General features: G+C 41.1%; 7 protein-coding genes and 1 long non-coding RNA gene across 13 annotated transcripts in view; 5 read left to right on the top strand and 3 right to left on the bottom strand.

The window, feature by feature from the left end:
* Positions 1 to 2,909: 2,909 nt before the first annotated feature.
* ASDURF (ASNSD1 upstream open reading frame) lies at positions 2,910 to 6,506 on the top strand. Its single transcript, XM_066189567.1, has 4 exons — positions 2,910 to 3,065; positions 5,188 to 5,241; positions 5,766 to 5,841; positions 6,419 to 6,506. The coding sequence occupies exons 1-4, from the start codon at positions 2,991 to 2,993 to the stop codon at positions 6,487 to 6,489; spliced, it is 276 nt and encodes a 91-aa protein (XP_066045664.1). The 5' UTR covers positions 2,910 to 2,990; the 3' UTR covers positions 6,490 to 6,506.
* A 5-nt stretch (positions 6,507 to 6,511) lies between these two features.
* ASNSD1 (asparagine synthetase domain containing 1) lies at positions 6,512 to 10,124 on the top strand. The gene is made up of 3 exons (XM_066189565.1): positions 6,512 to 7,993; positions 8,668 to 8,849; positions 9,715 to 10,124. The coding sequence occupies exons 1-3, from the start codon at positions 6,512 to 6,514 to the stop codon at positions 9,974 to 9,976; spliced, it is 1,926 nt and encodes a 641-aa protein (XP_066045662.1). The 3' UTR covers positions 9,977 to 10,124.
* Positions 10,125 to 10,305: 181 nt separating this feature from the next.
* Positions 10,306 to 15,208, bottom strand: OSGEPL1 (O-sialoglycoprotein endopeptidase like 1). Its single transcript, XM_066189566.1, has 8 exons — positions 14,917 to 15,208; positions 14,526 to 14,775; positions 13,502 to 13,889; positions 12,396 to 12,600; positions 12,168 to 12,316; positions 11,484 to 11,614; positions 11,266 to 11,337; positions 10,306 to 10,443 (listed from the first exon to the last, which is right to left on the bottom strand). Exons 2-8 carry the CDS (start codon positions 14,735 to 14,737, stop codon positions 10,353 to 10,355), a joined length of 1,248 nt encoding a protein of 415 aa, XP_066045663.1. The 5' UTR covers positions 14,738 to 14,775; positions 14,917 to 15,208; the 3' UTR covers positions 10,306 to 10,352.
* A 283-nt stretch (positions 15,209 to 15,491) lies between these two features.
* Positions 15,492 to 22,204, bottom strand: ORMDL1 (ORMDL sphingolipid biosynthesis regulator 1). Of its 2 annotated transcripts, XM_066189570.1 has the most exons (5): positions 22,098 to 22,204; positions 21,806 to 21,868; positions 20,537 to 20,717; positions 17,990 to 18,141; positions 15,492 to 17,033 (listed from the first exon to the last, which is right to left on the bottom strand). In XM_066189570.1, exons 3-5 carry the CDS (start codon positions 20,708 to 20,710, stop codon positions 16,898 to 16,900), a joined length of 462 nt encoding a protein of 153 aa, XP_066045667.1. In that variant the 5' UTR covers positions 20,711 to 20,717; positions 21,806 to 21,868; positions 22,098 to 22,204; the 3' UTR covers positions 15,492 to 16,897. The 2 variants fall into 2 exon arrangements, with proteins under 2 accessions (XP_066045667.1, XP_066045666.1); XM_066189569.1 differs by lacking the exon at positions 22,098 to 22,204 and having other exon boundaries at positions 21,806 to 22,062.
* PMS1 (PMS1 homolog 1, mismatch repair system component) lies at positions 22,100 to 66,066 on the top strand. Its single transcript, XM_066189564.1, has 13 exons — positions 22,100 to 22,156; positions 24,473 to 24,626; positions 28,311 to 28,493; positions 30,442 to 30,544; positions 31,643 to 31,806; positions 43,086 to 43,202; positions 46,903 to 47,025; positions 48,218 to 48,361; positions 49,573 to 50,465; positions 54,447 to 54,902; positions 55,445 to 55,575; positions 63,782 to 63,942; positions 65,691 to 66,066. Exons 2-13 carry the CDS (start codon positions 24,495 to 24,497, stop codon positions 65,880 to 65,882), a joined length of 2,799 nt encoding a protein of 932 aa, XP_066045661.1. The 5' UTR covers positions 22,100 to 22,156; positions 24,473 to 24,494; the 3' UTR covers positions 65,883 to 66,066.
* Positions 66,067 to 67,940: 1,874 nt separating this feature from the next.
* Positions 67,941 to 124,868, top strand: LOC136293153 (uncharacterized). Of its 3 annotated transcripts, none has more exons than XR_010722096.1 (12): positions 67,941 to 68,201; positions 99,397 to 99,587; positions 99,662 to 99,853; positions 100,593 to 100,651; positions 104,291 to 104,465; positions 107,422 to 107,517; positions 110,181 to 110,382; positions 113,702 to 113,742; positions 114,585 to 114,685; positions 116,028 to 116,108; positions 122,620 to 122,659; positions 123,818 to 124,868. It is a non-coding gene; the product is annotated as an uncharacterized lncRNA (long non-coding RNA). The 3 variants fall into 3 exon arrangements; XR_010722097.1 differs by having other exon boundaries at positions 104,304 to 104,465; XR_010722098.1 differs by having other exon boundaries at positions 99,397 to 99,469.
* MSTN (myostatin) lies at positions 97,737 to 104,600 on the bottom strand. The gene is made up of 3 exons (XM_066189571.1): positions 104,126 to 104,600; positions 101,923 to 102,296; positions 97,737 to 99,815 (listed from the first exon to the last, which is right to left on the bottom strand). Exons 1-3 carry the CDS (start codon positions 104,496 to 104,498, stop codon positions 99,435 to 99,437), a joined length of 1,128 nt encoding a protein of 375 aa, XP_066045668.1. The 5' UTR covers positions 104,499 to 104,600; the 3' UTR covers positions 97,737 to 99,434.
* Positions 124,869 to 129,495: 4,627 nt separating the features above from the next.
* Positions 129,496 to 140,794, top strand: part of CUNH2orf88 (chromosome unknown C2orf88 homolog) — a 13,249-nt gene continuing 1,950 nt past the window's right edge. Inside the window, exons 1-4 of one of the 3 annotated variants that reach the window (XM_066189579.1) lie at positions 129,496 to 129,554; positions 129,948 to 130,096; positions 135,045 to 135,113; positions 139,009 to 140,794. The exon at positions 139,009 to 140,794 is cut by the window's right edge and continues 1,950 nt beyond it. In XM_066189579.1, coding sequence (XP_066045676.1) covers positions 139,168 to 139,431 — 264 coding nt within the window. In that variant the 5' untranslated portion in view covers positions 129,496 to 129,554; positions 129,948 to 130,096; positions 135,045 to 135,113; positions 139,009 to 139,167 and the 3' untranslated portion in view covers positions 139,432 to 140,794. Of the gene's footprint in view, positions 129,555 to 129,842; positions 130,097 to 135,044; positions 135,114 to 139,008 lie in introns of those variants that run through there. The other 2 variants (XM_066189580.1, XM_066189578.1) reach the window with 2 other exon arrangements.

The following is a 140,794-nucleotide window of genomic DNA, read 5'->3' on the forward strand; positions in this document are numbered from 1 at the left end:
GCGTCAGCTGAGAGATACAGAACTCAGTACATGTGGATTTCCAGCCACAGCAAAAAACAGGGAAACTTTGAGGCTGCTAAGTAAGCCTCCAGGCAGTATCCGTCCTGCCCTGTGCCTTTCACAGCTGTAAAATCCTCTGACACAAACGTCCTGCCAACACCATGGACAGAGGTCTTCAAGACTCGACAGTGCTGTCACAAGGATGGACTCCCCTCTTTTAATGCGGTTTTACCAGCAGCCTTTTGGAGCTTGGTTATTTAAAGGTTACTGTTTTGGCCATGCATTTGCTAACAGGTGAGGGCAACTTCAAAGACTGTCTGGCATCAGCAACTACCTCTGGTTTTTAGCTGTTTCCATGACTTGTTGGGTAATTTGTGTTATTTTTAATATTTTTAAAGATGCCAGATACTGAAAAGGTGAGGGCTTTAAAAGACTGAAATAGTCCTTTGTACTTTAGTAACATTGTGCCAGGCATTATTAACCTCCAGAAACAGTTTTATGCTAGTAAAAAGAAAAATAGTTTAGAGCACCAGAACTGGCACAAGTGCACAGACACAAGCACAATGACCAGGGATGTGTCACTGTATGACATTGCCCACTCAGCTGTCAGGGAGATGAGCTCCCAGTGCCCTCCCCAGCTCTCAGGAATAACAGTGCAGGCATATCCCAACACCGCAACTGCAGCAGCCCTGCAATGAGCTGGAATGGAGATGACACTGCTCTGCACTGGGAGTGAAAAGGTGCCAGCCTCTTCCTTTCCTGAGCTGCAAACACACCTGATCTTATTGTGGGTATGAATGTAAATTCAGGAGTGATCTTGTCACAGGAGTTCATTCCTCTTTTGAAGCACCTATCAAAAGCCCACTCCTTATCAGTAGAAGAATCATCAATTCGTGGTAAGACCAGAAGTTAAAACCATTCCACATTTGCTACTATGCCTCAAAACCATTATCATCACTCTTCGGAAACAATCTAGAACACTGAGTGATGGATTTTTGATTAAGAAACATTAACTGCATTTATTACTGAGCATAAAAAGGATAATCAGTACAGATTATACTTTGACTACTGGATTACTTGATCACCAACCTTTGTAACATACGAACAAATAAAACACTTGAGCAGCAGAGGGTTGGGAGTTACTCAGATTAAACAAATTACTCAACAGAACAACAGTGACAAACTACAAAGCGCACTGAGCACCTAAAGTGATCTGTGTGATCCAGATACGTGTACTTCTTCAGGAATTCAAAGGACAAACCCCAGAACCACTCCATCCCCTGGGCAACAACTCCTCGGCAGCTTCAGCTGCTCTGCTGTGGGACTGCCAGAATCACAGCAGCAGCGTGCACTGCAGAGAAAATCAGATCAGCTCCCTCAGCTGTCCCACCACACAGCCCCACACACAGCCGGGGTGAGGCAAGGCTGGAGGCACAAGTGTGTGCGTAAAGGTGGAGAAAAGAGCAAGACTGACCTTCCAGGAAAGTGTAATCTCAGTTTGTCTTTCTGTTAGAATCAAATAAGCACAACTTTTTCAGCTTAGTGTATTGACAAATATTCTTACAGCCAAATTGTCTTTCTTCATCCTCCTGCTAGGAGCCAAAATCCTAATTCTTCCTATACCACTATCAAAAAATTTGATCAACATCACAGACATTCCAACCAAGCTCCTGGGTACAACCAAAGTGCAATCCTGCTCACAAACTCTAAGTATTATCAAAATATATAATATGTATGATTATGTGAGATTAAAGCAAAAGAAAGTCAACCCTCCTACCTCTTTTACTAAAGTTGCAAATATTTCAAATGGTCCATGAATATTTGAACTATATTTGCATTGCAGTCAGTACCACAAGGACTACAAGTGGGATAGAAATCTCATAAAATCCTACAGCTGAGCAATCGGTAGCAGTCTGTAAGTGTGGATTACTCTTGAGTGTTTAGAATAATTATATGATGTTTAAAAAGACGGAAAGGGATTAAAATGAGACAATGTATTTATAAAGACAGACATATGCATCACTGTGACATATCTACAGTAGAATGGAAGAGACAGAGAAATGTTAAGATAATCTCAGGTGGATGGTCTCAAACATCCATCTTGTATAATAATAAAATCATAGACTCCTAGATTGGTTTGGGTTGGAAGGGACCTTAAAGATCATCTCATTTCAATCCCCTGCCATGGGCAGGGACTAGACCAGGTATCTCAGAGCCCTGTACAACCTGGCCTTGAACACTTGCAAGGATGGAGCTGCCACAGCTTCTCTGGGCAGTCTATGCGAGTGTCTCACATCCTCCGTGTAGACGATTTCCATCAAGTGTCTAATCCAAACCTGCCCTCTGTCAGCTGGAGTCCATTCCCACTTGTCCTGTCACTACGTGCCCCTATAAAAACCCCTCTCTATCTTTCTTGTAGAAACTTGCCCTAACAATGAACATAATGAAACATATGATCCTAATATCTGTAAATAGTGTATGATTCATATCTCTTGTGGAATACCTTTAAACAAATCGCTTAAAGGGGTTTGAGAGCCCGCTGCCCGACAGCAGCCCGCGGTCACACCACACCAGGCCGCTCGTTTCCTTTTGCGGGTGTTCCGACACATCCACAAGGAGCACAGTTTCCAAGCCTCATTCCAAACATCTTCTCCACCTTGGGCCGTCCCGCCGCCCTCACGGACACGGCTCCCGGGGGCTCCATCCTGCCCGGGGCCGGCCGGCGCAGTCCCGCCTTCCCCCGGGCGGGGGCGTCAGCTCCCTCAGCATTCGCGCCATCCGGCCCGCGCGCCCCGCGCGTGCTCGGTGGCGCCTGCTGATTGGTGTCTCGTCATGCGCGTGCTCGGCCGCGCCTTCTGATTGGTGGTGTTCTGCGCGGCCCCGCCTCCGCGCATGCGCTCCGGGGCAAGTGGCTGCAGTGGCTGTAGGCCGGAGCGAGTAGGGTTGCCGTCGCCGCCGCCGGGTGAGAGCGGCCGGAGCCCGCCGGGGCGATGTCGGGCCGCCCGCCGCGGCAGGAGGACGGAGAGGGCGCGGAGCTGCGCCACAAGGAGGAGCTGAGCCGGCGGGTGAGCGGAGGCGGCCCCGCGGGGCCCTGTGCCGGGGTCCGGGCCGAGGCGCGGGCGGCCCCCGGAGCCCGTGGCCTCGGATGCGGGCAGCGTGAGGAAGAGGAAGGCGGGTGCTGTCAGGGTCCGAGGCTCCTGTGCCCGGGGTTGCGCCCTCGGGCCCCGAGAGCCTCCTGCATTTAGCGAGCCTGTGTTGCCTCGCTAATAGCTCGCTTGTCAGATTGGTGTTTTGGGTCTTACTGCTTCAAGTTGAGCTTGAAAGTCAAGTGAGGCACAGTGGGGATTTTCTCATATAATCACAGAATATCGTGAGTTTCAAGAGACCCCCAATGATTGAGTCCAACTCCTGCGCTGCGCAGGACACGTCAAGAATCACTCCATGTGCGTGAACACGTTATCCAAAAGCTATTTGAGCTCTTGCCAGGCTGGTGCTGGGACTTTCCCTGGGAGTTCAGTGCCCAACTACCCTTTGGGTGAAGACCCTTTTCCTGGTATCCAACCTAAACATCCCCTGACCCTGCTCCAGTCCTTTCCCTGTGGTGCTGCCACTGGTCACCAGGGAGAATAGATCAGTGTCTGCCCCTCCACTTCCCCTCTTCAGGAACTTGTAGAGCCTCACTTTCTGCTGTGAGGTCTCCCCTCTGTCTCCTCCAGGCTGGACAGACCAAGTACCCTCACCTGTTTCTCAGATGGGTTTCTTCTAGTACCTAGTTCACTTTTATCTTCCTAAAATGTCGCAGGGGATTTCAGCCATGGAGGCTGGTGCTCCTCATGTATCCGCTTCCTCTTCCCTGGTGCCCGCAGTTTTGTTCAGTGTGCAATCTGCCACTCAAAAAAACCTTCCAATATCCCAGCGGGGATAAACAGGGAAGCCAGAGAAGGGCCTCTTTGTTAGGAACTGTAGTGATAAGACAGGGAGTAATGTGTACAAATTGAAAAAGGGCAAATTTGGGTTAGATACTAGGCAGAAATTCTTTGCTGTGAGAATGGTGAAGCACTGGCACAGGTTGCTCAGAGAAGCTGTGGATGCCCCAGCCCTGGAAGTGTTCAAGGCCAGGTTGGATAAGGCCTGGAGCAGCAGCCAGGTCTAGTGGGATGTGTCCTTGCCCATGGCAGGGGCAGGTTGGGACCAGATAATCTTTAAAGTCCCTCCCAACCCCTTAACAGTATGTGATTATATGAAAAAAATTACTCCTGCATGGCTGTGTTGTATAGAGACAGGGATGTTTTTGATTGGAAGCTGCAAAGCTGGGACACCACAGAGCTACAGGTTGTCACTTCTGTTGTGCCTGAGTGGCTGGTTTAGTCCTTAGCAGAGGATGGCTCTGCTGCTTTGCCTTGTTGGTGTTTTAGATGCAAGAGATTGATGTAGCTGTTGGAAAAATTGTACTTTCAGTGTTCCTTATTTCAGTTTGGCTGACCTCACTCTGTGGCAGCTTCCTGCTGTTGCACCAGTTCCAGGAGACACAAAGGAAGAGCAGAGAAACCCATGTTGTTTGCTTGTAACAAAAAGCATTGTGCCCTCTGAGCAGATTCTGTTTCAGTTTTTGGTTTTTGCAACAGTCCTTCTGATTACTCTTTAGCATTCATTGAAAAAAAAATGGGAATATCTGCCACATCTATCAGTGCATAAGAGAGTGGTAAATCCCACTAAGGAAGAAATTGTAAAAATCCAGAGCATTAGAAAGGTTCCCACTGCTCCTAATACAGTTCTAGAGTATTTGGATTTACATTAATTTCATTTTTAATCTGGAGCACACCTGCAATTATAAAGTGTATCCTTGATATTATGCTATTTTTTTTTAAGTTATTTGATGTTGTATTAGTTGTGTACATGTTCTCTTCTGAGGGGAAAAGTGTCCTCTCTGATTATAAACAGTTATAGGTACTCTGGCTTCCCAGAGGCTTTTGAGGGTAGAAGAAATGCCAATGCATACAAAATAGCTGTTTCTAGAGAAATTAAGTATGTAGTTTTTATACTTACTTTGTGTTCAGTGATTCATTTGGAGAACAGCAGCTATACATGGATGTTGCTGTCTTAAAATATCAGTAGACATGCTCACCTCTAGGATTATAATATGTCTTATTTTTATCATTAAATTCAAATGCATCTTTTGCCTTTCAGATTAAAGAGCAGAAGGTTGTAGTCGATGAGCTTTCTAATTTGAAGAAGAACCGGGTAAGGTTTTACAAATTTGCTTTTAACTGTTTCATTTTAGCAGAGAAATAAACATAGAGACAAGAGGGGCAACAAAATCAGAGTGTGCTGTCTTTAATTTGTCGTAATACAGATTTTAATAAACATGTGGTCTGCTGTGCTCAGAATAATTTGTCCTGCAAATGATTTAATTATGTATACTTGTGCAGTGTTGGGGTTTTTCCTTTTTTTATGTTTTGAGTTATTTCATTAAGATGTTTGAGTTGATTGCAAGGATTCATGAGATATTCTTACTTCTTCTGTGCATTTGTTTAAAATAGAATGTGATCCCTTGTGGGTAAGGAAAAGAGAAATTCAGAATTGTCTTAGGTTGAGCATTAAATGCTTTTGATGGTACGGCATTAGAGTGCTGATGTTGGCAGGGCAGAACTTACCCCTTCACTTTTATGCCAGGAGTGTCTCTTTGGACCCACACCAGCCTCTGCTGCTGTGTGGTTCCAGAATCTGCGGCTTTGACTTAATACAGTGTGGGTTTTGTTTTGCAGAAAGTTTATAAGCAGCAACCCAATAGCAACATATTCTTCCTTGCAGACCGGACAGAAATGCTGTCTCAGTGCAAAAGTAAGTTTACAGTGCAAAAGTATCTCAAATAGTTCATGTTTAAAAGCTGTATTTGTAGCTGATTTCAAAGGTATATTAAAATGAGAAAATTGCAGCAGTGTGTCAAATACAAAGTAATAGGAGAGTGGATAATGGAGGTGATGATGGAACAAGCATTAAAAGAGTATAAATTTAGAAGTATAAATTTAATTTTCTAGAGCGAACAATTGCTACTTCTCATTGCTTTGATGTGGGTTAATAGCTCTGCCATTTAAATTGTCAGTTCCCTTTTCTTACTACAAATGCTGAAGTCATACTGATTATATAGGCAGGAGTTGGCCATTCCCCTATTGCACTGTGGCTTTCTTTGGAAAAAAATTATCATCTTTGTACAAATAAAGAGGAATATGCTACACCAAGTTTATATAGCTTGTGTTAGTAATGATGGAACACAAACAGAGCACTGTGTTTAATTAGTGTTTTGTGTTTATCACTTTAATTGGACAAGTGGCTGATTCTGTAGATATGCTCTTAAACTTATCTATGCATAAACTTTCCTGTTTATGAAACTGATTATTTCTGTAATTTTTTCTCACAGATACATTAGATGAATTAAAGAAGGCACATCAGGAGCTGGAAAATTCAGAAAAGGCTAAAATCAAGAAGTAGTTCATGTGAATTCCCCGTTGCAATGTGTGGTATTTGCTGTGTTGTGACCCTGTGCAGCCAGCGTGCCATTCATGATTTCCTCAGTGAAGACATCCTCTGCCATCTGAGAAGAAGAGGACCAGACAGTAGCCAACAGCTGATAAAAACTGTGTCAGATTTCTCTTATGAATGTCTGTTTTCAGGCCATGTACTTCACTTGAGGGGACTGGTGACTCCTCAGCCTCTGGAAGATGCCAGTAACAATGTTTTTCTTTGGAATGGAGAAATTTTCAGTGGGGTGCATGTAGGAAATCTAGAGAATGACACTCAAGTAATGTTTCATCATCTGGCTTTATGCAGTAGTGACATGGACATTCTGGCACTCTTCTCATCACTTCAGGGTCCCTGGTCTTTTATTTATTACGAAGCAGCCAGGCACAGTTTATGGTTTGGCAGAGATTACTTTGGCCGTCGCAGTTTGCTTTGGCAGTTCAGCAGTGAGGCTGACAGCACTTTCTGTCTCACGTCTGTGAGCGGCTGTTCTGAATCAGGCAACCACCAATGGCAAGAAGTCCCAGCCTCTGGAATTTTCAAAATTGATCTCAAAGCTTGTGCAACAACTAAATCATTGTCTTTAACATTGTTTCCATGGGAGTACAGCTGCAGAGAGAAAGCAGAAGAAACATGCATTAACGTTCTTGACCAAATGTCAAAAGACTTACCAAACCACGTAGGGCTCGTGGTGAATGAATCAAAGCTGTGTCTTAGAGCACCAGTTACCCCCTTAAATAAAACAGTTTCTAAAGCTTCAGGTGCATGTCCAGGCTCTAATTTTAGCAACATTAACTCTGTGGTTTCTGTAGAAACCCTTCAAGAATTTCTTGCAGAGGAACACAAGAAAAAATTAGCCTGTCAATTCATTGATGTTTTAAATGAAGCAGTCAAGAGACGAGTCCTGTGTCTCTTTAGAGATCCAGATCAGAAAACAAGGGAAGTTCCAAGCATGTCTCATAAGAAAGCACATGTTGCAGTGCTCTTTTCTGGTGGCATTGATTCTATGGTTATTGCAGCCCTGGCTGATAAACACGTGCCTTTGGAGGAGCCAATTGATCTTCTCAATGTAGCTTTCATGATGAAAGAACAAGCTAAGCACAGGGGAACCACTAAAAGACATACCAGCCATGAAGTACAGCTTGATTTGCTTTGTCCTCAAGAAAGCTGTCAGGATCTTGATGCTGACACTGGTACTCGTGTATCTTGCTTTGATGTTCCTGACAGAATCACTGGTAGGGCAGGACTGAAGGAATTAGAAGCCATTAACCCTTCAAGAACCTGGAACTTTGTGGAAATTAATGTTACACTAGAGGAGTTGAAAAAAATGAGAAAACAACGTATTAATTACTTAATCTATCCACTGGATACGGTCTTGGATGACAGTATCGGTTGTGCAATTTGGTTTGCTTCCAGAGGAGAGGGTTTCATTAGTAACCAAGGAGAACTGAAACCATATAGAAGTCCTGCAAAGGTACTGCTTTGTTTTGTTTTCTGCCTTATGTTTGACTTGTAAATGTAAAAAGTTTTGTTGATTCAGAAATCAGCTGGGGTCTTTGCTGTTCGTAAGGATTCTGAAATGCACTGTCAGAATGTAGAATATTCTATAATTAAAATATTCGTGTAATTCTAGAGTTGAAAATCACAGTTCTTCTGTCATGTAATGTGCATGGCTTTCCAGTGAACTTGGATATGCAATACTATGAGTAGGAAAAAATAACCAACATCTCCAATTTTTTTATTCTGATTTCTCACTTCTCTGTTCCTGCTGCTTTGTGGAGGAAAAAACAAATTGTTTAATTTCAGCTGTTGAAGGCACAGTAAGGGGCCAGATGCAGTCTTTTATCTTGAGAAAACATTTTACTGAGTAGTGTAAACCATTTTTACTTTGTGTAATGTAGTTGTTACTAACCCAGTAGCTGGTAAATGAATAGTACTCTGGGTGTACATTCAGGTAACTGAATTCAGTGACTTTACTGGGAATTGTTTCAGGCTTTGTAAATGTGTCAGGCACAGCCCATCCCAACAGGTAGTATCTTTAGAAGGTGTGTATTGAAATTTTTCTCCTTAAGATGCAGTTAAACATTTCAGATCTGCTACATGTTAACTTGCATAGATACTAAGATTTCTTCTATTCTGTTTCCTCAGGTTGTGCTCACAGGAATTGGAGCAGATGAGCAGCTTGCTGGGTATTCTCGACATCGTGTTTGCTTCAGGAAAGATGGCCTAGAGGGTCTCAATAAAGAACTTGAAATGGAGTTAGGTCGCATTTCTTCTCGAAATCTTGGTAGAGATGACAGGATCATCGGTGATCACGGAAAAGAAGCCAGGTATTACTGTTTTAACATGAGGCAAAACTGGTTTTGCTGGTTAGATGCAGTTTTTAACAACCCTAACAAAATCTTAATTGAAACTTCTGTGTGTTTTATTATCTCTAGTTCTGCTGCAGTTTTGTTAATGTGTACTGTGTTGTGCAGTTCTTGGTTTTGTTTTTTAAAAAAGTGGTCTGTAGTATATTGTGGAAGAGTTTATTTAAGGAAATTTAGCAACTTGATTTCCATCTAGAAGTTTTAAGAAGCAGCAACAGATGTTGAAATAGGCAAATTCAAGCTGGTTTTATAATTTTTAAGCTAAACAGTCTTTTGCACAACTTTGCAGTGTTCTGGTGTGGACCTTTGGGGAGTGTCTCTGGAGAATGACAGTGTTAACAGAAGCTGTGTATTCCTATCCATGCAGTAAAGGCATAATCAATATGTTTATAGTCACCACAGTTCCTGGCTGTTAAGTCTGAAGAGTTGTAGAATGATTTTATTTGTGTCTACTTCCTCCATGCCACCATCAACTTGAGAAAATTCTTTAGGTGTTGTCCAGGAGCAGAGGCTACTCAAGTGCACGAACGAAAGGTTTATTCATGTGATCTTCGTGCCAGTATTTTTCCAAATCTGTTCTTAGTTGCACATTTTCGGTTCAGCACAAGAACAGTGGCAGTGGTGGATGTGCAGTACTCTTAACCATGCACATGATTAGGTATGAATGCCTGAAATTCAGAATGATACCAGCATGTGTTGTGTAAATCTTTTTGTTTCAAAGTTACAGTGTAGTTTCACACACTCTTTGCGTGTGGGAAAGGGGAAAACCAAGACTATTCCTATGGAATTTTTAAAGGGTCTTTCCTCACATCAGTCTCTCTTTCAGGTTTCCTTTTCTTGATGAAGATGTTGTTTCATTCCTCAATTCTCTGCCTGTGTCAGAAAAAGCTGATTTGACTTTACCTCGAGGAATTGGTGAGAAGCTGATCCTGCGCCTTGCAGCCACAGAACTGGGCCTGACAGCCTCCAGTGTTCTGCCAAAAAGGGCAGTACAGTTTGGATCTCGGATTGCAAAACTAGAGAGCAGCACTGAAAAGGCATCTGACACATGCAGCAGGCTGAAGTTACTTTCAGTAGATGAATTATAGAGCTGCATCTTGAGATGTTGCACTTATTCTATAAGCAAAGTCAGTAAATCTTTTGAGTTTTCTCAGACTGTTTGGTCTGGGTTTTTTTACACTTGGCTATAATTATTAAAAATCAGAGTTGTACATGTTACGTGTACAAGGAACACCATGAATGGATCCTGTGCTTTTAAGTTTTTTTGTTTTACTACTGAGAATACTTAGTTTGGAATAGTTTGGAACAGTAACTGCAATCACTTTGGTGATAGCAACACAGCATTTGCTTCTCTGACAGGTGATTTCCAACACTTCTAATCCAAGTATTGTCCCCAAACATAACAGCATTGAAACAGTTTTCATTGAACAATTTATAGTTGTATTTATTTTATTAAGTTACTTTTTAAGATGCCAACCATCGTATCTTTTTTAATCTTGGCACCTTGATGGAATCTTCTTCAACTCTTTTTGAAATATCAATTCCCAGGGGAGCTCTAGAAAACAAAATAATGTATTTGTTAAAAATTAACATCGTCATTGCCATATCACACCAGACTTTTTCTACAATTAGCACGAGAGTCAAAGCATTTCAATATATTCCCTGCACTTCTAAGACTACTATTAAAATAGTCTACCTGAAGCTGTACCTGGAAACATCTTTAGAAGGAGGAAATACTTGCATTTGTAGCCATTCCAGACTCTAGAAACGCAGCTGCGATTTCAAAGTCATCTCCTGGGGCTGTTGTTTTATTTAGATTCTGATTTTAGTTTATAATTTGTTTTATCTTGCTGATGAATGCAAAACACACTAGAGATTCACAGGTATCTCCCATGATAATCTTAAATAATGTATTGTTTACAGCAAGTAAAACTTAGGGGTTTTTTTCACTGAAATATGTACAGCAAATCATTTTTAGAGTATTTTATAGTTTTTCATGTGAAAATTGTAACACAATTTTCTATTGTATTGAGACCATCCAGGTCTGTTTTTCTGAAAAGGGAAAAAAACCTGAAAAAAATCCAAAGTTCATATCTGCATTTTGTTTGGCATTGAGCCTAACATCTACAACACTCATAGTAGGAAAACACTTAGAACTGTTATGATGCATGGTAAATTAAGTTTCTGAGCCAAAACCAACATAAATGCCAGCCACATTCATTTTTATTTAAAACTGCCTTGGAAAGTAACTTTTAAAATTGGTCCGTGCTGCAGAGAGACTCCTCAGTAGCTTATGCCTCATTTTCATGTGACCTCTTCCCCTTTCCCTGCCCTTTCCCAGTGAGCAGTGAGGGAAGGAACTGGGAATGTCCCTTACCTTGGCTCGTAGCGGATGCCAGCAGCACTGTGCAGAACCCCCAGTCCTGCCCGTAACCTTTCAATGCCATTCCTGAGCAACAAAGCAAGCACACAGAAATGTGTCACAACTCTGCACACGAGCATATTGTTCAGTCAGCACAAAAAAGAGGTTCTTGACTCTCATGTCATCTTTGCATGTGATCCTGTGCAATGTTGTTTAAAGAGAAGAACTCTTACCATGCAATCATAACACCATTATCAGTGCAGAGCCTTGGAGGAGGACACAGCAAAGCAAAATCATTTGCATCTGCCAGATTCTGTAGAGCTTTTCGGATATACTGATTACTTGCAACTCCTCCTGATACAACCTTGACAGCATTTCAAAAAGAAAAAAGGCATTAACTCAAAAGTACTGATGGGTCACACACAACTAGCATCATGTTTTAAAAGGGGTTATCAGTTGAAGTTCTAAAGACAGCAATAAATGCTGCATTTGAAGACTAAAACATACCAGAAAAGAGTGTGCTAAATGAGCTTATTATGCAAAAAGACATTCCTGAAGCATGTCAGTCTTATGGAAGGTGTCCCTGCCCATGGCAGGAGGGTTGGAACTGGATGATCTTTAAGGTCCTTTCCAAGCTAAACCAGTCTGTGGTTCTGCTGTAACTAGAACAGCCATCAAGTATTGGGGAGCACGAGGTCAAGTTAGGGAGGTTAGATTAGATGATAAGAAAATCTCTCTCTAGCCTAAAACCCAGCAAAGTATTCATATGACTGTTACTTCAATATTGTTGGTATTTTAACAATACAGTACATCCTGAGATCGTCCCCATATGTCAAGGTAGAAAGTACAACAAGGCATCTGAATCTTAAAATGATGTTATAGAGTCAGATATAAAATGGAAAAAAAAGTATACCCACCAAAGTGGCATTTTTGGATGGTAATATGCTGTTTTTGATGCAGAAGAGCATGGCTCGATACGTCCTCTGGATAATATGAACAGCCACTGAATGCTGTACGGCAGCAGCAACATCCTTAACACAGGACAGGATCTCACCTTCCTGAATACCTATGAAAGTATATCATCAAAGGGGGTTCCTGAGTGCAGTCAGCAAAAGCTCAGTTTGTATCTGACTGCCTAAAAATACCTTCTTCTTTTTCTTTCTGTCCAATGGCATTATTGACAAGGTTTTGAAGTCCGGAGAAGGAGAAGTCGCAGGTCCGATACTGCTGCATGGGCAGTCGGAAGGTGAGCAGCTCCTGGTTCCCAGTCTGAGCCAAGTGCTCGATGGCCTTTCCCCCAGCCATGCTGTGGCACTCTGGGTGCTTTCTTAGAGACAGTCTCCGTGCCACCTAAGGGGATGACAAAGAGCAGACTTGGAATCAGTTCCTCCTGGAACAGCATCACTGTACTGTAGTCCACAGAGAAAAATGTGACACCAAAAAAATCCAATCCAATTACAAACAGGGCATGGTAAGGGTAAGTAAGACATAACACCAGCCTCGCAGGGTATTTTTTTCCTTGGAGTATTTAGAAATGCAATTCTAGAACAATCTGGGCAAATGTAAGGATCAACAAATTTTACAAGAAATATTAACTACTCTATTTTTAAGCTGTAGGAAACACATGGACTGCCATACTATATTACCAGATACACAGGAATAAAGTTGGTTTCAACTTTTGAAAATCTCCTTTCTGACTCCATGCACTCCCCCAACTTTTTAATTAATATGCACAAATACTGTTTAAAGCAGTGTCTGAGAACAAAGCCATAAGTGACCAATTTTACAGACTGTACTCAGGGACCCAGAAGACTTAAGATTCTGAAGACCAAACCATGTTTTTCAAACTCTAAAAACTAAAATTGGTAAGAAATATTTTAATGTGCATTTTTTTTAACCTGACAGCATAATAATACCTCTATAAAATACCTCTGTAAATCTTCTCTAATTAATACAACTTCTTTGTATATCAGTGTCAATGAAACATCCAACACCAGTTTTGGTTATGTTGCCTATTTGCTAAAATATAATTAATGTACATATGTTACAATTGATGTTTTGTGTACATTTTTAACAGTCTTAAATCTATGGCACTTCAAAGTAGAAAAAAAAAGTTACATAAAACATGTATTGCATTGAAATGCTGTCCTGAGGCTGATGATACTACTACCATTATTTTGTATAAATGAAATAAAAAGAAGAGAACAACTAAGGAAAGGCAAGGAATAGAAATAAGGAAAGGAAATATTACCTTATCCAGCATGTCACCTGGTGCGATGTCAATGGACTGTCCAAGCAGGAGGAAATCTGAAACTCCTCGTGCTACTGCCAGGAGACAGTGGCCTCCAGAGATGAGGAGAACTAAGAAGGGAAAGTCCAGGTGATGTGTGAGCCTGATGGTCAGCGCGTGAGCCTCCATGTGGTGGATGGGGATGAAGGGTGTCTGGTGCCTGTTGACCAGGCTCTGGCTGTAGTGCAGCCCCACACCCAGGCTCAGAGCGAGCCCGGGTTTCACTGTGGTGGCCACAGCCGCCAGCTCGGCCACGGAAACGCCGCTGGCACGAAGGGCCTCTTGAACCACCTGCTCGATGTTCTCTCTGTGGAGCTGCTGTGCCACCACAGGAATTATTCCACCTGTTCTAGGAAAACCAAGGAATTACAATGAATTGCTAGTTCATAACAGATAGAATGCCATAAAAATAGTTTTCAGGCACCTCTTAACCTCGTATCCTGCCTGTTTCCTCAGTGCATTCTCAAATGCCTTGTTTAGTGTCAAGGGCACTGAAGAGAGCATAATCAGTGGAAGGCCAAAAAAAGGATGTAACTTGCCCTTTTTTGGTACAGATGCTTTATAAATGTATCTCAACACTGTTCCAAAACATTGTAACTTAGTATTTACAGCCCCTCACTTGTCAGCTCATGTTCTTAACCACCAATGCATATATTTGATTAATGTTCCCTTCAAAAAGACAAGACATTTGGTGATTTTAGCAGTAGCAATGATTTCATCTTTTCTTTAAGCTAGAGAAGCAATCTGTCTCTCTTTGAAAGAAAATACTGGAGGAGACTTGTTAAATGCATGGCATTTCTTTCCTCCCCCTTAGGTACTATCTCAGGCAGTATGTGTTGTGACCCAAGAGATACATCTTCACCACCTACCCACCACTTACTGAATTTTATGGGGCAGGGAAGACTTTTATGTGGATGATATTTTAAGTAACAATAACAATAAAATCGTTATTAATGCAGAAGCCTTGAGAGAAGTCTGTTCTTACTGTAAATGAACTTCCTTCTGACAGTGCAGTGCTTCTCCCAGAACACAGCCAGCTTCATCCACCACAGCAGCGCCGGTGTCGTCACAGCTCGTCTCTATTCCCAAAACCAGTCTGTGAGAACGCTGCTTTCCAGAGTGAGCGGAGCTGCTCCTCCGCCACGCAGCTCGGCCGTGCTTAACTGCCTGCAGAACGCTTTTGGCAATGCTGTTCATTGTCTATAATCTACCTGGTGGTTATGTCTAGGAGAGAACTGTACAGTTTATTATTACTGGAGGGTTTTCAAGCACGTGTTCTGCTCTGATTTTCTGCAGAGCTTTTAAAGTCACGAACGGCCACACACGACATCTAAGACCCTAAGATAAAAGAGCTGGGAGGTAACGTCTTGTTTTACCTGAATTACGTGGGAAGAGAATTCCTCACTACGCTTGCTGGTGGTGCCCCTTGCAGCCCTAAGGTCACAGCCCGCCGGTGGCCCGCAGCAGAGGCGCCCGCGGGAGAGCGCTGCACTGCGGGCAGGGCACGGCAAGTCCGGCCGCTCTGCCGCTTCACGGGCCCGGCCCCATCTCCGCGGATCCCCGGCCCGGCCCGGCCCGGGCGAGCGGCGGCCGGAACCCCTGGGCTCCGTCCGGCCCGGGGCGCGGCGCGCTGGCGCTGTCCCGGCGCCGCGATCCCTCAGCCCCGCCCCGCCGGGGACACGGGCGGGGCTCCGCGCCCGCGCAGCCGCCGTGCGGGACAGCGGCCGGCAGCCGGGAGCCTTCCCCGGGCCTCCGCCGGCCACGGGCTGCGGCCGGCCGGCCCGAGGCACCCCGGCCCCGAATTCGGGCCGTGTCTTGCGGCCCCTGCCCCTCGGCAGCGACTGCCAAAGGCAGCAGAGCCCATTATTTAAAAATCAGCCAGTTACCGCTTCCTGTGCAAACAACACACAGAACTACTTCCAATCGCTAAAGAAAATTCGTGACTCATTGCCCGTTTTTAACAGCATCTTTATCGATAAAGTAAATAGCCAGAAAATTACTGTAGAAAAAAAAAAAAAAAGTACACCGCTGTGGGCTTGTCTTTTTATATTTTTAATTTTTTTTTCCAGCTCGCTGGCTGCCACTGCAACCAAAATGTAAATCAAGTCTTAAATGGAGTCTTCAGTTCAATCTGAGCTGGTTTTGGCTGGCAGACACACAGCAGACTTCAGAATTCATCCTTTTTCCACGACAGAGAAATAAGTGCTCAGAGCAGTAGATGTACCTCCTTCACTCTAATTCCAGAGCTGATAATATACAAGATTACCCCGTACTACACAGTACCCCTAAAACACAGCATTCCTCCACATTTCCAAGACATGCAATTTATCTATACCTTTTTTTGCAAAAGCATAGTTAGTCCATGTGATTTGCCTACTCACCTACTTCTAGTTCAGCTTTTACTCTAGCTTACAACCTACACAGCTTCCCTTACGTGTCCTGACACTTTGCTCTGTAACAGAGCAGCTTCTGTGACAGCAAGCAACCCTTTCCCCACCACCTCACAGGCCTCTCAGCTACTGAAAAATAACCCATCAGTGAATATCAGAGAAAACAGTCAAAAATCCACACCTGAAAAGAAATTGCAATTGTTCAGGATGTCCCATTTACACATAGAAAAGTCAGTATTCTGGTAAGCAAAATGAAATAAACACAACAGTGGCAACTTGTAAAAGCCTACATAAACTGAGCTATCGAGCTGACATGGAAATCCCCTGAGCTGGCAGTTAAGGACTTTCTTCAGTCATTGTGACAAAAAAAAAAAAATTTAAAAATCACAAGAACAGAGAAGGCAGGAATTACACCATCCATTTATGCTTGCTGTCACAGTACTCACTGTGGGACAAGCTTCTACAATGCAAAAACAAGCACAACCACTTTACAATCCACTACAGCAGAAACTACCTAATTTTTCTTATCTAAGAACGTGGCCTCACCAGTCCTTGGTATCGTGGATTCTGGATTTCTATGTCAAGTTACCACCTGCATTATGGATGATGGGTATTTGTGGAACTCTGCCCTCCACTTTAGCTGTTACTTGCACCTTCCTTACAAGCCACTTGCATCAGCCACACGTACAGTTTTAGTGGGGATTAGCCTTTAGAGCTGGGCCTGCCCAGTTCTTCATGGAAATCTTTCTTTTACACATTTCCAATCCACATTGAAGTGTCTGAAGGCATCTTCTTATAAAGTCGATTTTCATCCCGGACAATGCTGCAGGAAGCAGGAATTGTATCTCAGACATAAAAGCATCTCTCCCTGACTACGAGGAGATACTCAGCACAGCAGACTACTCGTTTCCTTCACCTGGGGAGCAGCAGTAGCCATGTCAGGGGCAGCCAGTGTTGAACCTTCTCCTTAGTATTTATTGATGCCAAAGATTCGAACCCCATGCAACTGTGGCAGCTTGGGGATAAGCACGGTCAGGAGAGAGGCTGTGTTGAGGATGAAGTGTGTTGGATCATACTTTGTATAGAAACTCGTCAGGAAGTACCTGCAGGAGGAAAGGGAGCAAGCTTAGCTGATGGCAGCCTTGTCTAAAATACATACAAAGCATAGTTAAAAGAAGCGCTTTAGTGATTAGTAAGGTTTTACTGGCTAACATCTGTATCTGTATTAAATATCTCACCTGAGGCTATAGAGTATCTACAGCAAAATTATGGTCAAAGTCTCATCTTCCTATACCTCTCGAGGTGCTAAAAGGCAATGCGTAGTCTACTGTTTTCTTCCAGCACTTCTCCCCACCTTGAGGAGTTATATATATTTTCTCAGTTTATATATAATATATTTTCCTTTACGGGCCAACTTTCAAACATCATGCAAGATCTTCCCTCCCCTGTCACTCTGCCATGTAAGTGGACACGTAAATTTTCTTCAGGGACAAACAGAAAGACTTTCAGAGTCGGATATTAAATATGTAGCTGATTTTTCTTAGTTACACAACCACACTTTTGTCACCAGAGACAGGTGTATAGATTTCCTAAGCCATTTGCGTAGTGTAAATACAAGACAGTATGTACAAAGCAAAACTGACACCAGATCCCCTTCACTGAGGACTGACACACTCTCAAGTTGCAAAATGGTTAATAAATGCTGTCACAAAAGGAATTAGTTTAGATTTTCAATATTTATGACTTCACAATCTCTTAAAGAACTTCAAGAGTTAACAGTAAGTTTTCATCACAAAATTTCTAATCATCAAAATCTGCCCCATTAATAACTGTTTACAAACTTTGACTGCAGTATGTGGAGTGTCAAAAGCAGAAGAACGACTGTTGATTACATAGCCTGTAAACAAATACTCCCTACAGCTGTCATGTAGAAATGAACAAACAAACAAAAAAAAAGACAGAAAATCCTTTTAGACTGTAAACTGCAACCCATTATGTTGCAGCTTTTGAAATCATGGCTTTATGTGTCAATTGATTCATAACACAGTTTTGAACTCACAGAATTATAGGAGAGATTGTGAAGAACTTCCTTGAAGATGTGAATTGTACTCCATAATCCAGTTGTTCCCAGTGTGTTAGTAGCCTAGCTTTGCCCTGATCAGGTGTTTCAAAAGGAGTTCCCTTTACTGCATGCAAAAACACATACATTCCCTAGGGAAAATAAAAAGTGAATACAGAGGCACTTTTAGTAATATTTTAAAATAACTGTTACATTGTTCAATGCATTATAAAATTTAAAAAAAAAAAAAAGACAGAGTGAGTGAATTCTCACCCAGAAGAGCTGCTAGCCTGTAATGACAAATTATTGAAGAGGAAGGAAGAGACAAGAAGTGATTTGCCTGAGACTGTGCAGTCGTTGGCAGAGTCAGAATTAAAGCCCAAGTCTGTGTGATATCCAATCCATTCCCTTGCCTTCTACAAGTAGAAGGCAAAAGTTCCATGAGTTTAACAGAATTTTAACAAGCACTGTAACAAGCGTGGGGCTGCTGATTTGTATCACCACTTTCCTAGCACAGTGTTAACAGGGTGATCAGTAGAGTGTGCACAAAGCAAAAATCTAACTACAAACACTGACAACATCACAGGAACCGCTGAAAGCTTTCTCAGCCCCATAACAGCTTCAAATCCTTAGAAGCTGACTAAGCATTCTGCTGAATACCATCTGTCCACCTCTTTGCTGCTGCTTCCCCTTCAACATGCTGAACTTTCCTTGTGACTGTTCCTGTTTGATGGGAACATGCCATGTCTGGTTTGTTCTGAAAGACCAATTTGAGCCTCTTGGTTTCAAATAGGGGACTAAACCCTCTTCCTGTTTTAAAAAACACTTGTTTTCTATCAAAGAGACCACACCAACTCCAAGGAAGAGTCTCTACGAGACAATATCAAAGATTTCTTTCTTTTTCTTATGCACATACAAAAGTTTTTATAGAAAGCTTTATATAGAAACAAAATCACATTTCTTCCAAATTCTTATAACGGAGGTGAAATCTCAGCAAATCACTTCATGTCTCCTTCCACATTTCTTTGGAACAGCCTCCAGCCCAGAGCCCTGTGAACCTAGGACAATTGATTTGTTTAATTATTTTTTTGATTCATGACGTTTGCAGTGTCTCAGTTTTAATAACCATAAAGACACTTTTAGGACAGATCCAAATGCTTACTCCACATTTCACTTCCCGGTGGTACTTGCATAAAAAACCACCAAAAATGCTTTCAAGGTTAGCTAAGAGTTTTCTATCAGTGGAAATCCAAGATTTTTTTTTTTTTATTTTGTCAAATCATTTGAGAATTTGTTTCCAAAAGAAGTGCCATTTAAATTCTGAACTATCCAACAGTGCAATTTACACTCCTCTTCTAGTGTTCCACTACAAAACTACTTGCCAGTGCATGCTCTCATCCCTGTTGTCATTACAGCTACTTGCAATGAGTTCAGTAAGGCATGTGGAAAATATTTAGTAATACTTGTCTCTGCCAACACCTTCTGAAGTCAGACATGTCTGATGCTGTCAAAGATAACACACAAAACGCTCTAGTGACAGTTACAATTCCACCAGTCGTTTAAAACCTATCTACAAAACCAAAAAACTCAAATAAAAATTAAAACTTTACATTCAAGAGGACAGTGTCCATCCTCAGTGAACTATCATTTTTCTAAATGAGGAAGGAGCTATCTTTTTGTCAAGTCTTGTTTGCTGGTAATGTTAGAAAGCTGAGCTAGCAAACCTCAAGTATGATGTAAATTGCTGGGTTATGGCCCTCTTTTCTCTAAGCATGGCAGGACCAATATAGATAGCTGCACTCCTTTTAGTGATTACAAGAAAATGATAGCATCCTGGGGAAAGGAGCAGAAAGCAGCTCACAAAACCTTTTGCATACAAAAGTCATCATGCAAATCACAACCAATTTGTTATTCAGAGGAATAACAAATGGTTTCAGGGCTGGGGTCAGAGTAGTTCAGTTTTTCTCACTGCTTTCAAGCACGATCTCTCTAATGTCATGTATGGTGACAACATTGTATGCTGAAGTCATTCTGATCTATGTAGCTTGGCCAGAAATCAAAAGGAGAATGAAAGAAATAGAATACAAATATTTCTCTTAAAGGAAATAGGTAAGGTGCTAAAATTAAACATTTTGGGATACTAACAGATTTATGTGGAAAAATTAGTAGATAGTGTCCAAGAATTAAAAATGTGATAGTTTATGGATTCAGCACAGGTCTCTAATAATATACAGACCTCTGTGAAAGTTGCTTGGCATGATCATTTCACGCCTGCAACCTTCCAGCCTAATTAAAGGCCGTACAAAGGAATACATAACTACATAAACAACATTTCATGTCTTTCGTGCTTAAACTGAAAGTGGTCTTGTATCACTCCTCCTCCGCAAAACAACCAATCACTTGTGGATAGGCCAAGGAGAGGTGGTGTTTTGGACAGCAGGATTTCACTGTCCACACAGACTGGCTACTCTCCTCTTCCCTTGCTACTGAAAATAAGCACATGTGAACAACATCTGTTGAAATTCTGTTCCAAGAGAGGGTACTCACCAGGTTGTGAATGACATTGGTTAAGGTCCAGGCCACAGGGACACTAAAGAAGGGAATGCTGAGCAGGACAATGTGCAGCATGCCGACTCCGAGCGCGTATGTCAGCCACATTCCACGGCTGTTCATCACCCGAGTGTTGGGATTTACCTCGCTGTGGGCAACTCCTACGTTCATTTTTACCCTGTAAAACAGATCTGTTTGAAGACTTGAGTCTGCTGTTACAGAGGAGTACTTAACATATGCAATTTTCAAATGTGGGAAAAAGCTGCTTTAAGGAAGCAGGTCTGGAGGGAACACAGTGCATAAACCAGGATGTGCCTCAAGATCTTCAAACTATGGTTTATAGAGAAATCAGAACAAAGGGACAGTTGGGAACTGTTTGCTTAAAACAAGTCCAAACAAATAAAACAAGCCTGCTACAGAAGGGATATTTAAAAAAAAAAAAAAAAAGTTAGTAAGCTGTGATGTCAGAAGCTAAAGTTGCAAAGCTGTAAGAAACCAAGCTAATAACTTTTATCCTCTGAATTAAGTTTCTCCATTCATGACAACATCCAGAGTTCTTTTCCACTTGCCACATCAGGCAATCTTCCTCCTCTTTCTTGTTCATGCAATGGTTAGTGAAGAATTCCGCATATACCAGCTGTCCAGCCACTGACTTCTAGAAAGACCAATGAAGGAGTGATCTACCCCTCTTTTTCTTGAAGCAAAGTGCAGATTTCTTCCCCTTCCCATCTGTCAGTTTCCAGACAGACATTTCCATCTTTTAAAGATGGAACAGGTTCAAAAGTTTTCTAAGCAACAGACAAATGCAGAGATACACCGGATAATTTCATATGCTGATATATTCTGGAAATTGGCAGAACATACCTACAGTGCCACTCTCGTCCTTTTGCAGTAAAATTTGTAATGATGATTAAAAAAAAAAAAAAAGCAAAATTATTGCTTACTTCAAACTCACGTGATCTCTGGGACTATGGATATTCATTTATGGGAGCGGGATGAAGTTCTTTTTTAGCAATCATCCAAATCAGAATACAAAAGCACTGTTTACCCAGCAAAACCAAGCTTGCTTTTGGTAGGAAGTTTGTTTCTGACACTTACTTAGTGAGGTATAGAGTGTAAAATAAAGATAAAATACCCGAGTATTCTGCAATATAAACAGCAGCAGACTACAAACAGATACGCTGAACCTGAACCGGGGCACTGCCGACCTTAACCAGTACCTGTGGCAAGGCACTCCAAGCCGTGCACTGGCAGGGGACACATTACCTGCGATGGGCGACGCGAGGCTGTTCCTCTCTCCCTGGGACGCAGCACACGCCGAGCCGGCACCTAGACAGACATCTTGACGTGACCCACCATCCCTTCCCATGCCAGCCCACGATTCCGGCCCGATCCCAGGGGCAGCTCGCTGCACCGCCGCCTTTCCTCTGCCATCCCTCCCTGGCCGGCCGCGGCCCCGCCGCTGCCCCAAGGCCGGCCGTGCCCGTGGCCTCCTCTGCAGCCCCGGCGCGCAGGCGGCCCGGGCCGCCCGTCCCTCCGCCCCCCGCCGCGGCCCCACCTTTCCGCAGCCCCGCGGCCGCCGAGGAGCCGGAGCGGAGCGCCGGGCGCCGGCCGCAGGTAAAGCCCGCAGTGCCCGTGGGCAGGGCCGGTCGGGAGGGGAGCGGAGGGGCCGGGCCGCGCCGCCCGCACCGCCCACGGGCGCGGGGCGGGCGCGCAGGTAGCGCAGCCGCGGGGCGGCAGCGGCAGCGGCAGCGGGCGGGAAGCGCCGGGGCCGCGGCGCCGCTTCCCGCGGGCGGCCGGGCCGGGGCGGCGCCGGGCACAGGCCGGGCAGGCCCCGGGGAGCGGCGAGCGCCGCGCAGAGCGGGAGCCGCGCCCCGCCGCTCGCAGCGAGAGCCGGGAACCGCGGACGGTTCGTGGGGTTCGGGGTGAACTCGAGGGCCCGCAGGGTTTATCGGCAGCTTTTCGCCCGTTTTTTCGTTGCGTAAACCAAAGAATCGCCTCAGTGCCTGCTGGGGAGGGCCCCCGAGAAAGGCGGTGCTCGGAGGGGGAGTGGTTCCTGGTGTGGCTCCAGACGTCTGTGGGGGCCGGGGCCGTGAAGTTTAGGGCGATTTTATTCCCGGTTTAGCTGGGGATGTGTAGAATCGCAGTTGCTGGCCTGTCGGAGTTGCTGTGAGGGATCCAAGGGTTAGATTAGTGATGCGGCTCCCACGCAGAAAATGCTGCGCTGTCCCACAGAGCGCAGTTGTAGCACGTCTGGTCCGTGAAGAGTTACAGTAGTAGGTGTCTTGAGCTGAAATACGTGTCTTTTAGCTAAATGGCATGACAGGTTGGATGCCTTTTCATGGGTAGGACGTCCCAGAGGTCCCTCTCTGCCTCCCACCGGATGTTCCTGAGATGTGGCCAGCATTTCGTCCCTCAGTTCGGATCCAGGGCAAGGATGGGCACACCGGGAGCTGGTTCATCTCCCAGACTGCCTGGATCAGTCAGTAGATAGAAATTACTCGTAGAAAATTTGTCTTTGACGTCTGCAGTGATTCTGTTTTAAGAGCCTCCCATATCCTAGTAAGTGTCTTTTGATGGAGAGACATCCAGCTCCCATCTGATTTACTGCCGTGAGTAAATCATGAAGCACTTGACACAGGAGTCCTGTACAGTGTGTGAATGCCTCAAAACCTGCCTCTCTGAACACGTAGACATGATATTAACATGGGTTAATACCTTTTCTCGTGCTCCTCTTGTTTTCCAGTGGATGGAAAAACGATTTGTCCGATCCTTTACCACATTTGAAAGGCAAGCTTCCTTTGCAATGTAAATAACAATAATAAAGAGAAAACGCCTTTGTGGCTGTTCCTAGAAAAGTTTCAGTGCTGCTTGTACTTCATAACACTGCACTTCCGCCCCGTCCAACCCAAGTAACCACATTTTTACTTTGGCTTTTATGTTTAAAGAGTAGCTGCCTTTAGAAGGATGTTGAGGCAGAGAAATGTCCTGTAATTGTTGTACCAGCTGCATATACCCTGCAGGGCAGTGATGCTTAGGGGTGTTGGTTGCAATCCCTGACCAGGTCCTGGCTGTGTCAGGAGGAAGTCTGCGTTTGTTCCATTCCTCCACGTGTGCTCATATCCTTGGGACAGGTGCTGAGTGTGCAGTCTGGGCTCTTCAGCAGGTAGCCTGGACTAAATCAATGGACTGTCAGGATTGTTTGCCCGTCAGTGTAAATAGCATTATGTAACATAACCCAGAGAGGAGACGCTTGTGTGAACCATTCTTGAGGTGCAAAGTGCTGCCTAGCACTGCTTTTTCCCCTGCCTCTCTCATATGCGTATAAGACTGTGGCTGAATTCTTTTGTGGCAGGCTACAAGGATCAGCAAAATAATTTTCCTGGGGCTTGACTGTTTGTGTCAGTGTAGGTACTTAAACAGATTTGGTATGCATTTGCATACCAAAGTTCACAGATCTGTGTACAGTCTCTTCATGGGAGAGTGTCTCTATAATATAGCAAGAATTTTATAACCCCTTGTATTTCCAATAATTAAAAAAAGAAATCTCCCCTGGTTTATGAGGCATCTTCACTTTCAAGTGAGAGATGGAGTGATATAGAAAGAAAAGTACCTGCCTGAGGGCGCACAGTACATCAGATCAGAGAGGCAAGACTGTAATGGAGAACTTTTTTGGGTTTGGTTTTCATTTTTACCTGTAGATCCAGTTGCCATTGAATATGGCTTTTCCTCAGCACCACTGTTGCCTCCCCATTTCCCTCCCAACACCTACTGACTGCAGAGGAAGCTGGGTCCTACTGTAACTTGAACATTTCACTTTCCAGCCATAATGTTGTGTTTTTCTACATTTAAAAGTTCCTGTGAAATAGTTTCTTAGAAAAGTGTGATTGTAGTGTTCCTTTTACATTTTTTTTCTGTTCTTTTTCTGTGCAGCATCCCTGAATCTTATTCCACCATGAAACAGCTGCCTGGGGAGACAGTTCGTCTCCTTTCAAGTTCTCAGGTGATTACTTCAGTTGTCAGCGTGGTGAAGGAGCTGATAGAGAATTCCTTGGATGCCAGTGCTACAGGCATTGATGTTAAACTGGTAAGTCTTTCTCTCAAAAAGAATTGGATATAAAATAAGATGCAAGGAAAGCTGTTTCACTGTAAATGTGATTTTTAGGCTATTGTGGTTTGGGGAATGGTGATGATTATATATTTATACATATATATTTTTACCTTAAGTAGAAGTGGTACAAAATTAGTTTGTGTTTTTGAGGCCCTACTCTGAAACAGTAAAGCATATTTGTGCTTCTGAATGTATCATGGGGAAAAACTATCACCTTTCTTAATCCTCCTTTTCCTACTTAAAATTTACATTTTCTGACTAATAGCCTGTTTTAAAACATGTTGGACTTAAGTTTGCTGTTCGGCAAACTTAATGATGTATTTAATGCTCATTGCAAAGTATTGCAAGAAAAGTAAAAATGGAGACAATGGAAAAGTTTGATTACAAAACCAAAAGATGTTTTTGTTACACAAATCGTCACCCTGTCTCTAATCGGCATGGTGAACTCTGGCTACTTCTAGTTCTTTATAAACTATTCAAAAAAGTTGACATGTCACTCAAGGATAGTTTCTGGCAATAGGAAATACTACTTTTAATAAAGAATTTGAGCTTTATTTCCCAACAAATCGGGTAAAATGGGTAAGTGGTCAGCTTCTCTTGCTGTCCTGTTTCTGCTTTTGCAGTGTTTTGTCAGCAGCTGTATAGCAGCAGTATCTCCTGCTTAGTAAGTAGGAAGGGTTGTTACGTCCTTTATAAATGTATGTATGCAGAACTGTATCTAATTTCCTTTCTGCAAATAACAGTGAATGTATAGGATATTCTTGAATGAAGCATTAGACAAATGCACTTAACTAGGAGGGCAGTTCAGTTTCTCCTTGTTTCTTTGTTTCTCCTTTTCTTTCTGCTATATTTTCTGAATGAGTCTATAGAGTTTTTCCATCTGAGAATGTTTTCCTGTAGATGCCAAGGAACATGTTTGTTACTGCTCTGAGTGAGCTGAAGATGTTCTGTCTGTGCTATGGTTTCTCATAATCTCTGTCTTCTCAATGTTTAGGTTGCAGACTGTCTTGCTCCATGAGTAACTCCAGAGTGAGCAGTGTGTGCACAGTGGGGTTTAAGGGTACTGATCCCGGCAGCTGTGCAGTAACTGCAGGAAGTGAACAGAAAGGTTTTGGAGTGTTCCAGAGTGGTTGGAACAAACCTTGCAGAGGAGAGAGCCCTCTAACCAGTGTGGGTTTCACAGCACAGTAACCAGCTGTGTCCCAGATCTGTTAAAAAGAGCATTTTTAACCTTTTTCAGTGCATGAGTCATCTACACTACTCTTACATTCTTGTGTCAGTCCAGGCCAATCCTAAACACTGTAGTTCCAAACAAACAAACCTGGCTTTACACAAGTTGTCAGCTATTGAAAGAGATTTGATGATTATTCTTCTGTGGGTACTAGGGGAGGAGAGAAAACCTGCACTCTGCACAACTCTAGACAGTAATACTGTAAAACAATGTATTTTTTTTCTGGTACTTTTTAATGGGAAATTAAAGTAACTCTGACCATGTAATAGAGGTCAATGACCACATTAATTCTGGATTAGTTCAAAAGCATAACAGAAAAGAGAAACCTTACTTTTTGTAAAATTCCATTTTACAGCTTGATGGCTTTTGCCTGAAACCGCAGCATTCTCATTGTTCTAATCTTTTTCAGATGGAATAGGAGGGCATAGTTTATCCCATTTGCCTGAACAAAAGTAACAATTACTTTTTGACAGGCAGACAGGAATTAACCTGAGGATGGAGTGGGTCTCAGATAAGAATCACGACAGTGGAGAACTGCAGTGGGAAACTTTGGCTGGTGTTTATGTCTTGACTGACCAAACGCCCATAGGTGATGTTATTTGGCATCTTTGCGCTGTGTATCAAAGCTGAATCATACTGATTGGCATCAGTGACCTGGCAGAGCAACCTAAACGTTTCATGGGTTCATAACCTTGGTAAGACTCAGCTCATGATGTTACAAAATACAGAGTTTAAGCACTGTAATATTTACATAAAACATGCACAAATAAAAATGAATAAAATTGGAAGAGAAATAGAGACTCGTTCATGTAACATTTTGATTCAAGATAAATCTCACTTTTCTGAAGCAGCTAACTGGTCTGAAAGTAAAAATTAGAATGGAAAATAGGGGCTCATAGTAAGATTCTCAAACCTTTCTTTAGCACATAGAGCAGCAAGGTAGAGGGTTTCCTGCCTCTGTTTCCTTACATGTTTTTGTGCTCACTGGATGTGTATTGCCTCGTTCTGTTTTTTTGCCCAGTAGGAGGTTGACTGAAACATGAGCAAAAACATTGTTTTTTCACCTGAAGTCAGCGTTGGCACCATTCATTACAACAGGAAGTGAAATGTAGCCGTATTTCTGTTGCGGTTCTGAGCCTACCTAGAGGCCTTTGATGTTTCCTTAAGCAGATTATGTGTGAGCACAGATGGTTTCTTTAGATACCTTTCTTTTGGTTTTGATTGCATCACTTTTTTACTTCAAGAGATAACCTTGTGAGTACATTATAACTTTTCATTACTGTTTTCAGGATAGGCCCAGGTAGGACAGCAAAGTTTGTTCTGTTTAATCAACCTGCTTTCAGTGATCAACCATCCCATGCTCTGCCCAGAATCAGTGGTGGCAGCTGCTGTTTTAAGATATTTTTTCTAAGCAAAGCTAGTTTTAAGGTCACCTAGATGTATTACACACTACAGCACATTTTTTTGTGTGTTGCATCATAATCTTTTCAAAGAGCCAGTCTTGCTTCTGTGACAGAAGCTTAGTGATTCTGCAGCTCGGATTACTTTCTCCTCCTGGCTTGTTGTTCTTCTGGGTGCTACTCTGTAATGTAGCTGGAAAGAAGAATTTTTTGCTGCACTTGTTTGAGATGCTGCAGAACCTAAATTTCATCTTTCATTTAGCTGTTGTAAATATCTGGGTTTCATAGTTTTACCCTATTTATGCTGGTGCTTACTGGAATGACATACTTGAACTGGAATTCAGTAAAATATGCATTGCATGTATGTAAAAGTAAATAACAAAGATTGAACTTTGCTTCCTTGAAGGCTGTTCCGAAAGGGCCTCTAGGAAGCTTTACTTGTTTTGCAAAGAACTGTATCTCTTTACAAGCTTTTTTATTAGCCTTACCATTCATGCCTTGCCGCCCATTAGAATTTCAGCTTCTGTATATTGAACTTGGAAAACAGAACTTGCAAAATGTAGTGGAATCACATCAATCAAAACTGAAACCTGAAACTGGAAATGGTATGAAGTGAGGGTCTGCTGAATTCAATGGATGCAGAGCTGCATTCAAGTGACTTCAAAAAAATTGATACCAAGTAGGTAAGAGAGGGGAAAAGTGATGAAAAATCTTGAGCTTTGTAGCTATAGGTCTCCTTTTGAGCTTAGGTTTTGCTGTTTCCAAATCGCAGGGTATGAATTATGCTATTTAATTGGAGAAACCATCACTGTTATCCTAACATGGTGTATTTTTCTCTTTTTTTTTTTTTTAATTTCTTTTTTTTTTTTTCCTTAAACAGAGACATTTAATGGTTGCTCAGTTCCTCCAGACCAGCAGAACTTTCACTTCTGTATGGAGAGTTAGAAGCTGTAACCTTAGCTGCTTCAAACTTAGGTCTTAATTAATTTGGTTGTTTTACTGCTCCTTTGTGTTTTGTTCTTTTTTTAGGAGAATTACGGGTTTAGCAAAATAGAAGTGAGAGACAATGGCAGTGGAATCAAGGTTGATGATGTTCCAGTCATGGCAGTTAAACACTACACCTCAAAAATCAGCTCTTCTGAGGACCTTGAAAGGCTGACAACTTATGGTTTCCGTGGGGAAGCTTTGGGATCGATTTGCAGCATCTCGGAGGTGAGCACTTGCTATAAATGTGTAGGCCTTCTGGTACAATTTTTCTTGTCTGTATGTGTTCATGAAAGTTTTATTCTACGCAAAGAGTTTAAATGTTCCAGTGACTTGCCAGGCATGTGTTTGTGTGTGCTGCCTTTCTCCTCAGTCTCAGAAGCCACGTCATCTGAATTTCTTCTTTGTGTCAGTCCTGCCTTTCTGTCACACAGGTCACAGCAGTGCTCTGTTTATTTTGCTCAGTCAGAGCAGGTAACAGACCGATTGTGTTGTAGTCTCTTTCCTTTTGTATCAGGGAGTATCATATCAAAGAGCTTGGCTGGCTTTGCTACTTGAGTTAGGGTAAATTAAGGGAGGAGCAGCAGGTGATGACCGGGAGAAGTAGTTTGAGGGAACTGATGGCCCACATAGCCACCATTCCAGTAACGATTTCTGCCTTGTTATCTAGGAGATCAGCAGTCATGGGATCTTGCTGGACTCCTTATTGCTCTTTGACATGTATGTGACTGCAATTGCACAAACTTTGTCCCTATGAGTAAACAGGAACCTGCTACCTGACCTATCTGAGTCCGAGCAGTATGTTTGTGTTAAGAGGATTGGCAGTGTACTAATATTTGCGACTTAGCCTGTTGGCTAAAAATAAATACATTTCCTCAAAACCATCTGAAAAGTGTTCATTCAGGCTGCTAAAGGCACAGCACAGATCTGCCAGATCTCTTGTGCTCTCCCTGTCTGAATTCATTCTGCACCAAGGTCAAGTTTTGGGTTTAAGTCTGCCGAGGATTAGATGGTGCAGGAAGGAGCCGATGCCTGTGCCTGGTTGGAACCATCAGCTGCTGAGGTCAGGAGAGATGGTGTTACAGCTTCACTCCTAGGTACCTTGGGCTGTGTTCACATTGCACTAAGCAGGAGTGGGTTGTGTATTTGGATGGAGATTTCCAAAGATGCTTTCAAAAGTGCTGGTGTTTTGATAGATGATGACAGACCTCAGTCATTGGTTCGTTCTAATGAGCTCTCAGAGCAGAATGCAATCTGTCCAGAGCTTCTAATCAGCTCCATGGTACGTTTCATAAGAGATGGGAGGTGGCCTGAGTGTATGAAGTGCTTTAATAGGTATTACTCCTTGTATCAGTAATTATGTTAATTAGCACTCCTGGCATTAACTGTGTGCTGCCTACCCAAACTGCCTCCTGAAATTTCAGTTTGAAGGTACTTTGTTATTGGCCCTTAAGTAGGTCTGCAATACTGTGATTTCCAGTTAATCAATTACTGTTTTTCTCTCCAGGGACATGACTGAATGCTGTATGATTCATGTGAGACTAAAATAAACCAAAATATCCCGAAACTCTCTATGTGTGTTAAACTTTGTCTTCCAGGTGGTTAAAAGGCAGTAGTTCTGTTATTCACAGTGTTGGAACCTGAACTCTGATTTATGACTGCTCTTGCTAAAGCAATCCCTGCATTGCTTTAGTAGCTTACAAAACTTGCTGTGACTGATGGCCAGATATGTTTAGGTGTGGAAAGATAACATATTGTTTTTTTGAGAGTAGTCTTTAAGTTTGTGGAATCCCACATGAATTTAAGTTGTCATAGTGTGTTTGTCTCCCTGAGGGAAAAAATGCAGAACTGTCAATTGCTAAAGTTTACTTAATCTGTGCTAGAATAGAAAATAGAGCAGTGCGTTGTATGTAGATCGTAGGAAGTGCTGTGCTTTCTGAATTAGTGTGATAGAAATGCTTTTAGTTAAATAGCAGGAAATGTGCAGAATAATATGTAATATTTCTGTGCCTGTAAGAAATACCTGTTGAAGAAAAATTTTATAAACTAATTAAATGTAATTATGGTGACTAAAGTAACAGAGTGGTGAGTGTGGTATCAAAGCTTACCTCGTCTAATTCTGAACTTTGTCTATCCTCAATTAATACAGGTTATTTTTTTAAATCACTCTCTTCAGGTTTTGGTCACAACAAAGACAGCTGCTGATGATTTCAGCATTCAGTATGCTTTGGATAGCAATGGGCACATAACCTCTAAAAAGCCTTCCCATCTTGGGCAAGGTAGGCTATTACTTTTGTGTTATTGCAAGGTGGCAGATGTATTTAGTGTCTCTCTGAGGCTCTATCTGATGTTGAAATACCTGTTGGGTACTTGTAGGTTGAGTATGAAATCTTTGGAGCTGTAAACGTTTCTTGCCTTATGTCTGTCAGCTGAGAATGTGTTGTCATAGCATAAGAAATGATATGTCTTCAAAGTTGCTTTAGATTGTAATTATAAACTAGTTGCTCCTTCTCTGACTCACTTCTTTAAGCCGACAGTGGAAATAAAACTTTTAAGAATTAAATGCTCCAAGTCTGTATATGAAAGATTTCTTCAGGACCAAAGTAATGTTTTTGTATGTAGTAAATCCTTGCTTAAAGGAGGAAGAGTTGCCCTGCTGCCATACATAGGAATTGCTGGAAGCAGCGTGGCTGTAGGACCAGGCAAAGTCACAATTCCTTCTAACCTGCAGGAAGGGTGTGTACCTCATTTTTACTAAGGGTTCTTTTTAAGATTTAGCCTGGTTAATTTTAAGATTTCCACAGCCAGAAAGCCTGCAGGTTGCTATGCCTTGCTCTGGCATATTTAATGCTTTGTAATATCCTTATGGGCTAGGAATTTACGTGGTTGTGTTGGCAGATGAATATTCCTCCTCCTACTGTGTACTGTACCTTGAGCAGAGATATTTGGCACTTTGGCTTCTACCCTGAAGCAAATGCTTGTGAAGGCCCTTAATGAAGCACAGTGTTCATTTGCCTCCAGATATGTGTGATTAGATTCTAGTCTGTTAATTAATCATTTTGCTAATGAAGGCTCACTTGTGCATTGAGAGAGTCTTCAGCTTTATTTGGTGCTGATTCTTGCTGTTGTTAGTGTGTATGAAAGAAAGCTTAATGCTACAGTCATAACTCTAAATAAAGGAGAAGATTCAAAATTCTTGAGATGCCTTTGGGGGGGGGATGACTGCTAATTTGGTATATTTCTTCTCATGCTAATAACCTGATTTAATGCAGCAGCATACTGACATGTCTGTTTAAATAAAAATAGTTTCCTCAATATCCAGTCAGTGATTTGCTTTCAGTGTAATTTCTACTTTATTTTTTGTCACCTGCTTGCAGGTACTACAGTAACAGTCCTAAATTTGTTTAAGAATCTTCCTGTAAGAAAGCAGTTTTACTCAACAAATAGAAAATGTAAGGAAGAACTGAAAAAAGTCCAAGATCTACTGACAGCATATGGTATCATAAAACCAGACCTGAGGATAACATTAACACATAATAAGGTAATAATGAGGTTTTTTCTGTCAGCTATCTAAAGGATCAGTTTCTGATGAATCGATGCAGTTCATGTAGTACTTATATAAAGCTTTCATTCCTAATGTTTTTCTTTCATCATAGCTCTGTTTTGGACTTCTACTTACTTTTTCGTTTGATAGATGTATAGTTATAATGGCTACAGATTTTGATGTTAAACTCCTAAAACTCAGGCTCGGGTATTTTTGGTCTCTTGCAACAGATGCCTGGTTAGATATATGAAATATGAAAATTATTATACATGCTTGTGGTTAGTAAAGATGGTGGTGATGTTTTGCAAACAAAGAAGTGAGAAATTTGCTAGACCACAGGGCCTGATAAAGTGTTAACCAAAGCCATCTGAAAAAAATTGAAAAACTTACTGTTTTAGGCTGTCCACCTGGACAGAAGCTATAGTTCACACAGGCAGCTTGCTGTATTCTGAGTCATAAGAGCTCTATACATGACAATGATTTTATTTTAAAAGGCTGGAAAGTTCAAAACAATTTGTGTCATTGGCATAAGAACAGTAACATATAAGGACAGGACTGGTTGCTCTTGGTTTAGACTTGAGAGGGAGGATGAATGCAGAGGTTACTTGTAGGTTACTTTGACTTCACTGGATGCTGAATGGCAATTCTGCATCACAGCTGCAGCAATGACATGTTGAGTAGTTCACCTTAACCTGGCCCAAATGTAACATAACAAACTTCATTGGCTGTACCCCGGCTTTTTACACGTCGGAGGGGGAAGCTGTGCTAATGAACTTCCAAGCTGCCACAAAGTAGAGAGTGACATCTCGTGGCCAGATCCCTCAGCTATTCTGTTTCTGTTCTAAAATAATGCTGTTTGTTGATACTTGTCATGCTCATTGAGGCTTGATCAGTTACCCATCAATCAAACCCTCACACTTCAGTTCCTTTTCAGTGGGAGTAGGAAAAGGCACTGTGTGCTCTTCTGAAATGGCAACAGACTTCCCTTCTTTTCCTGGACTCATTTAACGTGCTTTGATTGTATTTATGTATGTATTTTTAAAAATCACTGTGTAGATACTGTGAAAAACTAAGGCTGGCTACAGAATTAGTTTTTCAAGGCTGAGAAAGAGTAGCTGCTTGCAGTCTTATTTCATTGAGGTCACTGAGAATTTGAAACCAGACATCTCGGGGTGTCTGCTTCCAAGATTCTGTTGGGCTTCTCAACATATCTACCAGTGGTTCTCAATACTGGCCTTAAATGTTGGTTAATAAAACTAATTTTATCTTCTTGGTGGTTTGATTTTGCCCTCTCCAACAAGTTACAAATGCTATTTTCTTTATGGTAGTTTGATTTCATTCCTTCGATCAGACTGTTGAGTATCTTGGTTTTTTTCTCTGCTTGTTTTAATACTGTGGCAGTAAGGTAAAAGAAGGTGATCACATATATTTTTCCCAACACTTCCTGCAAAAATGTTGTGAAGGGTGGCATGATGGTTCCCATTGCACATTGGGGTTTTTTTTTGCACTTCTGTTACTAGCTTCAGAGGTACATTCTTCAATACCAAATTGAGAGGTTATATAAATAGGTTAAAAAGTTTCATTAATTGTAATGACAGAGGTTTTTTGTATTCTTCATTTTTCACTGCCAGCCTTTTGTTAGTTTAATTTATCTTTTTTAAAACGGAAAAGAAGTGAGGAAGTGCTCAAACATTTCATCACAAGAGGTCGCTCAGTAGCTGTTGCTGAGAGGGAAATTAAAGGCTTAAGTAGACAGAAAGTGTAGTCTGTCTCTGTGCATGTGGAGATGCTTTAAAATTAAAAACTGAACCGTACTTTAAAAACTTTGAATTCAGATTCCTGTCTTTCTACTGCCATTGGCAGTGAAAAAAAGTCACTTGATGTATCACACCCTTTAAAAAATTTGAAATTCTGAATTTCTTGTGTGTAGCAATTTGCAGTTGGTCAATGGTGATTTGTTTTATCTTATCACAGAACATGAATATTCTTTATTTCTTTTGCCTCTGTATGCTAAATATTGTTTTCATTACAGTTATTAATTTGGATCTGGAAGGTGTTTTTTCTCTGCAGACACTGCAGCATATCTGTGCTATAGTAATACTCTGCTGAATAATGTTGGTGATTTTTTGTGTGTGTGTGTGTGTCTGTTATATTTTTGTTAGAAATGTTCTAGGAGAAAGAATCAACTCATTAGAATAGCTTTATGTTTTATGTAGCTCACAGATTATGAGTCATTTAAAAGATAAATTGCATATGCAATTATTCAGAGGACTTCTTAGAACCCCAAATTCTTGAGGCTGAGCCAGTACTTTCTGTTGCAATGGAAGAAGATACATGTTGGGAGTATGATCAGGTTCTGGGCCTTAAAAGAGCAAGATAGCAGAGATGAGCTATTGCAGAAGGAGACAAGGAAAGATGGATTGAAAGACTAGAAAATATAGTAAGTGAAAAAAGTGCAACTGAAAATGTATTTCAAGGAAGTTTACTAAGTAAATTACAAAACCAGCACTTAAAAAAAAAAAAAGCCACACCAGAAAACAAAACAAAAAACAACCCTCCCCCAGAAAAACCAAATCCCCCCAGTTTTTAAAGTTCTGTATTTGATACAAAGTTGAAAGGGAATGGTGGGTTGGATGGGGTTTGAGCAACTGGTCTTGAGAAGGGTGTCCATGGCTGAGGAGTTGGAAGCAGATGATCTACAAGGTCCCTTTCAACCTAAATCGTTCTGTGAAAGCATAGATTCTGTGAAAGGCTTTACTTTCACAGAAGAATGTAGTAAGGCTGAAGCAGTCATAAAGTATCTGAGGTTAGGCATCTGAAAATGGTTACCTGATTGATTGCAGCAGAAACTTACTTTGGCAAGTGAGGCCTCTCATTGAGCTGTTGAAGTATAGATGGTTTAAGGATGCATGCTACATTGCATGTTGAATTTTCATCATGTTTGATTGGGTTTTTTCAAAAGGTGTGTGTCTTATGCTTTTGAATGAAATTTCCAGAATTTTTTTCTTCTTCCTACATTTCATGCCTGTGTTAGTTTGGCAGATTGCCATTAAGTATGGTTCTTTACAGAAAAGAAATCAGACAATCCTCTTCCAGCCCTTGGTTGATTTTTAGTGGGTAAGAAAATAGACGTTCCCTATTCCTCCTCAGATTTATTTATTGTGGACTATCCATCAGTGGCTTTCCAAGATAGGAAACACTCAATTGCTCTTTCTGCTCAGAATGTTTTGTTTGCATTAGCAATAAATAATGAATCACTTTGCAGATCAACCCTTGAAGTACTATTGCTATTTTGACAACTTGGATTAGCTCGTGCTCCTTCTTTTTTATGAAGGTTTATCCTGCCAAGACATTCTTTGAATACTGATAATGTTGATCCTCTTGCCAGTATGGTTATGTTAGAAAGAGGTATTTTTCTTCTTTCATCACCATGTTCCTTGAAAGCATATTGAATAATGAGACAGCCAAATGGAAATAATTTACATGAGTATTCAGCAAGTTTATTTAAAGTTAATGTTATCTGAAGGCGTGTTAAGAACATTTCAAAGTCAGCTACTGCTTAAACTGCCTCAAACCCTTCATCCCCAAATGCTGTGTTCTAGCAGCCTGTGAGCTCTGTTGTACCTAAGGTGGTAAAACACAGCTTTTAGTAGTTCCAGCTCTTCTCTGGAACTGCAGTTTTCACACTCTTCTCTGTTTAATACCAGTAGCCCTCGGCTCAGCCTCCACAAACCACTGATGTTGAAGAAATACTCTTCTGTTTTGTAAGACTGATGATGTGGAATGCTTTAATTCTGTTTCAGTTGCCTTTATTCCACAAATGCCAAAATGAGCCAGGACACCCAGTAACTGTGCCTATTTTAACAATACTAGATATTATAGAGCCAAAAACAATTTCAGCAACAAATGGTTTAGATGGTGCCTATCAGCAGGTCATACTGTGCACAACTAGTCCCATGTCTTGTGCAAAGTACAGATGGGCCATAAGTAGGCTCAGTAAATTTTCCAGGTCCTGTTGAGGAAAACTTGGCACAAGTGAGTATTTTTTTTCCAGTGTTTTTCACACATAACATTTTGAAGCTTGGTCACACACAGTTCTGCCTAGAACTGTTTCTTGTTTGTTTCTTAAGAGAGTCACGAGTCAGAACTTTTGGATGCAAAGTCCATTTAAAAAGTCGTGTAATAACTGTGGGCAGTGTTCTTCCCCAAAACCCCTTTCGTTGGTGGTGTTGACTTCAAAAATGACATCTTTATGTTTTCTTTGCAGTGTCTCCTCTATTTTCCAAAGTTGCATAATCTTAACCAACAGTTTGTATGAAATAATCCAAATCCAGGGGTTTATTCTGTGTCTCTGTCCTCTGTAATAAGTGTGGATTTTCTGAGATTGAGTATGTTAGGGTAAATTCAACTTTTTTAATCATGTCAATATACTTTGCATTTATTCACTGTGATTCCAAACTCTGCTGTAGCTGCGTGTTGAAAAGAAATCTGAATTGAGCAGAAATAGCAGCACATCAACTCTATCTTGATTTGGAAAGGGTACTCTGTGTAATGTAATGATGATGAATGAAATCCCTCCCAAATCTGTGAGTCTTAAAATACAAAGAGGAATTATGATTAAGAATCTGCAATGCTCTGCAGCCAACACGCTTCCATCCTAACCTGGAATACAGCTCAGTCTTTGCTTCCATTCGTTGTTCAGTGACTTTGCTGGAAAAGCCAAACAGAGAGTTAATTATGGTGTTTTTTTGTGCTGAGGACACCTGTCCACTAGGAAATGCGCTGAGACCCTCAACTCAATTTACATCAGCCAGAGAACAGCTGCCAGATGGTAACTACTTTTGGTCACTACCAACCTGGTTGAATTTGAACTGGTGACCCAGAGGTGAAATGCTTTATATCCTATTACTAATTCCTCGAGGTTTCCAGTTTCTCATCCATCACTTTTTTCAAATGACAGCACAGTATATGTCTAAAATCTCAAAACAATTACTGTTTCACATATGCGGTGTGTGTTGCAGAATCTGAGCTGTGCCTTTGCAAGGCTTTTGCACTCACACTGTCAGCTTAAAAAGGTTTGTGGAAAAAAAGATGTTTCCAAAGCTGCATGGGAATTTCCCCTCTTCTTTAGCAGTGTACTTTCTTGCTGTTATGTATGTTATTTTTGTTAACTACCGGCTTACAAATGGCTTTTAAACTTCCCTTTATTTAAATAGAATTAGCTGTGTTGTACATTTTCTGAATCACAATTTTGGATTGAAAACTGGGTTTTGGCAGTAGTTTGATTGTTTAGGAGCCTTTATTTATTTATTTCTTCCTCCTGCTAGGGAAGTGGAATTTAATAGAATCTTAGAATATCTTGAGTTGGAAGGGACCCACAGGGATCATTGAATCCAACTGCTGACCTTGCACAGGATGCTCCAAGAATCCCACCATGTGCCTGAGAGCGTTGTCCAAATGCTTCTGGAGCTCTGTCATGCTTGGTGCTGTGACCACAGGCCTGGGGAGTCTGTTTCAGTGCCCAACCACCCCCTGGGGGAAAGAACCTTTTCATAGAATCAGAGAGAATCATTAAGGTTGGAAAAGACCTCCAAGAGCATCAGGTCCAACCTTTAACCAAGTACCACCATGGCCACTAAATGGCATTGTGAAGTGCCACATCTGCTCAGCGTTTGAGCATTTCCAGGGAGGGTGACTCCACCACTTCCCAGGGGAGCCTGTTTCAATACTTAACCACTGAGGAAATTTTTCCCAACACCTGACTTGGACCACCCTGGTGCACACTGAGGCCATTTGCCCTTGTCCCATTGCTGGTTGCCTGGGAGAAGAGCCTGACCCCTACCTGGCTGTGACCTCCTGTGAGGTAGTGAGCCATAAGATTGCCTCTGAGCCTCCTTTTCTCCAGGCTAAACACCCCCAGCTCCCTCAGGCTCTCCTCATCACACTTGTGTTCTAGCTCCATTGCCCTTCTCTGGACACGCTCCAGCACCTCCATGTCTTTTTTGTAGTGAGGGGCCCAAGACTGCACGGGACTTGGGGTGTGAGACAGTCACTGCCCTGGTCCTGCTGGCTGCACTGTTCCGCATAGGGGGCAGGATGCCATTGGTCGTCTTGGCCGCCTGGGCACAGGCTGGCTCATGTTCAGCTGCAGTCAGCCCGCACCCCCAGGTCCTTTTCCAGTGAGCACCTTAACAGCCACTCTTCTCCCAGCCTGTAGTGCTGCTGGGGGTTGTTGTGGTCCAAGTTCAGGGCCTGGCACTTCATCTTGTTGAACTTGACACCACTGGCCTTGGCCCATCAATTCAGCCTATCCAGATCCTTCTGCAGAGCCTTCCTGCCCTCTAGCAGATCAACACTCCCACCCAACTTGGTGTTGCCTGCAAGCTCACTGACTGTGCACTCAGTCTCCTTCTCCAGATCATTGGGGAAGATATTGAATTGGCCTGGCCCTGATACTAAGCTCTGGAGAACATCAGTAGTGACCAGTTACCAACTGTGTTTCATTCCATTCACCACCACTCTCTGGGCTTGGCTATCCAGACAGAGTGCATCCAAAAAGAGTGCACCTGTCCAAGCCATGGGCTTTCAGTTTCTTGAGGAGCATGCTGTGGGAGACAGTGCCCAGGACTTTATTGAAGTTTAGTTTACATCCACAGCCTTCCCCTCCTCCACTGGGTGGGTCTCCTGGTTATAAGAGGAGATCAGGTTCTCTCAACACACGTGACTGAACCTGTGTGATTAAAGCAATCAGAAAGCATATGACTCTCAGTAGTCTTTGGAATTCTTGAAAGGCTTTGAAGACAGATGTCTTCAAAGATGAAGATCTTTGGCTCCTTGTAATATCTGTTAGCTCCTCTCCTGACTTACCTCCTAACTCCCAAATCCAAGAATTTCTCCACTGTGTCATGGTCAAGAAAGTATTTTTCATTGAGAGGGTTCTCTTGTGTCATGAAAGGGAAATCTGAATAAGGAATCCATTGGAATTTGTAGAATGAACAGTGCAGTGGAACATGACTGTCTTTCAACAAATCCCCTTGATAGCTCTAATATCTGATGCCCATGGGATAGACAGGTATGTAGCTGCATCTGATGAGGAGAAAAATGGTGCCTTGAGTTTCTCTACAGCACATATCCCCTGCTAATTGTCCCAGCATCACGTACAGAATGGAGGGGGTTACTGATTCCTTAGGGTTGAGTATAAAATATCTAGAAAAATAATTGATTAGTTGCTAATTGTTTTATAAGCTAAATTGAAACACTGTTGTGATTGCTGTTTTCAAGGGCAGTTTATATAAGGGTTCCCTTTTAGTAAGGTAACTTACTGTTGGTTTTAAAGCAGGACACCAGTTAAGGTACGGAGCTGAAAAACAGCAGCACTTTTCAAGGCTGGCATTCTAAGGAATGTGGTGAAGACCTCATATTGATCAGTTTTGATCTTAGCAGATAGGTTTTCTTCCACTGCAGAGAATGTGCCAGCCCATGGAGCTGGGTGTCTGTGCATCATTAAGATGAAGAGGTTATAGATATCGTACTGGTTGATGTGGTTTTGTTTCCCTTGGGCTCAATTCAAACTTGGAGTATTGCTGCCTAGTTTTGTTCCTGTTTGTGTACTCTCTTTACAGGTAGGCAGCAATGCTTTTAATTGAAGTCTAATAAGCTATTAGGTTTTAAGTCAACAAGGTAAGGAACTTACTGGCCCAAAGAGTTATCTGCAGTGAGATCTCAGATGCCAGGGTGACAGGATTTTTGAAGCACGTAGCACAAAACTAGAGATTGTGAAATGCAGTTCTCTTCTAAAGAGCTAACTCAAGTTTACATTACCAGCCTACAGCTCACGTACAACTGCTTGCTCAACTAGACTTTCACACCCTCAAACTTTATTACAGGGTGAATAATATGACTGTCATGAAATAAATAAAGAAAACAGGTGGGGTTTGGGGTTTTTAGTACTTAGACTGAAAGTCTAAGTGCACTGCCATTATGTAGTAGTAAGCTAAATGGAAGGAGTCGGTTTAACTCATAGCATCATAATTTTGCTGAAGTAGCCACAGTTGGAAACAGCATCCCGTCCCAGCTCTAATTGAGATTTTCCTTTTATCTAGGATTCCAAATCACTGTAGCTGCTGGTAGAAATTCTAAACTATGAAGGATAGTTAGGGATGCAGAGCAACTTCTTTTTTTTACTCTCTGTTCTTCCTTGGGGTCTTTGAAGAAAGAAATACTGAGCAGCTCTTAATTCTCTCTAGTGCTGTATAGTAGGGACCCCAATAAGAAAAGGTTGCACGCTCTTTCTCCACACTTGACACATTTTTCAAGGAGTCTTTCTGCACTATTTGTGTTCATCCTGAAATAACAGATGCCTAGTCTGTATGTGTGTGGAGTCAGAGAATCATTTAGGTTGGAATGTACATTGTCATCCTCCACAAAAGCAGCCCTGTGTCCTAGGGCTGCATGGGGTGGAGAAATAGGTACACACAGACACACATCATTATCTTCTGCATATGTGCAATAGATTTTATATGCTTATGACATTTTGTAAGATCTGGATCGTGCAATCCCCTTCAATGAAACAGAGGGGTGGAATATATTTGGCTCGCTCTTGCAGAACCTAAGATGGGCCATATGTAATAATATATCTTTGAGTAGGCTGTTTCTGCAGCGTCATCATACTGACTAGAGTCAGATTCTTCCTTGGCTCATCCTAGACACCCGCTTTATATGACCTAGAAAAAAAATACGGGGGGTGTGTGAGGGGTGTATTTTTAGCTAAACTAAAGGGTATAAGCAAGGTTAAAAAAATAGGGTATTGCAGGAACCTCATGGCAACACTTTCCAAAATGGATGAAATGTAGCAGGCATTGTTTCTCTGGTTTTTTTATTGCCTGTTGATACATCTGGGGAATGTAGAACAATAATTTTCTGTAAATTACAAGCTCTTCCTATGTTGTTGCTTCATAATGTGCAGTCAGGGCTAAAAATGAATACACACTCTATTCTGTCTTTATATAGTATGTAAATTCAGGAGTTGCATGGCCTCTTTAGTTTGTGGCTTTAATTTAACCTACAGTGGTAACTATTTCCTAAAATTTTGTCCGTAGTACTGAGTATAAATATCTGGTGAGTATATGACTATTTAAAAAACTAATCTGAACCTATGACAGCATCTACTTTAAGTGAGTTTGCATTTAATAAGTTCTCATTTTCCACAACTTTCTTTAAACCACCTTATTTAAGTGATCTTTTCACAGTTCTGAGTTATCAGCCATTCTAGCAGGTCAAGCTGTGTAATAACCTTGCATTAATCAGCAGCTAAGATTTATATCTGTACCTGCAGCATCACACTAGGATACCCTAAAATAAACAGCATGATGTTTATATTAGTCATGTAACAAGTGTCTTTCTCAGTTTGGTCACATGCATTTAATTTAAAATATATCCAGTAAAGAAAAAAATCACTTGGCACTTTCTGTTTCCATTTTAAGTAATCAATTTTAAAATAGAAGCAGTACAGGATATGTTTTATAAGAGGAGCTATAAAGAAGAGGACAGATTCTTTCATCACTCCAGAATGTCTTTGAGGAGGCTTGGAGCAGGTGTAGAGAGAGGCTGAGAGGCAGCCCCAGGCCGTATTTCACCTCTGCCTCCTCTGGAGCATGGGGGGACTCCCTGCCAGAGCTGTGGACACCCAGCCCATGGCTCTGCTTACTCATTTCTCCTTCTCCCCTTTTTTTGTTCACTGTCCCCCAGTGTAAATTGTGTTTTATTATTTGAGGGATTCACCTTGCTGTGGAATAACCAAGCTGTGATCCAGCATGTGCCAAGGGCTGTCAGGCTGTCTCTAGGAGAGTATAGTATTCTGAATAACATTTAGGCGGGACTAAAAAGGCCCACTTCACAAATGCTGCAGAATGTAGGTGAAACTGGAAAATTAAAGATTCGGGAAATACTTGAGGGTCAACAGTATCAAAGCTTTACAATTCCACCTGTCCTGTGGGATGGGAATATCATGTTCCAGGAGAACCGTGCTCTTCTGTGGAATTCACCCCTGAAGGGCAGCAAATATTCCACTGAACAGGTGGAATTTTAAGGCTATGTATAGCATTTCTTGAGATGGGTGCATGTGTATTTTTTGCTCTCTCACCATCCTTTCACTTAACAGCCTGTACTTTAATACCGTGAACTCAGTTTGAATTTACTGGACACCTAATACCTACTGAAAGTATAAATTTTAACAGCACTGTAACATCTAGCTTAAAATGCAACATGCTGCATTGTTTTTCCTTTTATGTGTAAAGGTTGCACATTAAATACACTCAGGCAGCTAACAGTGGCAGAAATGAAGCGGACCAGAGTATAGCAGTCTCAATTACCTAGAAGCAGAAAACCAACCAAGGATAACATTTTTATTGTTGATACACAGCAGTAAAAGTCAGCAGATTCAGAATTAAGTATGTGACTATTTGGCAGAGGACTTCTAATTAGTGATAGACAAAAATTCACCTCCCAAAGTAGCTAATACCTTCTGTACGCATAAGCGGACTTGACAAGTAACTTCTTTTGCAAGTTGCAGTTCATAAGTTCATATTACCTTACTGTATTTACTAAGTCTTTGTATTAATATTTCAAGACATGTAGCTAATGCAGAAGATGGTCCTTCATCCTTCTAACTTGTACAAAGTTTTCATTAGGCAAATAACTGCTTTCCTAGTATATAGTTCCTTAAAAACTGCTTTTCATTCTAAATGGCAGACTTGTCATAGACCTAGAGTATCCCAGTGGGAGCTATGGATGGACAGCTAATAGCTTGATCTGTACCAGAACAACCTCTTTGGTATAGGTAACTTAAGCATTGCAGTGCCCACCTTCAAATATTGACCAGTCTGTGAGAGACATGTCATAAACCCTCACTTCAACTGCTCAGGAAAAGCACAAAGCCCACTGCTGTATATCTACGAGGTGAGGTAATATCTGTATTGATTTGGTTTTAACAGTTGCCCTCAGGTACAGAAGTCCAGAATAGCCCCAAAACATGCATGAATACAAGCTTTGCTTACTTTTCCAATTGCTGGGTGTCTAAATAAGTCATACAATATGAGAAGACGTGTCAAAAGGTACCATACCGAATCTGTTAACACCGAAAGTTGTGATTTTCAGAGGGTCAAGGTACAGAATGTTACATATACAGTGTGTGTGCAGTTGCATATGTATGTTCATAGACATGACTTGAGTTCAACAAATATAATGTCAAAAATTTGACTCTGTGCCATTTGTTTCAGGCAGTTATTTGGCAGAAGACCAGGGTATCAGATCACAAAATGGCCTGTATGTCAGTTCTGGGAACAGCCGTTATGAGCAGTATGGTACCTTTTCAACACTGCTGCGAATATCCTGAGGTGAGTTTAAACTTCCTTCTCCCAAATTCGCTTCAGGTCTGTCAACAAAGAGAGCTGAGGAATATTCAAGAAGAAGGAGACTTCAAAAAAGAAGATGCATCTCCAGATTGACATCTGATTAATGCGTTTGATTCTATTACTGTCCTCCGTAAAATTAATTGGTTTGGTGATTGAAAATCCACTCCAAGAATCATCTCATCAGGACTCATGTGGCACTGATCAGATGGCAGTAAAAACAGTTGTGATGACAAATGCAGAATTGCTGATTGCTCAGAGCTGTCTTAGTTGGGATTCCTGGCCCACAGGCAGGTTGTGCTTTGATTAATATCTAAGCATTTAGATGGTTCTCATCTTGATGGCCCTTAGCCTTGTATTCTAAATAGTATCCCTTCAATTTCAGTGGGGGCACCTGAACAGTGAAAGAAGCACTTACTTAGAAGAGCAGGTTATGCAGATTTCCACCACATATTTCAACAAAAGACTTTCTAGTTCTGAAGAAATTCTGTGTGCTTGGCTTCTTTTGCCACTTCTGAAAATGAGGGAATTCCCCATGATACCCTGCTTTGTCTAGTGTTTTCAAAAATGTTTTACTCTGCTTCCATTTTTATTGGAAAAAGGGGAATCTTAAAGGGGAGTCTTGCTACCTTGGAGCCTTCTAAGCTGAATTTTCCTGTATCACATAGTAATAAACCTTGACAGGATGAGATGAATCACTGTAAATCACAATGGCTCTTAGACACAGCTTACCAATGCTGCATTCAGCACGGTGCTTAATAATATTATTCAGACTTTAAAGTCTCACTGTTCATATCTACAGCTTAATAATAGCATTATTCAGACTTAAATGTTGAATTTGCCAGAATGCTTTTATGCATGCAGTAGAATGAGGGGGAGAAAAGCAAAGTCACTTTTTGTACTTTACAAAGTTTTACTTGTTTATGTCTGAACAGAACATCCAGAGCTATTCTTACCTGAATGTAGCTTGGATGTGCCCCCAGGATAAGTGCAGGGGGCTCCAAAGGGAAGATAAGGGGGTGTTTAGAAGGGACTAGCTTGGAGGAGGCACTTAAGTTCTCACATTACTTCTCTGCTATATCGTGAGGCATCCATATTCCTTGAATAGAAGTTGGGGAACATTCCATCTCTCTCTCTGTCTCTAAATAGTGTGTAAAATACCATGTGCATCATTTATAGGTGTATGAGCGATCCATGCATAACGTCGATGTTCAGAAACTGTGGGCATTTCTAAACTAGGCAGCCAAACACTACGAAGTGACAGAGTTAAGTTGCCTGTGTAATCATTTTTTCCTCCCTTGTGTGCAGGTATTGGAACAGGTCTTTATGGGCAAGGCATGAACTCTTTCCTATTCAGTCTTGTGTCTCATTTGCTATACAGACCAGAGAGTAGTTCTTCAATTCTTTTAACTCCTGTTTGTTCATTGTGTAGCTTCGTGCTCCTCTGCTGCAAAGTCTACTCTGAAGACAAAACTAATCTTGCTCTTCCTTACTGCAGAGTTAAAATTTCTTCAGCAAGTCATCAGGGCTTTTAAAGACTGGCCTTCTTGAAAGCATCTCCATTTTAAGCACTGAGTGAAACAGGAACACATTTCAGATTAATTTTGAAGCTTGCAAACTTAGGAGCTATTTGTAAAATAAAAAGAAAATCAAGAAAATAAATAACTGACACAACTTTCTACAAGTACAAGACAGTGTTTACACTTTTCGGATCCCCAGTCTTGTAAATGGATAGATTTATTTGGGCTGAAAACTTTCACACAGGAAATTTTCCTAGTGGCTTCTTTTCTTATGAAGGGTAAGTTTAGCAGCTACATGTGCCACTGGGAGAAAGATAAGTTTAAAAGAAAGGCATTCTGCTGTCCACCCATCACAGATATATTTTAATGCATATATAAGCAGTGTTTTTTATTAAAGTATTAATTTTGAAAACAGTTGATCTAGAATGAAATCAATGTTTCATCAATATTTTCCAGTCTCTGTTCTTTTGTCTTCATACTTCATATACTTTCATATATGAAAATTCTATTAAGACTAGTATTATAGGTAACTTTTAATGAGCATACTGATATTCTTCATGGCTGTAAATAGTAACAGCAGTCAGCCATTTCTAAATCTGGCAACTTGTTAAATGGGTTATTTAGAAACTTTCAGTTTTGCTTTAATGTTTTCTGTATATAAAAATATTGTTTGAAGTGAAAGACTTGTACAAGTATTTGTGAATTAGAAAAAGAGCTTGAAGCGTAGAGGAGGAATATTGAGGGAGGATGTGCTAAAGTTGCAGAATAAAATCTAGAAGTGCTGCATGTTGTTTTCTGATAATCATCCAACAGATACTTGACACCTCTTTAATTTGACCAGTGGTGTTTGGTTCTGTGCGACGTTGCTGACCAGAACACGCCAGCTTTAGCACAGAATGCTTGGTACAAGGTCAGGAGGGAATAAGGGAGCACATGAGCAGATAACTGCGTGACGTAGATGAATGGGAAGGGTAGGCCAAATCCCATGGATCTTAAATTCCATTTCAAATGCATGATAATTTGGATTTTAGTAAATACCAGGGGTTCTTCCAAAAGCAGAGCTTATGAGGACTCATTTCTGTGTTCAGTGATCCACCCTGCTACCAGAACATTCTCCAGACTTACTCATATCTCCATCCTCATGCTGCCCCAATGTTCTTTCACCTGTTAGTTTGGGCAGGTGGTGGAGGGCAGTGTGTAGGGCAGGATGTGGGCTGCCCAGGATGTCAGTTCTTGCATTCTGCTGGTTCCTGGCTTTTGAAAAGTTACAATTGCCTTTTCTTTAGTAAGGTCATTATCTTGAGGCTGTTCTCTTCAAACAGCTGTCAGTTATCACAGGAATTGTGGAAACATGTCTTTAGGATTTCTGTTTCTTTATCAGATTGTTTTGAAATCTATCCAGCAGTTTCAAAGTTGCTCAGTGGGGGAGAGGGGGAAGAGATGGGACGAGCAGCATGAGTCATCGACCTTATTTTGACCTGGAGAACCTGTTAAAGAATCTTAACAGAAAAACCTTAAAACTTGGAGTTCATGTTAGGTACACAAATCATGTGCTGTTTCCAAGGCTCCCTGGCAGTGCTCTGCTCACAGGTTCTGCTGCAGCCTGTGAATCGTGGGTGCTCAGCACTCTTGAGAGTCAGATGATTTGGATACAGGTGGCGTAGGTAAATTTAGGTGCCCTGAATAAATGCCCTATGACAGGCTATTTAAGGTGCTCTGTACGTAGAAAGGGAGGGATTGTGTGTTTAGGGCTTTCCCTTTAGGGGTGGTTCACTGGTGCCCTGGCCAGGTTGAGCAGCACTCGGTGCCTTTGGCTTGGACAGGGCTTTTACATTGGCAACCCCACAGTCAGCAAGCCAAGAGCTGCTGGCCTGGCTCTCCACAGCCTCAGCTCCAGGCAGCATCCTGCTGCAACCACCAGTCCAAATGGGAAATATGTCAATAAACTGATCAAGGGAAATAGATACAAACCCATCTTTATCAACCTCTTTTTTTTTTTCCCTCTAACTGCCTTTATCGTGTATATTGTAACTGTCAAGAAGCAGTGCATGCATTTGAATGACTTGGACTCCTGTACAGTTTTGTTTTACTATCTCACTTCTATAAAAAATGTTTGGGGTTCTTTAACAGACTGTATTTGCACTGTATTTGTTTTATCATTGCAGATAAATCTTTCTGGATTTCTCCCAAAAGCTGAGTCAGACAATTCTTTGACAAGCCTTTCAAGTTCAGAAAGGAGTTTCATTTTTATAAATAATCGTCCAGTTCTTCAGAAGGAAATACTGAAGGTAATATCCTCTAGCTTTTAATTCAAGGAATAGAAATGTGATTTCTTTGAGGACAGAGACACCTAAGCAATCTACAAGCAATCTTTTTTCCCCCCCATTAAATAATTAAGAGTATTACAGGTGAAAACACTAGCATTTACAACAGAAAGCCCTTCCAGAAGTCTGGCACTGCTGGTGCTTCAGTTCTATTCTATTTGCTGCAGTCAGACCACAGAGCTGGAAGTTGTGTTTTTGGCTGTTTAACAAAATTCATTCAGATGCTCTATGCTTGACACCAGAATAGTTGATTCTTTGTATTAGCCTGTAGAAATCAGTATTAGTCTGTGCAATTTCCCATAAGGGAACTTGATGTAGTTTCTTGTAAGAGAATTCTTCTGTAAAAAAGTTTTGATTTTGTCCACCTTCCAGCTGTGGGCTTATCAAGCAAATACCCATGCTTTCCCTTTAAATTTGTGTGTGCATTGGGTAGAAATGAAAGTGATAGTGCAGCAGCATTGGCTACAGCTAGGCATTGTGTAGGCAGAATTTGATACTCTTAGGTTTCTCTCACTGCTGAACCTTGCAGCACTTCACTTGGAGCAGCCTTGCTGTCCTAATCCTTGTCATCACCAGGGAAGAAAATCATGCTCATGCCAAAGTGTTCCTGCAGGTTTTAAAGTGGGCACAACCGTTGTTCTCAATTGGCAGGCAAAGCTTTGTAGATGTAAACCCTGAACTTATGTTGGGTTAAATGCTGAACTTAAATGCTGAGTAAGGGTAATCCATCTCCATGCATTATTTGATGTGCCTGGCTCTTCAGGGAGTTCAGAGCTTAGCTTGAATCCCATGACAGAGATGATTCCTTAATGAGAGCAGGGAAGCCTGGATTCAAGGTGGGATTCAGCATACAAAGTAAAAATACAGTGCCCTGCATGGAGAATTGGTTATATATCACTTCTACCTCCATGCTATGAGGGCATGGAAACTGCCAAGAACTGCCCTTTGGGTGATTATTTTGGCATACATGTATATGAGGACCTTTTAAGCATTTCTTTAACTTGAAAAACCAACCAAACCAGCAAACAAGTTATGCTTTTAAAATGTCACACTTTGTTTCTCTGGACTTTTGTCTATTTTATTGCCTTCACTGATGTCTCTTTATTAAATCATTTTATTGCCTTCATTGATGTCTCTTTATTAAATCAATCTCTAGTTAATTCGACAATACTACAGTCAGGTGACACAAAAGGACTGTACTCGTTTATATCCTGTTTTCTTTTTGAGTATTACTGTACCTGCCTCTGCTGTGGATGTGAATATAACACCTGATAAAACACAAGTTTTGCTGCATGATAAGGTAATTAAGGTTTTACTCTGTTCTTGGGTTGTCAGTCTTTATATAAGCATAATAAGGGCCTTGGGACTACCAGAATGTTCAAACATTAACACTGTCACTGGGTTTGGGGGGTTTTTTTAGTTACATGACAGCTTGACTTTGTCAGAGCACTGTTTTGATCAAAAAGTACTGAACAGGCTGACTGGGGGATTCTTCAAATTTAGTTTCCCAGTTCATTTAAAATATTTTGATGCTGTCAGATATATGCATGTACCACCTTGGTTTCAAATGGCTTTACAGTGAGAGAAGCTAAGTGGAATTGCTATGTGGCCATGTATAAATCTCATGCTTAACTTCATATTTAAACCAAGTAATTACTATTTAAACACCACCATTAAGGTGAGGACGGGCAGGAGGGGAGTTGATTCCTCATCAAAGCACTATTTTGTCGTTATGTGTATAGATTATTAATGACATCAATTAAGTGCCACAGAAATTAGAAAGGTTGCATTGGTGGTTATCAGTGTGTTTATTCAACGTCAATATAGGTAGTCATGCCAGTATGTTAATCCTCTTCTTCATAAAAACCTGTATTTGTCTGTGTTAATCTGTAAATGTACTGCATGTTAAGGGTCACTTCTATGAAAATTAATACAGCATTTTTACATTTGATCTGGTTTTCCTTTGGCATTAGAAAAAGGGTTGGAGATCGTTTTCCCTCTCTTTTTTTTTTCTTTTTTAAATTTATTTTTATTTTTTAGGGGTTTGGGTTTTTTATCTTGCTCATTTCCATCACTTGGTGCAAAGTTGATTTGGAAACATGCACCATAAAAGCACCTACACAAGCACACTCACACGAAATTGGATGTTGCTGGTGCACCTGTTTTGGCTGTAAACTCTTAACTCCATATTAGGTAGGAATAACTGTACCTGATACTGGTTTAAGAAGTCAAAACCCTGTTATAAAGAAAGCGTTTAATTGGTTTTGTGATATCAGAGTAAACTAGTGAAGCCAGAATACATGTCACAAAATATTTGAAGCTGGAAGTGTCCAGTTCAGAGTCTTTTGGAATGTGCAAACAGCTGAAGTGCAATAATCTGCCCAGATTTGTCTAAAAATCATTCCAAATAAGAGCACTTTCCATATTGTTCTATATTCTTGGTATCTGGCAGTCACATTTTCAGGTGCACTTGTGTGTGTATATTTTCTTCCTTTTTTTTTTTTTTTCCAGGAATCTGTCTTACTTGCAGTTGAAAATGTGTTGAAATCACTGTATGGGCCACTACCTGCTGCAGTCCCTGGTGAAAGTAATAAAACAGATGTTACCTCAGAAGACATGTTTGTTCACAGAACAGACCAAACAGATGTGGCTGTTAATGAAATGGGGCCATCTGGAAATGATGAGCTACATGCTCATACTTCATTCCTTTCACTCAGCAGTGATGTGCAAAACTGTCAAGCAGGAGAAAACGCTGAGATCTGCTTAAATCATCAGACATTTAGTGGTGATAATGTACGGAGTCTCCTGGACAAAAGAGAGGTTTCTAGGAGTGATGCCTTTCCAGACAGTTCCTTGAATTTATTGCCTGAGGAGGAACAGAATGGACAGAATATGGCTGATATTCAAAGTAATAGTGTTCCTGTGGACCCTGAGTCTAAAAAAGCCAGTGAGCATCTGTTGAGTTCTGATAATACTGACAAAATAGATAAAAACAAAGCCTTAGTCCCTAAGGACTTACCTGAAATCTCTGCTGACAGCTGGAGTATGGGAAGTGCATTTAAAGACAGTCGGGGAGACAAGCTGGAACCTGTTAAAATCTTGATTCCTGAAGCTGGAGGGACAACTAAAAAGCAAAATGAATACACAGGTGAAAAAAGCAGTGATTCACAAAGCTCAAATCAAAGCATAAAGAAAAAAAATGTGATAAGTGAAAAATTTGGACATGTGACAGCTTACGACTTAATTAATAGCAGAATAATAAAGAAACCAAAGTCTGCGTTTGAAATTTTCACACATGAATGTCGTCCAAAATTGATAAATGAGAATCCAAAGACCAGCATGAATGACATCCTGCTGACAATTGAAGAGCAGTGGAAGAATTTGAATGAAGAGGAAAAACAGAAGTAAGTTCAGGCTGTGTCTTGCTTCTGAATCTGGACGCTACCGAAGAGTCGCTTGTAATGAATTTTAAAAATTGTAACGTTTCAGTTGTTTATGAAATAATAGATAATGATTTTTGTCTTCTCAAGATCAGAATCAGTATCGTTGGTGTGTTTTGCTGTGTGCAGTTGTGCACTGCTGATTGGAATTACTCATTTTGCCATTGTGCTCTGCAGCAGTTAGATTGGGGACAGCAGTAGTTCTGCTGAATAGTTATTTAAGAGAACAGGCAAGAAAGTGACTGTTTAAATCCTACAAACTTCTAGGGGCAGCCCTTACTCTATCACTCCCAATGCAGTGTCCTTGAAAACCAGCCTGGTGATGGATGAGGCACTGTAGAGTTCTTCAGAGGTTTTTCAATTTTTATGACTATGAAGTGAGAATTCTCTTTTAGGAACTTTGGTACTCGAACATTGGATAAATTCCATTCCTCTCAATTTCCTTTGTATCCCAACCTAGGCTACCTCAGAATTTTATTTGCAAAACCCAATCAAATGATACAAGGAATTCCTTTTCCCCTAAGCAGCTATTCCAGTGCTGGTTCAGTAACTGTAGCACAATCTAAATTTTAATCTGCTTCAAACAAGATCAAGTCTCTTTCTGGGTTACAATCATAATAGCTAATTCCGTATTTTTCTAAAATGAATTGTCGCTGAGTTTTTGAAATCCATCTGCAAGAAAAAGAAGTATTTCAATAAGACATCTGCATTGTTCTGAATGTCAGCTATGTCAGAGTTAAACTTTTCACCTAGCTTCTGGTTTACCTAATTTAAAGTTTACTATGCAAGCAACATGCCATGGTCACAAACCCATACATGTGAGAAAGTGTTTTGTCCATCTCTGCATAAGCAGAAATATTAATGTAATAGTAGAAATCTACTCCAATTATATTCATGCTTTTAATGAAATGAAACAAAAGGTTCTGCCAGCTGTTTCAGAAAATTTTAATTTGCTCTGCTTTAGCTTTTGAGATTTCATGGTTGCTTTCCTGGCACAACTGTTATGTTAAAGAGTGTGCCTACAGATTAACTTTGCATTAGTTCAGGAAGGTGACCTCTCTGGTAATCAAGTTTTCCTTATATGTAGGATTGAATGCAATACATTATACACAGTATATATGTATTTTTTCCTTATATGTAGGATTGAATCCCATGGCTGTTGAAGGAAATGAAGAATTCACCACTAGTTGTATCTACAGATACCACCTTTGGTTTACCTTTCCACATTTATGATCTTTAAATTGCCTCAGAGCATAGCAAATAGGAATTGAAACACAGACATATAAAATAGAAACACAGACAACTTTTCCTGCAGAGCAGCAATCCAGAAGGACTTGTGGCAGAGAACATAAGTCTTGCCTCCAGGTACTCTGGGTAAATTGGGCCACCTAGAGGTAACAACAAATGTAAATACATCAGGGCAGCTGAGTGCCACAGCTCTACTTCGTGCATCCTTGCTGGCAAAACCCCACAGTTCCTGGGCTCCAGTCCTCCATCCTTCTGTGACAAAGTCCTGCCTTGTGCAATGGGTGCGCATGGTTTCAGCATCTCTGTTTCTCTCTGTGGCCCCTCCATCAGGTCTAAATCAATTTAAATCCCTTTCGGGAGTAGTACAAGCACCAGATGTCTCATAGTGACACAGGATGGCCTTTTCAAAACAAGCCAGCGTTTATTACACAACCGGAATGTCAAATGTTACGGTCTTTAGGTTATAATAGAGGAGGAGAGCTCCGTGCATGTCCATGCTGGCAGCACCACATATCCCCCTGCTTTGCAAAGGATTTCATTCTTTGCACTCACTCAGCTCTTACTTAATACAGCTTGCATGTGTTTCTGGCCTTAGTGTTCCCTGCATATCAGGCTCAGGTAGGAGTGGGTGAAATCCCTCCAAGTGCCATAAACAGTGGCAGGAGTAGTTACCCTGAAGGTGTAGGAAAGGTTCAAAGTTACGCATGTTGTCATGGGACTAACAAATCACCTTGTCAGCACTCTGCAGTAAATCTTCGTGAGTAGATTTGTACCTTGGGAGAAACATTTTCAGGTAGCATGGTCTTTGCTGTCAGTGTTTGCAACAAATACTCAAATTCAGATTATTTGTCTTATAGGGGCTAAGAGATATGTATTAAAAGGGCTTTTTAATACGCTGGTTATTTTGGTTTGGTTTATGTTACAGGAGGGAAAGAATATATCATGGGTCCATTTTTCTAGTTAAACTAAAGCTGCCTTTGAAACTAGTCTTCATTCCAGTCTTCCACTCTCTGCTTAGATCCAGTTTTGAAAATTTTCTTGACTTCAGGTTTTGTAGCATCAGAAAAAGATCCTGAATTTGCAGTGTTAATTCACAAGGCAGAGAAACACTGTTCTTGTAGCACTTGTTGATTGTATGTCCTCTGTGGAAGGATTTTGAGAAAGGCAAAGGTGTTCCCCCATGGTTTGTAAATCTGCAGTTTTTCTTTGCGTCTGGGCAAATCACTGATACTGATGTATGTGAATTTGAAAGATGCTCACAATAAAGGTTTGTAGGACTAGAATTGTTTTTGTGGTAGCCTAAACTGACAGGCATGTTGGACTTAGTTTGGAAATGCTTTCGTTTTGGATTATCAGTGATCACTGAAGGCTCAGTTCTCTTACACTTAAGTGTTTCTGCATCACAGTTAAGTCTAGTCAAAACGAAGTATTTATTGATCTGGTCAAAGCTGTAAATGAATTTGGGATTAAAAAAAATTCTGTTCAAGTGATTTCATCCATTCATTTTAAAAGGAGCAGATGTTTTTTATCTTAATGTTTGCTCCATATTTTCTAGGACGTGATTTATTGCAAGAAACTATTTAAGCTGACTTTTTTAGTTAACTAAATATTGGTACCATATGTGAATGCTAGCACATCATAATTAATTGCAAATGGTGACCCTTGTGTTGACCTTAATTTTCCAGCGTGCATACACATAATTGAATCAAACTGTTCCAGCAAGTAGCAATAAATAAATATGACCAGCTAAAAGACTTATTTCCAATACTAACATATGATAGTACTACTTTTTTTTTGGTTTTGTTTTAATTGAAGATTAGACTGGTTTGAATTACCTTGTAGAATTCAGAATATCAAATAAGGGCATAAAGAGGGAGTTCAACAAATCAAACCCTTTGCTTTCAGAAAAATAAAATTCATATGCAGTAGACAAGCCTAAACCTGGGACCTATAAAAGTTTGGTTGTCTCCCTGACATTTATAAACTCATTAAGAATCCATTCATGTTGTAGAGGTTTAATATGTAGTAATGTTTTAACCATTTAGACAGCATTTAGGAGCAGTTTTTTATTGACTGTTTTTGAAAAATGTAAGACTGATTATTGCTTACAGAATTCTGTGATAATCACAGACACTCTGTATTCTTACACTTTATGTGGCTAATTTTAGGCCATTTGAAATCAAATACGCTTTTATTAAGTAAGACCTGGGGCTTGGGAGATTATTCAAGCTCTAAAATCCTGCCAGCCCAATGGCCTCCCCTGGAAGGCTGTAGAGCTCTAGAAGCTTAAATTACTTTGTGAATTGAGGTGGGTGTGCCTGTGACAAAAAACTCCTTCTAAAACACTGTATTTGATTGCAAATTAAACAAGGGACTGAGGTGAAAAGAACCTTGCTGTAGATCTTTATATGATGCTCTCTATTCCTTACAGTAATAGGTCCTCCCCTTTACAGTAACTGAGATTTTGCTGGCTGTCTTGATGAAGGAAAGTTTCCAGCTTTTGTTCAAGGTGTCATGTGATAAAGGCACAGTCCCCGTCTCCATCGCAGTGAGCAGCATATTGATGTGGGTACTTGAATGGACCATGGTGTGATTCTTGGTTGAAATGGTTACCTTTCCTTCTGCTTTAGTGTCTTAGGGGTTGAGGTCTGGAGCTTTTTTATCTGCTGATGTTACTGGTTTGTTTTCTCCTTCCAGTTATGAAATAAAAGCCACTAAGGACCAGGAACGGTACAACAGAGAGGTCAAGAAAGCCAATGCGCAGCCAATGCACCGACCAGCAAAGGAGGCAGACAAACACAAACCCAGGCTAAAGAGTTCTGCATCTGACCAGCAGAAGCTTGACAAGATATTTCATGACCAGATTGAAAAGAAGGGGAAACTGGAACAGCCTCTGAAAATTGTGACAGTGCCCTTTTCTCTGAGTTCCTGTAGACGTCACCTTCAGAGACAAGAGAGAAATGTTTCAGATGAGCACGAGCTTTTCCTGATCCGTCGTCAGAGTTTTCCTGATGTCTGGATACTTGCTACTGAAAAAAATGTAAAGCTGATGAATCCATACAGATTGGAAGAGGCCCTGCTCTGTAAGAGGTTATTGGTGAACCATAAGCTTCCAGTAGAGAAACTGGACAATCCAGTTGTGTTAACAGACAGGTATAGTACTATTGAGCAAAAATGTGCATGTCACTTGGAACATCATTTGAAAATTATTTACAGAAAACCCTGGCAGGGCCCTGTTTGCTAATGCAGTGCTTATTTGTGCACTCATCTATTAAAACAGATTTTTGGGTTTTATACTTTGATCTTGAAGTAATGAGCACACTTGGTCTTATTCTAGTTGAAATAAGTATAATTTTTGACCAGTTTCATTAGTAGTGCAGCAAATATAAATTTCCTTCTTCAGAAGAAAATCAAATGCTCCACATTTTCATAACTTCACTGTAGCTGACTTTACTCCAAGAATTGGGAAATGGCTGATGGAATTATTATTACTGTATGCCTAAGTTTAGTCCCTCACTGAGATAAGTGAATAGTTCTCATTTTGTTTCTTTAAACTAATTGCTTTTCCAAAATACTTTTAAAAATCTTCATCACTCCTTATCACTTGCTGCCTTTTTCAGTGGTTTTTGCACACTTGTAATTTTCACATGAGGGATGTTGATTTTTAACACCTTGGGGTTGGTTTTTTTTTCCAGTCTTATTGGTGGTTCTCAGTATATGGCTGCTCTTTATAAAATGCAGAAGAATTACCAGAGTTTCCATGGATCAGGTTATTTGTCGGATCCAAGGCTTGTAGCAAATGGATTCCAGATAAAAGTGATAGAAGGTATGATGGATTTAAAATCTATTAGTTGTGCTGGAGCATGTTTCCTCTTTAATTTAATTCCTGTTTATTTCCTATTCCTGTTTAACGATTTAAATTATTATTAATGTGGATCATGTTATTCTGCATCACCTTGTCTTTTAAAGCACTAGCATTCTGCTCTCCCTAACACTGAGATTTTATTTCTTGGCAAAGAATGCAATGTTCCACACAGAATACTGAGTAATGGAAACTGATGACTGAACAGAAAACTTTAATAGTATTTCAAAGAATGCTCTGAAATCCATGTTTTCCTTACTTCTTTCTTCTTTTCTCAAAATGCTCAATGTCCATATCCTTAATTCCCATTCTGACATAATTTAGATTAAACTAAGAATTCCTTAGCCCAGGTAGGTGCTTTAGCTGACTACTCCTGTACTGCTGAGCAGTTGAGGAGCTTCTGTAAGGAGCTGGATCCTGGTTAGTGTTGTACTTTTCTATTAAAATTGTAACCTAGAGCCCAAAGGCGCCAGCAAAGAGATGGTCAAAGGATCACCACACCTGTTCTCAGAGTTTGATCTGAACATATTTTGAAGGAGGGTACTTCTCAGTGTTTTACTATAGTCTCTGTTGATCACAGAATAAACGCATTTCATATAAGATTCTTTTACTTTATCAAGAGAGCTCAAATGTTTTACCATCTTTCAGAAGAATGATTTCTAGGGTTGTGTTGGAAATACAGGGGTGACCCAGTGTTGGTTCTGCAGATCACAATTTCTATAGCAGAATTCTAAGAAAAGCAAACGTCTTTGGGGGTAGCACCTAGCTGACAGCTCAGAGAAAAGATTGGCCATAAGAGCTGTTAGAAATGCTATAGCTTCATGTGTTACAGATCCCCACATATGTACAGTGATGACAGATGTACTGTAACATATGGGATCTTTTAAGGGTAGGTACAAAAAGGGGAAATAGACCAACTCCTTCAGTCAGAGGCTGGCTCTTGTGAAGTCAGAGCTTTCCTTACTAAATCATGCACAGCAAAGACTGACTAAATCTCTACATATATACCAACACCTTAGTAGAAGAGGTGTTGGTAATAATCATGATAATAATCATGGAGTGAATGATTAGGCAAGTAAAGCATGTACTGTAAGAGGCAGCTCTTACATGGTTTATTCAGACAAGTAGATCAAAAGCTATGGGAGGTCTATGATATGTCCCTAGGCAAATATGGAAAGAGGGATTGTGACTTAGCAGTTTTGCTCACCAACTTTTCTTTTTTTTACCTCCTGATATTCTAAGTTTGCTCAAAATCTAATTAATGTAAACTAGATGTGAATAAATTGAATGTGAAAATTTGAAGACAATTCGTTTTTCATCCTGCGTGAAGAGTTTACTTTCTAGTTTATTTCTAAGCAATAAAAGAGAGTTGTTGGCCAATCTTGTAGTACTGCAGATGTGTCATGGCTTAACCCCAGACAGCAGCTCAGCCTCACACAGCCACTCATTCACTCCCCACTCAGCAGGATGGGGAAGAGAATTTGAAGGGTAAAAGTGAGAAAACTTGTGGGTTGGCTTATAAATACAGTTTAACAGGTAAAGCAAAAGTTGTGTACAGAAATGAAACAAAAAAAAAAAAAAAAAGGAATTAATTCACTGCTTCCCTTGGGCAAGCAGGTGTTCAGCTATTCCCAGAAAAGCTGGGCTCCATCCCATGTAATGTTGATATGGGAGGACAAACATCTTCACAGCACCCCACTTCTTTCTCCTTCCCCCATCTCTATGTGCTGAGCTTGATGCCACGTCGTCAGGAATGTCCCTTTGGTCAGCTGGGGTCAGCTGCCCAGCTGTGTCCCCTCCCAGCTTGTGTGCACCCCCAGCCTCCTCACTGGTGGGGTGGAGGGAGGAGCAGAAAGGGCCTTGGTGCTGTGTAAGCCCTGCTCAGCTGCAACAAAAACTTCCCTGTATAACCAACACTGTTTCCTGCACAAATCCAAAACAGCCCCATACTAGTTACTGTGAACAAAATTGGCTGCCTTAGCCAAAACTAAATGGGAAACTACTTCTAAGACAGCTTGGTTGGTTGAAGACCAGTATTGTAACACTATAATGGCAAAAGACTTGACACAGTAACTGGGAAGTAGTCCTCCCATCCTGTGTTCCTAAGATGTAAATTTAAGAAAATGAAATCTCGAAGAAACTGTTCTCGTTTGGTTTACAGTTAGTGAAAGTGCTTTGTAGCACTCTGGAGGTTGATGAACCATAGGAGTAGCCCAGTAAAGAATGGCAATCTAATTCAGTCCTTTATCCCACTCTTCTATTTTAACTACTTGAGTGAAAAGTTAATAACATCTGAGTCTTGTCAGTCATGTTTATAAGCTTCTGCTGATGACATTATAGCAGTTACGGCCTCTTTTATTAAAAGAGCATACCACTGCAGATGAAGGTAGAAATATCAGCAACCAAATGGAATTTCTCCTAGCTTTTTTCCAACTGACCCAAGGATTTCTACATTATCAGTTTCTCTTCTATTTCTTAAACTTGTCCCTGAAATACAGTATCTTCTGCAAATACTTATTAGAGTTGATTTTTAGACACGGGTATTAATTCTTAACATTCCTAATGTGTCCTTCTCTGGGAATTTCACTATGAAGTTTAGGGTTAATTAATTCATAGGTTCTTGTATAATCTTTACAGAAAGGGACCTGCATACTCAGGAGACCTGAGTATTCTGTAGGATTTCTCAGCTCTGAGAGAACCAGTTTGTTTGGTAAAACATCTTTCACAATCCATTATAGAAGCATTACTTTTTTTCACTGTCTGTATTTAGTGTCTGGTTTTGTGGGGTTTTTGAAATTCAGACACATCCTGAAAGGGGCATTCTGATGTTTTTGAACTAAAATTTCCTTCAGAAAAGTTTTGTTTCTTCAGGATATATTGTTAATTTTTTGGGCCAGAGGTTCCTACTTTGCCTGGTGGATGATAAAGTCACAGATCACTGTGGAGAGGGCCTAGAATGGAAATGTGCTGTTACCACATGGTAACTGGAGAGTTTCTCCTTAGCAGCATCCATAGGAGCGCACCAGAACCCCATTCTCTGTGCACATGACCTTTGTAACTAATTTTTTCCTAAATTTTTTGGATTAATTGGATCAGTCCTAGTGTTTGCTGTTTCTCAGCTGAACTGAACTATCAGCTCTCTCTGTCAGGGTCTGCTGCAGCACATTCAGAAGTCTGTGCTTTCCTCTGGGCCTTCAGCCTTGATATGGTCATAACAGATATTCCTTTCTGACTGCTGATTGATTTCTCGTTAATAGACACTTATTAGCACTTGTTAATATGCATGACTTCCTTTTTCATCCTAAATGAAGAGTTTTATTTTCTGTAGTAGAAAGTTTACTTTTTCTGACAGAGAGATCTCTTCCGTCGCAAGCAAATTTGTTGATTGATTGGTTGAGTGATTGATTTCTTAAGATTTTAATTTCAACATGCAAGTGGTATTTCTGGTAATTTCTTCTTGCAAAATTACCTTTACAGCAAGCCTTTCTGTTGATCCATGCAAATGAGTCTGTGATGCCATCACTAGCTCTAAGATACCTCCCGAAACAAGAGCAAAGAAAATTTTGCTGCTCCAATTGGACATTCAGCAGTTTTAGTCGTAGAAGAGGCTTTCCTTGACCCATGGTGGTATCTGAAGAGGACTGTCAGTCTAGTAGGTTGCACTGATTATTTGTTTAAATCTCTACAGATATTCTTCTACCAAAGAAGAAGAGAAGAATCCAGAGTATTGCTGCTTATTACCATATATTAGGTCTACTCATAGCACCCAGACACTAATTTGGAACACTGGACCTCTTGCCTCTTACCTAATGGGGTATTGTGCACCCCATTAGGACAGTTTCCCAGATGACTTTAACCATTTAAATTTAAATTTAGGACCATAGATTTATTCCTTATTTCCTTGTGGTGTTGGGGTGTTTTACAGTACTGACTGCTTATTTATTAAAAAAAACCCTGAGCAACTGCCTTAATGTGCATGGTGACTGGTGATTCCTGTGTTGCGTTAGGCTTGCATCTCACTGATCTTTTTTAAAAATGCTTCTTTGCAGTTCAGAATCTTAGCTTCTGGCAACTTGTGGCACCGAGAGGCTTTTAATGAAGATTTTCATTCTTATGGTTCCTTACTTGAAAAACAGCCTATCCATGAAGTATTAATTTTTCCTTATGTGGATGACGTTAGGGGCAGTGTCATTCGCAGGATAAAAAATGAGTCATGCATTAATCTTCGGATTGATACTCAGAAACTGAATCTTATTCTCTTGCAGCACTTGGAATTCATAGAAGTATAACTCTGTTCTTTAATGGCCAATACCTTTTAGCTAGTGGGGTGGTTCTGAGCTTTATTTACTCTCATAATTTACCAGGAGTCTTCCTCACAGGCCTTGTTCTGAACCCCACTGCACCACGTGACACTAGATACACTACTCCTAGTAGGTTTTTGAAAGGTCTAATTAGCAGATTTTTTTCCTGACAAGAACTCAGTTCCACATGGAGTTTTGTTCTTGTTCTGCCATTTTGGTGGGAAAACTGCTTAAACATCTGTATTTTCACAAATTCACCTTTGGATGTTAATTTTTGCAAGAGTGTGGGAGTTGTAGGCCCTTACTTGCCTATTGTTTCATTTGAGGATAAGTCTGCCTTTTGAATGTGTTCTTGCTAGAAGACAGAAAGGTACTCTACCTTTACACTCTTCAGAGACTCTATATGACTACAGACGAAGTTGTTCCAAGTATCCTAGGTTTTGGAAGTGCCCCATCTGCTTCATATTTTTGGTAGATCTTTGTATTGTCTCCCTGTTTAATTGCTCACCAGTCTAAGGAGTTTTCAACTAGATTTTTCTCTGGATAGCTCACAGTGAAAAACATGTTGTGAAATAGCCAAGAAAACACTTCTTGCTGTCAGTGTGTCAGTTAGGCAAAATCAATGGTCTCTTTGTGGAATGTGCCAGTTGTTGTAATTTGCCAAGCTGTGACGCTGAGCTCCAGTCTGTCTTCCACTGCCCTCCCACCCCCTCATGTTCTGGCCTTACTGAGGCTTCAAGTGATGCTACCTTTGGGAGAGCAGTCTGTTTGCTTTTACTTAATAAAGCAAATTACTTAATACTCGGTGTTCTGGGACCTGCCAGGCATTTGTTTGCTCACAGTGACCCCTACGTGCAGGGAACATTTCAAGAAGTAAGATGGATTACTTTCTGTCCAGTTCTTCTTAAGATGTGTTTATTATATGTGCCTTCACTGCACATCTGTCTGTTTGCCTTTGGGAAAGGCCTAGAGAGAGATGGGAATTCTTGGCTGGAGAGGAACTGAGACCAAGGAACACACCTTAGCTGGTATTGTGTCAATGCTGGATCTTGGGCCATGCTCCAAGACAGGCTTTCAGGGTAGAATTGTCTGCCTCATGTAGTCAACAGGAGTGTGTACACAGAATGTGCTTATAAGGCCTCAAAGAGCAGTAATAGATAAATAACCCTTTGTTCTTGGTGATATAAACTGCCTCGGCTCTTGTAACCCACCAGTGGAAAACCAATTTAATTTCAGTTTGATTTTGAACATAGACTGGGAGATAGGCAGTGTTACAGTGTCGCCTAATCTAGGTGGCAGGTGGAAAGGAGCAGTTTTTCCTGGCCATCAAGAAGGAGTTATCCAAAGAGGATTGTAAATACTTTGTTTGGAAGGAGAAAGGGGAAATTTGTAACTATGAGAAATCCACATTTTTACTCATTTGAAACCTAGTTTATTTGTTCATGGAAATAACTTTCCTTGGAAGTTGCAAAGTATTACAGAGAAACTACCATGGCAACTGTTTGAGGACTGCTGTTTGAATACTCAAAAATCTTAATTATATTTTTTCAAAAATTTACAAGTACACTGAGGCTCGGACATCTGCTTATATCATCAAGTGTTGCCAGTATCAGAGTTCCTGCAGAGACTTGCAGATTAATACTTGTTAATCACATGTAACTGGGCTACTTTGCAGTTTAAAGAAAGTTAGAGAAAAGGAGAATGGCACACGAACAAATACCAATGAAATAGACCTCCCTTAGCCAGGGTTTGTACTGTTTGTACTTATGTTAAACTCTCTCAAGCCCACTTTGACTTTCAGATGAAAGAGGAAAATGGTGAAGTCAAATCTGGCTGCCAAAATTTGCAGCTGGAACAATGGCTATTGGTGAAGCTGAAGAGTATATGAGGAAATATGAGGAAATGTTTTGCAAATCCAGAACCTCACTGTCAGAAAATTTTAAAAGGAAGTACAGGAAATGCAAGTTTTTAAATGGAATATCTAAATATTTGAAGCTTAAAAAATTTTGTGTCCTGTCTTTGGTAGCAAATAGAGGGGTAATTATTGAAATAGACTAAGTTCTAATTTTAGAGAGAAAGCAGCATAATCAAATGGTCTGGAAGAGTTCCTCAAATCTAATCTGTAATTAAATCAAAAATAGAACAAAAATTAAGAGAAAAGAGCTGAAGGAGATTTTAAAGAGAGACTTTATCTTTTCCTCCTGTCCCTTACTAACAGGCTTGCCCATGGAGAAATATTAACGTAGTACATCATCTTTTCTCACCTTTATATCTGGCAAAGTTTCATATAATTTAACATTTTGCTTTAAGCTGAATCGGAACACAGGTTTACAGTATCCTATAAAAATATCTCTCTGCTTGCTGGCCACAATTAGGGAAAGGCAGCTTGAAAAAGAGAAAGAAGACAAGGCTGGGTGAAAAATGAAATAAAGTTTCACATGTAAAGCAGTGTTTAGTGCATAGCTGGAAGAAGGTTATGTCAGTTTTGAGGGGAGAAGGGATGAGGGGCAGTTCCCTATTTCCACTGGTCAAAGTATCTCATGCCATGAAGCTTAAAAAGGCCCAAGAACATTATTTACCCAGTGACACATCCATATTTAGGAAAAGTTTCAACCTGCACAGTTACCCTCTTCATCTGTGCTCTTATTTAATGACTGCCAAATAAACAGTGCCTGGGCATGGATAACACAGCTTCATTCTAACAGTTAATGAAAGTACATTTTGCTGACTTACGCTGCATATAGATTTTCTCTCACTTCTGAAATATCTCATGTTGTTGTTTGGATTAGGAACAGGAATTATCTCTTTGACAGTTTGTTAGTGTAATCTACCTTGAAGCCATCTATTTGTCTCCAGTTCTTTTGACTTTACAAAAACCATTTTGGCTTGAGCTGAAGGTGATGTATCCTACCTGGAGCCATTACTTGGGAGTGGATTTATTTTCATTAGTAATTCAATTTCTCTATGCTATCTGTGTCAAAGCTTGTACCTTTTAGGCTTGTAGTGGAGGAAGAGGGAACGTAGCTGTGCAGGTTTGGCTGAGGTTTCTGTGCACCCAACAGGAATGACAGGATAGTCTGAAGGACCAAATGAGAATATGTGACCACCAGAGAACTTCTGACCACCAGAGAATTTGCTTCTAACTGGGAGTGGAAAAAAAGTTGCTGTACAGGAACAACTTTAATCAGTCTTTTTTCCTGTAATGTGGATCAGAAGGGAAATCATAAAGACCTCAATGCTTGAATAATGAAATGCTCAATAGAAAGGCTGTTTAATTTTTATGAATCATTCCTACTCAGAGTGTAACCTGCTCCAGCAATGATACCATGTGAATGATAATAGGAAGTCAGTCACAGAGCCTCCAGTTTTATGGGTTTGAGTTTTTCCTCAGATGTGGCAGGAGAAAAAACTGCTTTTTATTTCAGTAGAATCCGAATTTGTTATGATAACATTTGAACTCTACAGATGTTTAAACCAGTTACATAGGAAATAGTGCCAACACTGTTTTAAGGTTTTTTTATTGCTAGCTTCAACTTTAATTTTATGTATGTTTAATTAAAGTCACAGAAGCTTTAATTAAAGCTGTGCTCAAGACTGGGAATGCTGCAAATGTTTTAAGCATTAAACAGTGCCAGCTAGGATTTGGATTAATGTAAGCTGAGACATTTGTGATGTGAATAAACACACATCATCATAATGAAACATTGTGCAAATAAATGCTTTTCATTCCAAGGGAGGAACAAAAAAGTTTCCTAATTGTATTGGACTAAAGTACTAAATGACTTTGCATCAGTTTAATTTTCTGTGAATTGTTAGAGAATAGAAATTAAAGCAGTGCATGAATTACTGTTTTGTTTTTGTATTTTCAGGTGTTTCGGCTACAGAAAGTCATCTGGAAATAGAAGGGATGGCAAATTGTCTGCCATATTATGGAATTTCTGATTTGAAAGAAATTCTGCATGCAGTAGTTAACAGAAATGCAAAGGAAGTATATGAATGTAGGCCTCTCAAAGTGATTAATTACTTGGAGGTGAGAAAGAAGCTTTCTTTTAGTATTAGCCAGCTAAACTTGCAATAAATCATGAAACAGCTTGAAAATTGTTCTTCACCTTTGTGTTTTAATTAATTTCGTTGTGTTCTAAACAGGAGTTATTCTTGGGAAAGAGAGTATCATATCCTCTTTGAGTTGTGTATTCCTTACCAAAATACTTCCATCAGATATGCCCAAAAGTAGTTACCTGGTGTGATTTAACACATGCCAAAAGCTGAAGTTCACCAAGTGTTTCCTCTGTAAGGCACTTCTCAGACTAGAAAGGCATTTCTCCATGTTAGGATACCAAACTGCCACAGAATGGCAATGACTCATGTTAATATTTTCTGTGCCAATAAATAAATTGTCCATCCAGTGACAATAATGGCCTGAAGTTTCAGAGACAACTAGTAGATGTGGTACTACTTAAAGGTGGAGTAACCAGCAGTAGTAATCACTTCTTGTCCAGCTGTTTCACTAATGCTCTCTAACACCAATTCCCTTCAAAAAGGTTACCAAAATACATGTAAAGTCTCTTCTTATTTGAGCATTTATAACATGCCTCCCTGAATGTGGTTACTTCAAACTGGGACCTAGGCGCATGCTTGCAAAGGGTATGTGTTTTATCTTTTAAGCATTATTACACAAATCTTTCCCTGTCTTTTGGGAGTAGTAAGCTGTCTTTGTAGCAAGTGATTCTGTTATGTACTACTGAACCATTCTCTTGCACTAAGAAGCTTAAAGAAGGGATAAGTTCAGTGTTGAGACAGGAATGGTTTGTAAAAAACCCCAGACAGCTATAAAAACTGTTCTTTAGAAATAAGCACTGAATTTTTTGACTGTTCTGGGAGTTAAATACTGGAAATGCCATTCACTTTCATGTTCAGAATCACGACTTTAACCATTTGTTTCATGTTGGAGTGTGCAGCATGTCTGTAGCTTTTGCTGCAGCTTCTGCATCGATAGATGCAGGGTAATGGTTGAAAAAGCAGCTTCCCAGAGTATAAAACAGTCCACAGTGATCTTTTCCCACTTGGAGGAGTGGGAGAAAATCTCAGACAAAGAAAATGAGATGATTTAGATTAAATCATTATGAATGGTGCACAGGTTTGTGCAGCATGAAAGGAGGTCGTGTGCCACATACATTTCTGTCTAGGCAACATGACATAAGTACAGTAGAGAAAGCCATGGCAGGAGGGCCCATCTTGGAGAAGGAAACAAAACTTCTTTTTGAAGTTCCTTAGTTCTTTGAGGGTGAGTGCTTTAGCAGTCACTTCTTTCTAATGTGCATTGGATGCAATAGACCATAGTAAATACAAGTAATTCTATGAAGTTTTGCTGTAGTATTTTTCACATTTTAATTACTGACTGCTTGAATTAATTTATGGTACTTCTAAAGTTTGTGGGGTGAAATGTGTCATGTGAACCGGTAAACATGTACAGCCGATGCTGGTGACAACAGGAAATAAGAAACACAAAGCATCTTGTAAAAGTAGGCTAAAAGAGTGCAGACATAACCAGGGGGCTGTGTGTGCATGCCTCCATTGTAGAAATGTCATGAACTGACCAGTAAGATATGTTTAAAGTTATATTTAGATTTCTGAGATTTGGAATATTTAGCAGCAGAAAAGGATGACCTTTAAAGCAGTGAGTGCTTAATTCCTGCTTTCTGGTAGCCCCAGGCTAATGTGCTAAAAAGTGATACTTTAAAACTATTGGGGTTTTGGTTTTGTTTTTTCTTTCCACAGGGAGAAGCAGTACGTTTAGCTCGGCAGCTGCCCTTACATTTGTCAAAAGAAGATGTGCAAAACACAATTTACAGGATGAAGCAACAGCTTGGAAAGGAAAATAAAGGCTGTGTTCATGGTCGTCCTTTTTTTCATCACTTAACAGATATTCCAGAAGTTGACAAGCACAACTCCATGGAAATTATTCAGTAAATGGAACATTTTGTTTGGGGTCATACTTCTCTTGCCTAATTTTGATCACTACTCTGTAATTTCAGTATGTTTTGTGCAAAGCTTATCTATAATGAGTTTTCATTGTTACGTGTTCACCTCCTAAAGACTTTATTTAAATAAAAATGCTACTTGAAAACTTTAAATAAATACTGTAGAAAAACAACTCACCACTATTTTTTAAAAAAGATTTTATTAAAGGAATGTTCTCAACTGGTTTCCTCCTTCTCTTATTGCTGCAGGTTTAAGAAATACCAGTATGTCAGAATTTATTAGATGTGAAGTGGTTAGAAGTTGCTTTCAACAGAGCATGGCAAAGTTTATTATACTAAGGATATCAGCTGTTAATTTTCAAAGGAATGCCAGATAGCTGTAAGTATTTAAATATGGCATTGCCATATGCAGTTATTATAGTTAGAGTCGTTGTTGTATTTCTATTTGAAAATTCTTAGCTCATGTAAATTAGTATTGACAGTTCTAGTGTCCAATCTCCAAAAATTCTACACTTACAGAAGTGTGATTCTTAAAAGTACAGTACAAAAGTTTAGGAACTACAGATCAACAAAAACTGGCCAGTTACTTGCAAGCAGAATGGATGTGAGTCACAGGAGCACAGGTTAGCACTGAAATCAGGTGCCCATGGATATTTATTGGTGCAGCTCTATACACAAACTGTTTGGGGGTGGGAAACATAAACTGTCCTCCCTCAGAGAGATTGTGGCATAACTAGGGCATAGTCTGCTATATAGAGAGCTACTGATTTTGGTAAACTGGTTCATTCTCTTTCTACCAGAACACAATGTTTACTCCTCTATTTCAAGTAGTGGCCTACTTCTGTAAACCTACCCCCCTAGGCCTTCTGTGCACAGCAGATGCCTTGTCTCTGGAAGAGTATGTTTTAAATTTTCAAGCTCACCTGAAAATTCCTGCCCCTCCCCAGCTGTTGTTTGCAAACCTGGGCACTGTTGAAATGTGGTGGTAGGACCTAGCTTTGCAGTGTTTCTGTGGCTGTAGGGTAAATGGTTGAAGGCTGTTGAAGGGCCCGCGTGCAAGTCGGTTTGTGGACGGGAGTGTTGGACCAGACAAGCAAAGGTGGTGTTTGAATATGTAAATCACTGATGCTGAACTGGTGAACTAATTTCAGAAATCACATCACAGCCATACATCATAGCATATAAATTCTGATCTGAAAGGCAATGATTATCTTTTTCACAGGGCCTGTTGCAGCTGAACAAAAGGTAATTGATTTAAACTGAAGGAGGATCCATCTAGATTAGGTATAAGAAAGAAGCTTTTTACAATGAGGGTGGTAGAACACTAGAACAGGTTACCCAGACACGCAGTAGATGCCCCATCTGTGGAAATACTCAAGGTCAACTTGGATGGGGCTCTAGGCAACTCGATCTAGTGAAGATATCCCTGCTCACTGCAGGGGAGTTGGACTAAGTGACCTTTAAAAAGTACTACTCAAACTATTCTGCAATTTTATGATGATTTCTTTATGTCATTAAAGTAAGTTTGTCCTTTTCATAAAGAGCAAGGATGATCAGAGGGCACAAGCAGGATGTCTTTCCACGTTTAATGGTAGCAAGGCACAAAATGAGAATGTCACTTGCAAACTGGACACTTGGCTTTAAATGTCACTCAGTGCAGAAGATGTGAATTTTTAGAATCGAAGTGAGAAGGTGGATGGAGACAGGAAGGAGACGTGACCCTTGGCTCTGATGGGGAAACAGGATCCCAGCCTTGCAGGGGATACAGAAGGTTATAGTTTGTTTATTTTTATTCTTGTTGGAATACAAATTCTGAGAGTTCAGAGAGGTGCCATTACAGTGAGAAAAGCCAGAAGCTAGCTGCAGAATGGAAGTTTATCTCCTGATTAAGGTTGTTGGAAATTAAATTAATGTGTGCACCACTTTCAGTCAGTTTGGAGTATAACATGTGGTATTTAATGAAATTAATTATTGCTGGTTCTTTTCCAAAAGGTAAGATAGCTGTATCCTAATTATCCTGAAGCCAGTGCTAGTATCTTTGGTAACACTTGAGTCTACATCAAGAGGACAGGTTTTAACAGGTGTTCAGGCCCCAGACTGAAGACAAAACATGATTGGCAATTGGTATCACCAGTTGAATACCAATGTGTGAGGGTGGGTTTAGTTGCTATGGAAGCAAGTTAGCATCAGGATTTTCAGTGGGTGCAGGTGCACCAGGTTAGGCAGTTAAGAGTTGGCTCTTCCCTCCTTTCCTGGCTTTGTTTGCTGGACTTACACCTCAGAGGGCTGCTCTGGATTTCTTCCTTAGGTATGTGTATATACCGTTTGTTTTCTGTCTCTGGGGGATGTTGTATGGCCGGGTGCCAGCAGCGAGTGCTGGAGCATGGCTTTGGAGCTGTAAGTCTGGGTGTCTCCCCAGCACAGTACTCAAGGTTGGGACTGCAAGCTGAAATTGGGAGTTACACTGATGTTCTGCTGATGGGAGATCCTTTAGGTAGGACAAGGTGGAGGTCTCTCCTTGCTTTATCGGGTGTTAACTAAAAGAAATCTTACTTTCTGTTGCTAGAGATGTTCTCACGGATGCCTCTAGTGATGCATCCATTTTATGTGCTTTGTTTAAACAATAGAAGTACCCCAGTTCTAGGTTTACAGGTTTGAAGAAGTTAAATGGTGTGCCTGATGTAGGAGTTCCGGAGAAGGAGGGCACATCAGCTTCTGCCATTGCATCAGCACGGGGTGCTGCACGGTGAACCCCAAAAGGCTCTCGGGGAAGCACACAAGGGCTGTCTTTGCCTGCAGTCAGTCTGTCCCCAGCTCCGTGGACAGTTTATTGAAAAGGAAGAGGAAAACCTGAAATGTGCAATGTTGGGTGGAGTTGGATATCGCTGCCCTTGACCTCTTCCCACAGAGGAGGAGCTGCGGAGCAGGGCGTGGTGGGTGCGTGTCCCTGCGGCCAGCGAGTGGCAGCCGCCTTGTCCCCCACGCAGCTGCTTCCCCACGAGTGGCCGGGCTGGGGCATTCCAGGGACTTCTCGGATTTGCACTGCCCTCTGCTGGCATTTCGGCTTTGTACAATTTGGCCCTCAATTGAGGTCTGGGGCTCAATAAATGAGCATCATTTCTTCCTTCCTTTGTGTCTCCAGCAGGTCAAAGCGTTACTGTTTACCTTGCTCCTCGTGGTGTGCATGCTTGCTTTCCTAAAATATGCCTAGTGCAGGTAGCAGTGCTCCCTAGGGGAGAGTCAGGAGCTTTCCAGACCAAAGCATGATCTCATAGTTCAACTTCCAAAGCCTTTTGGTTGTACACAGCTTTGCATTTTTCAGAGGATTGATTGTTTGTGCGATTGGTTGGGGTAGGTTTGGTTCTGGTAGTGTGTTTGCAGCTCTGGTGTCTTCTTCACCCAAATTCAGAGAGGTTCCACATTCCTTTCATGGGAAACCTCTGAATATCAATCTATCTTAATAAATACAGGAGAATCTAAATTGAAAAAAAAAAATTCCTCATGGGTAAATATGGATATAAAATGAAATGGAGGTAGCACCTTTTACATGTGTCTTCTCTGAATGTAGTAGGAATCCTACTAATGTAAGTTTCTATTTCACTTAACCAGTGTGTGTGTGTGAAGGAGTTTGGACTCTTTCTTGTTTGGTTTTTTCCCCCTTTATCATGAATAGTATAGTTCAGAGCAAAAACCAGAGGAACATTACAATTATTTCAGGAGCACCTAGCAGTTATTGGCAACAGTAAATTCTAGATGATGAAATTTAGGATTTGTTAGAATGGATTCTTTTCTTTTTCCATGTTCTGATATGGAATTTTTAAAATATCTATCAATAAAATCGGTATTCCCCAGCACTTCATGTAGATACACAAGCAAACATTCCCTAGTCTCAAGGATTTAATTCCCTTTTTTCCCCCTCCAAACTTACTGGTATTACTTTATTGAAAGTTAACTTCAACAAACAACTTTTTTGGTTTTTAAAAGCATTGTAATATTTGGTTTTTAGAGTTTGTTTTATCTTCTGTAAAGCAGGTCAGGTTTTGGTTTCTTTTGTTAAGTAGACTTATAATTCTGAATTTATTTTTTGGCTGCAATAAAATATTGAAGGGTTCTTGAGAATTTTGTTTCATTTATACCCAGCATTTAACAGGATGGGTTAGCAATTATAAGAAACTTCAGGTACATCCATTTAATTTTGCAAATGGAAGGCTACCAGAACTTGCTTTTATTTTTTTCCCTTCTCTCCCTCTCTCTATAAGTATGGAGTATCATATCTGAAATTATGGAGAGTATAAATGTGGAAATGTTAAATCTTTTGTTAATGGCTTCGAATTAAGCACACATTGTTGCAGATGATTTGGAGGACTTATTTAAAGTAAATATACAATTTCAAGCTCAATTATCATTCATAGTTTAACCGAACATAGTGAGATATTCAGTCTGTGAATTTGATACAGTGTTACTTCATAATTACGATGCTTTTTTACAGTAAATTTGATATAGAACAGTTGCTAAAGGAAAGCTGCTGAATAGTGTGACCAACCATTTTATGGGACACATCTGGTGCATTAGTTCAGGATGTGCAGTGCAGGAGAACAGAGCCTTTTGCCCAAAAGGAGAAGGAAGCTAACTCCACATGTATACATTTTGGGGACATGCAGAGAGGTTAAATAATTACGAGTTAATTGTGTAAGGTAATAGGAGGGGTGTTTGTAATGTCATTTCAGAATAGCTACGAAGGAAACAGAGGAGAATTATTGTTTTAAAATCTCAAATGAATGGTTTACACCTGTTAATGTTACATTTAGAACAGCTGTTTCTTTTATTATCAGTAAACAGATGCAGAAAGTAATGGAATGTTTTAAAGCAATATGTTAATCCTGCCTTCCACTACTCAATATTCTCACAATGTCATGATTAAATATTAACTGTAATGCTGCTGTCATCTGCACTTAAAGAATATTTACTTATTATTTTAATCACTTTTTATCTGAAGTTGTAAATGTTTATCCAAAGTTATTGTAGTCTTTCATTAACCCAACCTAAGTGGTTTTTTGTCGGATTATTGGACTGAACTACTCCAAGTAACCCTAATTTTGGTTTTGCTCAAAGGTTATTTCTGTATTCAAAATTTCACCTGAAATGAAACAAGCTGTATTTATTAGGGGGGTTGGGGGGGTGGGAAGTTGCTCTTAAGGGTCCAGGCTAGCACACATTTTATATGAACTCCATGTGAAGCTGATTATAAGTGAAGCTTTCTCAGATTATACTCAGGTTAAAAACTGCAGTTGGAATAGTACCAGTCAGGTGGTACAGGAGAGGGTCTCTTTGTTTGTTTGTTTTTTGTGAAAATAGTTTTAGTTAATTTATTTTCAAATGTGTTGTGTTGCCTCAGTTTTAAAAGAAAGAGAAGCTATGAATCTGACAATCTCTTGGAAGGAAATATGTCAAAACTGCAGACACAATATCATGTACTTAGAAAACAAAACCAAAACAAGTATTTCAAGACATTCACAAACTAGTGCCTAAACTGACCTGAAGTTTCCTAGAAACCTGTAGTGGCCACTCAGATGCTCAGAGGTGACAGTAAGAGTTCTTCAACTAGAAAATGTGTTGTGTTCGTTTTAGAATTGCAGTACGTGTAAGTGCTCTGAAGCCTGCGGCATTTCAGCGAGCTAACGTGCGATGGTGGAGCATTACTAACTGACCCTCGAAGAACGGAAGCGCAGGAGATTCATGCTCTATGACTTGTTTGGCAGATTAGTTTTCAGGAAATGCAGAGACCAACGAATATGGCAGCTGCGTTATTAAAAATACTGTGTTCAAGCCCAGGTCAAATTGTTCATTCATGCATGGAGTAACTCAGCATTAATTGAATCATCGCATTTTTTACATATTTTAGATACTGATATTTTTTGCTTCAGCACTTGAAATGCCTGATAAATTACTATATTCACAAGGGGCAAGCATTTTGACAGAGGAATGCTTTATAAAGCATTTATGTGTGAGTGTTTCCTTGTCAGGTCATTGCAGTAATAAAATTGCATTGGTAGAACTAAGATTCTCTCTTAATTCTAATGTCAGACAGTGTGTTTTTGGAGGATTTCAAGATGCTTAAGTAAAACTATCTAAAACTATACAAAATAATTAAAAGGGAATGTCTTCCTCTGTTCTTATTAGCTTGATACTGCTTGTAGTAGATAAATTAGAGATGTTCCTGATGAAAGGTAAGAGAGATCATTTTTTCAATTAAAAAAAAAAAAAGGTGGGGAGAGAGTAGGGAGGAACCCTCTCATGTCCATTAAGTAGATTTAAGACTCCTGTCATCTCAATTCAATAGAATGGAAAGGAAAATTATTTTTGAAATAATTTGAGTTTTTCATATGAAATAGTTTTTGAAAGGCAAATAATTTCAGCTTGTGAGGAGCAAATCTAGGTTTGTTTCTTGTCGGACTTTGCCAAAACAAACTAGTAGTAAATAGATTATTTCAAAGGAATGTTTTTTTGGAGGTCTTATTCTTCCCTTAAGCAGGAAGAGTAAAAATATTTTTAGTCAGTTAACATTCCTGATGCTCCTTGACACCTTAGGTGTGTATAATTTAGAACAGGAACCATTTAACAGTTACTAAGACAAGTGGAACTGTAGAAAATTGTTCCCTTATCAGAGAAATCTACTCAGTTACTTCTCCCACAACAGAGTTACAGAACCTTTCCCTTAAGCTTCACATTGAGCTTCAAAATGCCCTTTTCTAAAAGTGGTTGTCCCAGATCCCATTGCCATTTAGGAGAGCCATATCTTCTCTGCTTTATTTACAATGACCTTTGAGCAACTGAAAATGCTGCCAGCTCCTTTAGGAAGTGTGGCTTTGAAATTTCAATTTTGATCTATATTTGCAAATGAGCAACTGTGATTATGCATCAACTGTAACAGCAATAAAATGGATACTGACCTTTTACAATAATAGTGTTTTATACTCTTAATGGGCTTCACTGTAGAATCTGAAAATGCATAATAGTGCACCAGCCACTTGTCAGTTATGGAAACTGAAGAAACAGCTCAGTCAGCCATGAGAAGGGTGCAGAGTTTGCAAGGGTGAAAACTCCAAAAGCTGCAATTCAGTTTTACTCTTTTACTATGATGAGCGCGAACCTAATGTTTAATGGGTGTGTGCAGTTCATTCTTGCCCAATTGCAGACTTCTTGTGGAGCCCTTTGTATAATTTCTTACTCCATATTAATCCAAGTCATCACAAGTTATGCATCTTTTCATTATTGTTGTGTCCTGATTCTTCTGAGTGTATTTAGGTGCTCTATAGCAACAAAGCATTGGGTTAAATTCCTTAATCATATTAAGTAATGAAGGTTTCAAGCACCACGAGATTTCTTTTTATTTTTTTAAGCCTGTGTGGATGCAGAACTAATTAAAATCAAGTCTATCTAAAGAAAGGTTTAAGTGACAATATATAGTGCAATAATTCTCTTGCCTCTTTTCTTCTGGTTACCAGTGTAAGTGTTTTAGCTGTAGCTCAAAAATCTGGAGCAAGTATTTTGGCATAGCAGTTTGTTGTAAGGAAGATTTAATAGCTTGTTATGTCCTATTTCTATAAACAGAAGTCATTTAGAGTTCAGCAGATATATTTAGAATCAGCATTTGTGCTGGTAGTTACAAGCTGAATAAAATAATCTTTGAAAAGCTCAATATGCAGAAGGGAATATTCAGGTTCAAATTTACCTCACAACTAATTCTCTTTTAGGAGACTTAGGGATTTTCACTAACAGGAACCTACAAAATTGAGTACCACACTCATTACTTTATTTTAAACCTTTTTAATAATGAGGTTTTGTTGTGTGCAAATGTTAATAGTTTTAAGAGAAGTATGTGGCTATTGCTGTTCAAGAGGTCAGGTCCTGTACTCTTTACTCTGGCAAATTTCCCTAACCTTCAGAGAGGGAGATATCCCTGTGTCAGGGAGTACAGAGTAAGGCCTGATAAAATGGCCAGCCAGAAGCTTTGGGGAGGTCTTCTCTACTCTCAGCTGGTTTGGGACAGAATATTAATACAAGTTTACACTGAGTGATTTGTAATCTAACCTCTGATTTGTTGACTTCAAGGTATGCGTGATAACTGAGAAACATATGCAAAGTCAGTTTAAGATAGGAGTTTTATAGCAAATAGTAAATTAAAACCATAGTGACCTTTTAGTCTTGCTGATCATGTGCAGAAGGATGTTCATGTGGTGCTCTGTACTAATCACAGTCACAGGGCTCTTGCTCAGGGAACAGCAGGCACAAGCAGTACTCTTGTGTATTTGTTCTTCTACTGCAGCTTTTATTGAAAAAAATTTGCGATTAAAATGTTATAATCATACCTTGATGAGATTTTTGCATATTCTGTTCTGGAAAATATAGCAGTTCTTTTCTTACGAAAAAGGTTTTTACTTAGTGGTACAAATAGTCATCAATGCCCTAGTAAGAATTTCAGTTGTTATTGCTGTCCTGTTTGCTGGCTCTGGCTATGTTTGATGCAAAGTCTAGTAACTTTTATTATATCAATTCTTGTATAGATTTTGCCAAACACTCCAGGAGCTTGAAAGCTACTAATTAAAAGCCTATTAGATATTTTACTTTATAGTATCTTTTCCTCCTGTATTTTAACACAGTAATAACTGCTGTAATTTGTTTTAAATTGAGTGTTCGTGTATTCAGTATCACAAAACATTGCACCCAATCGTATGATCATCCCATCCTTAAAGAAGTGTCTTGTAAGGATGGTTTTTCAAACAACAAAAAACTTCATTTTCTGTTCTCGCATCTAAGCAGGTAATTTTTCAGTTTTTATCATGTTTGAATTCTGATTGTTTCAGTAAGCCTCGGAGAAGCCTTTGTGTTGGTGTATTTTTTAAAATGTCAGCGCTGAAGAGGGAGAAAACATGAGTGCTTTTTTTTTTGATATTTTCATCCTTTACAATGAGGTAGCTGTTCATTTGAGTGTCAGAAGCGTGAAGTTGTGTACACAAATGAAGTTGTGTACACAAATGATCCTTATGATGCCCCTTTGTCCCCTCAAACTGAAGTATTTGGAAGAGGACTAGCCGTGTGACTGGCCCTTAGCAAATCCGGGAACGGAACACACTGATAGAGTTTCCCCATTTTAACTACATGGGGACTCTACTTGAGGGGGAAATTGTATGCTGGTACCAGATGATGTATGTGATGTGTAACACAAAAGTTTTCCTGTTTTGGGGGTTTCTATGACATGACCTGTGGGCTAACTGAAGAAAACATCACTGAGAAAGTGCTACATATACAGATACAAGTGCTCCTATTGATACCTTATTTTTCTAAGATTTTGCTGAGTAAAGCTCTTTCCATACATAAGTGTTTTGGCCATCTGCAACTGCTTGTCAGTGAGGCTGGTTTGAGAACACTGGCTGTAATTGTAACCTCAGGAATGTGTGACCAGCTCGCGGCCAGCTGTGCATGCCCTGACTTTTCCCAGGTGTTAAGATACATGGCCACTTTTGTTCCCCTTAACCAATGGGGCAAAATACATTCCTTGTTTTTCTGCACCTTGTATTAAGCCTAAAAACTGCTGGGTTTTGTTATTTTTTCAATAGGTCATAGCAAGCGACAACATGAGGTTGTCCACGTTGTTTAATTATTGGTCATCTGTGACACAGTGGGCTGCATCTGTAGGGTAGCATGTATTTTGAGACATGCAAAAAGGGTACTCAGTTCACCATGGTCTTTCTATGAATTAGCAGTGCTGACCCTGCAAATCACATAAGTGCTCCTTTTTTATTGCTGTTGCTTGGAAAAGATTTTACTTATGTTTCGATGGCATAGATATTCCTGCAGTTTAAGCCTCTTGAGCCAGAGTGAGTTTTGATGCGTTTTTCAATTGATTTTCATTTTAGTGATCCACTTCATGTGCAGAGGAGCACCTAGTAGCTGTTTTCTGCACAGGAGCCTATTTGGAACTCCTCCTAAATCCAACCTGGAGTTGTCTGCAGGGCGTTCTGCGTTTTGTCATTACCTGTGTAGCACTTTCATTGCTCGTGCAGCATTTACTACATTCAAGGTGAAGGCACATTTCTTGAAAGCAATGTGTAAGCCCACAGGTCTCCTCCTTAGAGGTGCTGGGAGGGGCAGCGTTTCTGGTAATCATGAGGACAAAAATTTCCCCATAGCCTGTGACCCTTTAGTCAAGTAAAAAGTGAAAACATGAGATTCATTTGTGTACATGATAATTTGCACTGTATTACAAAGGGATACATCCAGGTCTCAAGTCATTGCTTTTTGCTCTTATTTGCCAACAAGCTGACATGATCCCCACATTGTAGATACGGAAAAGGAATTAGTTTTTAACCTAGACCAGTTCTTTATATGGTCAAAGTCACACATACCATCCATAAAAGTAACCTACCCATTCATATCAGTTTCTATGTCCATGGAATGAACTCAGACCTCAGAGCAGATCTGTATTCTGTAGCACATTCTGAATTCTTGAATTACAAATTTCTGCCTTTTACAGACTTTCAAAGGTTGCACTTTTGGATTTGGTCATCCTTGAACATGGGAAGGACACATAGATTCTAAACCAGCACTGGGTTTTCCCAAATGCTCAGAAGTCAGGGATGAGCACATGCGAAAAGTTTCATGTCCCTAAATGCTTTCCAAAATCTGGTTCTTAGGGACTCAAAAAAGATCACGTAATCTCGAGACTAAGTGAAATATATTAGGCTCATAAACACTTAACCCTTGAGAAATACACCAGAGCTGTTTGGGGAGGAGGAGCAGACCAACCCAGTGCTGAGACCTGTTTCAACATTAACACCTGTCGCAAGAGAAGTTCTCCCTTATAGCTGCAGGGAGATGGAGCAGTCTTGCATGATGGGCTTGCATGAAAGACTGAAGGATGTGCTCTTTCAAAGGTTTTTCTATAGATAGAAGTCCTGATCTATGAATGCTCTTAAAAAAGCAGGGGCTGTCCACTCTTCCCCAGATCACACAAAGCTGATGAGTCCTGGGATAAGACTGCATGATCCAAATCACTCGTGATTTGTGCCTCTGACTGACGTTCCTTCAGCGAGGACTCCCAGATACGTACCAGCATTGTGAGATTCCTGTAACCACTGGTCTTCGGTATTTCCTGTGAAACTTAAACCTAATGTTCGAAATCTGCATCAGCACTGAACTGTTCTGCCCTTTGTTTTCTGTTCGTCAAGGTGGCTTTTCTAATTAGCATAAATCACAAAGCTCCTGCAGCAGTAGTGTTGTCCATGTGATATACAGCATCTCTGCTGTGCCTAAGGAATATTTATAAGCCAAAGGGCTCTGCTTTGCTTGATTTGGAGAAGCCTCTTGTTTCTTCTTTCAGTTTCTCATTATAAGATAAAACAAATAAGGGACTTTAAGAGAAAATTATGTAGAATACCATGATACTTTTATTATTATGCATGTCTGAAGTGAACAAAATGAATCAGCTGAAGGCAAAGGAAATGCAACCCTGTGGACATTCAGAATTTTAAAAACAATGAAGTAACAATGTCTGCACTACATTACATTAGACTACAATAAAATTAAATGACTCTGAATTGTGTGTAACCTAGTTGAAGAAATAAGACACTTTTGTGGAGTATGGATGCATAATGTAAATAATTTCAAAGCATATTTGACAGTCTCTTGGACTTTGCTCCAAATGCTTTTTTTTCACTTAATGGGAGTGAAAAGCCATACTCCATTATAGCCTCCCTTGATATTTTATTTTAGAGGAAAGGAGCTTGGAAGCAAATCTAATTTGTTTTTTTAAATTGCTTTAAGTTGACAGTGACAAAAAAGTAAGATGAACTGCATGCTTATATTTCTTTTACCTATTCCTTTTTCTTATTTTCAGTGTCGCCTTTAGTTTTCTTTCATTTAAAAAATGGAAATGTACATGCATCAGATATATTAGTTAGAATAATTGGTGACAACTGACAGCAAGTTCCATTTAAGAAACTAACTGATGTGTACACGTGCTTTAGTTTCATGCTCTTCCTCAGAGGCTGATGTTGGAGAGGGAATAGGTGTTTCTGATGTTATATTCCTAAGATGTATACCTTTATAATGTTTATTTATTGTTATACCATCTGAGATCATCTCGAGTGCTTTGTGTATGAGGAGTTTGGACTTTGGAGTAGGAAACATTTTTTTCCTCTATGGCTTTTTCAAGATCAATTAAGAACAGCTCTGATTCTGTGCAGCTTTCATTCCTGTTGCCTTCTGCTGCATTTTCATGAGAAATTGCAGCCTAAGTAGCATTAATCTGCTTAGTAGTTGGGTGGAAGCAGAGAACAGCTAGAAGTTGATTTTCCCCGTTTCCTGCAGCGCACAAACCCAGTTGAGCAGAGCAGTTAGCCTTGCTCCTGAGGGCTAATATAAATTAAAGGTCCTGAGCACCAGGGGTTGTTAAAATTCTCAGAGGGCTCTTTATAAGATGTTAACCCCCGTGGTCTGGCCAGGCTCCAAACGGGGTAATTACATTCTTCCTACCTAAATTCCCCCTGCAATTGCAATTCGATGTGCTGGTATTCCTCACTTCCTCTCCTCTGCCGTGCCCCGTGGAACAGTTGTTGCATTTCATCCCAGAGGTACTTGCTTTCGGTGACTGATGGAGTGATCTGTGTGTAGAGTCTATAAAGCATTTTAAGAGCCTTTTGGATGAAATGTAATTTATGATGCTTAATTTTTATTTTTAATTATCTCCTGTTTAAAATGAACTGGGTTAATCTGGGCCCTGAATGAGAGTGAATTGTGTGCAACAGACCTGGAATGAGAAAGCATCATCAACAACTGTTCTCATTCCTTGCTGAACTTCTTCCCAGAGGTTTTTTAGATAAAAAATGGTAAAAGATCAAACTAAAAGTATAGGAAGCTTTTCTAAGACATTTGTTACAAAATAGGAAGAATACAAACTATATAAAAAGGCTAATGTGACTTTTGCCTCAGTTGAAATACAAATTGAAATGTGTGTGTGTGCGTATATACACACACACACACACATATATAGATATAGATTCAACATTCCTCCTGCTTAGGGATCCTGTTGTAACCTTAAGAGCAGCAGCTAAAACCTCATGTTTTAAAAGTTACTCTTTTTCTACCCCTCTTTATACTAGAAAAACTTTTTATTATAAAGAGACTAATTTTCATCAAGGTATTACATTGTAATTGTAAGTAGACTCGTGTAAATGTCAGTGTTGCTTATAAGCAGAAAAATATGTAGTTAGCACTCAGTGTTCAACAAGATAGTGGGGAATATCTATGTGTGCCAAATATACAGAGACTTCAAATACAGTCTTGTCTAAATACGGGATTTGCATGTCAGATATGTGCAATGCAGGTAGGGTAAAGTATGGCTGGGGAAATCCTTCTGTTTAGTTTAACACTGGTGGTCTCTCCCCTCTTGGAGTGTCTCATATTGAGCTTAACTGTACTACATAGGAAATCTTTGTACAGGTGCTGGGTTGAATGTGCTGAACACTTCTTTCAGGAGGTCACTTAGTCTGGTCTAACAGCTTAAAAGGTTGTTCATATCAGATATTTCTCTCCTAGAACATTGGCAGAGAGAAACAAAAGAACAGTGTTGATCTGTGCCCCGTGATGTCCTTGCTAATTAAGGGACATGCCTGAAGGTGAGCTATTCACCATGCTGAAGGGCAAGTTGAAGGTTTTGCAGGTGACTTTTCTGGTAGCACAAGAAATGTATTTCCAGTCCCAGATGGGAAAAATCAATGTATGAGCCTACACAAGTGATTGTGATGCACTACCTGAGCTTCTAAGGGGATTCTTTGTGTTGCCTTCTGAGACAGGATGCTTGGAGATCTGCACTGACCCAGCATTAACCATTTTCTGGTGCTGCTAAGTAAAAAAAGCCAATAAAGAAAATGAAAAAACTCTGCTTTACATAAATAAATTTAAAATATATGTGTAATACAATACAGATCGTTTGAAAGCCTGAAGCTTAAAATGTCCTTGCAAGGTCTGCCATTGTGTTTTAGTAAAAAACTACGCTGTGACAAACATATCTTCCTCTCTGATCTGTGATAAAAGCTGAAATAAATGTAAATATTTGCCACTAAATATAGCTCAATGTGCTCTGCTGCTTGTTGCTTAGAAAGGAGCCTGCACTAACTACATAGCCAGATGTTCTTACAATTACCTGTGTAATCCCACTCAGTGTGCCTTTAATGGATTTTAACTTACAATAAGAAATTTAGTTCTTTTGCCTGTACTCTATTCAGATGTATTCTTATTTAAAAACACATTGCCATTTAGAATGCAAATAAGCTATTTGTATAGTTGTATTACTGTAATCAATGTGTTTCTAATTGCAATATGTGATAGTAAATATTTGCATAAAATACAGCTGTGTTCTGAAGCATTTCTCTTATGATACTTTCTAGTTGCTATTACCAACGCACTTTAAAAATACATCTAGTTTGTAAATGTATTACAGAAGGAAATTCGTTATTTTTAGTTAGTTTGTGTAAATGAGTATAAATAGCTTCCTTCACACTGATGGTCTCCTGACAGGCACAAGAGCTCTGTACTCACTCTTCACACCAACACTCACATCTCTTCACATCTTCTAAACCTAGAGTGTTTATGTTGTTTTCTTTCTTAGAGCTTTGGCAAGTCAGCATCTTTTCATGTTTTGTACTAGGTTCTGTTGCCAAGACGAGACACAGATTGCTGGAAACTTTCATGCAGAAAAAGAAATCCATGTGCTTTAACACCTGAGGAACACTTAATTTATTGAGTCATGTTTTTAGGGAATCTGTTAGAATAAGGTGGAAATAAGCAAGATATTGCAGAGATGCACAAGTCACAGTTTTGTGCATCTGTGATCTTTCTAGCTCTTTTATGTTTTTGTATTTTTTTTCCTTGCATGACATGTGCAACTGTTTTCCATTAATTAAAGTATCAAGTTTAATTTTTCAGAAATTATTATCAAAAGCCAATTTAATAACCATCTCTGTATTTTGAATTAATCCTGATATTCGTTCAGCAAATAGTCTCTGCTGTTTGTGCTTTGCCCCTCAAAGCTATAACACTTTATTTTTTGCCAGTAAATTCTCTCCTTTGCTTTCTGTTGGCTGTTCCTGCTTCTTGCATCCTCTGCTTCTGTAAAGGAGGAATGTGCTCTTTTTTCTCCTACTTATTCATAACTTTTTTACTTTCTTTTACTCTTTCCTTTTATTACCCACAACTGTTTGCATGTTCTTTTTAAACTCTCCATCTACAGCTTCGTTCCCCATAGCATTCTCTGGCCTAATTAACTTTAATGAGAAATTCCTTTTTGTTGCACTCTAAACTCAGTTTTATAGCACTCAGTAGAAGCTTTCATATCTAAGGTTGAAAGAAAAAGGCTTGTTCCTATTTCAACCAGTCTCCTACTTATTTCTTCTCTCTTTTTCTCTTATTTTTTCTTCATTGACACAATTTTCTTCTTTCTCAACCTGTATTTTTATTAGTACTCCAAACTCAAATTTCCTTCTGTGGTTGTATTTAGTTAAAGACACAGTCTGATAATTAAATATTTATTCTTTATTTAATTTGGAGGCTTTTTTGTTGGTTGGTTGGTTTTGGGAGTTTTTTTTAACAGTTTTCAGTACTAGTGTCCTAGTCATTGCAGGAAACATACTTGAGAAGTTTCAAAAAAAGCATTAAAGTGAATTTTCTCAGAGCCCCATCCTCCTCATATTTAGGAGATTGTGTAGTCTACCCAGAATAATAGATTATTATTGCAATTCATTAGAGTGAAACTGTAGAAGTATCTGTAGCTTCTCCAAAAATTCATCATCATTATGGGATGTTGTCTTTAATGACTGCTCTAAATTCCATTTCTTTACAAGTATTTTGTCAACTTGGTTGTGGGGACAGGTGGATTTTTACACAAAAATTTTGTTGTGCTCTTGGGGAAACCAGCCATGCCAGTAATACTCACTTTAACTGAAATTGAGATAAATAATCTGAGGGTGACTTACTTAAGGTTTGAAACAGTTAACACTCTCTTAGGAGGAGATGAGGAGTAGATAAATGGTGAACAACTGGGAAGCTGGCTCTGAAGGACATGCTCATGAACTTGGACACCGACTAATCTGTTTTGGCTGTTGCTGGCATGGCAAATAATAGCATAATGCAAAACCTTCCTGTTTCTTCCCACTCTGGCTCTTTAACTTTCCACTGAGGGCAAGCAGCGGCCACGGACCAAAGCCTTCACTGCAGAAGTGGGAGTAGCAACCTCCCTCTCTCCCCTGTAGCTCTTCTGGCTCTTGTGCTGACCAATGCACAGCAGAACACAGACTGGGGAGGTTTTCCCCCCCTCTTGGCCAGCCTGGAGTCAAGCTGGGACCTCGGCTGAAGCCTGTGGGGCTGGGAAGGGGTGTAAGCTACAGCCACGTGGCTTGTGTGTGGCCAGGAACTAAACCAGACACCTGTAACTGTATTAAGTTGTACCATCTTCCCTGTTTGCCTTGGCAGAGCTGCTGGGCTCCTAAAATCACCTAAAGAGAATTGCTAATGTGGAGATGTTACCATCCAGAACTACCTCCTGCTATGTTCCTGTTAACTTTCCCCACTGTTGAGTGCTGTCAGTTTTAGGGGTTGGGTAGGTGTTTTTCCTATTGATTGTCTATAAAGATAAGCTGGCTGAGTGACTTGCTCAAGAAGCTGATTCACTGGAAAGAATATTGTGGGCTGCCTTGCCCTGGAGTCTCATAATCTCTTTCATGATCCTGTTCTTGCCTTAATAGTACCAAATACATTTTTAGCCCTGCCAACTCTTTAGGCTCTGTCCCATAGAGATTCTACAGGAAATGTTCACACTGAACAGCTTCTCATCTTCCATTCAGCCTGCTTTGTTGGTTTTCTCACCCTCTGCTCAGTGTAGGTATAGGACGGAGTCCCTGCTGTCCTTGTCCTTTCCAAATGCTCCCGGTGGCAGCTCTGGAGAGCCACAGCTCCATCAGAGTCTGGCAGCCTCTGAGGACTCACATGTCTGTTGTGTCACTGCGCTGAGAAACCACCTACCCACTACTGGGAATTTTAGATCAGTGGAGTCTTCTGTATGGCTATTGCCTCAAATGGAGGAGATGTTAAAGAAAGGATCGTGTGGAAAATATCTCATATCCTGTGTTGGGATAAGATTTAGGTATGTTCTCAGGTTTCTATAAAAGATTATTTTAGGCTTTCAATGTAACCAAATGATTTCTCCCTTTTCCCCCCTCTCAAAGCCCCTGTTTTATTCTGAACCATGCTAAATTTTGTGCTTGCTGCATGGAAAGATTTTTGTGTTTCAATGTAGAGAAAAATGAATTTTCATTTTTCCCAGAAGTTTTTCATACCCTTCATGTCTTTTGCCTACTCCATAAAAGTCTTAAGTTTTACCAATCCTGTCTTGATAAAGTCAGCCTTCATCTGTTTCAGACTCTTCTGACTATATTAAGACTAGCTATCAAATAACAAGGAACGTGTTAAAGTCCTGTTCCTCTGAGGCTCAGACAGTCCATGCTGCTTCCCTTCAGCAGTTCCTTGGAGTTTTTTGGGTATTGCTGTTTAGAATCAGATTTATGCATGAAAATTTTACCTGTTGATGCAGGAGTGTAGAAAGAATTTGTAGTCTGTTCTCTTCAGTCTTCAAATTGCATTTTTTTGTCTGAAGCTCATTGTAGAATGCCTTTAAACCCCATAGATGAGACTGTGTGGGGAATAAATTTCATTTATTCTGAAACACGTATATATCTTCAAAGTAAATTTGTGTATATTTGCGATGATCCTTGCTCTGCCACCCACCCTGCCCCATCATCCCAGTTAGCTGAAGAAAGGTTAAAACCTCTGAAGTCTAAAACATCTGTGTTGTTAAAAACAAAACCACCCATCAGCCAGCCCTCCTGAAATGCAGTTAAAGCTCTGCTACCCTTATAAAGCAATAGGGAGGGCAAACAAGGTACAGTCACACCCAAAGGAATATTCGTGCCAAGAAAATCTAATTGCAGGCATCTAGCAAATGTGCAGTTTATACAGATCAGTGTGGGCAAAACATTTTCAAGACCTATTCCTCTGTAAACTACCTAGGTTTTCTCTTAGCACTTCCCTTAAGAACAGAAGATATTCTGACAAATTAAGGGAAAAGAGATTGATCATAGATGGTAAATGCTGACTGGAATTGATCAGAATCTTGGGGTGGTGGAATTCCTACATTTTGCTTACGGTCCAATTTGCTCCTCAAATAATCTCCCATATTTTTTCTGTTTTAGCAATGATGTCAATATTTTGGACAAAGCTTAGCAAAGAAACTATATCAGTTTTAAATTTTCCCAGTAGTTCCTTACATCATGTCATGGCTCTAAAATAACTAAATTTTTTCACCATGTTTGGTTTGTACTTTTGATTTCAATTCCCAAGTTATGTAACTCTCTGTCAAAACAGCTCAAGCCTGATTCAAATTCCTGAAGCAATTGTGATAGTAAAAATGAGAAGAGGGATTGGTCAGTGTTGGCAGAAGTAAAACCATCCTTTGCTTTCATGCCTGTACTTGGAACGATGCTTGTGTAAGTTACTGGCACTGAGTAAGATCAGTAGCAGAGAACAATCCTCAGGGATGAGGTTTCTGATGGAAAGGGGCAGCTAAGAGAAGTTTGCTTATGTGTGTTTGGTGTAGGCCAGCAGATGGGTGGCTTCCAAGATCTTCAAGGAAGTGTTAAATGAATACATCTTTGAATCACAGGAGATTAGATTTGCTTGGCAAGGTCCTGGTAGTGGGGGTGCTGCGGTGTCCTACTCTGATTTGGTTGGTGATAAAGTCAACTCATTTCCTCAAGTCTGTTTTGTCGGCAGTGGCAATGGGTGAGTGATCTCTTCCTGCCTTTCAGACAATGAACCTTTAATTATATTTTGTATTGCATTTTCTCTCCCCGTCCAGATGAGGAGGGGAGTGAGAGAGCAGATTTGGTGGGCAGCTGGTGTCCAGCCTGGGTCAACCCACCACACTGATCCAGGAGAGCAAAATGGCAAGGGCCTTTGGGGGTTCCCTGTCATTTACAAAGTGGAGACCTAAGACTGTAAGAGGGCGTTGAAGCAGGCATAAAGGAAAGTGAGTCTTGCGTGAATGCATTTAATCAGATGTAGAGTCAAGGTAATGATGAATAATGCCTAAATACATTTGTAAACAGGTGCAAAACACTCTTTTCCCCTGCCTGGAGAGCTGCCACTGTTATGTGATAGTTTAATATTTCAGCTAGAACTGCAGCTGAAAGGCAATGATATCGAGTGATTTTCATTATCAATTCAGTGTGGTTGAAATGAGCATGGCCATGTAAAAATAATACTAAAATAAACTCATCAAACAGACTTTGCAAAAAGCTTTGTAAAACTGGAATTATTTTTTTTTTTTATTTGTGAATAATGTGTATTTGTGAAAACCCCTCTAAAGAGCTCTGGGCTGCTGATTGAGTTTTCAGGTAATTTTTTTAAACCTGTTTAAAACTGAGCTACAGCTGTAAAAGGCTTTACCCCTGAATTTGCAGCTGCTGCTGCTCTCCCATGTGCCAAGTGGAGTTTGAGGCAGTGTGATACCAGCTCATGATTGTATTTTTGTATTGCTCTTAGGGCACTGGGACTCTGGTCAAGGTGCTACATAAACTTGCAGCAGAGGTGCTGCCCCTAATAGAGGACAGATAGGGACAGTCGCTAGACTAAAACTGATTATAAAATTAGCAATAATTGGTTTTCAAGCTGCATTTCTTGGCTTCACAAGGTTCGTGCTAAAGGTGTTCAGTTTTGGTGAGATCATCGTGTTGACTTGGCGTTTGGGGTTTTTTGTACTTCCTTATATTCAGAGCATCTGTTTTTATGACTGGGCATGTATAAGCCTTAAACAAACCTGCACAGCAGAGTTTGTAATATTCCTGAGGCTAGAAGACAAGCAAGAAAACAAGAACATCCCTGGCTAACTGAGGATTACCATTTTCAGTTCAGGATAGCTTATGTAAGCAAACTTGACCAGAACCACTTGGTTTAAACATCTAAGAAAGGTTCCTAATAATACATATTTCTTCCAGCCTTGGACTTTTTGACCTGAGAAACAGATGACTGTTCAAGTGCTAAATGTATAATGTAGTATAGCTTTTCACCCATGTTTTTAGTTTTAGCTGTTTCTAAATGTTTGGTTCAACATATGAAATATAAACATTATCTTTAGAGTGCAGGATATTTTCTTGCCTTGTCCAAGTTGTGTTTCTGCTTGAATAGTGGAATGTCAATCTGAGAGAGCAGGATATCAAAATACAACCTACCAATCATCCAGGTATTTAGAAAGCTGTACTTAATTCTGTAAAGCCAAACTTGTAAAAAAATCTTACGTTAATAACAGATGATTTATTACCTCGGAAAATTCATTCTGTATTTCAAATAGGATTACCACTGGATTCAGAAGGATGAAAACCACTGCTGAAATGTATCAGATTATTCATGGCCCATAGGGGAACTGTGCACTATGGAAAAGCAGGTGTCTTCTTTCACTAGGAAGGCTTCCCATTACAGGAACAGAATTCAGAAGGACACATGGATCTTTGAAGAATCTTTAAAGTTTCTGCTTCCTACCCCTCTACGTGTTTTTCAACAAGCTTTTGGAACGATGAGGGAAAATTGTGTTTACTTGAGTTTTGTACTTAGAGAGCAGAATTGCATTCTCTTTCAAGTAATTTTATTTTGGGAAGCTGCTTCTTTCTGCTGGTGATGTAAAAGCTGATGTGGTTTGGTTTGGGTTTTTTCTGTCACTTTTTCATTATGCACAGAGTGTAGTGATAAGTCCATGCAAACATCTCCCAAGTTAACCATATTCAAATAATTCCAGTAGGTATTATGTGAAGAAAAGCTAAAAGCAGCAAATCAATGTTGAGTGTCCATCAGTGCTCAACATAAGACCACTCTGTGGAAAGACAAGAATGACCAGACACTGAGTGAAGGTCCTGGAGGAAAGCTAAGAAGCTGGCAACTGTCCAAAACCATGCCTGCCTGTTATAGGGTAGGTGATGGTGTTATCAATCCTTGTCCCATCAAGGAATAATTCATATTTGCTAGATATTCTTCCCTTTCTTCTGTATGTTACACTTGAAAGGAGTAATTCTTCCAGCATTAACATATGCTTTATCCTTAAAACAAATGTCCACCTGCAGAAGTTACTCTGGAATGGCTCTCTGGTAATGTTTTATACTGAAGAAGTGTTGGCAGTTTGTCTTCTTGATGAGTAGCACTAATTCTCTGCCATTACTAAGTCACTTGCGACAGCGTTCTTGAAGCAATGGGTTGGGTTTTTTATCACCTGACAGGTTTTTAGCTCTAGGGATGAAAATTGAATTTCCAGTTGAATATAGGGTGGTAATCACCTGGTGACAAAGAGCTTCAGAGAAACGGACAGATTGGAAAATGTCTGGCGCTCTGTGCCGTGAGATTAGGTGTCGACAGCATTCTTTTGAGGTGATGTGAAGTCTCCGAGGAAACAACCTGGCAGCTTTTTATCCAAATCACAGAGGAGTGTTTGGAAACAGAGCAAATCCTGGGGGAATCTTCTCAGTGCAATGCTCAGAGTAGATGTATCACTTCAAGGTAAAGTACAGGGCTTGCCCCTGGCATAATTTATTTCAGGTTGTCTGGACCTTGGACTTCCACAGCTAGGGTTCCCATTGTACACTGATACATTGGCTCTTCAGAACACTAAAACTGTGGTGAACTGTAAGGATGGTGGAGGGAGGAGGAAAAAATGTTTTAGGGTGTTTCAGTTTCCTACTGCTTTTGAAGTCAGTTCACCTTCTGGAATAGTACTTTCAAAAGCAAATTGTATTTCCATTCCTAGTGTATCCTCACTGAAAGGCTTAAGATATTCTAAGCTTCTCATTCAGTAGGAAATTTCTTTTTTTCTCAAAGGTGTTTGGTGGTGTAGGATCCTTCTGCCATAGGAGTGTGCACATTCAGTAAGGTGCATAATTTAATGCAGGAGCATGGAGCTAGTCAAAACTCACAAATCTAATATATGCTCTAAGTAGTGCATTTTAGGAGTTGGAGAAATTATTTAATATTTATATCTCTAGAATTTCCAATAATCTGAGTGTGTGGCATACCTGTGGTGGGTTTACCCTGGCTGGATGTTGAGTGCCCACCAAATTTGCTGTATCCCCTCATGTGGACAGGGGAGAGAAAATATAATAAAGGGCTCGGGTTGGCATAAGGGCAGGGAGATCTCACTCACCTATTACAGTCACGAGCAAAACAGATGGGACTTGAGGAAATGAATTTATCATCAATCAAATCAGAATAGGGTAACGAGAAATAAAAACAAATCCTAAAAACACCTTTCCCCTGCCCTCCCTTCTTCACAGGCTCAACTTTCTTCCCAGTTTTCTCTGCCTTTTCCCCCAGCTGTTCAAGGGGGTGAGCAATGAGGGTTTCAGTCAGTTCATCACATTACTCAGGGAAACACTGGGTGTATTAGCAGAAATTGCAGGAAGATGAGGCTGTTTGTGTCCCCCCAGTGTCACAGTCACTCTGAAAGAGCAAGTCTAGGGCATGGATTAGCTTCTAATCCACCTTTCACCGTTCTGTGGTCATGGCAGTTTTGAATGTTTTCCTGATTTAGTCTTGAAGGTAGACTTTTGCATAGTTTTGTTTTAGGAGATAGCTGGGAATTGAAGTGTGAATTAGGGTAACACAAAGGTTGCTGCTTCAAATTTCATAACTCTTCTGGTGGGGTTAGGAACAGCTACTAGAGGTACATTTCCAGATCTCAGCATTTCATACAGGCTTTACTGAAAAGAGGAGTGGAAAAACCTTTCAGTGACTGTACCATTAGTGTAGGATTATCCTAATTTCATTGTGAAGTCTTCAGCTGGATACAGAGCTCTTTAATGCTTCAGTTTTTCATTAAGGTTATTTTTATTAGTTCCATCTTCTGATTGGTGGTGCATATTTGTATGTACAATACACAGGGAGGATGGACTCTCTGGTTAAGTAATTTTAAAATATTCTAGAAATCAAAATATTCTAAAAATATTCTATAAATCAAAATCTGTGTATCTAATATTTTTTGTTTTCAGTGGGGAAATTATGAGATTAACTACCGATAAAGGGATTAATATTGGTAAATCGTCTGTGGGGTTTTATTTAAATTATGCTTCTGTTTGTTTGTATGGTACTTCACGTGGCTCTATTATGATAACTACAAGCCACGAAGTCTGCTTTTAGCATCTGGAAACAGTCTGGGGTTTTTGAGCAGTGGCACAGAAGACAACAGGGTATCCCTTTGTGAGAGTGCATGTGTATCCCAGTCTGTGGCAGTCAGAGTTTATGCTCACAATAATATGAAAAATAGATTTTTGAAATACACAGCTAATTGTGGTTTTGATTAAGGAGTAATCATTCTGCTATATGATAAGCAGTTTTGGTGCGAATGTGAGTAGTAAGGATCAAATACATGGTAGGATTTTCTTCCAGTATTTATTTCAGCTGATGGATCTCTCTCATTTCTTCATTTGTGTAGCATTAGTTCGGGTAACAGGAACACGGGGTTGTTGTGCTGCCCTTTTTTAGAGCAAGCCTGCCCTGTCCTGCTGAGTGAGGCCATGCATTAGCTGAGAAAAATCTGCTGTACTTCCCAAGGGTGCCAGGTCAACAGCCTCATGATAGGGTCACTTTGTGCATTGAACAACACAGGAGTAAAACTGTCAGAATTTTGTAGTCTTAAGTGTAATTTACTATAAATTATAGCCTGCTCTGTTGAACTCTCAAGCAGGAATGAAACTATGGAATAATGCTGAAGTCAAAGCTGTGTGTTAAAGGCACTTTCTCACCTAAAGGTTTATTCACGGTCATTTTGTCCTTTAAACACAAATCTGCAAAATATAAAAAAAGCATTCAAAATGTCCAACTAAAAATTTGCCTTTGAGCAGCCAGATTCTGCTGTCTTTCTAACAGTGAGAGTGGAACTTCTTTGTCGTTAACAGGTATAGCCAAAAGAAAAGGGACTAAGAACACATACACAAAAAATTCAACCAGAAATCTAGGCTCCTGGTTTCTGAATAGCAGTCCAAATCAGTGTTTGTGTGCTTCCATCCCTTGCTGACATGGGTTTCCTGGTATTCCAAAAAAATTCCTGGGAAAAAATGCATTTATTTGTAATAATCTCTGTAGTGTGTTAAAGCAAACCATCACAATGGCGATATTTTCTTACATTCTTTCCACGTGTATAGAATAAAGGTTGCTTGAGTATTTTAGCACAACTGAAATCTGGAATTTAAGACTTTTCTCTCACTTGTAAAATAACGGTCATGAAATTCAGATTCCAGTCCAGGATTTTGTTATTGAATCCAAGGGGGTTTTATTCATTATTTTGCTGTTTGCTTAAATACGACCATCTGGGCAGAGGGGAAAATTTTTTTTTTCTGTGACTTTTTTTAGTAATAATGCCAGTAATTCTTCCACTTATTCATGCTGGTCAAGCATTAATGGAAAAGGTTAAATGATTTTTAAAATTCATAAAATGACAATTATTTTTTACAAAAAAAATTTACATAACTTTATTGTCTGAAGTCCACACAGCTCACAGAGTTGGGGTGCTTGTTGGGAGTCTCATGATCTCCACCACTGAAGAATGGTGAGAGAAGATTTCAAAATTAATTGGAGCAAAGCATGAAAATAATACTCCTCCTCCACCCTGGTGAATGAAACTGTACCATTCTCCCATCACCCCAAGTACTATCTAATTATTTATCCACATTAGATAGTAGTACTTTATCAGGAGAGTTCTCCCATATCTTGAGAGTGCATTCATCCAGAAGAAAAGAAATGCAGAATTTAGAAGGCTTCCCCATACTTTAAAAAAACCCAAACAAAGAGAAAAGCCCACAGAAATGTATTTCCCTATGGAATACAAGTTTAAAGTGAGCCACCTCCATGCAGTAGGAGAACCAGTGGAACAGGGGCTTTTCAAATCCAGTAAACACTCACTTTTCCATCATCATTGTAACAATAATCAAAAATATTGGCAATCCGAGATGTCTGATTCTGATTTCCGTATTGATGTCACAGAACCTTATTTTTGCCAAAGCTGCTCCTCTGTTGTTCTGCCTCCCTCATTTCCTTTGCCCTACTTTGTCAGTCACAGAATCACGGAATGGCTTGGGTTGGGACAAAACAGTTACCCTGGGTCGTCACGTTTTCACCAAGGTGTGAGTAGCAGTGCCAGTGAAAAGTGTCTTGTGCAGCACATCCCAACCATCCTCCAAAAATCTCTAGGATTGCTGGTGCCCTGCTGCATTGCCTTTCCAGGTGCTGGGGGTGATTAAAGTCCCCATGTTAACCTGGAATTGTGAAGTTTCATCTAGTTCTTTAAAGGAGGCTTCCTGATATCCTGTTTAGATGTTCTGTGACAGATACCCATGATATCCATTAAGTTTCATTCCTGTTTCATCCCCTTGGTGGGGGCATCAGTTTGATCCCAGTGGCTCCACATTTTCCATGCCTGGAAAATCTTAATTCCTCCTTGTTTATCTTTATGTGTGGTTTTGTGTTTAGGCACTTTTTGTTGTGAAAATGCAGTGTCAGGTACGGCTACAAGAACTCAGTCTCATGTGGCACAGCATTCCACCCTCCCTGTTAGTATAATGGGCAGGATCTAACATGGATAACTTCCAAATTGTGGTATAAGCAAGCCGTGGGTGATCTGCAGACATTGGTGTTTGCTGTAAGCTGGTGGAGAATGTGTTGCTAAATCTCTGAGTGAGATCCATGGCAACGCTGCCAAGGAACAATTGGCTTCCAAACCAGAATTAGGGTCCGTGGGAGCGGATCTGGAAAAGCCTCATGAAGGCTGCGTGGCCAAAACTGAGTAATTGCATTTTGTTGTAACTAAGCTCCTTCTTAATCACAGTCAAGAGAAATTTGTGGAACCAATTTTCAGTTGTTTTTCAACTGAAGACCTGAAGTTTGGCCACAATGGGTGCTGAGGATTGCACTGTGCCTTCTAGAGACGCGATTTGTTTTATCCAGGAGGATTGTCATTTGTGTTCATGTGGAAGTAGCATTTTCTGCAACTCTGTTTTGATGAGGTCTTGTACAAGTGCAGTGGGTGTGAAGTGGGCGGTAAAGGAGAGCTAGGGATTTCTGAAGCATTTTGTTAAGGTCAGTAGTCTTCACACAAGTACACTGATGAAAGTGAGGCATTAGGGCTATCGCTGTGATGAAAGAAAAGTTGTGGTAAAAGGCATCACTTGGTGTAGGATCCTTTTCTAGAGTAATACCCTGCTAAAAAAGATGGTTACGGTGGAAAAGTGCTTTTATTGAAAAATACCTTTTCTAATTCTTTTTAAATGTTTGTAAGACTGCAATTTTAAAATATAAATCAGTAAATTAATCCCTAAGGTGGTAGTCAGATTTAGGCTTATAGTTTTGTGGTAAGTAGAGCTTGAGTCTAGATCTGCACTGGTTGAAAAGAAAAGTTGAGACAGTTGTTTTGGAACAAGAAGAGTAAGATGCTCTTAGCAGAGGAGAGTTCTGTGAGGATGCTTTAGTAGTATTCCCAGCTTTGGTAAGGTATTTGAGAACTGAAAATACAGCAGTACAAAAAAATGGAATAATAAGTCACAAGCTATTAAAAAAAAAAAAAAGGTAAGGCAAGTATGCTGAGATTGTTTCAGAGACAACACAGTGGCCTCAGAAGAAAATATTTTGAGTAACTGCCTTTTCTATCTCTGTAGGCAAATGGTATAACTGTAAATGGGGATATGCCATGGTAGCAAAAACCAGGTTAAATAAATATTGTTGGTTTGATTTATCAGGTTTGTTGGTGACTGTTGATACATGGTGTTGTGGGATCTGACTGCAGGTTAGAGTATTCTGATGCTGCTGCTGCACGTCATGACCTGATGAGAGGAACACTTCTTAGCTGGGGAAAAGCCCAGTTTCAGGGTGCTCTTAGAATAATTCCTTTCCAGAAGGAAAAGACTCAATAATGCTGAAGTCATGCTGCTTTTTTTCAGCATAACCCATGTTCTTTGGTACCTCTGGGCACACGGTAATCATGACTGGAATCCTGTGAGATTTGTTGTCCCACCCCACGGTAGGTGAGCCACACAAGCGAGCGGAGAGCTCTGGCCAGCCGGCAGCACGTTGTGGTGTCACCTACAGCGGCAAAGCAATGGGCGCTTTCCCCTGTAGCAGCACCTAGGCTGAGCTTTCCCACATGACAGCAGCATACAGTAGGCAGCTGAGCTCAGCCCGAAGGCATGTGTTTGACGTGCCTCCCACTCCTCCGACCACCTGGCGCTGCGCGAGAGGCGAAGCTGCAACCTGATGCCATAATGCGTGACAGCCAGGTGTTCAGCTTGCTGCTTCGTATGTCAGCGTTGCCGGATTTCAGGGATAACCACGGGGGAAAATGATGATGAAAACGTTAGTAGGAGAGAAGATTGCTGTTTGACTCAAATCAGAATAAACCTCCTCTTCAAATGCACAGATGCTAAAGCGTAATGAAAATCTTTGCTCTTCGTGCTGTTGTGTATGATGTTTAAGAATGCCTAATTGGGTGCCATAAAGTGCCCCGAAATCATGCTCTAATTCCCCGCTACTATGGCTTGGTTGGGAAGATAATTGCTCCTCTCCTAGGTAAAAAACGAATAAGGATTTCTGCAGAAAAAGTGCATGAATCATGAACTTTAACTGCTAGCTATTAGCCAAGTTATGACTAATTATGTTTTGGATTGCTACATATTCAAATTATGATGCAACAGATTATACTTTAGTTAGATTTGCTGTAAAATATCTTTAAATTTTGGCAAAGAGCAGACCTTTTCAGGGTAAGCATTCTTAAGATAGAAGAAGTAAAAGTTTAGCAAATGCCTTCAGTATCATCCTGGATTTGGGAAGATAAAATCTTTCCCACTGCCTTGGTTACATCCCTTAAATTATTTAACTGCTTTAAATTTCACTTTTTATATTGGACTCAGCTCTTTGAAGTGCATGGAAGTAGACCACTGTTAGCACATGACTGCTTTACAATGACTGTTACACCTCACATGATTTCAGTATTATTGTCCTGTTTGTGCTGCAGCTGTCTCCCAGACTGCTTATTTTTTTTTCAAGTTTAGTGGAAGCTGTCTACCAAGTAATGCCTCCGTAATGCTTTCCCAGGTATTCTTCTCATACCATCATAACCTTTAGGTGCTCCTGGTAATTTTACTGGTGAAACAGAACATAATGCCAAAACCAAGGAATTTTTTTCTTTCCTAACCAGAAAAGGTTATGAAATCCTAACAAGATCTCACCCAAGGCCATACAAGAGTAACAGGAAAGGCACTGCTGAGCCAGGGCTTGTTCCTCTGCCTTTCCACAGGTAGGATTCATTCCAGCTGAATACTTTCAGCTCTTGAGGAATTCTCTTTACTTGTACAGAGGTAGTATGATAAATATAATGGAAATGGCTTGAAATCTAACTTGATTATTGACTTGTAGGTGAACGGCATTTCTCTGGGGAGAAATTGCAACAGCTTTTAAGACCACTGATTGCTTTGGATTCAGAGTTAGATTTAGAACACAGAGAGCCTCTAAGTTAAGAGCACAAGTTCAAGATCACGAGCTGACTCGTGGACACTAAGCTATTTTAAATTTTCTGAAAGCACTGTTCTGAAAGCATGTATAGTGTGAGAGTTGTGTCCACTCGGAAAGAAAAGGAACAGTCTTTCCTTTCTCTTTCCTCAGAGAGCCTTAGTGACTAAGGCTGGTGAAAAATCAGCGAGACTCACACCCAAAATGCTGCAAAGCTCGTTGCTGATCTTGACACCTCATCTACAGAGGGCTTCATGACTTGTTCTCATCTATACTCTGGAGCAATAAAAACAGACAGTTTTTTCATTCCATACTTAGTGTAGTAGTTCTTCATCCTGCAAATTCACCCTGTCTAGCCCAGAAGAGAATAATTCTGTTTAATTTATCAGTACACCTAGTAATTAATTGGAGCCGTTCACTGTTGAATGAGCAGTACATTTGCACTTTTCCGTTTCTTTTTGTTTTGCAAGATTGCTACAACAGATGTTAGCACTATCACTTTTTTTGAGATTATTTAGAAGTGGCCAAGAGTGAACAGAGCTGTACTTCTTGCCTATTCAAATTCAGAAGTTGGCCTGTAGCCCTAACTTTTTCCTTCGGATATTGTCAGGGCTTTTATAAACTAAATAGGAGAATTGGAGCTTTAGTGTTCAGATTTTGTTAACATTTTTTATGGATTCAAACATGTTAGACTTGCATTTCAAGCCAGAGTTATAGTCTTATTTCTTGCAGGGGAAGACTTGACAGAAAAGCAGATGCAGTTGCATTACTGGTTTCATTGCTGGTGTTAAAGCAGTGTATAGATATCTACTTGCTGCAGTTAACATTGTTGGGAGGAAGCTAAAGTGGAAGCACAGAGCTAACTTGAGTCAGTTAAAACACATCACTCAGGTTTTTCTTGACAATTTTGCTGAGGTACATAGGTACAACGCTGTTTGTAAAGATTCTAGCTTGTGCCTCCCATAATGTACTGTTTCCTAACCTTATTATTTTATTGAAATGTGCTAAATTTATAAGTTGGGGTGGGATATTTTGGTTATTAAGTTTGTCCATCCAGTACTTCAGATTATAGTAACCTGCTTTGTTTTACTGCAGCTTTAACAAAATCTATCTGCCTGGACTGAGCTGTCCAAACCTAATCTCAAGCAGATTTGTTTTTTGAGACGTTTAGCCAAAATAGGTCATTCGCATCCAAGAGCTGATTAAAAAAGAAACCACCCAAAAAAACCCTTCAAAAACCCTCAAACCCCCAATGAACAACCACAAACCCCAAACCTAGACTCCACAGAATTGAGGAAAAGCTACCTAAAGCTATGAATGGATTTGGCCTTTAGTTCTTCCTTTGAAATCTGCTCATATTTAGCAAAACAGTCCATCTGTGAAAAATTGCAGTGCCTTTATGCTTAGTGGTGATGACTTCTGTGTTCAGCTGTTAAATTCCCCACAGACTCTGTTGAGCATGTTGGACAGTTTCTCCCCTAACCGCAGCTTCCAGCAGAAGCAGGATGCGCTGGATCTGCTTTAGGGACAGGAGGGCAGTACTGCAGGGGGGCCGTTCCCCTTGCTAAAGGGGCTGTAGGGCAAGAGTGTGCTGGGGAGGGTTGGGATGGGAGATGCTGTGAGAAATAGGAGGGGAAATGCTACTTGAGTTACAGGTAACTGAAGTTAGCTAGGAGGTACAGGGGGAGCAGCACTGGAAAAGGACTGGCTCATGTTGGGAGGAAAAGAGCTGGGCAGTAGAGCCAAGAGGAAGAACTGAAGCAGGAGAGAGATGAGGGACTGCCCTGTTGCAGGTGTGCACGTGCATCTTAGGGCACTTGGACACTGCCTTGGAATGCTGGATTCTACCTGGTTCATTCGTGTTGGGATTCTTAGGATGCCAGGCAAGGAAATGATGCTGTTTCTCACACATCATCCCTCATTGGCTATTTTCATTGTTCTGAATACACAGCTTGACAGTGAGGTATTCATAAATGCTGCTGAAGTCTCTCAGACCTGAGCCTTGTAAATATAAGGATGTAACAATAAGAACAAAAGGAATCATTGACATCTTAAATTGGTTGCCGGTGAACACATTAATAATCAACTATTCAGCAGCTAAAATCAACAAGATCAAAGCCCACAGCATGTTCCATGAGTAGCCACTTATCTTAAGGTCAATATTAAATCACAGGAGCCACAATTGCACTATGGTAATTTCAAGTTTGACAAAATAGAAAAGACGCATACTGCATAAAATCTACATGGAATAAAAGTTGTCTGAGTTTCAAGATGGGATGCTGGTTGGAGTAGACGCGTTTTGGAATTTTGCGTATTTTCTTGTTTATTGCTTGTTTAATTTTGTTTTCATTGATTCCAGGAATAAAAAATTCCATCACTTTTGCACTGCCTTTGTGCAGAGTACAATTATTACCAGGCAGCCAATGATGTAATTTGTGTGAGGGTAAATGGATTTGCATTGGCTTTATTTTACCTATCGTGAGTAAAAATAATCCTGCAGGTGCTGTAACTGGACTTTGGTGCAGACTGGGAATATGTTTTGTTCCCTGTCAACTGCAAAATCCATGCTGCTGCATCTCTGCAGCTGTTGCTATATGAACTGGCCCAATTAAAGCAGTAATGCTTAGCTACAGGGTATATGGAAGTTAATTGGAAGTCTCTGAATGGTTTAAGAGCCTCACGCAAGGAGATGCTATTGATAGTTCACATGAGCGGGACGGCACTGCTTGGTGCCTGAATGTCACGAGTTAAAAGTCAAAGGGCAAAATGTTGGTCTCTGTTAAAGCCAGTGGAAGTTTCGCCATTGACTTCAACAAAAAGAGGATTTCTCCCTTAATTCCATAACTTTGGTTAGAAGGGGAGCTGTGCTGCACTTTAAATTCTTGTGGCTTCACTGAGAGTCTGTATTCCAAAAGTTTTTAGATTTTTATTTAGTCTGATGGTGTTTTGTGGGAAACTAAATTGAAAGTGTATTTAAGGGCCCCAGGGACCTGCTCTGGTGAACTGCATCGGGAGAAACTGAACATCTGCTTGATGCTCGGACACAACTTTAGCAGAACTCCTAATCATTCAAAAGAAATTGCAGAAAATCTGTTTGCTTTTAAATTTCAAACCTCATTGCTCAAACTTTAAGTTTTAATGTCCTTACATACAAATTTTTAAAAAAGTAAAAAAACTCAATACAAAATATTTACCACCGAGGCAGAAAATATATAAAAGAGGAAGGAAAAGAAAATCAAGCACTTTTGCAATTTTAGGGTGGTTTTACACAAAGGAAAATTCAAAAGTGAATCCTGGAATATAACAAAAACGTGCATCATACTAACACGAAGATGTTTTAACACAGTGATTGTGTTGCCTTAACAAACACCTGATTTATCAGGTCTATTTCACATGTGAAATAAAATGGACTTTATAGTAAATAGATCTTTTTAATTTCAATTAACAATTTTTTACTATAAGGAAAATGTACAGAATTTGTGTGGAAATCCATGTACTATGTTTACTCAAATACAGAAAATACTTTGCTGCAAACTTTTAAATATAATAAAATGCATTTAATAGCAATCTTTTGTGGTATCATTATTTATGAACATAACATTCAAAATATGGAAATTCAATTGTGGATCAAAATGACCATAAAAACAGTAACCCAAAGAACCTTATAAACATGTCAACAGCCATCATTTATCCTAAATGGCTCATACCAATGTAAAAAACATATAAAATGTAGAATAATTCTCAACATATGGTTTACTTTGTTGCATTGTTCCTACATATTATTTGTGTTAAAATCCAGAAAATTATATTATGAAGAGTATATTGGGGTTTGTTTATTAAACTAAAATACAGGTTAAAGTCATTCTTTTCTTGTGATGAACATATACCAACAGTGATTAAAAAATAAACATTTATTTACAAAATATTGATGCATACATATTACACAAGTCAGTTATATCAAAGTGGTTTTTAAACAATATCTGTAGCAACCAACTATTTGCATTGGTTTACCATAGTGCAAACGGTAATGTTGCAAAGGCAGGTTAAAATGTGGGATTGCAATTTGAGTGTTGGATTTCACTGCTGCCTTCTTTTTTTCTATGCCTAGAAAACTATTCCTTTTCATTTAAAAAATATCTATTTCTTGCGAATGTTGAATAGTGTACCTGAGGATAGGGCAAATTCATTATTAAGCCTAAATTCTTTCACTTATATAACTATCTTTCTATTTACTCAGCCTGCTTACTTAGCACCATTGCCGTTGATTGCTAACATACTAATGAGAAAAAGGAATGGAAACACGCTAAATACACTATGCCATCCCTAATTTCAGGGTTTGTCCGTTTATGTGGAATTTCATCTGATACATTTCACAAGCCTGCACTATATATTCAAGTGTTTAAGGATGATTCTGGTGGTATTGTGTAGTGGCGTATATGTTACCAGTATATATGTTCCTGTAAATATGGTATTAAGTGAAGCTGTGAGGAAAGGAACCTAAAAGCCTGCCCCTTCTGTCCTCAGGTGAGAAGGAGTTTGCTTTTGATTACCAGTGTGTACTGAAACCTGCACATAAATTTGCATCCAAGTGACTGAATATTGATTCCCTCATAATGTAAGGACTTGGTGGATTAAATCCTGTGATTTTGATTGTAGCTTTTCTCTTTTGCTGGCTCACAAGCAGCCATCAGGTTGTCCTTTAGTTCACGTTTTGTAGCTGGTGCTGGTAGCGCACAGGAGGTCGGCAATGCCTTGTGTACGTAACTTCACAGTTTGAAAGACTGGCGGGGGGGAATAACTTTTTCTATTTTTTTCCTCTTCTTTTTTTTCCTTTTTTTTTTTTTTTCTTTTTTTCTTTTTGTTAGCTTCCACGCTTTGTGAAGCAGTGGATCTGACGAGGATCTCATGAGCACCCGCAGCGATCTACAACCATGGCCGGTATCTTGCCGTAGATGATTTGTTCTTTGCCGTTGAAGTACAGCATATTGATGGGGGACATCTTGGTGGGTGTGCAACAAGGACCCGCTGAGCCTCTGGGGTTGGCTTGATGCACGAGGTGGGTGTGAGGGTACTTTTGTAAAAACACAAATTCACATTCTCCGGAGCAATAATTGGCTTTGTATCTTTTAGGAGCGATAATCCAATCCCATCCGAAGGCTTCAAAATCCACCGTCAGCGGGTAGCGGCAACATCGGGATTCTGTCGAGTGCTCGTCACAGTCGAGACCGAAATCTCTGCGGGACCGTTTTGGTGTGTCTGTAACTCTGACCTCTAAAAATGGGTTCTGTGAGGAGAGGAGAAGGAATTGGAGTCATTTCTGAGGTAAGCCCAAGTTCACTAAAAACATGCAAGCAATGTTTCAGGTGTAGATGTATCAAATTAATATTCTGAAATGAAGTTTGCAAACAAAATTTGACCAACAGTTCTGTTATAGTTATCTCTGCATTTCCCTGCTGTTTCTCAGGCATAGAGCCTTAAGACCTTAGTATTTGTCCCTGAAATCACCATTGTCTTGGTGCTAGCATCCTTTAACTGCTGTAAGAACATTTCAGAAATTTGGAGGACGCTTAATTTTTCCTTTTGATGTGTAGTTTGTTTGTTTGTTTTAAACTCCATAGTAGGAGCTTTTGTGAGTCCTTCTGAAATTCCCTTCATTAAATCATATTGAATTCAGGCTTTCTGGATATCAAAGAAAGTTTTTTGTCCAGACCAAGGAGGACAGAAGCTGTTCCTCTGTTGCTGTCATGCTTTAATGACTCTATGACTGAATGAATTTGGAGGGGCAGCTAAATATTTTGACTCCTGGAAGAGTCCTGTGGCCAGGAATGTACTTTGACCAGATCTCTGAGCCACATGCCTCCTACTGAAGGTGTGTTTCCACAGTTACCAACTGAGACTAGAAGGAAATTGCAATCTTCATGATCTCAAGTTTGATAAAGTTCCCAAAGTTGCTCCCTTCCACACACTGATTTCTGCCCCCTGTGTTGGTTTGGCACCGATGGGTCCATCCCATGGAGACCATTCCTCAGGATTAACAGCCCAGCTAACTTTTTTTCCACAGGTTTCCCTCTCCCCAGATACCTGCGAGCTGTGGAGCTGCTGGAAGTGCCCTTTCCAAAGGTAAATTATATGGGGAGGTGCTTGCTGAGAGGAGCACCCCTGTACTGGGAGAGGAGCTGCTGGAGAGGAGCTGGAGGGAGGAGAGAAGATATTTCCTCTCCCATTATCAGCTGTACCTCTAACCCTGCTCTGCCACTGAAATGTTTATTTATAGATGATGATAGCCATGGGTTATCTGTATGGATCATCATTTCAATGGATGGAGGTGGTGAGGACAGTCCTGATCGTGATATCCAGTTGGCCTGTTTCAAATACAGGAGATCCACTTTATATTGGATATACAATCAAGATACCACAGAATTTTTCTTTTAAGCACTTTTAAATTATACTGCTCTGAAGTTAAATGTTGCATAAATTTGGTTGGACACAATGGTCTTTTCCAACCTAAGTATTTCTATGTTTCTGTGATCAAGAGATTCATCTACTACATAGAAGTAAAAATAGAATAATATTCTTCATACTTGATTCAAAAGGAGGTATCACTTAGTTGTGATAAATTCAGAATTTTGTATAGGTTGTAGATGATTAGTGATTTACAGGAACAAATAGCAAGGGAAATGCTGTAGTTTCACTTCAGGTTTCCTACAGGTGTACTTGTAGGTACACTTCAGATGTAATTTGTTCGTCTATTTTTATAAAAACAAACCAGGTAGTTATTTTGTGCTCTTTCTTATCATCATGACTCAATTATTACATCAAGCAGAATTTCTCTATTTAGACATTTCTAATAGGTAGAATGATACACTCTGCCAAACACTGAAAGGTAAAGATTATAACATTATGCAGAAGATCTGTTCTCACCTTCATAAAGAGACAATTTTTGTTGTTGTTAATAGAAAATGCATGCATAGAGAGTATGTAGGAACTCCTTCACCTTTTCAGTAATATTGGAGGCATCTTTCCTAACCAGTGAAAGAATCTACAGACTGTTCTTTAACTTCATGTGAAATAGCTGCTTATTAAGCAGTATTTGTTCTCAGAATTGAAAACTGTTACTTTGATAGTACCATCCATCAGTAATTGCCAAAACCTTTTCTAGTTAATGCCTCACAATGTCTGTCTGAAATACTGCAATTTCTCTGCATTTTTTAGATATGGAAATTGAGGCAGAAGAAAGCTGTTGATTTTTGGCATGATCAGATAGCAAAGAATCAAAGAATTGGATATCCAGAGCTTTTATTTTCCATTCCCTAAACAATGCATCCATTTTATCCTTAAAAAAAGAGCTTAAATGCTTTTCAATCAAATGGGATTTTTCTAAATAGACTTACCAATCCATCTTCCCCCGGTCCTGGGAAAGTTACAGCAAGATTCCGTCCGTTCTCATCGAAAGCTTTTATTTCGATGCCTAAATTGGATTCAGGCTGTTTGAGCCAGTTTTGCAACACTGTCTTCACATCAATACTCTGCCAAATACCGGTGCCTGGGTTCATGTCAAGTTTCAAAGATCGAATTCCAGTATATCTTGTACCGTCTTTCATGGGTTTAATAAGTCTCAGGATCTGCACAAACACCGTTGTAGGTTTTTGGACTTGCCTCAAGTATATCCACAATTGTGCCTTTACTACTTTGTTATATTGTATTTTAGAGCTAAACTTAAAGAAGCAACATTTTGGTTTTCCCTCCATTTGTACAAGAAAATCAGCTATAAATGAATGGAAAGAACAGATTACTGAACAGGGAACAGGAAAAAATACGTATATAAACCTGACTATTTTTTTTTCAAACTATATAGAAAATATTACAATATGTTATAAAGAGTACCAACAACAAAGTGTATTTAACTTAATTCATTTTCTACAGTTTACACTCTACAGCAATTTTAGTGGATGTCAACAAAATTACTATTCTATCACTTACTACCAATTCACTTCTGCCGGTCACCTCCTGAGGACCTTCATAAAGCATTCAGAATAGCAACTTTGCATGAGCTGACTCAACACGTGTGTGGTGATCCAGCTATTTCTAATTTACTCCAAAGCCTCAGCCTGCTGAAGACCATACAGCCCTGGGCAAACTGCACAAACACTTACATTGCTTCTCTCAGTGGGAAGAAAATAATTGAGGGGATTAATGTAAGGATCATTTTGTTTTCATTTGAATAATATTAGAGGAAAGTCACGTGCAGTGCTGCATTCCTCCTTCCTGTAGCCTACGATGCAGCTGTCATACCTAGTCATGGCAATATCTTTCCATGCCAGGATAAAATGGGTAGTACTAATCCTAAATGGTGCAGGGCTTTAACGTTCATAAATCTCATCACTTAAGATACCTGTCTATTTAGTGCATTTAAAATAGCTCAAGGGCTTTTTATAAGAAGTAGGAAACGAACTCAGAGCAATGAAATACAACGACTTTTCTTCTGTCACTGTAACTATGTAGCAGTTTGATTTTAAAAGAGTTATAAAGCCTTGAACATAAAAGTCTGGAATAAAAGTGCAGGCAGACCTCAGCTTTGTGATAAGGCTGCAGTAAAATAATGCTGTTAAGTGCCCATCTTAATAATTACTAAGTTGAAAAATTTCACTGAAAAATTTACTTTTTCATCTGTGAGTTCATTTTTAGCTGGTGGGAGCAGCTGATATTATTCTAGTCTGCATATCATGACAATATCTGTAACTGCTAACGTGTCTTATATGCCCTGCCGTATTTTTCCTTTTTGACATCATATTCATAAGTGTTATTTAAAAAAACAGCTGCCATAGTCAAATACTTTAGCTGATGAAGAACATAAGATACTACAGTATTAGCTGTGCAAAAGATACTTGATAGGAGCCATAGCAGATGTTTAGCACTCGAAAGATAACTCAGAATCTGCTCATTCAGTAAATGCCTTCATTCTTCCTCGGCACGGCTACGTGAGCTGATTGCTATAGCACGGACATTTTTACATTTAATCTGTTACACGCATATTTGCTTTAAATATATAGTTTTAACTCCGAGGTGGGTGGTGCTAGTTTATGGGATCAGCAAAGAGGCAAGAATTTAACTCTCTACTTGCACTTGCTGTAGCATGTTGCAGTTAGGTAGGTGTAGTGCTCTAAGCTGCATTTCTGTTGATTTCTATTGCTTCTAAAAATACTGGCCAGTGAAACCTCCCTCACAAAAATATAGTTCTCTCATTATCTGCACTTGTACTTTATATTTCCGAGAGGAAATGCCCCGAGTGCTGCAGATAACGAAGTTGACTAAACTGCAGATCTCCCTTTGCTTTCTAATGCAATGGGCAAATCCTGAGTGCTACAGGGCACACACGTTATAAGGAGCCGAAAACCGAACAGTAAAACAAAGGATCGCCACACGGTCATCTGAACCTGGCTCAAATTCTTTAGAAATAACGCTCTCCTCCCTCCCTCCAGCAGACTTCAGCCAGCAGCCTGTTGGGAGAGCCTGAGGAGGAGTTGTGTGGCTCTACAGCAGGGAGACAACTCTCTCGGAGGGGCAGTGGGAGGCGAAAGAAGCAGGGTTACTTACACTCTGTAGGCATTGTGATAATCGTTTCGGTGGTGGCATGATAGTCATCATCTTCCAAAGAGCCATCGCTACTGTCATCTCTCTGCACATCATACTGATCAATCAGTTCCTGCAGTGGAGGAGCCTTGGGTAAAAGTTGTTTAATAACATCCCTGCTAATGTTAGGAGCTTGTTCCAGACGCAGTTTGCTGAGGATTTGAATTTTTATGGCTTCTATTCTGGAAGATTTTGTATTCTGTCTCCACGTACAAGCATTGCACAGTCCATCCTTCTCAGCGTTCTCTGTGGGCTGACTACTGTCATCAAGAGCAACCGGATCAACTGAAATCAGCATGAACAGGTAAATAGAAGCATAGAGCGCTAGCTTTTGCATGATCTCACATTCAGTGCAGCACTTTTCCCTTCTTTTTTTTTCCCCCTCCCCCTTCCCGTTTCAGCACTAAACAGATCCGTGAAAGCAAATGCAATCTGAGAGACAGCTTGCCACACTGGTGTACCTTATATATTCCAAGGGGGCTTTTTATACTCCAACTTTGATTAGGCTCATGTCGTCAAACCCGACGATTGGTTGCTGTCCCAACAATGAATCTGGCTGTCAGAGGGTAAAGCCCTGTCGATCACAAGTCACTAGACAGCGTTTAGTTACAGCCAAGGGTGAACTGATTTATCTGGGTACTTCGCAGAGGATATGCCTTCACATTCTGAAAGGATATATTTCCAAGTATTGTGGGCAGCAGTACTGAAAGACAGCACTGTCATTCTTAAATATTATACTAACTGTGTACTTGTACTATGAATCAAGAGAAACCTTGCTCTAAACTTGCTTTAGGCTTCTACCAATCTTTCTGACTTGAAAGTTTGTTCTATTTAAAAGAAAATCCCGAGGGGTTACTTTTAGCAGGCAGGAAAATAATACTTTAGAAATGGATTGCAAAGAGTACGAATTTATGTTGTTAAGCAACTAATATATATTCAGCAGTTTTTATTTCAGAAAACCTTACTGGGCTTTCCTAGACACTAGCTAAAGCAGTATTGGAGGTTTTGTGCATATCTGACGCTGTGCAAATGCCTGTCTTATTTGTTTGCCCCTTTAGCAGATATCAAAATCCACAGAACAAATCCTTTACTGAATGAACAGGCAGTAATGAAAAATGAGTCTGTCCCCTCTTCACGCTGTCACTGGAATCCTGGGCAGTAAATTAAATATCTTTAGTAACAAAGGTATTTTTAAGGAATATCTTTAGCTACTCACTCTAATATTACACAGGAATAGTTCAACTTGCTTTTTTCATTATTAGTGAAAGCATTAAAAGACTTAAAGTATTTAAATCTCTACTGTGTATCCATCCTCTTTTTCCATGTAACCTTTTATTTCTCTTCAAAATGACTCTGTATTATGACAACATAAGTGATATCTCTGTGCCCTTTACTTTCTACTCAAATACTTAGAAATTCTCTTATGTCCTGCTTGTATGTTAAAAAATACAGTTTTAATATGCTATCTGCATGAGATACATCTCTCTGTGTTTGTATAGGTTATCGCTTTTAAAATCTTAGATTTGATCCTAAAATCAGAAACCCTGGAATTGGTATATATTGTATGTATTTGTATATTTGAAATCTGTGTATTGCAGCAAAGGGAAATCCTGGAATTTCATGCAATATGCCAAAGTTTGCCTAAGTTAGGACTGAGTTTTCAGTTTCTCACAGATTTTCTTTTCTTTTCCCATTCTGAGTACACCTAAAAATATGTCCAACAAGGTGTTTTGCATGTGTTCATGTAGGAAAAACGTTGATACAAGTAAAGATGTGGACAGAACTCTCAATTTTTTTCTTTTTTCTGCCTGGTCGTTCATATTCTTTTTCTATCACGTCTCCAGGGCATGCAAATTCATTGTATACCACAGAACTGAGCCTAATATTTAGCTCATAACCAGTGACATAAATCACAAGTATTCAATAGAAATTGATCGTCCTGCCCTGATGTAAAGTTGATGGTTGCAAGTGATAGATGTATCATGCTCACACATTCCAGGCATTTAGCTTTAGGGTAAGACCCTGATATTCTGATTTTAGCCAAAACCCATGTTTCAAGCAAGCAGTTTAGCTCCTGAGCATTTGATTTTTACACAGAGACCGATGCAGCTACTCTCAACATGTGGTAACAGAGATGGGCCGTGGTTCACTGGAACAAGAAGTCAGGAGTTTGGGGTGCAGACTGCCTGCCATTCCTATAACATCTTTAAAACAGACTCTTAGTGCATTTCAAGTGCTAGAAATGTGTTTTGATGGAAGATGCATAGGGTGATTCACAGTTAGAATCTTTCTGAAAAGCACTGACCTGTTCGTGAATTTGAGGGGGATTTAAGTTGGGGTTGTTTACTATTTCTACACTTAATGTCATAATAAAATTGTTTTTAGTTATTTATTTTAAACCAAACATAGCCATGTGTCTATGGAAGGGAATCTACCCCAAGTGGAAACTTTGACAGGTACCAGGTTTCACACCAGAAACCGTTTAAGATAATGATCCATCAATAATGATGAAAATGATCATGCAGTCATTGATATGAAAGTAATTAAATTTTCTGGCAGACCATGGCTAAAAGCTACTCTAGAGGGAATGGGGCAAGAGAGGTGCTCAGCAAAGCAGTGCCTCAGCACCGTGATCCTATTGGGCTGTGCTCTGCAGCCACACTGGGACCTTGCCTGCTCCTGCTTCTGCAAGTCCTCCTGCTCCGGCTGGCCAGCATGAACATGCAGAGCGCCAAGGTTCTTTTCCCAATCTTCTGCAGAGAGTCTATTAATCTGCAAGAGTCCCTTTGCTGCCTTGTGTGCAGCATTTATTTATGGCTGCAGGACCAAGGCCCTCTCCTGTAATCCTGAAACCCCAGGGAGCTCTGAGCAAGGGCTCAGCTTGCTCTCAGGTGACACGTGGTAGCAAACAGACCCTGCTGAGCACCGCTGTTTAGGAGGCAGCAAGAGCAGCTGGAGTGGTGACACAGGCACTGGGGGTGACAAAAGCACCCCAGAATTCACCAGCAGATGCATAATAGAGAGCAATATTTTTCCATTTCCCTCATAAAATGCATTTCATATGTGCTCTGAATAACTCCAGGCTGTTAGTAGAATACTTTTCATCTTTTCTGGTTGCTGGCTTATTCTTTTTTCTCTGAAATTGCAAGAATTTAGGAAAGAGCACAAGAGTTGCACTTGATCAGGAGCTATTGAAGGGTCTAATTCATTTGATACTAATAGAATATGTGATTTATTTTTCTGTCTGACTGCCATTGTAGTGTTTTCAGGAAAACTGTGATGACCACAAGTGATGAAAAGTGATGACTACAGAAGTGGGTAATAGAAGAGAAGAAAATAAGTGATGAAGAGACCAGGTAAAAGTTGTTTAAAAATTTATTAGGCAAAAAAATATTTTTAAAAACCCCAACAACAACAAAGCCCTAACACATTATCGCTAGCAAAACTAAAGAAGAGTTAAAAATGAAATGCACATCTTACTGAACTTTATGGCATTTTAATATGATCTTTGGGATTTGTGTCATTCTACCCGTTGTGCCTGCCAATAGTGAATAGTATTCCCAATCCTGACTATGCGAAGATCATGGCTCAGGCCCCCAAAATCAAGCACTGCAAGAATGTTCCTTTGTAAAGGGAAAAGGCGTACATCTGTCTACCTGGCAACTTCTCCTCTGCTTTCCTCCTTCTACCATGAGGTTTTGGAAAACCTAAAAAAAAAAAAGGGAAAAGAAACCAAACCCACCCCTACAAATTTGATAAAGAGGTTTCAAAGACATGCTGTAACTGCAAGTTCTATGGAAAAACAGTGACTGTACAGAGGAAAAGGAGATTACTAATGCCCTCCCTGAGGAGAAGGCGAGCAGAGCCCAAGCATTACCCATCCTTTTTGGCAGGCTCTCGTTAGCCAGAGAGCTCGTGCTCCCTCGGCAGCGCTCAGCACGCCGCTCGCCCTGGAGCATCCCCGGCCTGTCACCCCTGCCCGGCCAGGGACAGCAGGCTGAGAGCTCAGTTTGTTTTGGGGGAGGACCAAAGAGACGTGGAAGGCAACCAGGACATTTCTGAGAAAAGGGAGAGTTACAGGAGTACGAAGGAGCTGCTTTCCTGGCAGGGGAGGAAAGGGACATGGGTTATAACCCTGCCAGCAACTGGATGACTTCGTCCTGCTGTAAGCTACGTTTTCAAACGTTTCCCTACAGCCTGCAGGACCAGAAATTCACTTTTCTTTATTCTGTTGTTTAAGTTAAATGAAATAGTTCTCATAATTGATTCACCTCAGAATGTAGAACTGGAAGAAACAAAGCAGGTGTTGCAGTGTAAATCTGTGACTGCTGTTTACATTGATGTCAAGTCCTACCTCTGAACCAGTTAGCTTTTCTCCCTGGTTTGCTTATAAGGAAGAGATAACATTCCTCCTGAGCTGCTGAGGAAGGTACTTAGTGATTCAGTAAGCTTTTCTCTTACTTTTGTCAGCACAAAGCCCAAATTCAAGAATAACAAAATGAAATTAATAGGAAACTCCATTTTAAATCTTTTTGACCAGAGTCATCTCTTCCTTTGCTGCTATAAGCTGGAAATAATGTTTGTGCAGTTATTTTGTTTGGAACAGTTAAATTTGAATAGAAAAATTCAGACGTGTCATAAAATGTGTTGGAGGTAGGGTGTTTCAAGTGCTTAACTGTGAGGTGCTTTCTCTTAGCCACCTGAATCACAAGATAAATGTATTACTTTGAACCACAAAGCAGATACAAGACCTTATCTATAAAACACCTAGAAAGAACTCTTGCAATAACAAAATGCCAATGGAAACATCATCCCAATTACATTATGTAAATGTAACTACTGTAAGGCAAACAGAACCACTTTTAAATTTGTTACCATGAACTAAAATATGAAAGCTGTAACTTGTGTGAGTTCTTGCTCTGGAACAAATGGGCTGAAAGAGTTTGTCCTTTGCTGGTTTTTTTTTCCCCCTAAAAAAGTAGTCATATATAACCTTCTAAACTTTCTGCTTCTATCAGCTGCTGGAAGTCAACTTCATAGATGTTGATGGCATGAATATTTAATTCCCTCAGCTTACCAAGGAAGAAATCCACCTTGGTTTTACCAGTTCTGAGTTCTAGATCTCCTATTTCACACAGGAGAAGGGCAGGTGTGGCTCAGGGTATGGATGCCTTGGTACACTGCCATCTGGATGGCGTATCCTGCCACTCCTTCTCAACCCCTGCTGGCAGGAAGTTTTCCCATGAAGACCAAGACATTCAGCAATTTGGGATTTTGAGTAGTCTCCCCTGAGGTGTACTTGGGTCTGTGGTTTGAGTACCAGGACAAAATATCACTCTGGCAGATGATTTCCTCCACTCAGGAGCTATAGGTATTGCACTAGTGAGTCCTGCCTGCTAAGGAGCGTCTCACAAGCCATGATGTGCAATTGCGCGATGGATAAAATGGGGGAAACAGCGAAAGGGCTGCTGTGGCCGTTTCAGCCCATGACGGACCTCTTGGCTTGCCCAAGAGATGCTGCTGAATGTAGGCTTTGAGGAAGTTGTACAGGGTTACCTTCAGCTTTTGGCCATCTCCCTCCTGCCTGCAGCTTTTGTGTTGCTATGCATAATTGTGGAATTAGGCCAAAAATGCCCTGTTGCCTTTTCCTCTCCTGTGTGTTCCAGTACACACTACTCCAGAGCTAAAATAGTTGAAATGAAACCTAGAAACAGATGGGGAAGTATATAAAGTTCATTAAAAACTTTAAAGGAAGAATGCAGTTATAGTGAAAGCTTCCAGTTTTTCTGAGTTCTTTTGTATTCAGGATTGTATTCTGCAGCCTTTAATATGGTGTCTATATATCTTACCATATATCTTGTAAAAGAGCCCTGTTAAATATCTACTTAATTCTAAGGGTTCTGCCCTTCTTAAAGGATGCTGTCTTTTCTTTCGTTCCTTTACAGTTGTAGGTTTTCTGCTTTTATCTAAAATTCCTGACATTCATCCTGGCTTTCATCTTCAATGTCTTTTAAAATAGCTGCATCAGCTGCTGCATCGCTGATGGGAAACCTTGGATTCCTCTCAAGAGTTGTTACCCGTCTTGGAGAGGTTTCACTCGTGCGTTTTCACAATCAAAGTGCTTGAAATACCAAAATACTTTGTCTCAGCATCACTAGCTACAAGAATGCTTGTATTTTCTCCGAGGCACAGCTCTTCGGAGGGGATTTTCACCCCAGGAGGTCAGTGATTTTGTGTGAGTGGCCTGTCCTCTGCTGGGTTCTTCTGGAACAGCATCTGCTGGGAAGCGAGGGCTGCTGTTCTGAAGAGTCTCTTTCCTTTTCCTGTTTCTTTTTCCTTTTCTTTTTTCTTTTTTTTTTTTTTTTCCCTTCTTTTTCTTTTTTTTTAGTTTTTTTTTTTTTATTAATACATAGGGGTTAAAACTCTCAGGTGTTTCTGTCTTGGCTCTGATCACCTCACAGTCCCATGGCTCATCTCCGTAGAGTTCAAGTGTGCTCCAGCACAGCCAGTGTGTCTTGGAGCCACCAGCTCAGGGCTCTCGCTTGCATCCCATTCCTCTAACCCTAACATGTCATCCCACAGCTTGTCATGGCCAATCCTGGCGTTGTCCCCTCTCCCTTCAAGTCTACTTTAAAGCTCTGTCAATCAGCCCTTCTGGCTGATAAGCAAAGACCTTTGAGGAAGGTGAATTCCATCAATAAGGTAAAATTATGGCAAAATTAAGCTTCTTTCCTTTCTGCCATGCTCTGGCCTATGGTCAGCTTTAGACAGGCTAATTTGAGGCAACTACCACTAGGACTGAATGAAAAGTGGTGGTAACATTCTCCAAGAAATCAAGCAACATTCAGATTTGCAGTCATCCAAGGAGGCCTTTGAATCTGGCATATTCATCAGCAAAGGTCAAATTGACAACTTAGAGCTAGGCTGCCCGATTCAACCCTGGCATTAAAAATGCTGGTAATGTAAATTTTTAAAAACCCTATGGAAAAAATTTAATCATCTATTTTATGATTAAATGTAGCATATTACAAATGTATAACCCTACAAGGTCATTTAATGTCATATGTGTATTATGGGGAAAAGCAGGCACAAAAGGCTGTGGTTTCTGAGGAAGCTGCTTCTTTTAAAGTAAGACCCCGAAGAATCAGGTGTTTATGAAAACCCCTCTACAAAATAATGCAGAGACAGGAAAATCACATAAGCTGCTTTAGGGTTTTAGAAGACAAAGAGCAGATCAGAGACTGTGTAAAATTTCTTGATGTATTTGACTCTCATTTGGAAGAAAAAAACATAAATGCTAATTTTTTGTAATAAATTAGGTACCTTTGAAGGATTTTCACATAACTAGCACAACTGTTTAAAGGCGTTGGGGCGTCCAAGAAGAAACTCAGCATTTACTCCCCCTCCTTTATTTATATCTTACTTGTTGTTCACTCCCTGCTGATGCAGCAAAGATGTTCCCTATTTATGAGCTCCATTATGAAGCATCACATAAGAGTATCAGCTGAAGGAAAGCTGCCTATACTGGCTAAAGCTTTAGCTTTTCTGCCCTTTTCTCCTGGGAATTTCCTCTGGCTACTCTAGCAGACACTTCCAATTCCTAACAATTTTAAAGGCTGATGCTTTAAAAATTTACAAGTTTGCTTTTGGGTTTTGTTTTTTATCCTTGGGATTTCAAGTTTTTCTCTCCTTTCAGCCTGCTTGTTGGCAGCATTAGCCAAGTGGTTGTTAGGAGACAAAGATAAACCACAAGGGAATTGACTGTTTGGGGGTTTTTTACCTTCAGTGACAGACTTTCAAACCCCCTCTACCTAAAAAAACTACTTAAGAATTAACTCTTCATAGCAAAGAGCCCAACTATCACTGTATCCATGGCTATATGCCTAGACTCATGGAAACCACCTAAAGATTTTATATTCTCTGTTGACGATGCAAATGACTGAAAGGATGCATAAAAATCAGAATTCACAGAGGAAATCTGAAATTGTTACAGTGGCTGTTCCTTCAAAGTTTAGTTTTAAGATATCCCAGCATAATGAAGGCTGGAGAATGGCTTTTAGTGAGTAGATCTGGAAGAGTTAATGGAGAAAAATATTCCATGGATACCCAGATTAATAGATACAGAGTTATTTGTTTGCTACTGCTTTTGTGATAACTACACAAAGCTTTTTTTATGTCGTGTGAACTTTGTACCAGGGTTTTTCCAGTACATAAATATGAGGAACTTCACAACTGCTTCTGAAGTTTTGAGAAGAAAAAAGGCTTGCTGCACACAATGCCGAGGTTATGATCAATTAAAAATATAATCACTTGACCCAACTTAAGGCTTTCCAAAGCATACTAATAAAAGAGATTGATGATACAATTAGGAATGCAATGCAAAATGGAAATAAAATTGACTACATCAAATTACTTTATTGTACTTTCTACAATTTACTGAAGTTGTTCAACATTAAGAAATGGAAGCATTTTGTCATTTTGTCCAAAGCCTCTAGAACAAAGGAAAATTAATGAAGAACTATTGAACTGTGCAGTTGCCTGCTTTGCTAATTTTAAACTTAATTGATGTATCTAATGATTTATATGAGCAACTCTGAGAAAGCAGTGTGGTAAATTTTAACATCCCAGTAATAACTTCGTAGAGAGAAATTGCTTCAGTAGATCCTAAATTGTGTTAAAAGTTACTATGCTGGTATATCTATAGTTATAGGGTTTGTGTACATATATTCCATATAGGTATGTTTAATTAGACATTCAAGTCTAATTTTGAGCAGTTTCTGCTCAAAAGCTTTCTCATTGCACTGGCTGGTTTGAGATATGAGATTTCCTTTCTGTATAGCCCTTTCTGATAGCCAGATCACACTATCAAGCATTAGCTGGGGGATCATAATGTCACAAAAGACTTTCCACAGTTGTGCTACCTGACCAATTCTGTATGTTTCTTACAAGAAATAAGGTTTATCAAAATAATGCGAAGGAATTACTTATTTCAGGATAGATCTGGAATGGTATGCAATGTGTATGTACAGTTCATAGAGGAAGACTGTACCTAGAAATGCTAATTAGTTAGTGATTTACATCTTGTACTTTGGGCTAACATTTAGAGTCACCTGATATTGATATAAGCTAATAATTTTTAATAATAACTCAGATTAACAGGTTTTGGGGGGGTTTAAGTTAAACATTGCTATATAGGGCTAAATTTCATGTCCTTTCAGCCAGTTACAACTAATAAAGAGTAACAAGAAGCGGAATGCTGGTAGGCAACTTTGTAGCCTCTTCTGTGAGTAATTTTGAAAGAAGCATATTACAAGAGAAAGGATGTTAGTTTTGCATTATGATGTGCTGTGTTTCAAGAAGCTCTTTGAATGCCCCCAAGCTGTGTTAGCCCAGAGTGAAACAGAACAGTGCAGCAAGTACAAACTCGGAGGATAATACCAGCAAATATCATTGCATAGCACAAAATTTAATTTTTATTTTCTAGTGAGAATCTAATTGAAAAGTGGTTTTCAGTATAATGGTATCCTTTGTGGTTTGCAGAGAGGAAGTCACATCTGTCAGTAATTTCTCCATACAGCAAGGTAAGAGGTGTGTTCTTTTTGGTTAACTTATAAAGGATAAGAGCCCCAGAATGCTCTGAGTGTTCGTAGCATTTGGAAAGGGTTTTGCTTCCTGAAAACAGCCATCTTCCGAAGCTGTCAGTCATTGGGGCTGAGCTGCTCTTTGGGAACTGGCATTAATATGCAGTTCCTAGAGCAGACCCGTCATGCTTTATGCCCCTCTTCCCTCTCTAATAAGTCTTTGCTATCTGCAGTGTATAAATCATAGTAAACCTTTCCCATATCCTTCTTCCTTGGGAAAATAACAGGCCCTGGGACCAGAGCATGGCTGGTTGGATGCTTGTGCTGGAAGGAAGGGCAATCAGGGACCCCACACCCTCACCAGAAACACACCAAAGGATCACCTCACATGAAAAGGGTCCTGGTGGCCTGGCCAAACCTTTCCTCTTTCTGTACAGAATTAGAAAAATCAGCCAGTGGTACAGGGGAGTGTTTCCACTTCCGTTTTTTCTCACAGCACTGTCCCCCATGGAGTTTCTCTTTCAGTATAAAAGCAGACGAACACACAACACAAGCACTCCCAATCCTGGGAATTAGTAGAGGTTAAGGGGAGACCAACATGGACTCTGTAGCTGCCTGGTTTGTGAAGTAACAGCTATGGAGCACGGGAATGGTGGTTCCTCTTCTCCCAGCTGCAGGTTGTGGTGATGCTAAACAAATACTTCTCCATCTTCCAGCAGTGCATTGGGCTTGGAGTGAATTATTTGGCCTTTAATTTGGGGGGAAGTCAGATTTCCTCTGAGGACCAGTACATTTTCTAGCTGTGCCTTGAGAGACACTTCCCTCACAGTTTTTTTTTCCAGAGAAGTGCCAAGAAGGGAACCAAAGGCAAGGGATAAAATGAGGACCTGGAACCAGCTTGCCCAAATACATTGGCACTGGCTCAGCTCAGCTGGTGATGAAGGTTGGTCTGAGACATGGCTAAAGAACTGAAATTTATCTTGTCTATACTGATTCATTTGCTCCCCACAGCACAGGGGAGATATCCATCACAGTTTGCATCCAGGTAGTCCACTCACAAATTTCCTTGGCAGTTGCAGTAGCCATTATAAAATAGAGTGGATTTGGTTTGGGGTTTTCCTGGAAAATCTCTTTTGGCACTCTACAAAGGACAGAGTAAGAGCAGATGTTTAAATAGAGGACCACAATAAAACACAAATCTTCTTAATGGGTTCGAATCAACCAAAAAGCTAATGGGCTTGGGGCAGTTCTCGTGAGGATCGGAGGAGTCTCAGGCCTCCAGAGCAGGCTTTGCATCTGTATGATAAAATCCTTGGGAGTCAGGAATTCAGGTTGCTTTCATTCCCATTCAAACAAGCCTGGTAAGGTTTCTCTGCTTTTGTAACAATGTAATGCAAATATCTTTTCAATTTCTCATTGCTGACTCTCAGGGTTGTATTCTTGGATCTAATTCAGCCATTTAGGGTCCTAAACATTACCATTCACTTGGTTTATATTTCTGGGCTTACTAGTTGCTAATTCCTTAAAATTTATGGGCTTCTTTTAAGATTCAAGGGGCTTGATCCAGAGGTATGAAGGGAAACGTGGCTACAAAGAATGCAAACTTTTTTACTTGAGCTGCTGTTCCCACTTTTATCTTTCCCTTCTCTCTTCTGGTTTTCACCAGTGCCTTTTGTTTTTCAGGGAAACTGTCTTTAAGCTGCATGTTCTATGAAATATGTGCTTTTCTGTTTTCTGCTGTTTAATTAATACCTCACCAGTTTTGGCTGAGGCTGTGAAATCAGAGATAACCTGTGCCTGTTTGAATATAACCAGGTCCTTTGTTATATTACCAAAATCATGGCTGCTAGGAAACTGCATAATCCTCAAGGAATCTCAGCAAGCCTGCAAAATAATCTGCCACCTCATACCTTGAGCTCTACTAAAGACTGCCTTTAGTGTCAAAGCATGAGATGAAAAATCTTTTGCAAACTTTGAGGTGCACGCTGCAGTAAATCTGGGTGCTCTAAATCCATTATAATGGTGGCATCCCCTGTGAGCTTGTTACGTATTAGGTACTGTCATTTTAACCCCAATGGATTGTCTTTTATTTCCATTCCATTTTACGGTCTATTGAAATTTTTATTTATTTATTTTTATGAGAAATCAGTGATTTCTTATCTCCCTTCTCTGTTCCATGCATAACTTTAGGTAATTTATCTTGTTCTCCTTTTTCCATAGTAAATAGCTCTGCTTTTTTGGTATTGGTGCTTCAGCTCGGTATCATTTTTGTCTCTCTTCTCTAGGGTTACGCTGCAGGGAGCTTCTTTCTCTGAAGATGGAGTAATCAACAATATTCTGCAAATGTCTACAGTACTTCTGACAAGGTAACAATTAGAGTTGTCCTGTATTTACTCACTCTACCCACCAGTATTTGGAAGTTACAAAAAAAAGCCACCTGCATGCTGAAGAGAAGTTTTTAATTAAGCTATCCACAGTGGCATTCTCTTTATGTAATACCAGATTTTTAAAAGAATAATAAACATGAAACCCTGTAAGCTTTGCAGGTAATTCAGTTGTTCCTCTGGCTGACTGGGTACTCCCAGCTGAACAGTTTGCTCCACAGGTTTGTCTGACTGGAAGGCAGAATGAAAGCATTTTCCTCAAAGTGCTTCCTGTTTAGCTATGGCCAAACTTCATGAGAACTGCGGCTCTTAAAAAGCAGCACTAAATTATTCCACTTTGGGTGGTTCTGGCTACTTCTAGAACATGGAAATATTTGGAATCTAAAATCAAATTTTCATAGGTTAGAATAATGCAAACAATGTATTATTAAGGTTTTTTCAATCATGTAATAATTTTAAATGCTGCACTTGACTTTACTGGGGTGACAATTAGAATACTAAATACTTCTACCAGTGTCATCCCTTAAATGTAATTTAACAGTGGATAAGAACCCAAAATTTTTCAAAGACAAGATTTGATTTCCTCTGGAAGATCTGAAATGTACTTTTCCTCATGGGGTAAAAGTAAAATGTAACATTATTTTTACTACTACCCAGTGGTGTATCATGCAGCCAGAGTGTACACCACCACCTGTGATTTTGCCTGCTGCAAGTTCAGTGTTCAGGAAATAAGCTAGAATAAATTTATTTTCCATCTGCCGTATGCTTGAGTGTAGGAGCAGCATGACTATGTTTAAAGGAAATTCATGAGGAAAAAGAAGTGTTTCAGAGCTTAAATAAACAGACTCTGTTCACTTGACTGATGCTCAGTGATGACTTTTGGAATTGGCTGAGAACCTTCCAAAATGGCTTTTTGTGGCTGTAGGACTGAGCTTGGAGGGTTTTGATTCTGGGGAGGAGGGTGGGATATAGATTGCAGTGCAATGGTATCATCATCAACGTGCCTGTGTAAACATTTTTAACATCATCGAATTCACTGCAGGGGGGAGCACGAAACCTTGCTTGTAGTTTTCTGCTAGGGAGAACTGAAAAGTTGTATCAATACCCAAAAGGATGCAGATAGCTTTTCTCTAAATTCTTTATTCGTGCTTATAATACGGAGTCCAAGACAGAGATATTATAACATGAAGTGGCTTTCTTCTTTCTAAGGATGAAATAACAATAAATTTGAGGCATGGTAAAGGTACAAGGAAGTCACAGAACTGGTTGAAGAGACCAAATCTTGTCTGCAATTCTGTTCTTTAAGAAGCACATACGCAAAGCCGTGAGTAAATACTAAGAAAACCTGGCAAAATGTCACTGAAGGCAAAATATTCCAAAGGTGATGTTATCAAAATCCTTTGAAACTGAATTAAAAGATCATATGGACTTGCAAAATCTGTGTGGATCAGGGCCCAAGAGAAGTCAATTCTTGACTTTAGTTTCCAGTGTCCTTTGCTCTTTTGCATCAAGCAGGAGCTCCTTCCAAAAATAATTTCCTGAATGCAAATGACCTGTTATAGCACTTATTACTTGGGGTATAATGTTCGAAGCAGGAGTGACCCTTAAATTAGTTGAGGAACACATATGAAACTTGCAACTTCTAATAATAGTGAGGCAAGTCTTCCATATGTTGTTATAAATTTCAGTCCAAGATGATTAACGTGGCTCACAGGCTACTCCTGTAAGATGATAGAAGAGATATTTTTGCTGCCTCTCCTGAGAGGGCTAGTGTTTCAAATAATTTCCAAACAAGCTTCTTCCAAGTGAGAGATGGTTCTCATTTTTTGTCACCTTAATAAAAAGGTGATGAACACTCTCTTCTTAACTGTGCCCTTATATGAACATCAAACAAATATTATGACAGTATGATGTGATAACAGCGTGCATGTGCTATCCATGAAATAATGTGATATTCATAGATACAAGTCATTAATTTATTGTGCCTGTCATTATGTTTGCAATAGAGTGCTTGTATTGTAAGCCTGCAGGGAATGTCAGAACTGAATTCAACAGCTACATCTTCATTCAAAGTTATTTTTTACTTATAGGAGGTCTCTATCTAGTACATTTCACATCAATTCTGTCCAAAGACTTCAGAAGAAAAAATCTTATTAACTCCTTTATTAATTAAAATCAAGACAATAGTAAATTGGGTAGGAAATTGTTTATGGCCATAGGCAAGATGGAGTGGCTTAGGATCTTATTTTTTTGGCATAGAAAAAGGTGAATGATGAAGCTCAAAGGATCATATTTGGTCATTTATTTATTTGTGCGTTATTTATTTATTTACTGGTACTATGTGATGCTGTTCCTAGATGAGATACATAAACCTCCTAAATATTCTTGTTTGGCTGAAACTATTCATCCTGATTCATCCTCTCTGACTGAGAAGAACTGAGGCTTGAAATGCCTGTCTGTCTGTGGATACTGTTGACGCTGGCTGAAAAGAATTTGTCAGACTGTGTGTGTTTGTGAGCTCTTAGCTGTGCCACTGAACAACTCCTTTAGTTCACTAAATGCAGGCTTGTTTTGAAGCTAAGTGACACAAGTTTTGCTGTGGAAACTGCATCCAATTGTTGGCCTCTCATCACAGAGCCTGTATTTGAGTAAAGTTTTCCAGCTAGTAAGAGGTCATACCACATACAAGCAGGATCTTGAACTTCGAACTGCGTGAGATGAACAATCTTTAATTCAGACATCTAAAAGACTTCTGACTTGAGGGGAAGGGGAAGAAGGGACAGCCAGAAAGAGAGTGAGAAGTTATTCAAGTTAGTGTTAAGCTATAGGGTTGTTGGCAGATCACCTGGAACCAAATGGCCTTCCTGGGTTTTTTGTAGTCCGTTTGTCTCTCAGAGATTATATTACTTTTCTATATTAACTAATTTATTAAAACATAACTATATAATCATACTGAAAATCCCTCCAAGGCATTTTCTAGTTTTATGAGCTACTGGATCAGAGATTATTAGGGTACAAAACTCTGTGTGTGTATGTCTGTGCATATCTGTCCTCATTTAAACTCAGGGCCACATCCCAAACCGATGCGATGCAGGATGTCTGCACCCCAAAACAGCCAGAGGCTGATCCAGAGAGGGTTCATTCTCATATAATACTCGTGACATTTTTGTCACCTACCCTTCTGCTTGGGTAACAAAACCAGGCATCAGTTCCTACTGCTTGAGGTATGTTCTTTTGTAAGCCAGACCTGGCTGGAAAATGGACAGAGATTGGAGCTCCTGCCATTAAACTTCCACGGATAAATTTTGTACCCTTGGTAGTTTTTGGCAGGTGTCTATAAACAAGATTTTGCCTTAGGTCCAAGTTTTCTTCCAGCCTAAACCCTATTTGTCTTTGCCTACCCCAATACTTAGGCATCACTTCTCAGGGCCTGTTGGCAGTGTACTTCTGGATGTTTATTTTTGCTGTAGGTCTGACCTGCCCCTAGCTCCAGCCCTGGCTTACCTCAGCAGCCTCTGCCAGCCCCAAACCGACAGGTACACCCACCACCTGTCAAAGGTGAACACTGTATCTCAATTAACACTGAAACCAAGGTATCAATCCTGGTGTTATTCCATCTCGAAGCTTATTCCACAAACCTTTTACTATTCAAATTGTGCCTTCTCCATTTTTAGATCTTTTTAGCAGTAGATGATCTTAAGCTTCAATGGCTTGTTTAGAATGATGCATATTAACAGATCAAATACTTGGAGTCTTTTTATGACTGAAAACTTTCTTACATGCACTTTTTTTTGAAGATTAGCTTTTCTTCAAAGCCTTGCCTTAATGAAGTAAATGTGTAGCAATCTTATGCCATCAAACTCCATATTCCAACTGAAATATTCTTTCCAGTGCTATATTTAAGGTAGGAATGGGTATCATAAAATTAAAGAAAAACTGGGAAGAACGAGACTTGAAGCAGAACTCTAGTCCAAAAGGGCTCCTGAAATGGGAGCTCATGCTCTGTTGAATCTCTTAGCATAGAGTAACTGTTACACAGACCATCCCTAACGAACATGATTTCAGCTGAGTTGTTCTACTTGCTTATGACATTTGTGTCCCCCCAAATAAATGACTTTTTCCTGTTAAAAGTTGTGTTGGTTTGTTTTGGATTGTAGTTTTGGGGTTTTTGTTTGTTTGTTTGGGGTTTTTGGTGGGTTTTTTTGGGGTTTGTTTTGTTTAGGGGGGGGGTTTTGTTGGTTTTTTTAGTGTGGTTTTTTTTTTAATCAAATTGCAAAGTTATGTGTACAGGCATCTACCTATAGCATGAATGAAATTTATTTTCTTCTTTGCTGTTACGTGGTTATAGGTAATATTTCTAGTTATGACCTCCAAAAACAATTATTGCATCTTTCTATTTGATCTATATAATGTCATAAATTTCCCTGTGTACAAGAGCCCTGATTTGAAGATGATGCAACTGAAAAACCTTGTGATAGGGTGGAAAGGACATTTAATATTGGATGGTATCTCAGATAAGATAATTAGATCATTTGGGTGTTGAATAATGTCTAAAGATATCAAAATATTTATTATGTGAGGTAATCATGAGGACATTGTTGGTAAATTAGATTTTTCTGAAAATTAATTTCAAATTTATCTTCTCATTTTGGTGACAGTTGAAGTAATTTTGTGGCTTTATAAAGGAATTTATTTGCCATTTGTGCTGCAAAAGGTGATGTTGGTGTATGAGAAAAAGTACAGAGGGCTTGATCTCAGCCAGCAAGGCAATTTAGGGAAATGGAAGTTTCCAGCAGCAGCAATAGCTCAGATTCAGTCACCCATAAATCTCCCTGAGGGATGCGATTCCTCAGCATGTGTATCCTTCAGCCCCCTGTCTTTGCTTTAATGTATCCTCTGAGCGAGTCACTACCCCAGCTCCTTTCTAAGGCATCTTCTGGCTCATTTCTCCTGGCTCATTTGAAAATCCATTTGCCCTGTGCTCAAAGGGAGCCGGTTTTCTTGCCCACCTCCTCAGCACACTGACCAGTTCTGCACAGCAGGGGCCGTCTTTGGTGCTCACTCCAGGGCTGCCTGTGATATTGCTGAAAGTCAGGGGGGAAGCATGCCTGCCCTCCAGGAACATTGAGAGGAATGGACTAGGCTCTTAAAGCAGCAAAAGCCATCACCACTGCTCTCGTGGCAGCAAGAGTTCACCCTTCCACGTGTTTGTTCTGCTTAGTCTCTCAAGGCGGAGAAACTGATCTGATAGAGAAAGGTGGTTTGGGGAGTTACTGTAGGTACTAGGAAAAGCTCTGCATTTCACACCCATTCATCATCTTTAGCCTTGTCCCTAAAAACACAGGAAGAGCTGGTCCTTAGGGGCAGGATGCCTTACTCTGAACAAAGCTGGCATAAAACAGTGTCGTGGGTTAAGCTGAGTTAACAGCCACACGCCCACCTGGCTGCTCGTGCCCTCCCCTCACCTGCTGGATCTGTAGAAAAGAGGAGGCAGAAAGACTTATGGATGGACAGACATAAACATAGGCAGGTGCAGCCAAAGCAAGGTGTGAAAGCAAAGCAGAGGAGGAGGAAAAGGGGGGAGTTGTTGCTCATTATTTGAAGGTACAGACAGGTACAACATTCCTGTGAAACACATGACTTCCCTACATTAAGTACGTTAATGTCCACAGATGTCACAAAATTGGGAGGGGCAGGATTTTAGTGTGTCACTGTTCTGCTGATCCACAACCCCGCCTGCAGTGATGTCAGTCTTTATCTCTGCTGGGAGGCAATTTCCTGTTTAATAATTAATTTTAGTATCCTTTTGGAGCAGGAACACCAAGAGTGATTTTTATTTTGGAGAAGGAAACGTTATGGCAAGATTGGGCCTTAAGTTCCTCTTATTTCTCTGAATTGTTTCCTTTTCTATGGCAATTTTTGTATAGCTACTGCTTTGTTGCTGCCCTCAGGGCTCTTTGTTTCAGGCATGCCAGCGATCACATTTCAATGTGATTCTTGCATTTTTCCAGTTAACATCTGACTGTCACAAAGCCATAATTTTCAGTATAGAAAGAAGGTGGCTTTGTTAGCAGCTCCATGTCAAATGGAAGCCTGATCTGTGTTGTATTGCAGTGCACATCCCAAAGTCTGAGTTTATTCTAGGAGCCATCTAAATGCAAAACATTTACCCACTTTTTCTCTGTCCGGCTTCTCAGCTGACTGTAATTCTGGTGGGTGGCTTTTCAGTCACAAATCTCTTTTGATCCTCTTTGCAATATTCTAATGCCTCATGTTTGGTTAATCCTCTTGCTATGCTGCTGCCTGGGTTTTCCAGGGCTGCAGTCTGCATATCTGCCTAGGCTTCATGCCTTAGTGCTGCTAGGTACTGATAAAAAATTAAGTCAAAGAGTACTTGCATATAAATTAGGAGCATTTCTGTGGCCGGTATACTGCCTTATTTGAAAAAAAAAGTGAATATTTAATATTTATGATATCTACTTGTGTTTTCCAGCCCTGCACGCGGGGTAAGGATGGTCTCTGCTTACCAGGAGGTAAGTGCCTGAGCGCACAGGCTGGTGCAAACCACACCAGGGCTGCTGCTGGGCCCTGGTGGCAGGAGCCACGTGCATCCACGTTGCATCTCATAGCCAATGTATGCTCAGACTCACTGCTGCCCTCCTCCAAACACAATCTTCAGTTTCATAAACAGACTGAAAAAAAGCTAGAGCTGCCTCTTCCCCAGACACAGCTCCTGGGGGGGTTATTGCTGCTCTTTCTGTTTTCCTCCATGATGGATGTGCAGTGCTGATGTGGTGATCGAGCACCCGGCTTCTGTGGACACCACAGAAGGAGCCTTCATGCAGAAAGGTTTTTTAGGGAAACACAACCCGAGTTATTGCTATGGCCTCGAGATCAGCCCTGGACCCGAGGCGGTGTGGACAGGGGAACAGGCTGCACTCCTCTGTCAGTGCAGAGCCCAGTCAGGGCTCACTGCCAGGGAGAATTCCTTACCTGAAATGGTCAATCTCCCCCTGCTGGAAGAAATTCCACTCTCCATGCAGAACTGTCATCTGGAGTGAGAGTTAATACTCCATTTCTTGTATGCTTGTGAACTCCTTGGGTGTCTTTGCTCTGTGCTTACTAAGAGACAATGACCTCACTGTCCTTGGGGAGAGTTTAGAGAGTCCCAGGGAGTCAGCATCACTGTCCATGCCAGGACACAAAACCTGGAAAGTTCCAAGAGCAAAAATTTCATTTTAAAGATTCCTAAAATTGCCCAAAGAGATTTCCATTGCAAACTTTCTAATAATTTCTGGATTAATGGCTAAAATTGAAACAAAAGCATCTAATAACTATTACATACAGTTGGATAAACATTTGTGCTGTGTAGAAACATGTAATTTATTTTACCTCTCTTCCTGATAATCTTAGAAGTTTCCCAGCCTAAATCATTCTAAGATTCTGGTTTCTTCTTTTTAACTTTGATACTTTGATGCTAAGTATAGGTTGTTCTATGGGAGAAAAGAATACCCATATATTCCATCTCATTTTTTTTAGCAGAGTGCCTTTATAGTGTAACTTTGTCATAATTATCTTCTTAGCACATTTTTAAGCATCTAGACAAATTCTAAGTAGATAATGTTGGGGTTCTTTTCCTGGAAAATTTTGCAAATATGGTGACTTAGGCAGTTCTAAATATCTTTGCACAGGTGTTGCTGACTGGATGAAATGAATTTCTGCAGCTCAGCTCCAATCCAGTGAAATCCTGCAGGATACACTGAAGTGTAAATACATGAGTGAAACTGAGCATGTTCTTCAAGTTCTGCTGCTAAAAGAGATATTTTATAATTTAAAGAAAAACCCAAACCAAGTCCTTCCCCAAATGTTTCATTGTGATAATCACAAAGTGCAGGGGGTTCTTTAATGGGTACAGAGTTCAATGCCCACACCAGTTTTGAATTTTTCCATTGAGTTATAGCAGTATGTGTACATCCAACTAATAACTAAAGAAGTAAAACTAATAGCAAAGGGTTAAACCTATTTTAAATATTCAGGATCTCTTCATACAAGAAAGTGGAATTAGGCTTTACATCTATATTCTATAATATTTTAACTTAAATGTAAAAGCTATCAAATCCTTTTTGGAGAGCAGGAGGATGGGACATTCCAAAAATAATCATGATCTACAAATCAATGTTGTGCCCTAAGGTTTGGAGCAGTCCTGCAATCCCCACTGTCATGTACTTTTGGTAGTAGCAGGGTTGAAATCTAGGGCAGCACTGAGGGACTGCCAGGGCATGTGCTTGGGCATCCTGCAATCGTATTTGTCCTTACTTTTAATCAACCTGGTTGCAAACATCAAGGAAATGTTTTAAGAAAATAAAAGCTCTGAGAAAAGGCTTTGTTAAATCTCAGTTGTGCATAGAACAGTGAGGGCAGCTGAGAGCAGTGTACAATGAAAGAAGAATTAAGTAAAAAAAAAAAAAGAAAAATCCACAGCCGAAGAAAAGAACACCTTTCCCATGCACAAAGTTTTTGGAAATAGAGCCTTTATTTAGATGGCAGTTCCTTAGTCTATGAAGCAGTGTTGCAGTGACCTCCTTTGCATCATGGGTTTGATATTGAAACTCTACCAAAGTACTTATTAGAAGGTATTCACAGCATATAAGGTACAACTTCCAGGCTTTTGGATTATTTGGAGGTTTTAGTCAATAACGAAATTCTTCAGGGCTTTCTAGCTCTTTAGACTCCATATTGATTCTTCTCAGACTGCACAACATTTTCCAACCCGTACGGTTAGTGGATTACTGCACGTATAAATAGATTTTGTAAAGTCACCACGTGGCTCTGGGTGTGCTGGGGGGAGTTCCTGGGGCAGAGAGTGCTTGTTGTGGCTTCCCTTTAACTCTTCAGCTGAATTAGAAATATGGGCCTCAGTGAAGCCCTCCTTAGTACCAGTGTCTGTTTGTACAGTTAAATTGAGAAACAGAGCAAGTGTTTCAGCCAATGACCTCTGAGTAGGGATTGAGTTGGTGGTTGGATTTGGATAAATCCATGGAGTTTTGTAGCCCTTTTTTGAGTGCCACATCCCTTGTCAGTGGATTCTTAAATGAACTTAAGCACTGCTTGGGAAAAATAATGGTATTTTCTCTGCTGTCTGTCAGAAAGGCAGGGAGAATCTGACCCAGCGTCTGTGATGAGCAGGACTGATGGACTGACCATCCCCGCAGCACCTTGGCAAAACCAGAGCATGTGCTACTGCTGCCACCTGACCAACCACACAGCTCAGGTCAGAAGATGTGGAAGAAAGCTGGGATCACTGGAAATTTGGCATAATTTACAGGTGAAATGGGAGGGGTCTGAGGCAGAGGAGGATGTAAGTAGTCCAGAAATGAGAGTAGGATATTGTGAGTCTGTGGGACAGAGAAGAGGAATTGAAGGCTTGGAGAGGGGTTCACAGATGTGAAGGAACTGTGAAGGGTAGCAAGGGTAGGAACTGTGAAATTGTATCAGAGGGCAGCAGAAACCAGATTTCATTTATTCTGTTACCCTTGGGCATACTCATTAAAACTTTGCCATCTGGTGCAGAGGTTGTTAAGTTACAAATTTTAACCCAGAAGAAGCAGGTTAGCAGTTTCTTAGCCAGGTGAAGCTTCAGCACAGCTGAACTGTCCAGTCTGGGTACCATTCCAGCACGTCCAATGCTAACACTCTTCCCTGACTTCTGTGGTTCAGTTTGCACCAGTTTCCCCCATTGCACTCTGGGGTGAACACATGCACGCAGAGCAGGGTATGCCAAGAATTTAAAGGCTTTGGTGCCTGTTCCCTGCCAAACCAGTCTGTGCCCAGCACGGGCTCCTGCACCCTGGCAGGAGTCAGGACTCAAGGTCCCTGGGGCTATGGGACCTTGAGGCCCCATGGCCCCACTCCCTGGGCAACTGCTGCACCTCTGGGGCCTCCATGTTGGGTGCTGGGGCACCTCAGGTTTGGGTATTGTGGTTTTCAACATCACAGCACCCACGTCTGGCCCCAGCCTCTCACACTGAAAGGCTTTATGAGCTAAATATTTCATCGACTGCCTGGCCTGTGCCTGGCTGTAGTCATTTCAAATGGATGCTCTGCATTTGAAAATACTGGGTCCTTTGCCTCGGCCCAATATAATCAGCTGTCTTGCAAACTCCACAGCTAATAAAATATTAAATCCATTTTGGCACCCAGAAATAAATACGGGCCGGAGATTCTCGTCACGTGTATCTCCCTCTCCTTAGCTCCCTGTCCCTGCCACATCCCCACTGAGGTGCTGCTGCTCAGGACAAGGCTTGTTGTTGGGTCGTGGCACAGGAGATGAGCAGTGCACCAGGAGCAGAGTTTTATCTATTAGGATGCAGTGAAGTGATCCAGTCAGGCACCAGCTGTGCTTGCAGCCTGTGGAATGTCTGCCCCACGGCTCCAAGTTGCTCAGTGGGAGCTGCATTCATTTAAAAGCTGAAGATAAAAGTAGAACCTTGCATTAGAAACCAGGCTAGAATAATAAAGAGCACAGTGGCCATAAGCCTATACAAAGATATTTATAATTTAGTTTAAAAACTCTTGTTTAAAAACAGGATATAGTTTTAAAATCACTGTTGTAGTAACACCACTGTGTTAATGCAAGGTGACTGTGCCTTTCCAGTACTTCATCTTGTTTTAATTCTCAGGGCTAGGAGTTTATTTGATTTTCTCTTCCAGCCACCTACAGGTGAGCTAAAGCAGTAATAAAACATCTGCACAAAATCTGCCCAGGTCAGCAGGTCCCAAGTTAAAGCTCCTTGAAATCCGAGGGCACAGTGTCACCAGCTTTAACAGGTTTTGGGTCGAGCTCCCCAGACCTGCCCCTGCAAACACTTGCAGCCTGTGCTTAGTGCCCAGGGGGCTTAATCCTGGCTGGGGAACTCGTCACTTAAAAATCACAGGTGTGAGGACCTGGGGCTGATGAGGACCTGAGGTTGCCTGCCCTGGGAACTGCTGCTAAGGGTCAAGCTTTGGTCTCCTGTTGCACCCCAGCCCAGAAACTCTGCCGTTGGGCTCCAAGGGAGCATGGTTCCCATTAGAGCTGGATGAAATGACAGAGCAAACGCAGCGTGTACAAACCCTGTGCACAGCACTTGGCAGCACAATGCTTTCTCCAGGCCCCAAAGGCAATAATTAGTAAAAATATGTGGGGTTTTTAATTCACAGGTGGAGTGTTTGCAAGTAATGAGTGTAATATTGTGTGCTGTTGTTGGGTGGTCACAAGAGCTGTAGCAGCAGTCCTTTCATACCAGGAACTGCTGGATTTTGTTGGTGGGTGTGTGCAGGGGTGGCTGCCTGCTCCCTGTCTCCCAGTTTTCCGGGCTAGGGAGGGTTTCCCAACCACTGGAGAGCAGAGGGATGTTCTTATTTTTCTGTACCTGTCCATCCCCTGGCTCTCCTGGCCCTGCACGGCCCCTCCAGCAGAGCAATGGATAGTCTGTGACCAGCAGCTACAGTTAGTGTTTCTCTTGATGAATGTTACCAGCGTAGTGTTTTCTTTGGCTTTGAAAACACTGCGAGAGATTCCTTGGCATGCCAATGACTGACTGGAAATGTGTTAGAAGCCTACTTGACAATTGGATATGTGCTTGGCAATAATCATTGAGGTGCTGCAGCGTGTCTAGGAACAGATAACAGAGCTGGGTGAAGGGCTAGAGAGTCATCATACCAGGAGGGGCTGAGGGAGCTGGGGGTGTTCAGCCTGGAGAAAAGGAGGCTCAGGGGAGACCTTACTGCTCCCTAGAATGACCTGAAAGGAGGGTGTAGTGAGATGAGTTGGCCTCTTCTCCCAGGTAACAGCAATAGATCCAAAGGAAGCGGCCTCAGGTTGTGCCAGGAGAGGCATAGGTTGCATATTCGAAAAAATTGTTTCATCGAAGGGGTAGCCAAGCATTGTGTGCCAATCTTCCCGGGGCAGTGGTGCAGTCACCATCCCTGGAGGTATTTAAGAGCTGTGTAGGTGTGCCACTAAGGGATGTGTTTTAGTGGTGGACTTGACAGTGCCAGGTTATCAGTTGGACTTGATGATCTTGGAGGTCCTTTCCAATCTAAATTATCCTCTGATTCTATGAAACCTGCCTGAATAGATAGGAGACTTAGCCAGAGCTCAGCACGGGCACTGAAAGTGAGTGCTGACTGCAGTGAGGGGCACAAGCACAGTGCCCAGCCCTGCAGCACCCCTGGCTTTTAGCCTGTTGCTGCAGGACAAGCCAGGGCCAGCATGAGCCTTGTGTCCCCAGGCCAGTCACCATCAGGGCCAGGAGACTCCTGTGAGTTCTGGGGTGTTGTTTGTCAGCCCCAGCCAGGCATGAGCTCCATGACAGTCTCCCAAGTGGTGATGCCCAGGCATGCTTGTGTGTATTGTACAGTAGTTTGGGTGCCAAGAACTCCCCAAAAGCAGGAATGCTTTACCCAGGGTGTCTGTTTGCAGCCTCTCTTACCAAATCGCTTTCAGTTTTAGCATAGCGTTTATTTTTGAAAAATTGAAAATGTTAATTTAGTTTGCTCAGCTCCTTCATTCTGGAAGCTTTCTTTTGGAATGGGGGTGTTTCCTAAAGAGCTTTGGTATAATTAATACTTCTCTGTGGTTGTACATGATTTGATGCTGCCTGACAGGATAAAATCAGAGAAGCATCACCCAGGCCTCTCCCCCAGTCTTTTCCACTATTTTCTTTGCTTTAATGCTCACCAGTCCTTGTGTGCTCCGTGTGTTCTGGCACCTCAGTGCTGTCCCAGGGCTGAGTGGAACACACCATGGTGATGGCCCTGAGCTTTTATATGGCAACACCGTTCTTTCAACGTGCTTTTCCATGTTTCACAGAATCCCTGAATTGTTAGGGTTGTTAGAAGTGGACTCTGGAGATCATCCAGCCCACCCCTCCTGCCAAGGCAGGGTCACCTGGAGCAGGTAGCACAGGAATGGGTTTGGAATGTCTCTAGAGAGGGAGACCCCACAACTTCACTGGGCAACTGTTCCAGTGCTCTGCCACCCTCAGAGTGAAGTTCTTCATCACGTTAAGGTGAAACTTGTTGCATTTTAGTTTGTGGCCATTGCTCCTCATCCTGTCGCTGGGCACCACTGACAAGAGTCTGGCACCATTCTCTTGGCACCCACCTTTGAGATATTTATACGCATCAATGAGATCCCCTCTCAGTCCTCTCTACTGCAGACTGAACAGGCCCAGCACCGGCAGTCTCTCCTTGGAAGAGAGTGCTCCAGATCCCTCATTATCTTCGTGACCTCTGCTGGACCCTCTCCAGTAGCTCCTCGTGGTTTTTGTTCCGAGGAGCCCAGACCTAGACACAGCACTCCAGATGTGCCTCACTAGCGCCGAGTACAGGGAGGAGGAGGATTTAAAGGAGGAGAAGCCAATGAGAGGCGTCTTTCCTGCCTGGGTGATTTTTCCCCCTTTTCCCTTATTTTGCCTGCCAGGGCCGGGGCCGGCGCTGAGGCTCGGCGGCCCCGCTGCCCCGGGCGGGGCAGGAGCGCCGTGGCCGGGCCCGCACGGGGGACGCGGGGCGGGCGCAGGTGCCGGCAGCGGGGGCCAGGTCGGGGCCGCGGCGCCGCTCCCGGGCTCGGCGGCGCCCCCGCCCCCGGCCCCGCCCGGCCCCGCCGCCACCGCCCCGGGGAGGGCGGGGAGCGCCCGGCGGAGCGGCGGGAGCGGCGGGAGCGGCGGCGGGCGCGGGGCCCTCCCGGCGCTACCTGTGCGAGCGCCGCGGGGCGGGCGGGGGGCCGGGCGGCGCTCCCAGCATGGACTTTGACGGTGGGTTTGCGTCTTTGCCGTTCAGGAGCCCGGAGGAGGCGGCGGCGTCGGTGGGACGAGGGCCGGATCCCGCGGGCACCGCCGGAGGAAGGGGCAGCCCGGCGGCCGGGGACCGTGCGCGGCGGGGCCACGCTTCCAGCATGCTGCTCGCACGGACGCCGCCCCGCCGCGCCGGTACGTGCCCCGCTCCATCGCCCCGAGCCGCGCCGGGGCCGGGAGGGAGGGACGGGGATGCGCGGCCGCACCCGCGGGGCGAGCCCGGCCGTGGGCAGCGCTGGCCTTCAGCCGTGGCGTGCAGGAGAGCAGGGAGAGCCGTGCTTTGAGGTGGGGTTTTTCAGGACGGGCGGCCGTGCTGCTTTACTCCTCCCATCATCTCGCAGCGAGGTTGCCGGCCACGGACTCCTCCAAACTGAGCGAAGCGGAGGTGCCGCTCCCGCTGGGCACCCTGAGGAAAGGTGGTGCTACGGACAGCAGTGAGAGTGATGCCGAGCGGGAAGGTAAACGGCGTGGCTGGTTCTCTTCAGGCGGTGTTCCTGCTGTGGGGAAGACGTGAGGCTACCGTATTTGCCGGCCGAGGTGATGTGAGGGTCTGTGAGCCCCTGCTTTGCCATGAGTCCCTTTCCAGGCTTCCACGCTGACCCTTACACAGAGCAGGTTACTTTCATCTGGCACGTTATAAAATACACATTTAATAATGCAAGACCTGTCGTGGCAAAAATTGTTAAACATTTAGAAATATTTTATGCTTTCTCATAGTTCAGTAAGTAGCAGACCAAATTAGGTTTCTAAATATAGTAATTAAAAAAAAAAAAAAGGAAAACTGCAGGATTTATCCTGTAGCCTTAACAAAGTGGCATTTTTAACCTTCAAGTAATACAAATTCGCTTTTTTTTTTTGAACATCACGTTCTGCTGAGAACATTCTTGCTTTAAAATCACCTTGGTTCGTACAAGCTGCCCGAGGGGTTGGGCAGAGCCTCAGGACGCTCGTGTCCCTGGGGCCGAGGTGGTTCCGTGGCAGGGTCCTGGGGGCCAGAGCTGGCAGCGGTGCGGGGCCGTGCGGGGCCGTGCGGGGCCGTGCGGGTCTGTGCGGGGCCGTGCGGGGCCGTGCGGGGCCGTGCGGGGCCGTGCGGGGCCGTGCGGGTCTGTGCGGGGCCGTGCGGGGCCGTGCGGGGCCGTGCGGGGCCGTGCGGGGCCGTGCGGGCGCGGCTGCCCCGCCTGCCTGCCGCCCTTTCCCCTTCCCAGGCGCGAAGGCGGCAACTGCTGGAAGGAGCAGCTGGCACGTTAGGAGTGATGGAATCCAAGGAAACAAATACCGGGGGAGAGCCGTGAGACAGAGTGATTCTTGAGGCTGGCATAGTTCTTTGATGCAATTCGGGGCAGCTTTCGTACAGTTGGAGCATCTGGTTGTTAAATCCTCACGCTGTCCTCTTACTCCTCAGTTTGTGCAAATCAGTAGTAACACAGTTGTGATTTTAAACTGGGGGGCTGTGTTTTCCTGTGCCTTCCTATGTGAGATGTGAAAAAATGGCTTTTCTGGTGCATTCCTAATTCCCATTTCCCTTGTTCTAATTGGCTTCTGGAGATTAAAGAACAGAATGGTGTTGCGTGCTGCTTCTATTGTGCTCTTCTGTGGTTGATCTTGGGCAGATCTTGACCGTCTCCTTCCTTCTGACTTTCATCTGTGTTAATCCAGTGGAGCCTTTGGCTTCCTGAGGGCGTCACAAAGCCAGGCAGTGTCCCTCATTCATACCTTATGCTCTGCAGCTCCATATGTTCGTAGTTGAATCTTGTGACAGCCACTACAATAAAACCCGACCCTGTCAGCCTGAGACACCGATCCGCTGTTTTAGCTGCTGCTGCTCCTCAGTTCCTGCTGGCAGGATCCCCAGGCTGGGCAGCAGCCAGCAATAGCTGCAGGGGGGGGCTTTTCTTGCTCGTAAAGATTTGTGCATCCCTTTTCATTGTCTGCAGCTCTGTCTGTGCCTGGCACCTGTGGAGGACAGTAATGCACCTTTGGTGGTGAACCTTGTGTTTTCCGCTGCTGTGGGGATGGTCTTCAGACCGTGGACTTGCAGCTTGTGCAGATGGGAGGGGCTGATAATAATAAGACCTGTAGACTTTGCTGAAAGAAATGTTGAATCTGCATCCTTTGGCGTTATGCAGGGCAAAGAAACAGCTGTACATCTACGTCAAAAACTTTATATCCATTTCTGGTATTTTGTTTCTGTTTTGCTCACCAGTTTTGAGCATTATTTTGTATTTGGGGTCTTGGAGGATTTTGGATTTCCTCTGTCACTATTAGCTTTCCCTTCCAAAGGCATTCCTCTGTAGCTTCTGCAGTTGGGTTCCTTAAGTCTTGGCTAAACTTCCTGCAGATGGAGTTTCTGAGAGGCACTGCATCTTCATGCCCTTTCTTCTACAGCTTCACTCCAAGGCCTTAATTGCTGAGGAAATCCATTGGTTCACTGTTAGCCACCAAGAAAACGGACTTCTATCAATGGTAGGCATCCTTCTCCTGTTCCTATGGGGGTAGTTAAGTTAATGTTCCCTCTTGTCCATGTTCTGGCAGAGTCTGTACTGGTGCATGCATGTATTCTGAGATATTGAGGGGAAAAAAATCAATATATTGTAAGCGTTTCTATCCAAATTGGGACTGACAGCTGTCTATAGAGCTGTTTGGACAAGTAACTGAGGTAAAATACGAGCAGCACCTGTAAGAAGTTTTTAGCATCCTGCTCTCCAATGACACTCAGGCTCCCCCTGAGCTGTGTGTGCAGTTCTGGTGAATAAACTGCTGCACTGGAGGGAGGATTTCAGGACAGGCCAACTGGGTACAGTTTTACTTTCATGAAATTAGACAGCTACCAAGCACACAGTGTTCTTTGCTTTTAACAAGACTTCTTTTTCCTGGATGAAGAATAACATTGTGGCTGCCGAGGGCTGTACCTACTGGCATTGCTGGTCTCTGCACTACTGGTATTTTCACCCAAAGGTTTCTTTTGGTACTTCGTCTTTATTTGTCGCTTCCCAAAGCTTGGGTAAGACTTCTAGAACAGCACAGAAAGCACTTGATTTTGTTCCTGGCTTCTGTGGTTGTGTGCCTTGGGGAGGGAGCAGACTGTTTCTTGGTTTTTGTGGGCGTTTTTGCCTTTTTTAATTTTTTTTTTAAGTCAGTACTGGTTTTAGTTTTCCAGAGTTTGTCAGCATAAAAACTCACATCAACACAGCTGTTATTTAACGGCAAAAACACCCCACTTGCACTTAAATCATAAAGGGATGTAAGAAGAAACATTTTATTCTCTCTTGTTTTTTCCTCTGATTTGAAGATTTTCATGTTCCTTAACTGCGATGCTAAAGTGCTTGAGAGATGAAATTTGACATGGAAATTGCCTCCATTAAGTAACTCAGTGTTCTGAGAAAGGAGGGTTTAGGCAGGTGGGGCTCAGTCTCTTCTCTCAGGTAACAAGCAATAGATCCAGGAGAAATGATCTCAGGTTGTGCCAGGAAAGGTTTAGGTTGGATATTAGCAAAGATTCTTCACTGAAAGGGTGGTCAGGATTGGAACAGGCTGCCCAGGGAAGTGGTGGAGTCACCATCCCTGGAGGTATTTAAAAGATGTGGAGATGTGGCCCTCAGGGGAAAGTTTTAGTAGTGGATGTGGCAGTGCTGGGATAATGGTGGGACTTGATCTGAAAGGCCTTTTCCAACCAAACTAATTTTATGATTCTGTGATCAGCTGTGCTCTTATTGAAAAGCCTTTTAAAGCAAATGTGTCATTTCCCCATTCAGTTACAAACTGGCTTAGAAGCCTGGAAAAGCTTTATCAATTCTGGCCATGGAGGGGAAAAACCCAAGCCTTTGAAATTCCAGCACATACCTTGAGACAGATAACCAGGAGACTTTCACTTCCACGCTAATCTTGCACAGCAGTTGTTTGCAGTTGCTGCATCCAGCCTTTTCCAATCTGTAGCTCTTATCTCTTGTTGGCACTGACAGGAGAGGGAGGGGATGGCTCTGAGGGGAATGAGATCTCCATTTTTCCTTTTTGTGTCCTGAGTTGTTTTGGGATATTTGGGCATCAGTGATTGTCTGAGGCAGCAGAATCTTTGATATTGTGCTTGTCTTGAAGTAACTGTGGCTGTTTAAAACTTCATTTTCCTATGATTAGGATGAGTTGTTACAATAAATGTTAGGCAGTGCTTCTCCTCTGTAGGATTTACAGGCAGCTGGATGTTAAGGAGAGGCAGAACTGAAAGCCTGGTGGGTTGGACTGCTCTGGGAGCCCCTGCCTGGGGCTGCTTTGCACGGGGAGCTCTGAGTCCTGCAGGGATGGAGGGGATGCTGTGCACTGAGTGAATGATTCATCCCTCTGCCATTTCTGTGCCGCTGCTCTGCTTGGAGCTGCAGAGTATCCAAAGGGCGGTGCCACGTGTGCTCCTGAATTACAGCTCACCTTGTGAGGGAGAGGTGGACAGAGGATCTTCTGGGTTTCCTCTCCGTTATTACATGGAGGGGGTGAATATTTTATGTGACTGGGTGCAGTTCAGAGGTGTGGATGCCTAAGTGCTGTTTGGTTACCTCTGCTGGTAGCTCACCTGCCCAAACTCCAACTTCGAATCCCTTTGTTCCAGAGTTTATTGTTTCCATGATAATGGCGGCACTGGGATTGGCTGACTGTTCTCCCTGTATCCTTGGATGATTGAGGTCCAGGTCTCAGCGGAAGCTTTGAGAGGGAGAAGGGAAAGCAGGAGAGAACTTTTGAGGTTAGGCAACAGATGGGGCACATTACCCTTCCCTTACCCTTCTGAAATCCTCCTTACCTGGACTTGCTGTGGGAGGAGGTTGGCACCCTGCACATGGTCAGGAGACACTTGCCCAAGCAGGGGCCCCACTCCGAGCCCGGCATTAGGTGCTGTGTATCAATTGTTGCAGCCTGTCATTCAATCTCGTCTGTTCTGTGCTGTGTCATCCTTTTACCTTGGTCAAAGTCAAGTTCTGTGTGGGAGAAAAGGCAGGCAGGCTTGTGCAAGGCCAGCACTACAGATTTATCACCTTGGTAGTAATGTGCACCTCTGGCATCCTGGAGGGTGCTAAGCTCTGTTCCTCGGTTCCCTTTGCAGAGTCCCAGACGTGAAGCGGTGCTGTCCTGGGGACGAGGGGACAACCTGTTGGAAGCAGACGTGGTTCTGGTAAGTGGCACTCTGAGCTTCTCCTGCAGATACCCAGGGGAAAACTGAAAGCCTCCCTGCTGGAGGAGGAGTCCTGTTTGAACCAAAAAGTTTGGCTCTGTCACAGCAGGAATTACTTGCTGTCTTCAGCTGGGCAAAGCTGCACATTTTGAAGCTCTTTTGAGAGCTATGGCTTATTTTTTATCTGTTGACTGCTGTAACATAAAGTGTTGCAGAAAGCTGTTTCTTACAGCACAGTATTGAACTTCAAGATTTTTTTCTGAGGTTCTCGTGGATGGAAAACATTTAAATGGTAGCAGGAACTTACCTGCTTATGATGGCTGCAGATGTTGCATAACAGCAAAACCCTTGCTCTTCTGCCTGTTTTCATCATATGATGGTGTATTGCAGAGGCCAGTGAAACCCTTATTTTTTGATCTTTCATGTTTACCTTTTTTCAATTACTTTATTGATTATTTTAGAGCTTAAAAAATCCTATTTGTTTTCAAAAACGGCAGTTACGTGATTAATGCTTTTTTTCCTCTATTTTATATTGGCTAATAGTGAATTGCAGGCATCCTTTCACCATTGTTTTGTTTCCTTCAGTAATTAGAAATGAGTTCACCTTGGCAGGAAACACTTTGCCAGGCTGGCAAAGACACTGCTTAGCCCTCATGTGCCTGGTGAATTCAGCTACCACCCCCTCAATATTTTCTCTCTCCTAGTATTACCACAGTAAATAAAATAGTAGGTGAAAAAGCATCTGAACTTATCCTTGGGAACCTCCAATTCTAATATGGAATGGATTGCTTTCAAGACTTTCATTCAAGTCATACACAGTGTTTGTTGTGCTGAAGTTAAATGAAGCATTTAAAAACATTTTGACTGTACATCCAGTAAAATTGAGCACAACTAGGAGCCTATGTTTTTCAGATGAATAAATCAGCATTTCACCTACTGTAAAATCTGTCCCTAAAAAGAGGAGTTCTGGTGTGTGCTGGTGCAGCTTTAGCTCCTGGTTGAGAGTGAGCAGAGCAGGCAGAGCTGGCTGACCTCTGGCTCCAGCTAAGCCCAGCAGCTTTGTCACATGAGGAGCTGCGCTGCAGAGCTCCTGGCCTGAGCCCCGAACCATCCATGCAGTGATGTCTGAGGCACAACTGGCCACAGAGCAGAGCTTGGGCACTGACAGAAACAGGCTCCAGTCACACAGCTTTGCCTTGTGCAGTTACAGGATGGAACATTGTGCTGGCAGTAAAACGAGCTGGTTTAATCTGTTGGGGTTTTTCCCTCTCAGGGTATGAGCGTTGCAAGGAAGGGTAGAGATGTTAAAATCCCTGTCAGAACTTAACACTCTGGAGATAAGTTAGGCAGAGAGGATTTAAACATCACTTCATTCTGGTGTGTGTGCAGGCAAGGGCTGTCAAGAAAACAAGGAAGCAGCCAGAAGGTTGAGGGCAGCTTCATTTGCAATCATTTCTGTGCCAACAATTATTAACTCCAGTAGACCGGGCACACTGTAACACTGCAGTGGCTTGGAGAGTACTGAGCTCTGTAAAAAATGAAATGAGCAACAGGCAAGAATTTAAACTAGGGTTGATAACTTTGCTTTGAAGCTCAGCTGATTTGGAACAGTTGAGCTGTGCTGTGTGCCTTGCTGTGTGCAAGCTTTAGGGCCACCCTGTTCTCTGCTAGGACAGTCCCAGGAACATTTGGCTTGGCCCAAATGAAGAGGCAGAGGTGGTGAGTTCTGCAGAGGAAGATGCTGACCTTAGGGAATTTCTCCCTGGCTGCTCTAGGAGAAATTTATCCTCCCACTTCTCACTTTCTGTCCTTTCCATTAGACAATAACTCATCTGCCGGTGTCCCCTAACAGAAATCTGCAGCTGCGCGAGGGAAACATTAAAGCAGTGATAAAACAAAAACCAAAACCAACAGAAAACACCATAGCTCCAGACTTGGATAAAAAAATCTAAATCTGAATAGTCTATTCTAAGGAAAGTGTCAGGGATAAACTTTGATAAAAGTACACTGAAGCTGCATGTTAGATCAAGACCGCAGCTTTCAGGTAACAGCAGTGCTGGGTGGTACCTGCTGCTAGTGATTCTTTACCAGGTACTTGGATCTACATATTTGTCCAGCAGAGCAAGTGGAAGTGATTAGGATTAATGTTTTATTAATGGTAAATATTGAAATTAGACATGCACAAGATATTACTATTAAAGCTTTGAATTATTCAGCTGTCTGAATTGCTTTCAGGCCTCTCCTTGGCCTCTGGTCAGTGGGCACGTTAAGTTTGATCAGTGTATGTGATGGATACGTGGGGGTATGAACCTCCATAGGGATAAATATTTTTTTTGTGCAGTGAAGGGAATCCTGCTGGTTATCCATCCAGTCTTTACTCATTTAATGATGAGTTACTGGAATAAAAATCTGTGTTGGGTAAAGCTGCAAGTGGAGGTCAGCCCTTGGCAGCAGGGTTTGTGTTAGAGGCCGGTGAATTACAGTGCCTGTCCCAAAGGAGACTTACTGAACTTCATTGAGGTGGTTTACAGACGTTCCTCTACAACGCTGAAATGTCCTGGCACGAAGCTGAAGGTGTGAAAAATATTTGCATGGACTCAGTGGTTTCTGGAGCCCTTTAGCACTGATTTCCTGCCAGGAGCACCAGCCACCCCTTCTGTGCTGCACTTCAGCCCTACAAACAGGTAGCAATGTTGTTATGAAGCAGCAGAGAGAGGAGAGGAGCTTGTCCCAGGAATCTGGCTCTCCTGAGCCAGCTGCTAGACAGGGGAAGTCCCGTCCTACCTGTGCAGCACCATTTGCCTGCAAATGGCATTGATGTCCTCTGCAAATATTTGCCTGTGATCAGGTTACTGGATGGGAGCCGCTATTTCCTCCAGTGTGTAAAGGAAATAAATAAGGCTTAACATCTTAGCCATGATTGTGTTTTCAAAGGCTATTTACAAAAAATCTTTAACTTTGGCTGACCTTAGCACAACGTCATTGGGTGAAGCTGTAGGGAACAGTTGGTTTCTGTGCTGCGCAGTCTTTATTTTGGCTGGCAGTCTGTTAAGTCTGATAAGTGGGTAAGCACATGCCAAGCAGAGTCAGGCGTCTCGTGAGATTCTGCTTTGCCTGAGAGAAAGTAGCCCCAGAAACAGCTTCGTAGGCCAGGAAACAAAACCCCATATACCCAAATTTGGAGTTGACCAACTGATGACTTGAAAAGGACTCTGCCAGGTGTTTTGCTGGTCACTTCCCCTTCTCTAGATGTAGAGTAGTCCTGCTCTAGGGAGAATGGTGCTCTGGCTGTGTTGGAACTGCCTTGATCACAGCAGGCTGCTGCTGCTTTCCCTACCCTCTCCAGGGAAAAAAACAAAAACAGCTCTTGTTCCTTGTGAATACCTTCTGGTGGCTGCCCTGCTCCAGCCTCCTTGAGCAACAGCAGAATGACACTGGGAATTAGTGTCATCGTGCCCAGAGGGTGTGTGACAGCCATGACACGAGACTCTGGCTATGGTGGTTGTGTGGGGCTTCTGTGGGGTGGTTTTGGTGTTTATTTCCAGCAGCAGCAGCAGCAGTCCCTGGAGCTAAACAGAATTTGTTTGCAGTTTCAGAAGTGCAACACATTGTCAGCTTGGAAGAAACAGACTTTATTTTTTTTTTCCTAAGGCTTTTACATTCCTAGATGGCCTACATGCTGTACTGGGAGTTGCATTCAAAGGCAGCGTGAATTCAGGTCAAACTTTGCCTACTTGTAGTAGATGGATGTTACCGATAAAAACATTTTACGCACACTGGGCAGAGATTTATTTAAGCCGCTTCTACGAGCGCCTGTAGTGAATTTAGGTTTCCTTTGAGCTCATTGAGAATGGTAAACTATTCACTGCCTTTATATGAAACACTGTTTTGACAGATTTCCTCAGAAGAAGGACAAAAGGAGATGTTCTGTTCTTTGAAAATAACTGGAGCCACTGGCAAGAAGCAGCAGCGCTGCATCGAACAAGGGAACCGCTTCCAGGTTATCCGAACATGCTGCTGAGCTGAATTTTGCAGCTGCGTTTTCCGATGTACCATGGGATGCATCAAATCCAAGGCTGCCTTCCAAGGTTCCAGCGCTGTCCCGGATGAGAGGGTCGGGGCAGGTGGCGAGGGCTGCACCGGGGAGAAGTCGTCGCTGCTGGCGGCGAAGGCGGAGGAGAGGGGCCCCTCGAGCGCCATCGTGCTGGACTACGCGCACCGGCTCTCCCGGGAGATCCTGGAGCAGGCGGTCAAGCAGTGGGCGGTGACCGAGAGCAAGTACAGCGACATCCCCTTCATCGAGAGCGACGTGCCCTGAGCCCTCCCGCGGCCTGGCCCGGCTGAGAGCGTGGATAAAGCAGCCCCAGCTGCCCTCTGAACATCACTGTGGGCAGGTGTCTGCAGGGGAGCCGGTGACAATTTGCCTTTTAACACAGATTGCTAATAATTGGATCGCAGTAGAACCTCTTCGTCAGGTGTCATTCCTTGTCAGCCGTACGTTGAGTATACTGTCTTTGTATGTGTGGATGTGACCAGAAATCAGTGTTAAAAAGGGGATGAGAAGACTGTGGCTGTCCTGCACCTCTACAAGCACTGCCACAGAGGACAAAACTTGGATTATTTCTGTGTTCTGCATAAAAGATCAGTGCTGTCTGTAGGTGAGATGAACTCTCTGTGCTTGGTGAATTTGTCTGCGTTTCGCTGAAGTGAAATCAAGGTCTGCATGTAGCAAAGTTACTGCTGTCATCAATTTTACTTTTGATTCTGTGACCTGACGGAATCTGTAAAACCACAATATAATGAAGGTGATGAGAGGTGCTTTGTAAACCCCAGTAGTATTCAGGGAGCCATTTGGATGATGATGCAATTCACCTTCCATTGAAGTGACCCAGTGAGAAACATGCCAGCATCGATAAGCAGTGCATTATGATTAACAGATGCTTCTGTAAATGCTTGAAAGCTTGTCTCTAAAACCCTGCAGTTAAGATAGGTTAATGACATCTGGTCGCTGTGTTTAGACCAAAGCTGTTTGGTTTTTCGGTTTTGTGGGGGGGATTTTTTGTGTCAGGGTGCTGGTTTTTTGGGGAGGATTTGGTTTTATTGTTTTACTGTAACCCAGAGAGATGTGCAAAAACTACTGATGGTAACTAGTGAAAGAGCCTTCAGGGGTGTGGCAGTGCTTTAGGACAATTTGTTTCATGGGAACTGTGGCTGCATTACACTGAAATTCCTCTCTGAAGTACCACCCCGGGGACAGGATCTCTTCCTTCAGCTTCTGTAGGCTGCTGCCTCCCTGGTGGAAAACCTGTTCATGGCAATGCCAACAGGAGCCCCAGGCCTGAGCCGTGCTCTGAATGAAGAGCTGGGGACTAAGCCTTAGGCCCAAAACTGAAGGGCTGCATCCACACACTGCTCCCTGCTTGCCCAGGACTCCCAGCCTGAGCCACTGCACTCACAGCTGCCATTTCACACACCAGGACACGGATGGATTGTTCTTATTCATCCCAAAGGTACAATGTTGCTGACGTTTTATTCAAAGTGAAGGCCTTCTAACAGCTTGGCTTTTACCACCTGTTTGTTCCTTTTTCTGTGCTGCCCGGTTTAAAAAGACATAGTTCTTTTTCCTAGATCAAAATGCTTTCCATTTTGTTTTCATTTTATAGAGAAATGCTTTCCATACT

Source organism: Chamaea fasciata, unplaced genomic scaffold (assembly GCF_029207755.1).
Source record: "Chamaea fasciata isolate MVZ Bird 193981 ecotype frontalis unplaced genomic scaffold, bChaFas1.0.hap1 SCAF_8, whole genome shotgun sequence".
Classification (NCBI taxonomy): domain Eukaryota; kingdom Metazoa; phylum Chordata; class Aves; order Passeriformes; family Sylviidae; genus Chamaea; species Chamaea fasciata.

What these genes read in the sequence shown, in the direction of transcription:
- ASDURF (XM_066189567.1), top strand. Translation starts at nt 2,991, where the DNA reads ATGTCGGGCCGCCCGCCGCGGCAGGAGGACGGAGAGGGCGCGGAGCTG. An exon ending in CTAATTTGAAGAAGAACCGG is followed by an intron (nt 5,242 to 5,765) that starts GTAAGGTTTTAC and finishes TTTGTTTTGCAG; the next exon opens with AAAGTTTATAAGCAGCAACC. An exon ending in AATGCTGTCTCAGTGCAAAA is followed by an intron (nt 5,842 to 6,418) that starts GTAAGTTTACAG and finishes TTTTTCTCACAG; the next exon opens with ATACATTAGATGAATTAAAG.
- ASNSD1 (XM_066189565.1), top strand. Translation starts at nt 6,512, where the DNA reads ATGTGTGGTATTTGCTGTGTTGTGACCCTGTGCAGCCAGCGTGCCATT. An exon ending in CATATAGAAGTCCTGCAAAG is followed by an intron (nt 7,994 to 8,667) that starts GTACTGCTTTGT and finishes CTGTTTCCTCAG; the next exon opens with GTTGTGCTCACAGGAATTGG. An exon ending in GATCACGGAAAAGAAGCCAG is followed by an intron (nt 8,850 to 9,714) that starts GTATTACTGTTT and finishes TCTCTCTTTCAG; the next exon opens with GTTTCCTTTTCTTGATGAAG.
- OSGEPL1 (XM_066189566.1), bottom strand. Translation starts at nt 14,737, where the DNA reads ATGAACAGCATTGCCAAAAGCGTTCTGCAGGCAGTTAAGCACGGCCGA. An exon ending in CAGGTGACATGCTGGATAAG is followed by an intron (nt 12,601 to 13,501) that starts GTAATATTTCCT and finishes TCATCCCCTTAG; the next exon opens with GTGGCACGGAGACTGTCTCT. An exon ending in AATGGTGTTATGATTGCATG is followed by an intron (nt 11,338 to 11,483) that starts GTAAGAGTTCTT and finishes TTTGTTGCTCAG; the next exon opens with GAATGGCATTGAAAGGTTAC.
- ORMDL1 (XM_066189570.1), bottom strand. Translation starts at nt 20,710, where the DNA reads ATGAACGTAGGAGTTGCCCACAGCGAGGTAAATCCCAACACTCGGGTG. An exon ending in CCAATGTCATTCACAACCTG is followed by an intron (nt 18,142 to 20,536) that starts GTGAGTACCCTC and finishes TATTTTCCCTAG; the next exon opens with GGAATGTATGTGTTTTTGCA. An exon ending in ACAATCTCTCCTATAATTCT is followed by an intron (nt 17,034 to 17,989) that starts GTGAGTTCAAAA and finishes TTCCTCCTGCAG; the next exon opens with GTACTTCCTGACGAGTTTCT.
- PMS1 (XM_066189564.1), top strand. Translation starts at nt 24,495, where the DNA reads ATGAAACAGCTGCCTGGGGAGACAGTTCGTCTCCTTTCAAGTTCTCAG. An exon ending in TTCAGAAGGAAATACTGAAG is followed by an intron (nt 47,026 to 48,217) that starts GTAATATCCTCT and finishes ATCAATCTCTAG; the next exon opens with TTAATTCGACAATACTACAG. An exon ending in AAGTTTTGCTGCATGATAAG is followed by an intron (nt 48,362 to 49,572) that starts GTAATTAAGGTT and finishes TTTTTTTTCCAG; the next exon opens with GAATCTGTCTTACTTGCAGT.
- MSTN (XM_066189571.1), bottom strand. Translation starts at nt 104,498, where the DNA reads ATGCAAAAGCTAGCGCTCTATGCTTCTATTTACCTGTTCATGCTGATT. An exon ending in TATCACAATGCCTACAGAGT is followed by an intron (nt 102,297 to 104,125) that starts GTAAGTAACCCT and finishes ATTCATTTATAG; the next exon opens with CTGATTTTCTTGTACAAATG. An exon ending in GACCGGGGGAAGATGGATTG is followed by an intron (nt 99,816 to 101,922) that starts GTAAGTCTATTT and finishes CTCTCCTCACAG; the next exon opens with AACCCATTTTTAGAGGTCAG.